Consider the following 144,179-nt stretch of genomic DNA (forward strand, 5'->3'; position numbering starts at 1 on the left):
GTGGGAGACAAGACCGGAATGTTGATGATGATCGTGGTAGAACACGAGAACGGAATCCTCGTGGTAAATCTAAGGGTAGATCGAAATCTTCAAACAGAGGTAAAACTTGCAACTTCGCAAGAAGAAAGGGCACATTAAATCTGAGTGCTATAAGCTACAAAATAAGATTAAAAGGAGGTGCGAATCAAAAGGAAAATAGCCGAAAATTCGGTGAAGGCGATGTTGTAGAAGACTACAGCGATGGTGAACTTCTAGTTGCTTCATCAATGATTCTAAAGTGGCGAGTGGATACTTGATTCAGTTGCACCTTCCACATGAGTCCCAATCGGGATTGGTTTACAACTTATGAAACAATGATCTGAAGGTGTTGTTTTGATGGGAAATAATGCTTCATGTAAAATCGCGGTGTTGGAACAATTAAAGTTAAGATGTTTGATGGAGTTGTCGAACACTTAGTGACGTGCGGCATGTTCCGAATTGAAAAGAAATTTAATTTCGTTGAGTACTCTTGATTCAAAAGTGCAGATACACAACTGAAAGTGGGGTTTTAAAGATTTCAAAGGGTCCCTTGTTGTGATGAAAGGGCAAAGAAAGATTGCCAAGTTATATGTTTTATGTGGTTTCTATCATATCGGTGATGCAATTGTCGCTTCCTCTTCCTTGTCGATGATGATATTACTAAACTTTGGCATATGCGCCTAGGGCATATGAGTGAGAATGGCATGGCGAAATTAAGCAAAGAGGACTTCTTAATGGGCAAGGAATTTGCAAACCGAATTTCTGAGCACCGTGTTTTTGGGAAGCAAAGAGAGTTCGATTCACTAGAGGAATCCATAACACGAAGGAAACGTTGGAGTATATCCATTACGATCCGTGGGGCCGTCCAGAGTGCCTTCGAGAGGTGGAGCTAATTATATGCTAACCTTTATTGATGATTTTTCCGAAAAGTTTGGGCGTTCTTCACAAGCGAAAAGCGATGTGTTTTCCACATTTAAGTCTTGGAAAATTATGATTGAAAAAGCAGACGGAAAAGCAGATAAAATACCTCCGTGCAGCACAATGGCTTAGAGTTACGTTACGATGAGTTTAATAGATTGTGCAAGTCGGAAGGATCATGAGACACTTGACGATTCGTCATACTCCACAAAGAAAACGGCGTTGCGAGCGAATGAACGAACGATCATGGAGAAGGTTCGATGTATGTTGTCAAATGCCAACTTACAAGTCATTTTGGGCGAAGCGACCTCTCGCATGTTTTTGATCAACCGATCTCCATCCGTTGCCATTGAGAAAAAGACTCCACAAGAGGTATGGTCCGTAATCCTGCTAATTATTCGATTTAAAGATTTTTGGGTGTCTGCGTATGCTCATGTTGATAATGGAAAATTGGAACCGAGATCCATTAAATGCGTTTTCTTGGTTATAAAGTGGTGTAAAGGCTATAAGTTATGGTGTCCTGAAAATAGAAAAGTTGTGATTAGCAGAGATGTTGTTTTGATGAAGCGCTATGCTACCTAACTTATCTCTTAAAGACTCTTCCAATAAAGAAAACCAAAAGCGGTGGAGCATCGATTAATCTGAGAATCAACTCCTCAAGCCAAGACAAAAATTGAGAATAGAGTTGCTTCTTCACCGCAATACTCTATCGCCAAAAACAGGACAAGAAGAGAAATTAAACCTCCAAAGAAGTATGCCGAGGTTGATCTAGTTGCTTATGCTTTAAATGTGGTGAAGATATAGATGCGAATCAAGAACCATTTAATTATTCGAGGCGATTAGTGTGAAGACTCGAAAAAGTGGATGTTTGCTATGCAAGAAGAGATGGAATCACTCCACAAAAAGCAGAACATGGGATCTTGTAAAACTTCCTAAAGGTAAAAAGGCATTCGTTGTAAATGGGTGTTTAAAAAGAAAGAAGGACTCGGGAGTTGAAGAACCCGGATATAAAGCAAGGCTTGTTGCAAAGGGTTACATCAAATTCGAGTGGACTTCACAGATGTGTTCTCTCCGGTTGTTAAGCATAGTTCGATTCGAGCTTTGCTTGGTATTGTTGCCATGCATGATTTGGAGCTTGAGCGGTTAGATGTAAAAGCGCATTTTGCATGGAGAACTTGAGGAAGATATTTACATGCAACAACCGGAGGGTTTTATAGTCTCGAAAAAGAGGACTATGTTTGCTTGCTGAAAAAGTCCCTTTACGGTTTGAAACAGATCACCAAGACAAGGGTACAAGAGGTTTGATTCCTTTATGACTTCTCATGATTTCAAAAGAAGTAGTTTTGACAGTTGTGTCTACTTTAAGAAAAAGCAGTGATGGTTCTTTTGTGTATCTACTTCTTTATGTTGATGACATGTTGATAGCAAGAAAAGATAAAGAGAGATAAGAAAGGTTAAAGCCCAACTAAGTGAAGAATTTGAGATGAAAGATTTAGGACCAGCAAAGAAGATACTTGGTATGGAGATTCTCGGAGATAGAAAAGCAAGTAAATTGTACCTAAGTCGGAAGGGGTACATTGAGAAAGTTCTTTGCGAGTTCAATATGCAGAGTGCTAAGCTGTTAGTACTCCTTTAGCGACCATTTCGGACTTTCATCGGCCTTATCTCCTCAATCGATAATGAGATTGAGTACATGTCACATGTTCCATACTCTAGTGCAGAGGATCTCTCATGTATGCTATGGTTTGTTCACGTCCGATTTATCATATGCGGTCGGTCGCGATTAGCGATACATGGCGAATCTCGGTAAAGAACACCGGAAAGCGATTCGGTGGATTTTAAGATACTTACGAGGCACTACTAATGTTTGCTTACAGTTTGGAAGAACTAAAGATGGAGTTATAGGGTATGTTGATGCTGATTTTGCTTGGAGACCTTGATAGAAGAAGATCTCTCACAGGGTTACATCTTTACAATCGGAGGTTGTGCAATTAGTTGGAAAGCCACTTTGCAAACTACGATCGCTTTGTCTACCACTGAAGTGAGTACATGGCGATTCTTGAGGCTTGTAAAGAAGCTATTTGGTTGAAGGGACTATTTAGTGAACTCAATGAAGACCTTCAAATCAGCACGATTTTTGTGACAATCAGTGCCATCTTTCTTACAAAAGATCAAATGTTTCATGAGAGAACAAAACATATTGATATTCGGTATCATTTTGTTCGTGATATTATTGCTCGTGGTGATATTGTTGTGAGCAAAATTAGCACTCATGAAAATCCTGCAGATATGATGACTAAGTCACTTCCTATAACCAAGTTTGAGCATTGCTTAGACTTGGTTGGTGTTCATTGTTGAAGTTAAACCCTTAAGGGTTTTTGGAAGAGGTGAAGAACTTGTTTATTGAAAGTTCGCGATGAAGAACTTGTTCATTGAGAATTTGTGTCAAGGTGGAGATTGTTAGAATTAAGTGACCCAAATTCTTATTTAAATAAAATACGATGGAAAATAAAATAAAAGTAAAATCCATATAGAACTAGACTTCTTTTATTTTATTTTAGAATAAGGTTTTTAAACCTTATTAAACTCCATCTATTTTATATTGATTAGGATAAGGTGTTTCAATCCTACTAGAATATGGCTTTGCAAGCCTATAAATAGACATAGTCTATTCCTCTTGTATTTGAGTAAAAATTTTCGACATAGTGAATTTTCTTCTCCTCTTCGTGGTTTTTTTCCCGAAAGGGTTTCCACGTAAAATTTATGTGTTCTTTATTTTTATTTATTTTATTCTATTTTATTTTTCACAGATCTGAACATAACCATAAACATTAAAGCTTTACTTTAACCATTTCGATCATAATCACATTTAATTTTTTTAAATATTTTTTTTATAAATATATGTTATACATAAAAAAATCTCACCCAAAAGTGTGTAATAATTTAGTATGTATATATCTTTAAGCAACTTTGTAGGGACTTGAAGTGACCACGTAAACATACACCTTAGAAGGCCAAATATTATTATATTATTTTACTTTTTGGTCCTTCAACTATGTATGGATCAGATCGAAATTCCATAGCATATTCTATAAAATTCGAGGTTGAATAAGATTTTAAAATTAGTATAATTAAATGAGAATTAATTTGTTTTTATTTATATTCCCAATAAATTAGTTTAAAAATTCATCCATTATTGTTTTTATTATATAATTTTTAACATTGAAAGAGCTTTATAAGATTCCCAATTTTGCCATTTAATGCCTCAACTCACGTCATCATATGATTTTGTTTAATTTGACAAAATCAGAAAAGAGTGATATTGGTTTTATCAATAAAAATGTTTACTTTTAACTTTAATCCGGTTCGGGTTTTCTTCTGATTGATATGTAAGATCATTTTATTTTTGAAATAAAACTTTATTTAAACTAATATTTATATATCAACTCAGTTATGAAATTATAGATCATATCTCTATTTTAAAATTATAATTAATATTATTATGACGATAGTTTTGTCCTTTCATAATTTTATATCATCTGCAAATAAAAATAATTATAAATTACAAATCTAAGAATTAAACACATGCTGAATAGTATCAAAATGCAAATTTATTATCACTTCGCCTATATTCATCATTGAATAAACAATAATTCGAGTTGATTAGGCACGGGTCGAAAATTAACATTTTTAGGTTCGGTGACTGGTTCTGATAGCGGCCGAAACCTAGCTTTTGGTTAAATTAACTTTTTTTTTATACTCAATTAGTTGATTGATACATTATGAAAATAAAGGGGTCTTAGTGATAATTTTTTTATATTTGAATTCCAATCATCACTTTTTTGGTGGGTTTTGATTGATTAGTCCAAAAGACATTCTTAGAATGATAAGCTTGTTTGTGTCCAGTGAAAATAGTGATATATCTATATTATTATTAGTTTAATTTGGCACCAACACAAGAAACCCTTGGTATTTTTTCACGAGAAGTAAATATGAGATAATAATTCTAGTCTTTCACTAAGATTTCGTATAGTTGTCCTGAGTTCAAGTTGATTATGTTTTGTCTCTTATTTGAAGAAAGACAAACAAGCAATTCCCAATCATGATTCTTACGGATTGAATCATCCATATAATATACAAAAAGAAACTCAATATATTTGATATCTTTCTGTTTGAATGAGATCTTAACTCCAGCGACAGTTTCATTAGATATCTTACATTTAGAATCCCTCTATTTTTCCGGTCTAGTTTCTCCACCACCGCGAACCTTGGTTAGATTCAGGCATGATACACTTTTTAGTTATTGGAAGAACCCAAGTACTCTCTTTCGGATCCAGGAAACAACTCTTAGAGATCTTGGAAGATACAAGAGCAAATTATTGGAAGACCCAAAAGATTCTTCCAATATATCATTCGAAGGTATTTTTAGTTTTTTCATTTTAATAAAAATCAATAAAAATATGCATATTGTGAGATTTGAATCCATATCAATTAGATTGGTAAAGTCTTAAATTTACTACTCAACCAAAGATTCATTTTAATATATTTTGTACATTTTCATTTCAATATGCATAATTTATTATTTTCTTCAATTGTAATATCGTACATATTTCATGTGTTATTATGACTAATTAGATTCAAATCTTATGGTTCATTGTTTTTGTATGTTATTTTAAATGTATACGTGTTATCTAAATTCATGGATTTTACGCATATGCATGTGATAGTGTTTCTCGTATTAATTATTCATGTATTTGTATCGAGTTGTGAAGAGAATATGAAAAACTTAGTCGTTAAAAACATTTTTTATATACAACGTGAAAATAATACGTATGCAAAAATATATTAAAATATAAGTAAAACAAATTGTTAGTATATAAAATTATTTAAAAAAATAGATAATCATTCCATTTTTGGTTCAATCGGTTTTAAATTGATTCTATCATTGGTTCAATTGATTTATGAATCAACCCATCCAATTCTTTTTATCAGATTGATACCTTGATTAATTTTTTCTATCCAATCATTCTGATCAAATTTTGAAAATAGTGTAAATATCTTTGGATGGGATGAATGTTATTCCGTGAAAATTGTTGATATAAAAATTAGTTACTAAATATTGTAAAACATATTGCACTTTTAAGGAAAATTTAAAATTCAAATTTTAAAGATAATATTATTAGAAAAGATAATTACAAACTCGTAACCTAAACTTTAAAACAAACCTAAAAAATACCAAAAAAAAAAATATTTTCTAAAGCTAGCGGTCCAAACATTGACTATGAAATGAGTGACCCCTTTACCACAATGTGCCCACAGGTTCATTCAAATAAAATATAATAAAACAAGTTCTATTTTTTTAAAGTAAACAGAATTTTTAGCAAAAGAAGTTACTATTACAGATTGAATTTGAATTTACAAAGATTTTTTTTTATCTAAATCAGTGTGTCAATTGTTAGTAATAATGATTAATTTTTTTGTCATAAGTATTTTCTAAAAAGTTATGATTCGAGTCTCAAGACTCAATATCAAACCTATGAATGTGATGGGCTTACACTACCTCAAGATCCAACCAAGCTATCAATTGTTAAGCTGAAAAGATTAGTTAACTTGCAACAAATATTTGTATGGGATCCAAGCATTTATGAATTAATATGTCTTCATAGCATTCGAATATTTATCTCTTAGCTTCGAAAATCACTTTAAATCACTCGACTTCAAGTTCGAGAACTCAAGTTATGACCGTTTTAGTGAAGACTACGCGAGCAGAATTTTTGGACAAGATTATTATATGAAATTACAAGTTTTGGGCTTTTAATTTTAGATTAAATCATATTGGATTCAGGTTTTAGGCTTAATTTTTATTATTTATGAGCCCAATATTGCATTTTTAGATTGTGGGGATAATCATTAAACTTTTTCTTGTCAAGTTTTCTGTCTTCGAGGGGAAATTAGAGCTTCTTGAAGGGGTTGTGAATTCTTCGTGTTTCCGAGGCTTTTTAGACTTCCACACACCACGTTCCATCTTTTCCATCTATCTTCTTTATTCTATTTTGTTCCTGTTTAATTATTAAAATCTTTGATTTATTCAATTTTTTTTTTTTCATCTTAACTATTTTTTAATATTTTTTTTATCTGTCTTGGATTCGTTTGCATTTTAGATTTGTGTTAAAATCCAAGTTTATTTTTAAATATCTAGATTTCTAAGTCAAATTTGCGACTTGAACAAACTTACGATCCTCTTCCGTATTCATCCACACTCGTTTCTTTATCAAGTTAAATGACTAGTTATGAAATGTGCTCCATTCCAATGGACCAAGATCGAACTCCAACTTTATAATTAAGATAGAAAGTAAACAATCACCACACTACATTCCATGATTACAAGAATTTATCATTTTTATTCATAGTTTCATATCCATATATACATTCAACTAATGCAAATATTATAGACATCAATGTTAAAAGTTTATCGAACGCGTTTTAATATTTTTGGCCCATTCCGATAAATAATGAAAAAAGTGACTAATTTCCATAAATAAAATAAAAAATAGACTTTTATTGGTAAAATGGTTCCTCTTAAGTAAAAGTAAAAAAATCAAATTTCATTTTAATACTAAAAAACCCTTTGCTCCAAATGATTATTTCTCAAAAAGAAAAACAACTCCAAATGATTAATACATATGAAAAATCCGTACTTTTATTTGTATTTATATATTTCCAAAGAAAGAAGGTTTTCCAGTGCATGCACCTAAATCCTCATAATACAACAACTACAACAATAATCAACTTTCTTTTTCTTTTTTCTTTTTTTATAGTTACGAATTAGGTTGGAAAAATTAAAAAAGTTATCAACTACAACTCAAACTTAAAATTTAGAAGGATTTAAAAATAATATTAAGTTTGAAAAAAATAAGTATGTTTTAAATACGAATCGAATTTGGGTAAATATAATGTTAATATCATGTTCAAGTTTGACCCTTGAACACCTCTAATCAGAGGCGTATCCAGGAGAGTTGGCAGGAGTCCCGCCCTCCCTAAAATGAAAATTTATTGTTTTGACCCTTTAAAAATTATAGAGATATAGACTATTAAAATTAAAATTTCATTTCGCCTCTCTAAAAATTTCTTTGGCTTCACACCTGCCTCTAATGACCATCATTTACTTTTATTATTAAAAATTAAATTATGACACACTCATAACCTAAATAAAAAACATGTTATAAAAATGACTTTAATTAAAATGATAAAATTAAGATTTTAAGATTTTAATATTTTAATTCAAATCGACTACGTGTGAGTTTTTTATAAATTTATTAAGAATTTAAATATATTTTATAAAATTTATATAAAAATATAAAATGACAAAAGCAACATAATAATAATTTTTACTTCTAAATAAAAGTGTTTTTCTTTAATATTTTCTTAACTGAGTCCATATTCAATTAATTAGCAATATTAACTCATCCAATATTTTAATAATACTTTCCTTTTCAGACTTGTAAAGATGTTGGCCAAATAAGATTGGATCACAGCTAGATTTTTTTATTTTGGGTTTGAAATTTTAATTTATTATTTAAAATAACATTAAAAATATTTTTTATAATTAAATTTATATAAAATGTCTCTATTTATTAAATATGAATTCCAATGACTAGTTTAAATATTGTTGAATTTTTAAAATATATTTTATTTTTATAGAAAAGATATATTGAATTTTAAATTTTCATCCTCGAAACATATAAATCCATACATTATGGACATTTTAGAAAGAAATTTGTTTTTATATAAAAAATCATAACATTTTTAATATTTTGGGGTGGTGTGAGTGATTGTAAGCAAAGGGAATATTTTTAGGCAGTTAAAATGAGATTAATAGGAAGTTTTGTCTTAATTGGTTGATTAAATTTATCTTAATTGATTAATTTTTTAAACAATCTCATTATAAGTTATGATTATAGTTCTACCCCAACTCATAAATAAGAGGATAATACGTTTCAACGCACTTAAACCCACATACCTTATATTGGTAACAATAACCATACCAATAGAACTTAAGGCTCAACCCACCTCGCAATTAGATCTTTAATACATTATATTATCATGACCAAATATAGAAGAGATTTTAGGTGAATTGTATATTGCAAATTAAAGGGTTTTCAATTTACTAAAATAAGTTGACAATTAACTTATAAAAATACTATTTTAAAGGTTTTTTCTCACCTATATTTAGGGTTTTATTTGGACTTTTTGCTTGTGGTTACATCATTTAGTTTGGCCAACTTGACTTTTTATTTTATTTTTCTCATAATTTTTTAATGTATAAATTCTTTTTCTTCATGCTTTTATCATTTTCCTTAAAAAATTATATTTGATAGAAATATATATGATATTAAAGTCAAGTGGTTGAAAAACTGAGTCTAAAATGGTGCAAATAAATAATTATATATATATATTTTTCAAATGAAAAAAGTATAATTCAAGTTGTGTACCGTAATAAAAGACTTCTATTGAAATAAAATATCGATAGACATTAATCTCAAATTCAATCCTCAAACAAGTCTTTCTCTTTACCTTATAAAATGTTATTCAATTATGAAAAAATATATTATGTTTGTTGGTTGAGTTTATGTTTTAATTATCCGAAAAATATATATGATATGAAATTGAGGATCATGAGGAGTGAGGGTGTTTCATAACATTTGAAAAGTATGAAAATACTATATTAGAATATGAATTGAGTCTTAGTTCGATTGGTATGAGTATTGGTGTCAATGCAGGAAGACGTGGCTTTGAATGTGTTGAAGCGCATTATCCTCCTATTTATAGGTTGGGGAGGAACCATGAGTAATTCTAGACATTATGTAAATAAAAAAAATGGTAAAAGATGAAAGTGGTGATACAAAATCAGGTAAAATTTCAACACCAGCTCGCTTGCTATTTCTTACTCTTTAAATTCGTGTTCATTATCAAGTCTTAACGGAAAATTTATAAACAATCAAAATTTTTGAGTCAATTACGTGACGTCACATATCAAGTTGAAATTATCATGTGATAAAACCAAAACTATCATGGTAAAAATGATAACATCATATATGTGTTATTATTTAATTAATTTAAAATAATTAAGAGATAAATATTAAAATTTATAGTTAGTAATTAAAAATAAAATAACAAAGTGATAATATCAAATGATTATTTTATCTGTAATGAATTAAATTAACAAGAGACAAAAATAAATAAATAAAAATTAAATTCTTGCAACAATCAAATGTAGTAGTTAAATTCTATAAGAAATCTATTTTATTCATATAATTAACACTACAAAAAGGGTCACCCTAAGCCATTTTGGATCCACAAATTCAAAGAACTTAAAAAATCTCTGCAGAATTCTCTAAAGAAGTCGAGGAACCTGAAGAACGCCGCATCAATTTTGAAAAAAAGTTGCCTTCCAATTCAATTTAACCATGGAGAAGAAGCCAAAAACCATTTTTGAAGAAAACCACCATTCAATCCAAATCAACTAAATAAAAGAGGTCCAAACTCGTGCCAAGAACATATTACCATGACACTTGAAGCAATCCAAATCCATCCAAGATCAAGTCAAAAGATCTTTGAATTGAAATCAATCTACGGAAAAGAATCAAAGGATATTTTTTTTTGTATTCTAGAAATTTTTACTAACATATTTTATATATTTTAAAATTTTATTCAATTAATATCATTAAATTAAATGACATCAAACTTAATTTGAATATAAAATTAAATAATAGTGATATAAACAATGACAACAAGTTGGATTACTTGAATCAATTAATTTCGAATCTAAAATTTATTTATTATAAATTAATTATTCGTGTATTACTATTATTCATCATATATTCAAATATAAAAAATTTAAACATTTAATGCCACAAAATTTAAATTTATATACACTAAAAATATAATTTAATACAGTAAACACTCTGACCATTAAATTAATATACGAGTTGGAATTGCGTAGGATATATTCCTACTACGGAAGAAATCCAGAAAGTTTCAAAATTAGGGGTATGGATTAGGGTTGGTGAGTTAAATTAAGGTAAAAAATGTCTGAGGAGATATTAAGTGGGACCCATTAAAAGATACGGTCGTGGGGTTAGGGCGAGGGGTGGGGCGGTCAATGCGGAACCCCTTTGGATTATTTATTTCAATAATAACTTTCATGAAACATCTTTGTAAGATTCAAACACTTTGTATCTCGTACCACTTTGGAATCTTCAATCTTCATCAAACCCATCATAATTTTATGATTTTTTTTTTCAATTTTTTACATTTATTCCATTCCTTTCTTTCTAAGAAAAAGGGTTTTTTATTTATAATTTTTACTCAATTTATGTCACCTTTTAATAGTTAATTTTATATTTTGAATAAATTATATTATTTAAAAATTATTTAAATTTTTTGGTAGAAAACAATACATTAGATAAAATCATAATCAAGAAAAAATAGAGATATTACGATATCTTTCCAATAAATTCATGATCGAAGCTGTGAAGATTTAAATAAATATATCAAATAACTACTTTTATTAGTATATTTAATCATGTGATCAACAATACCATTAAGAGTTCTCGAATATGTCGAATACAAATCTCTCATTTTTACGTAAAACTTGATGTAATAGTCGCAATTTTACTAAACGACTACTAGCTCCTCCACCAGACAAAAGTAATTCAATCAACAAAGCATTATTACACTCAACTTCAACTTTCCAACATCACTCTTGTTTCAACTTTAAAAACTGACTCGTTACCAAAACTCATCGCATAGCCCCATAATCAATTTTTTTCTTTAAAAACTAATAAATATATATAATAAAAAATTTATCAATCAATTAAAATTTATTTTTATATTTTTATACATGTTTTATTGCTCCCATTAATTATATATATTAATTTAGTAATCAATTGTATATTAGAATTTATCATAACGAGTAAAAGTTATATATATTTTATTTTTATTAAAAATAGATAAATTAATTCATAAGTTCGATTATAAGACAACCGTCCTCTTATATTAATAATTTTACTATTTAATTTAACATTAATAAAATAATTTATTTATTTTTCTAATAAATAAAACAAAAATATAATCTAATCTTAATATATCAACTGGTGTTATTTATAAATTTATATACAAATTAAGTAGTTTTGAATCAAAAGTTACACTGTTTGTGTCTTTGAGAGAGGGAAAAAAAAAAAAGGAAAGAAAGAGGTTTGCTTTGTGGTTTCTGATAATCTTGAAAGGCAGCAGCTTTTTTTTAAACGAGCTTAAAAACCAAGAGAAAGTAGCAAAAGGGGGCAGCCAGCAACAGCAACAGAAGTAGCAGATAGCACTAGCAGCCATTGTTGTTTTCAAAGAGAAAAAAAGAAAAAGATGGTGGGCTCAGGTTCAGTTGATAGGAGCAAAGAAGCTGTGGGGATGATGGCCCTTCATGAAGCACTTAGAACTGTTTGTCTCAACTCAGACTGGACTTACTCTGTTTTCTGGACCATCCGTCCTCGCCCGTATATCTTCCCTTTTTCCCTTTTTAAAAAATCTTTGTATTTATATCTTCATCACTTACTAAAAGTTTCAATCTTTTGTTTGACTTAATGGGTTTTCTTCTTCGTTTTTGGTGTGTAGGAGAGTGAGAGGTGGTAATGGTTGCAAGGTTGGAGATGATAACGGCAGCTTGTAAGTTTTCTTCTTTTCTTGCTGTTTGTTTCCTGGGAAAAAGTAACAGAGGAAAATGAGGATAGTTTTTTATTCCATGACATGGGTTTTTCTTAATTTGTGATTTAAAGGATGTTGATGTGGGAAGATGGATTTTGCAAAGGAAGGGTTACAACAGAATGTTTGGAAGAGATTGAAGGAGAAGATCCAGTGAGGAAAGCTTTCAGCAAAATGTCTATTCAGTTATATAATTATGGAGAAGGGTGGGTACTGGGTAGGTGTTTTCATTATAATAAACATATATACATATATTCAATTCAATCACTCATTGATCTCTCTCTAAATAAATGGAAATCTATGTATATCTATATATATATATGTATGTATATGTTTTGTGGTGTTTGATTTTGATATGTTGAAACAGGTTAATGGGGAAAGTTGCATCAGATAAGTGTCATAAATGGGTATTCAAAGAACCAACTGAATGTGAACCCAATATCTCCAATTATTGGCAAAGTTCTTTTGATGCTGTAATTCTTTTAAGCCTTGCTCTTTAATTTCAATTATTTTCCACCATAAAACTATGTTACTCCGACTCAGGATGCATACTCGTATCTAACACTCAAAACCGAGCCCATAAGTTCGAGTAACCTCCTCGAAATACCTGAGTCCAAGAAACTATGATTTAATCTGCCCTTTTTGTTGTTTGTTTGAATTGCAGCTTCCTCCTGAATGGACTGATCAATTTGATTCAGGCATTCAGGTCAGCAAAAATGAAGCTTTCCAATTTCTATTTTATATTTTTTTGGTTTTTTGCCATTTTTGTTTGTCTAATGATTAAGATTTTAATGATTTCTTGTTTTTTCTTTTTTCAAATTTTTTCTTGAGCAGACTATTGCTGTTATTCAAGCTGGCCATGGTCTTCTACAGTTGGGTTCTTGCAAGATTGTGAGTCTGATATGAAAATTCTTTTATTTATCAATTCTTTAGTTGATTATAGCGTTCTTCGCTTTTTGATGTTGAATTTCGAGATTAGAAGTCCGGTCTTTTGATCTCATTGTGTGAATCCTCTAGACACCTTTGAATCTCTTGGATATCAGTCTAGTTTCTAATATGAAAATTTCATGATTACTCGTTGTTTGGTTGATTGTAGAGTAGCTTTTCAAAATGTAATTTCTGGGTTTTTTTCGACTTTTCGTGGTTGGTTTTCGTTATTGAAGTTTGGTCTTTTGATCTCATTGAGATTTCTGTGAATCCTCAGATTCATGAAGACTTGCTTTTGAATCTCTTGAACGTCAGTCTGATTTTTGATATGAAATTTTATGATTACTAGTTGCTTAGTTGATCATAAAGTAGCTCTTCATGTAATTACATCCGTGTATTTTCACGGTCGATTTTCGGGATTGAAATTTGGGTTTTATTTTATGTGAATCTCAGATACCTGAAGACCTTCATTTTGTGCTAAGAATGAGGCATACCTTTGAATCTCTTGGGTATCAATCTGGTTTCTATCTGTCCCAGTTGTTTTCATCCAACAGAAACGGTCCGTCTTTATCGACGATTTCTTCAAAGCAGGCTGCCGTTCCAACCCGTCCACCTCCACTCTTCAACTGGAACCAGAGACCACTTCCGCCAGCAACTAATCCGATGCTTGCTTCACCTAATTTTCAGAACCCGGCTAGACTTGGTTTTCCACAACCCAAAGACGAAACCCACATGTTTCTACTACCTCGTTCGTCTGAAACCCGAATGGAAGACATGATGGTTGAGCATGAAAACGACATCAAATGGCCTAATGGCTTGAGCTTCTTCAGTGCTCTCACCGGACGAACCGAAGATGCCAAGCTTTTATTCAATTCCGAGAGTTTAGGAAACAAACAGGAAACAAACCACCACTCGCTTATACTCAAAGGAAAAGACTCAAACCATAACACAGATGTCGGCGCAAACCCGAACGAGTTCTTGAGCTTAGATTGAGCTTGGATAGTCATCCAGATAATACAAGGATGAAAAACAAGTTTTAGAAATGCTTTCAGTTGCCGGCTAGAACGATGATGTTTTTGTAATCAACTTTGGCCGACCATCATCAGCACCGAACCGGCGAGTATCGGAACTCCGAGGCCAGGATGTACAATGATGTCATGGAAACTTTCTTGGAATGAAATGTATTAGGATTGTGGTAGAGGACATAGGTGTTTCTTTTTTATGTTCTTTTATGAATGTCTCTTAAAGCCACTAAACTCAACTTTCTAATCATTTGTTGTAGTTTATCCTTAATATAAGTCCTTTTTAAATAGACCTTCAATTTTGTGATAGAATATCACTTTATATATATACACGCGGTTTTGATCATATATGTCTTTTTTTATTTCTCTTTTATTTATAAATAGGAGAATAATAAGTTTTAATATACTCAATTTACGTTTTTTATATTAACAGCAATATCAATCGATATTATTTAAAGTTTTACTAGAATCTCTATTATTATTATTATTTGGAAAGAGAATAAAATCTAAATTATACAAACTATAAAGTATATTTTTTGTAATATTCTCTTTTTGTATAATGCTAATTTAGATTTTATTAGAATTCTTCAAAATTTTATGAATTTTTGTTTTTCTTTTTTTTTTCATAATTATAATTTAAAACATACACATTCTTATAATTTTAGAATAGAATTTATGAGAATATATATATATATATATATATGAGTTTTTATAATATTTTATAATTTGATTTTTAAAAGTACAAAACTAACATTTTAGCTATGGTTTAAGGGTTGAATTAGTTATTAGCGAGGAGAAGGAGGGCAAGTAGTGAATCTTTCTCCTTAAAATGGAAAACTTTTACTTTACAATTTCCAAAATTCATAAAATCATAAATAAGTATATAGTAAAATTATAATTTAATCCCAAAAATATTAGAATTTTGATTTAATCATTTTAAAAATTATAATTTTATGTAATCCAAATCTTAATATAACTCTCAAAAATTTCCTCGAGTGTCGAAATTTTCATTAAATTTTATTTTTTGAGTCTCGTATTCGATCCATGAGATTATAATTACGATCATTCATGCAATAATAATTTAAAATTAGAAATTGAGTTGTGGGTTTAAATCTCATTCTAAAGGAAGTTGACCATGCATAGAAAGTCCCATTTTTATTTTTAATTTAATTCTTTAAATTAGAATCCACTCTCTAAACATATAAAAATATAAAAGTTCAAGAATAATAAAAAATTGAAAACTTGAAGAATTTGAAATTCAATTTAGCCAATTTTGCAAGGACTTAAAGTGAACACGTAAACATACACTTTAAAAGACTATAATAAAAATAATGGCATTAAAAAATCACAAAATTAAATATTATAGTGATATGTAAAAAAAAAAAAGTGTGAAATTGTTAGGATTGGGGAATCATCAGCCCAAGTGACCAATAAGGTTTGGATCTCCGACTTGGAAGAAGAATGTTCCCCTACCGGCATAGTCAATTGAGAACCTTACGGGAACGTTAGATGTTCGCAAAGATAGCTTGGGCGAAGAGCCCGCGAGGGGAGCTTGCGTAAGCCTTGTAGGAACGATGTCGCGAGAGGAGAGCTCGGGTAAGCCTCGCAGGGACAAGGAATGTTAGTACCATTGCCCAAAGGCCGAGACAAATAATAGTAGCAGTAGGAATATGTATAAATACCTCTTGTATTTCCCTTAATACGATATGATAAAACATTATTCAACAGAAATAATTTATATTTCTAAATGGTATAGAAAATAATTGTATAAAATAATATTTAAATTCTAAATGCAACCTTTTATTGAATTAAATTGTGTGATCTTAAATAGTCAATTAAGTTATTGTCTAGGAGAATGTGAGTTCAAGCACGTTGAAACGCAATTATCTTCTATTAATTTATTGTCTTCTATTAATTTATTGCACCATAAATTTACTCGTATAATATTTGAAAAATAGTAAAATTAGAACAATATAATATATTATATTATGAAATAAAATATACTAAAAATTAAATTGATATTTCCGAGTAGAGTTTAAAAAAATCATCGATATTTGTTTAATATTTATAAAATTTTCACGCTGAAAGAGCTTTATAAGATTCCCCAACTGTGTTATGTTAATCAACTCACGTGATCCTATCATTTATTTAATACCGCCTCTATTATTAGTTGTTTGAAGATCTGTATTAGATCTAACACAGATTCCAATGGCCTTTAAATATAACAATTGTTTGACCATCTTGGATGTAACATTGACTAATTACGAGCTGTTGTGTAATAATTGTTCACTTTATCTTTTAATTATATAATTAAGGGTTCGTTATTTGTTTATAAGATTAGATCATATTTTATAATCAGTCATTTATTCTTTTAAAAATATATCGAACGAGAAAAATAATTATTATGATTAGAGGCGAATATAGGGGTTGGCGGTGCCCGTCCCTCTAATATGAAAATTTTTTTGACCCTTTAGAAAATTTTAAAATTTTAAATTAGTAAAAATAAAATTATACTTTGACCCTCTAAAACAATAAAATTTTAATTTAATTCTTTAAAATTATAAATATATAGACTACTAAAATTAAATTTTATTTTAATTTCTCTAAAAAAATTTTTAACTTCGCCTCGATTATTATTGACGATAAATATGGTGGTATCAAATACAAACCTTTTAATGATTTTTATTTAAGAAAGAAAGGCTACAAGTTCCAACCCAACCATACTTTTTGACAGAAAATAATATGAATTAATCATTGAAACAAAATAGTTAAAAGCAATTTAATAAAATAATATAATAATTAAGAATAATTCGTAATATCCTAAATATATTTATAAATTAGTAATTATGAAAAAATCTTGATTTTTAATTTTAATTTTTTGTTAGAAATAAAATAAAATAAGTAATGTATCATATGGTTCAAATTATTAATAATAACATATAAAATATGTATGATATTTATATAAAATAGATTAAATTAAATAAATTAGATTAAGAATAATAAATGAATACAATTATTTATTATGGTATTGTCGTTAATCAAGAATTGGTGTCAATTTAATTTGTGACACCTACTCAATTAACAACATTATTAAAATAGAAATTACATTGCATGCATATGCATGTGGAAACTACATATTTATAACATAGGGTTGTATTTAAAAATAACATACAAAAATAATAGAACATATGGTTTAAAACTAATCAATAATAATACATGAAGAATATAACAGTTTTGAGTTAGTGTTGAGTTAATCTGCGACACCAACTCAATTAATAACATTATTAATATATACAATTGATAGAGGTAATAAAGTGTGAATAATGAAATTCATTCACAAAAAAATTTTGAATAATAAAATCGAAATGTATAAAAAATAATTAGAGTGAACTGCACCATTAGCCATCAAACTATGGGTAAGTTATCGTTTTGGTCACTTAACTAAAAAAAGTAACAATTTTGTCACTAAACTATTCAAGTTTTCATTTAAGTCATTGAACTATTCAAAAGTTTTTATTTAATTCATTGGGTTGTTAAGTTTTTGTTTTTTTTTCTTTTTAAGTTCCGCCAGCAAGCTCGAAACGATGATTCGACGATCAGTATGGTGGACCAATACTCATAGACGAGTAGAAGAACATATTTTAGATCCAAGTTGATCTGGTGGTCAGTGTCAGAGATCAGAGAAAAAACTGTTTGAATTTTGGTTCGTAGATTTGTGATATCCAAAGTTGTTTCATAAAAAAAATAAAATTTAAAAGAGAAGGGAAAAAAGAATTTTTGACGTGTGCATGCAGTGTAAACAGAAAAAGTCATATAACATCGATTTTAACAGCGTAGTGACTTAAATAAAAACTTTTGAATAATTCAATGACCAAATAATAAATTTTTTATTAAGTGACCAAAATGAAAACTTACTCTAGTTTAGTAACTAATGGTGTAGTTTACCCAAAATAGTAAAATAAAATTTTGGTTTAGTAGTAAATTCTTAAATTTACTAATGCAATTGACGTGGGTCCAAATCCCACCATATGTATTTTTTATTGTTTTAAAATAAAATGACTAAAATACCATTGAATAATATAACTTATTTTTAATAAGAAATGAAATTTTAGTAATTTCCTTAACCTAATTGGTGCTCGATTGACTCGTGATACAAACTTAATCGGGGTTTAAGTAATAGTATAAATTAATTATTTTGGGTGCTTTTTCTTGGAAATTTGGTCTATCATGTTTCACACACTTTAGTTTCTCTCGATTTTCTAGAAGGGTAAGCTATATTAGTAGTTGTCTAACAACTAGTAAATATTTTTTGGTTACCCAACTATTAGTAAATTTTAAGTAAAATTTAATGTTTTGTAAGTAAAATTTTAAATTTAAATCTTATGAATAAAAAAAACAATGAGGAAAATTTTGCCCACAAAGCTTAATGATGAAATACATTTGAAAATCCATACATTTATTTAGCTAAATATTCAAATTGGGGTTTTTTTTAGGAATTGTTCACATAAAAGTTAAACCTTTCAAAATATTCATATAAAGGTCGAACTTTTACAAAAGCGCTTAAATGAAAGTCAAACTTTTCAAAGTGCACAAACAAGGGCCAAAACTTTTTGAAAGTAATCAAATAAGGGCTTCTCAAATATCATATATTAGGTATCAATTTTTTTATTTTCTTTTATTTTAAATAATATTTGATTCAATTGTCATGTATTTTATTCTAAATACATTAGAGTTTACGTAATTTTAACTCAAATTAAGTTAAAAAGCATGAAAAATCCCTGTTTAAACTTTTTTTAATAAAGGTTAAGACTTTATATCAGCGTTTTGAAAAGTATAACCCTTATACAAGCAAACCTAATTCAAACATTTAAATCATTTACTTATATATATATATATATATATATATATACATACACCAAAGAAAGAAGGTTTTCAAGTGCATGCACCTAAAACCTCATAATACAAGAATTACTGCAACAATAAACTATCTTTTCTATTTTATAATTGGGAATTAGGTTGGAAAAATAGAAAAGATTGAACTTTAATTTTGAAGGTGGGGTGTATGATTATCATCTACTTCTATTCTTAGATTATAGTGCACACATAATGGTGAAAGAATGTAAATAATATATTTTAGAAAAAATTATAAAAATTTAATGAAATTTTGGTTAAATTAGTAAAATGAGAAATTTTGATGTCTTAAATTTAAATTTATTTTATGTTTAAATAAATATTTTGTAAATTTACATAAATTATAGAAATACGAAAATACTATTATAATAATATTTGTTACTTTTAAATTATAAGAATGATTTTAATTGTTTTCTATCGAATTAATAGTAGTACAGATATATCAATCGTTTTCGTTTTCACACTCTAAAGGTGTTGGTCAAGTCAAATTATATCATATCTCGACTTTTCATCATTAAGTTAAGATTTAATTAAACTGACAAGATATGTTTGGAATAATGATTAAAGTTTTTGCCTGACATCTAAGTGATATGGTTCAAATTTTGTTATCTCCTTTTCTCATATCCCAATATCATAAATTTGTAATAAGAAATCCAATCAAACCCGAATCAGATTGAAAAATTATTTTATTATTTAAAATAATATTAAAAATTAAAATTTTATTATTAAATATGAATTTCGATGATAAGGTCTATTACATTTAAATGTTTACAAATTGTTGAGTTTTAAAATATATATTTAATATGTCATTGAATTTAAAATTTTCATCAATGAGTCACTTGAGTATTGCCTTAATTGACATCGATATTATTGTCAGTGTAGAAAGACGTGGATTCGAGTGCATTAAAACGTATTATTTTCTTATTTTAAAGGTTAAAAAAAACAGATATAATAAAAACTTATAATGAAATTAATGTTAAAAAAATTTTCGTGAATCAAATAAATAATCATATAAAAAACCATACATTATCAATTAGACATTTTAGAATAAAAGTTTTTTTAATAAATAATTAAATATATAAATTGGGGGGGGTGAGTGATTGCAAGCAAAGGGGGAATCTTTTCCAGCCAGTTAAAATGAGATTAATAGGAAGTTTTGTCTTAATTGCTTGACTTAATTGGTTCTTTGAATACATGACCAAATATAGAAGAGATTTTAGGTGAATTGTATATTCCAAATTAAAGGGTTTTCAATTTACTAAAAATGAGTTGTCAATTAACTTATAAAAATTAAATATAATATATTATTTTAAATGTTTTTTTATATAATATTTAGAATTATTTATAGCCCCTCTTCAACTATAAATAGAAGGATAATACACCTCAGCGCACTCGAATCCATATTCTCCTATATTGACAGCAATGACCATATTAATTAAACTAAGACTCCATCGACATCTCAATTGAATCTTTAAATACCAAATATAAAAGAGATTTTAGGTGAATTATATATTGCAAATTAAAGGGTTTCAATTTATTAAAATAAGTTGACAATTAACTTATAAAAAATACTATTTTAAAGAATTTTCTCTCACCTATATTTAGGGTTTTATTTGGACTTTTTGTTTGTGGTTACATCATTATTTAGTTTGGTCAACTTGACTTTTTATTTTATTTTTCTAATAATTTTCTTTAATGTATACAAATGTTTTTTGTTTATGCTTTTATTATTTTTTTCGAGAAAAAATATTAATATTAAACTCTCTATTAAATTCAGTGTTACAAGTCAATCGGAAATTAACTTAATTGAGTAGTGATAAAAATATCATTACTTTACAAAGTAAATTATATTATTTTGAAAATGTTTTTATTATTTTATATCTTTTATATAGAAAAATAGATAAATACATAATAAAATTTGAACCTTAACCACTATAATTTTCAACATATATATTTTATCATTCAATCAAAGCATATTTTATTATTTGTACTAATTTTTATAAATATATTTATTACATAATTCTATTTTTCACCTTTATCGTAAGTGTATCATAATTTAATATTTAATAAAAGCTAATATCTAATAAAATTATATGGAATTAAAGTGAAAATTCCTCAAATCTTCTTATTCAAAATCTTATGTCCAAAATTTAAAAAAATGATGTTGATTAATAAAGAATTATATAATTTTCAAATGAAAAAGATGTATATAAATGATTAGAGTTAAAATTTTCTTTGAAATAAAATATTTTGATTAATATCATGTTTTGAATTTCATCTTTAGATAATTCATTGCCCTTTTTCTTATAAAAATAAATTCTATTATGATTTGAGTTTTAATTTTCATTATTTGAAAAAAGAAAATTTTTAAATAAAATTTTTTGAGCCTATCTAATATTATAATATTGGAAATAAAATATTGTTCATTTTATATTTGTTTATTAGAGTATTTATTTTATGCACTACTTAGGAACCTCAAGTTATGGCCAATTGGTTGGGTGGGTGTTCACTTATCCTAGAATTAGGTTGGGTTCACATTTTGTTGTAAAAAAAAATGATACTTGTTCACCCAAGCTTGAAAGTTTGCTATGAGTAAAAATATTAGGCTTGAAAAATGAGTTTAGGCAAAAAAATTATGCTTGTTTAAAATATGGCTCGAACTTAGGCTTGAACATTCTAGACCGGGCTTGGCTTGATCTATTTTTATGTTCATAATATTTTATATTATGTTAATCTTATATATTATGTACCTTATAGCATAGTAAAAAATTAAATCTATAGTAATATATAATACTACTATAATGTAAACATTAAAGAAAAGTTATGATGATAATATATAAAATTTTAATTAATAAAAATATAAAAAATTATTAAATATTTAATTAAAAATATATAAACATATTATTTAAAAATTTTAAAAAATATTGGCAACCTTAAAATAGACCTAGGATAGTTATTTGCAAATATGAAAAGTTTGGGGAAAATTTTAAGCCTAGTGTTAATATCATACTTAAACCTATACCCAACTCGACTTACGAACATCTCTACTAACACCCTTTTCCATCTTGCCTGTAGCCTTCAAAGACTCCAAAACAATGCACGAAATAATTTTCCTTATTAAGTAATTACTTCATATATTACTTATAGAATTTTTAAACTCCATGAATAAGGTTTGTTTTTTAATTGAGGGAGGGATGGGTTGGGTTAAGAGGTTGTTAGCGACTCTATAAACAATGTTAAAAAATTGATTACACTTAGCTTTGGATATCAAAGCGAATTAGGCCCTAGTTTAATGATGGGGCCTTAATATTGTAGTTTCTAAATTCGAGCCTCAACGCTTATGAGTTATGTGTAGATTTTTTGATCAGATTTTATTTTAGATCTAGTCTCATTGTGTTTGAGTTTTGTCTAGAATTATTTTAATTTAAGTTTATTTATATTTCAGCTATTAGTTCAATTATACTTAAAAACTCAAAATATTGAATTCAATAAACTCATTTTAAAAGAAATCCACGGTTTTTTAATTGAAGAGTAGGAGAAAAGATTGTCCATGTTTGTAGGGGTGAGCATTCTTATCATCTTCAATTTGAGTTAAGTGAGACGAAATTTGAGTCGAGTCAAATCGAGTGAATTTGTTCAAGTTAAATTTAAAAATTAAACATGTTAAATTAGAATATTATTAAAATATAACTAGTTCCACATTAGAGTTAAATTTGAAACTATATATATTTGAAAACTCTAAAATACAAATTTATTATGACACAATTGCTTTGGAACCCCTTTAGAAACTTTAAAAATACAAATTAGTACAGTAATAAAATATCATTTTGGCCCTTGAATATTTATAATATACTTTCAACCCCTCTAAAAAATTTGTGACTTCACCCTTATTATAAACTCCTTAACAAAATATAGCTGATGAGACATTGGCTTAGTGACAAGGTTAAGGCCCCAAGGACAAAGTTCAAGTCTCACGTTGTGTGAGTGCTATGAGTGGGTTCCTCCCAAATTTATGATAGGTTTAAATTTCACTATAGGTGAGCCATAACTAGATTAATTTTGGTTAAGGTTAAGATATATTTAAAATTTCAATTTGATTGTATGCAATAGAAAACAACTTCAAGATAAACCTATCCATAGGTCAGGCCATCCGATCGAAGATCCATTCAAAAAGTGGGAAAATTTGAGAGAAAATATAGACCTAAAAAATAAATCTGGACAAAAAAAAAATTCATTTAGAAAATAAGTCGGGTCTCGAATAAGATTTTTTAGCCCAAGCGCAACCCAACTTAAATTTACAAAAAAAAATGTTATTTTGCCACCATTTTATTATTATATTGCTACTATTTTATTGTTATTGTTTGGATAATGTATAACTCTTGTTTTATTATTAATTTTGTTACTATTTTAGAGACATTTACTTGTTAAGTTGCATCTGTCTTTGTGTTATTTAAGTATAAAATCTTTTAATTTATTTTCAATTTATTAAAAAATATTTATTTTAATATTTTTAGTATTTTTTATGTATCATATTTTAAAAATTTTAATAATAATATTTATAACTATAGTTAAAACACTTCAATTTAGGTTAGTTTTCGATTTTTTTTTTTTTGCTCGGCCCTAGACACAAGGCAAGTCAATAAAACTCATTTGGAACAAGAGAAAGAGGTTCATCAATTTTCAGTTTTGAACTCAATCCGATGGTCAAACTTGATTTGATCATCAAAAATCAACTTGAACTTAAAAATGACTTGAATCTAAAATGAACTAAACTAATAACTCGAAATAACTTGAATCTAAAATAACCCGGCGACCAAGTTAAAAAGCATGATTGACAACCTGATGAAAACTAACCCGCACATCCAATTAACAGGTGAAATGCAACCTACTTGAATGAAATGTCAGTTTCAAGCCTATTACCTGGATTGGTGTCTTGAATGTAAGAGATGAGAACAAGGGAAGTTCAATCCGGTTTACCAAAATTAAAATGATCAAAATCTGAAATGACTTGTATAAATAACTCGAAAAATATAATCGAGAAACCGAAATGACCCGAACATGAAACAAACCCGAACTTGAAAAGAGCTGAAAATTTTAAGCAATCCATTTTGAAAGAAAGGTGAATTTCAACCCTTATAAATTGTTAAATTCGGGTTTTGAATATCAGATAGGAGTACATGCATTTTTAATTTTTATAAGTTTTTTTTATGTATTTGGAGAATTTATAAAAAAAAAATTAGGTGCCAGATATGAATTCTTCAACAGAAACATTCATTGAACATGAGTATCGGATATGGATACTTCAAAAACAAAAAGTCAGAAAAACATAGGTTTTAAGCAATGTTGGAAATCATCCAGAATTTTGAAAATTGCAATGAATTTCTCAAGAACAAATTCAAAGGACACCAAAATGTCATTAGAGAAACCAGCACCGTACTCAGCATTTTGCCTGATCAAGATTTTCAATATATATATATATTAACATGAAAATTTGATTCAGAATACAAACTTGTTATCCCCTTTAGCTTTGTTGATGAAACTGGCACATAAATCTTCCATTTCCATATCCACCCTGCAAAATAGAAATTCTATAATTACATTTCCTAATTTAGGATGGAATTTTATTTACGGTGGATTAATGCATATAATGAAATAGTAGACTCTTTAACCTGCCAGAATGGAAGCATAGCAAAATCTTGATTGAGTTTCATAATATTAGATCAGAATAATGAGGGGAAAAGATAGGAATTTGCATGATACTTCCACGGGCATATTCCATTTTTTTTTACAAGTTTCTATTATTTGGAGGATCTTTATAAGGTCATATCCCAAACCCATTTTCAGATAAGTGCCGGACACACGTCCTTCAAGAAAAACGAAAACAAGACACCTAGGATGTTCATGCAGTATGCAAAATTTAGCGTGTAAGTTCAGATACTTGCAGAAAACCGATTCCAATGAAGTCCAATGAAGTACAAGAACAGAATTATAAAATGATCATATAAAACTAGCCTGCCAAATTCAGAACTTGATTTACCATTTTAGAAGCATGATTTCAGAAGCAATGCCTGGTTCTCAAATCCTTGTATTCGCTTTCAACACTACACTTCCCAAAGATCCAACATTTTGGTTGCATGCATTGAATGACCCAAATGGCAGGCATGGAAAGTTAAAAGCAAAACATGATCCAGGGTGGTGCCCCAAATGGTGTTGTTGTTGAAGAAGCATTAAGAAATTATGCGGAGCTGCAGAAGAGAAAAATGGCAAACCCAGACTTCGCATTGAAGAAGGCAAGTTGGTTTTTGAATCCATAAGCATAAAAAAGCTACTCTAATAATCAGGCACCGGACATTGCAGCCAAATCTGCTAATTTCGTACGGCCAAGGCGTGTTACAAGTTCCAGGGAGATGAAGTGTTTCGGTAAATCTTCAAATTCTTCTTCTTTCAGATTATATTTTGGTTGAAGCTCTTTTGCTTCAGAATTAGCTGCATCAGCCTCTGCAAGTAGAAGATTGGCCTCTTCCTCATCACCCAACTCTAGAGCTGCTGATCTTTCAGCTGTAGCAGCACCAGCAATTAGAAGTAACCTCTGGAACCTAGCCATTGCCAATTCTTTTTCTTTTGATAAAATCAGTCCTTCAATTTCCTGCAATTTATCCACAGTACACTTTATCTCTTCCTCCAGTTTCCCAAGATCCAACACAGCTTTGTCCATTTCGATCTGTACACTTTCCTTTTCAGTGCTTAAAGATTTTGCTTCAGCAGCTAATCGTGCAGCTTCCTTGAAATTTCTCGAAGCAGCAGCAACCTTCTTTTCTGCTTCAAGCTCTGGAACCATTTTGTCTATGAAATAGACCCTCTGCTTTAAAGATGCTATATTCTGCTGAATGCTCGATTTTGTTGAAGATAATTCCTAAAATCCATAGAGGGGAAATTTAATCAACTACTAGCACCATAGAAGGGAGGGGAAAAAGAGAAACAAATACTGAAATCTTGTGTACTACGATTATTAGCAGGTACTAAAGTCAAATGAAACTGACTACTATACAAGATCATGGTATTTAACAATCCACAGATTGATTTTCATGATACAGATATTGTTCAATAGGAAGAACTGGTTATTGATAGATTCAGTAATGATATTAAGGATGAGTATATGATGCTTTCCTAGATGTATGATTACAGTATGTTGATAAAGAACTAATCCAAGGCAAGATGAGAAATTCAATCTAAATTGTGTGTGTTCAAATTCGCAAAGTAGGACCATTAGATAGTGCTTTACAACAGCTTGAGGGTGAGAATCTCATATTGGATGAAGGAAATAAGAATGTACCTCATGTTGGGAGTCAAAAGATGAAGTAATGGAACATAAACAATATAGCAAAATCTGTATCTTTTATATATTGGAGAACAAAAACGAACCTGCAAGGAGGCTCTCGCTGTAGAAGCCTCAAGTTGAAGTATTTGGACATCCTTAGAAAGCTTCTCTTCAGTCTTCGCGAGCCTCACTTTATCTTCCATGGACTTCAAAACAGAGGATAGCAAACTTTTTCTTAGTCCAACAACTTCCTGGTACATTTTTGCTTCTCCTACAGAAATCTCGGCAAGTTCCTTGAGTTTAATCCCCCTATATTTTTCTTCAGCAAGGAGTTTGTCGATTTCTTCCTTTTTCTTTGATAGAGTTTCACTGTCTGTTTCCATCTGAGAAAGATGAGATTGTAAGCTTTCATACTTGGAGTCAATGCTCGATTGCATCTCTTGAAACCCAGAGATTGTATCAGCAATCCTTTGATCTACTTGTTTCATTTTAGATTCATTTTCAGCAATTTCCTTTTCCTTTTCTTTCACTAAGGCAATTAGTTTTTGCAGTTCATCGGTCAAGATATCCTTTTGATCACAGAGAAATTCTTTTTCTCTCTTATCATCTTCAATCAAGCCGTCAAGGGAAGTGTTGAATGCCGCACGAGCATTGTCTACTAAATGTGCCTCAATTTGTAATTCTATCTTGTTCAACTCCAAGGCTTCAGTCAAAGAAAGCCATTTCTCCCTTTCTTCTGAAGATTGAGCTTCTGATTTCTTGAAAACTGAATCAGCATTACTCATAGCATCCTATGGGAAGAGAAACAAGGATCAGAACCGAAAAGCACAACCATGTAATAGTGGAATCCCCCTCATAACACATAAGCTAGCAATTACTTGTAAAAAAATCACTACATATATAAGCAATTTAGATCTATGAAAGATTAATACAATAAGCCATTGGGCAATTTTGCCATTGATGGCTGGATGACTGACCTCAGAGAAACCATGGAGCAAAGTGGCACACTCCTCCTCAACCGCAATCTGGCAGTTGAGAACCTCGAGCATTTTGGAATCAATAGCATTGCATTGAGCCTCAGCATCTCGAAGAGCAGTAAGAAGAGATTGTTTATCCTTGTCAGCAGCAGCAAGGCTCTCATTGATCCTATCAGCAGCCTCGAAATCTTCAGCTTCACAAGCGTCCTCCAATCGCTTTTCAAGCTCCCCATGTCTAATAGTCGCTAAATGAAGATCATCAGCAGCCTTCCTTCTCCTCCTGATGGAGTCCTTGCGAGCTGCAGATACGGAGACAGCCAATTCACGAGCATGGTTGAGCTTATCAAAAATCCGGGCCTTGATTTGATCAAATCGGGATTCAGCATCATCAACAGATTGTTGCTGTTGTTGCTGTTGCTGCTGAGCCTGGCCTTGATGGAGTTCTGAATCAGACTCTGAAACCAATGATACTGTAGTACTTGTAGTCGCACTGGTATGAAGAGAAGGAGATGGCTGCACATGATTGTTAACATTGTGACCATTCAAATTATCATCAGTCCGATCATCTGTACCATATCCAATCCCAGATCCGGTACCAGTATCAGTACCATGACCATCAGCATCAATATTATTAATCTGGTGATCTCTACCATATCCAATCCTGAATCCAGTAGCTTTCTTTTTCTTTCGAAAAGTTGAAGATGTCTGCCGAGCGAAGGCAGTAGCAGAAGGTGGCCCTGGTTCAGGCTCATGTTTGGCTTCGGGTTGGAGTTCAGGCTGATCGAGCGGGGTTTGAAGAACAAGGTCAGAGAACAGATTCTCATCAAGGGGCTCCTGAATCCCTTGATGCTGCTGCTTTGAATTTAGTGAATCGGGTTTGGGTTCGGGTTCGGATTCAGGTTTGAGTTCAGGTTTGGGATGATCAAGATCTTGCTTTTGCTCTAATTCATGGTCTTCTACCAACTGGGATGGTGTAAAAAGCACCATCCCTTCAAACAAAGAATCCATATCATCAACATCCATCTCCATATTCCTATTTTCTGTGATTCCACCTCCACCTGCCATCTCCATTTCAGCCTTCTTTCCCTAAATATTTTCCCACCAACCAAACAGAACGCAAACCCAGAAAATCACATATCAAACAGAACATTCAAAAGCAATAATTCAACACCCAGACTGATAAAAAAGAAAAATAAAGAAACCGATCAAGATCTTATTGCGATGATTTCAAAATTTGACCCTGAGCTTGATTCAAATTCAACTAAAACCCCACACTAACAACACTCGAAAACACCATTACTACAGAGATTTAGGCTTATCTACAAAAATTCAATAGAAAAAACAATTAAAAAAAATTCTCTTTTCATACCTGTTTTCAAATGGAATGTTGATAATTTACTTTGATCCAAGTTCTGCCAAGAAGTATCCTCACTTCGTAAAATTCTCTTTTGCCTTTTTGTCATTCACATTTATGGGCTTGGGCTATTTTATTCAGATTTCATTTCTAGGCCTCTTTCCTTTTTACTTCTGGTCTTTAAAGTGAAAAAAGTAAATTTAATACTTGGTTACAAAATAATTATTTAATTATTCCACTTTATCTTTTCAGCGTTACATAATGTCATAGATTTTAAAATTGATATATTAATAAATTTAATTATTAATGTTTATATATTTATGTCAATTTAATCTTAAATTTAAAAATTTAACTTTCAACGTTTACCTATTATATAATTTGATCATTCGTTATAGTTTTATATATTTTTATGTCTGTTTTATTTAAAAGCTAAAAATAAAATTTATTGGCTAAATTTGATAAAAAATTGAAATACTCATGTAATACCCGAAAATTTTTACAAGAAGATATTATCCTTAATTTAGTAAAATAAGGACATAAAGTGACAAGAATAGGAAAATTGAGTTATGTCACTAGGAAGTATATTATGACATACTGATTCAAGAAAAGACTAAATTATAAAAGTGAGAAAAGTTTTGTGGCCCAATAGTAAATACTCAAAATTTGAAGGATTAAAGTGTAAAAATGAAAAAGTTGAAGGACTAATAGTGTAAATATTTTAAGGGTAGAATAATCTAGAAACCAAGGAAAATTGATGAATTAGGACCAAATTGAATAGGTAAAAAGTTATGAGGGACTAAATTGTAATTTTATCAAATTAAGTGATGACTCAAGAATGGAATTTTAAAATATCACAAAGAGTAAAATGATCAATTGGAAGAGAGAGAAATCTAGAAAGTAATGATGATGTTGGTGATATTTTATAATTATTTAATTATTTAATTAGATAATTATTATTTATTTAATATTTTAATAATATATTTTATTACTTTATTATTTTATTTAGCCTATATATGTGTGGGGGGCAAAAAAACATACACACCATCATCCATCTTTTCCATGCACTAACGTGAGAGGAAGAGAGAAAGAAAGAAAGTTTGCTTTCTTTATAATTTGGTTTTTCTATCAAAAATTCACCATTTTCACCCAAAAATCAAAAGAATTTTTATAGCTACCAAGAGAGAAAAATGTTAAGGAGACTATGGGAAATTATAATATCAAGTTGGATTCAAGAAATGGAAGCTAAAGGAGAGAGAAAATCAAAGATGAAGATTGAAATCAATAAAATAATACAAGAACATCATGATTTCAATATATTTTTAAGTTTGATATTATTGAAAAAGCATGGGATTAATGTTAATGTAGAGTTTCCTTACATATGGTTCTATGTTTTTGATATGTTAATGAAGAGAAAACAAGAGAAAGTGATGAGAAATAGTGTAAAGAACGAAAATAAGGGTGTTATAAACATGGTAAATAATATCTTGCACTAAAACAGTTTTGAACAGCAGCAGTAGTTTAACTTTGAAAAATCACCAAAAATTGTAGAAATCGAATTATAGGATGAATAAAATATGAAATTAAAGCTTATTAAGTATATTTTATTATAGAAGAAATTATGTAAGCAATGGAATTGTAAATCATAAGATATAATAAATTTTGTGAGACAAGGTCAGAATGAATTCGGGTTCCCCTGTTCTGACTTTGGAAAATCATAAAAAATTGGAGAAAACTAATTGTGGGATTAAATTTATATTTTTAGAAATTTGAATGAGTCTATTTTCAAGATAAATAAACGGTACCATCATTCGAATTCTGTACGAGAAGATAATTAATTTTTAGTGAAGAAAGGTCAGAACTGTTAGACAGCAGAATAGGGATAACTTTAAAAAAATAAACTGTACTTATTGGATTAACTAAAAATTCTTAAAATTTTATGGTAAGAAGATATGTGAGTCTAGTTTCAGGGAAAATTAGCGGATCTTGATTTGGAGTTCTCTATCTTAATATAAAAATAATTTAGTGACTATGATACGGATGGACAACTTTAAATATACATATAAGTAAATAGTGAAATTATAGATAATGTTACTTATAAGCATGTTATATACATTAAGGATGTGGAATGGAAAGGAGGAGGAGAAAAATATATATGAATATTCAGCTAGAATGGCTAATTTGCATGTTTTAAGCTTAAGGACTAAATTGAATAAAAGTAAAACTTTAGGGGCAATTTTGTAAAAATGTAAAAAATGACCAAATTAAAGGGAATGAATTGTTTTATTATCTAAATTAATAAATTGAATGAATTTGTCAAATTTAGATCAGGTGAAAATTGGGAAAATAGTAAATTACCAAAATACCTCTGAATCTTGATATTTCTGCAATTTTGCCAGGTAAGTTCGTATAACTTGAATTATATGCTTGAATACTTGAAAGGATCTAGCCCGGTTGAATTATATGCCTCTGAAACCCCGGTTGAACGAAAAGGAATTGACGGTAAAAAGGATCTAGCCCAGACGGGTGATCCTATCCTGATATAGCCTTCCCGAAGAATATGTGGAAAATGGATTTAGCCCGGACGGGTAATCCGAATTAGGGTCTCAATTTAGCTTGGTGGTAATTGGACCCAAGCTCATTAGAGTAATTGTCGTTGCGAGGATTTAGCTTTGGACCGGTAATCCCGACAATACTCTATGAGTTTATATTACTGAGGATTTAACTCGACCGGTAATCCCACTGTAAGGATGAGGTTCGCGGGAGTGTGCTCTCTGATATGAAATGTGTAAGACCATGGTTGAAAGATACCATGGCAACCTGATATGAAATGAGTAAGACTATGGTTGAAAGATACCATGGCAACCTGATATGAAATGTGTAAGACCATGGTTGAAAGATACCATGGCAACGTGACATGAAATGAATAAAACCATGGTTGAAAGATACCATGGCAACGTGACGGGGAAATGAATAAGACCATGGTTGAAAGATACCATGGCAACATGACAGGAAATGAGTAAGACCATAATTGAAAGACACTATGGAATCATGTCAAAGATAAATAAGACCGTGGATGGGAGACGCTATGACATTTATTGAACAACTGATATTCTGGTAATATGTATCGATGACGAATGGTTATATGAAATGGTTGTGTGAAATGTTTACAAGAACTGATCATATGGAAATATATGTACAAAATAGTTGTATAAAATAATTATGAAGATAGATAAACGAAATAAGTATAAGTACGCGGAATATAATTTATGTTAAGTTTGATATAAACTATTACCTAATAAATATACATAAAATATATGGAAATGATGGAACATGAAATATTGATATAATGAAATGAATGATATATACTTATGAAAACCAATAAGAGAATAATATGTTTTATGACATGTACATATATGATTATCTTTAATATGTTGATACAAGGAAATTATGTAAGTAAAGACAATTATTAAACTCAAGTGTGACATGTCGAGAAAATAAGTATATCAATGTTAAATTTATATGAAATATGTACTAGTATACTAACAATGTTGCTGTTTGATGCTTAGACAAGTCACAAGCTGTTGATTGAATGGTAATATATTTATTTATATGATGCATTGAATCAATAAGTATTTAATTGAAATTTTTTTAAGTGATCTGCAAATTCTAGTAATGCTCCGAAATTCTATTTCGATGGCGGATACATGTTAGGGTTGTTATAACCCAAAAGCCCCAAATCATAATTTTCACCTTTTCTTTAATTATCTGGTTCTCAGTGTTGGATAAGAAACTAATGGCTAAAATGACTCAATATTCGTTCACTCGTTCTTCATCGATTTCATAAAAGAATGCACTTGAATTATTCGACGTGGATTCAAGTGAGTTGCTCTTGTTATCATTTCCTATCTTTTTTCTTTTCTTCTACAATTATATACTCATAAAGCAAAACATATATATATACATACATAAATATACTATAGCAAAGTTATGATTAGGGATGACAATTATTTGTTAAAATTAACTATTTGCTAGTAGATACGAATAGATCCCTTGAATATCCATTATTCAAATCCGTATCCCTATAGTTGTAAAAATATCCTTTGATATCCTATTTGAATCTATTCATTACAAAATAAATACTTAGGAAATAAAAGTTAAAGACTACAAGAATAATTAAGTTAACTGAGTTTGATTAAAAATGAATATTTTATCTTACAATAGTTTTTGTAATTAAATAATGAAAAGAAATATATTTTTCGTCATGAAAATATTTATGTATTTTTGAAAAATGAATTCACGAAAATAACGTAAAATGTTTTACTTATAATCATTTAAACAAAACAAAATATTATATTTTTAGAAAATAATATTATTTTCCAAAAAATCATTTTCCGAAATTTATTTTCACTCAATCAAATAAACCCTAGATTTGATTGAATTTTACACTTTTAAGGAGTTAAAAGTTCTGAGCAGCCGAAAGTTAAACCGATGCTATTGTCGTTGCAACAGATGTTGATTTTCCCCTATACCACCAACAAGATTCTCACTTACTACACAAGTCAGAATAAAATCAACAAAATTGAAAATGGACACTAAAACTCATTCTAGTTTACAAAATCTTTTATCACTGTACAATGGTTATATACACACTGATTCACATTGCAAGTGATGATCTTCACACAATTTGTGAAACATTTCACAGCAAGATTGATTTATTAGAGTGTGTAATGAGATTTATAAATAAGGTGGCAGTGAATATATCTGCAGAAAAGCCCTTACCAACCATTTCCGTAGGAAGTTGCGTTGCCTTTGAGGTATAGCTGTTTTGAAGGAACCCCCGGATCATTACATTATAACAGGAGCTGTTAGGCAAACAGTCATTATCTCCCATGCTCCCAAACAACCTGTATGCTTCATCTGGCAATCCCTCTTTACACAGTCCATTAATCATTACACAATATATGTAAACATTTGGTTTTAAACCATTGTCTGAGAGTTGATGAAATAATTCCTTTGCAACTTCGATTTGCTCAGCTTTGCACAACCCATTAATTAGGATAGTATATGGGACAATATCAAGTTCCAACCCACTGTTTTGCATTGCTTGAAAAAGTTTCAATGCCTCTTTGAGATTACCTGTTTTGCATAAGCCATCTAGGAAAATCAAAAACGTTACTATATTTGGAACTTGTCCAGAAGCAAGCATCTTTCTAAGAAGTTCACAAGCAGTTGAAACTTTCCCTAACTGAAACATACTTTGCACAAGAGTGTTGTATGTGACAGTATTCGGGATTGGTCCCTTTTGAGATATTTCATGAAAGAGTTCCATTGCTTCGTCTAACCTCTTCGCTTTGCAATATCCATTGATCATGGTGCTGTAAGTAACTATATCAGGTGCACAACCCTTCTCAATCATCAAGTTGAAAACTCTTCTAGCTTTATCCATTTTGTTCTGCAAGCAATGGCCGTTGATTAATGCATTATGGGTAACAACATTAGGCTCAATGCCTCGCTTTATCATTGCGTCAACGATATCCTCAGCTTCAGAGACCATCCCTTCCTTGCAATGTGCATCAACCAATATACTATATGTAACAACATTGGGCTCAATGCCTTTCTTTCTCATTGTGTCAACGATCTCTATAGCTTTAGAAATCATTCCTTCCTTGCAAAGTGCATCGATCAATATATTATATGTGACAATATTAAGTGAAATATTGTTATCCACCATTTCATTCAAAAGCCTTGTTGCCTCCTCCAGCTGGCCCAAATTACACATACCATGAATTAAGCAACTGTAAGTAAAGATATTTGGTCTAATGCCTTTAACCTTCACTTCGGAGAAGAGATCGAGAGCCTCCTTCAACAACCCGTTCTTAAAAAGACAGTCAAGGATGGTACTATATGCTACAATATTAGGTTCAAAACCTCTGCTTTCCATCAGCCTTAGAAACCTAACAGCTCTACCAGTATTACCGGTCTTACACAACCCCTTAAGTACTGTACTGTAAACAATCAAATTAGGTTGATACCCTCTTTCAGTCATTCCATCGAACATACTAACAGCCTCAGAAATCTTATTTTGATTACAAAGTCCATTAATCAAGGTTGAAAAAGTTACAGCACTAGGTTCAAAACCTAACTTCAGCATTTTCCCCAAAACAGACAACCCAAAATCAATTCGACCTATTTGACAAAAGCAATTAATCAAGATGTTCAAAGAATAAACATCGTGGGAAACTCCCAATAATTCGATCCGTCTATACATAGAAACAGCAATGGCATAATGTTTCATCCTAACAATGGCTCCTAATAATTTATTAAATTCCACAATTGAAGGCTTTGGGTACTTTTCAATCATCTTATTGAACAAAATCAAAGCATGATCAACATTATCGAAGCGGTGGTCTCTTTTTCCCTTTCCTCTAACGGGCATGGACATGGGTTTCTTACTTAGGCCTTCGATGTCGGTAGCAATGGTGTTAGAAGAAGAAGAAAAAGAGTGGAAATTAGAAAGATGGCTTCCAGCATTAACAACCGAGCGAAGAATAAAAGAAGAAGGAAGCTTACCCATATCTTGAAGGTAAGCAAAATGGAAAACCAAAGAGAGCTGAGCTTGAAAATGAAACCTTATTTCGATTGTTTTGAAACAGCAGTAACAGAGAGCCTGATTTTCGTTGTTTTTTACTACTATTGTATCCTTTCTTCGGCGGTGGCATCCCCACAAAATCTACCAGAGATTTCAGCTTCCTCACCTTACTGTCTACTCGTGTGTCGATGGTAGATGGATGATTGGAAACATCAACGTTGGACACCTCTCCCATAGCCCTAACATTCAGGCCAAATTCACATTATCAGAGTTTCGGTTCCCACAATTAGATTAGAACAATAAGCAGCTCTAACAGAGTGGCCCAAAGCATCCACGTCCAAAGAATGGTTAGCTTTACTTAAGCCCAACTCAACTGTATCTTTATCAATTAGCTTCTTCTCTTTTGTTTTGTCCAACGACAAAATCAGTTTCCGAGTTGATTACTACTAGCTTTTTTTCTTTTTTTTTTCCCCTTCATCAACCCGCTTTTTCTTTTTTCTCTTAATTCACTTCATGTGCCTCTCTTTTTAATTTATAGATATATTTTATAATATTTTTGCTGCCTTTAAAAGTTGTAGTGGACAAATGACAATACATATTGACACTAAAACTCTACCGGCTACAACACTTTTGAAACAACTATACAATGCAGAGTTTGAAGATAGGAAACATTGACATGAAGTTTTTTTTAAAATTTTCAATATTTTTATGAATATCATTAATTAATTCAAGTTTATTCTACACTCTAAAATTTTATGATATTAATTTATATTTGTAGTAATACAAACTATCATAATTTTAAAAATAAACATTTATATTATTTAATTTTATTTTCTTAATAATAGTATTTTTCAAACATTATAAATTTAGTGATAAATGCACACCATAAAAAACTAATTAACATAATATTGAGTTATTATCATCTCACAATCAAATCGTAACTTAGTTGAATAATTATAAAAATCTTTCTTTTATGCTATAATTAAAAGGCTAATCGAGTTGGTGTTACCAATCAATCGAGTTCCAACTCAGTTGAGTAGTTGTAAAAAATAATTTATTTTATAAAATAATCAATATTATTATGAGGGTATTTTTTTGTCATTTTAAATTAGTAAAATCTAAAATAAAAAAATCATTTGATGGGATTCAAACCCAAAACACCATAATATTTAACATTTTATTTTATGATTTCAACGGAAGTTTGCTTTGTTTTTATATTATTTTAAAATATATATTTGTTAAATAATATCTTTCAACCACGTCCTGAGTGTGCCATAATCTTTGATTATATTTATTGACTGTATTATGTTCAGATCATATTTTTATACTTGGGTTCTAAATTATAAGATTCAAATTAAAAGTAATAAATAGCAAAATCTAACATAAACCACTGGTGATGGATTTAATTTGTCGAATCTTGGATTATGTTTCGTGATAAAATTAGGAAAATATAAGATTATAGATGGAATGCACAATACCTTGTTTGATTTATTTGCTTGAAATGAAAAATTCATGTATTCGGTTAATGAAATATAGGATTACCGGAAAACAAATTTTACTCTATTTTCATTCTTATAATTTTTTTACAAGTTCACTTCCTTTTAACATTTTTAGTCTTTAACTTTTTCATAAAATTTTACGGGTATAATTACAATTTTAAAAATTTTAAGAGTTTAATGATAATCTTTTAAAAGAACTAGGGTTTGATTAAAATTTTTAAAAATTTGTGAGATTAATGAGAATGCTTAAAAAATTAGGAGTGTTTAATTAAATCTTTCAAAAAATCCAAGAGTTTTTTTACATGGGATCCAAGCAAATACCAAATCCTAACACTATGGAGGAAGAAAAAAAGATTAGAGAAAAGAGGTTATGTATATTTATTTTATTTTGATAGATAAATTAGTAAAATAAAAATTTCTAATAATTATTTTCACTAAAGGACTTAGAAAATATAAATAATTTTTTTTCTTAAATATTGTTATATCAAAAGCTTGGGAACATCAAAGCTAACAGCTTTTTCAATGAACCAATCTCAATTTTAGCAATAGCTTCAGATGTCTCGTGCATGACTTCTGTGCTGCACTCTTTGAGAAATTAATTTTAGCAATAGCTTCAGATACATCACATTGTGCGGGAAGCCAATGCGTTTGGCCTTAGCAGGCTGCTGAATCCACCGGCTGCACTGGAGAGCATTCTTTGCAAGGACAGTACTGGGACTGCTGGGGATAGGCTGCATGGGTAATAACTTTCTGTAGTTTTTCCCTTCATTATTCTACCCCCCAAAAAAATCACTACCATTAAATCACCTTAATATTTATTTCAATTCCTTTTATTCTCAACTCATGTTTAGTTGTTCATACAAATGCCCCTGCTTTAAAATCCACAAGCAATATTGGATTTCCACTAATTTCTTAACATCACCACCAACAAGATCAAGAAGTTGCTAAGATCAAGATGAACAAGCTACACAAGTCAGAACAAAATCAACAATATTGAAAATAGACACTAAACCTCTTTCTAGTTTCCACAATCTTTTATCACTGTGCAATGGTTATGTACAACTGATTCACATTGCAAGTGATGATCTTTACACAATTTGTGAAAAATTTCAGAGCAAGATTGATTTATTAGAGTGTATGATAAGATCCATAAACAAGGTGGCAGTGATTATATCTGCAGAAAAGCCCTTACCAACCATTTCCATAAGAAGTTGCGTTGCCTTCGAAGTATAGCTGTTGCGAAGCAACCCCCGAATCATTACATTATAACAGCAGCTATTAGGCAAACAGTCATTATCTCCCATGCCCCCAAACAACCTGTATGCTTCATCTGGCAATCCCTCTTTACACAATCCATTAATCATTATACAATATGTGTAAACATTCGGTTTTAAACCAATGTCTGAGAGTTGATGAAATAATTCCTTTGCAACTTCGATATGCCCAGCTTTGCACAACCCATTAATTAGGATAGTATATGGGACAATATCAAGTTCCAACCCACTGTTTTGCATTGCTTGAAAAAGTATCAATGCCTCTTTGAAATTACCTGTTTTGCATAAGCCATCTAGCAAAATAAAAAACGTTACTATATCTGGAACTTGTCCAGAAGCAAGCATCTTTCTAAACAGTTCACATGCAGTTGAAACTCTCCCTAATTGAAACATATTCTGCAAGAGAGTGTTGTATGTGACAATATCCGGGATTGGTCCCTTTAGAGATATTTCATGAAAGAGTTCCATTGCTTCGTCTAACCTCTTAGCTTTGCAATATCCACTGATCATGGTGCTGTAAGTAACTATATCAGGTGCACAACCCTTATCAATCATCAAGTTGAAAACTCTTCTAGCTTTATCCATTTTGTTCCGCATGCAATGGCCGTTGATTAATGCATTATGGGTAACAACATTAGGCTCAATGCCTCGCTTTATCATTGCGTCAAAAATATCCTCAGCTTTAGAGAACATCCCTTCCTTGCAATGCGCATCAACCAATGTATTATACGTGACAACATTGGGCTCAATCCCTTGCTTTCTCATCATGTCAACGGTCTCTACAGCTTTAGAAATCGTTCCTTCCTTGCAAAGTGCATCAATCAATATATTATATGTGACAATATTAAGTGAAATATTGTTATCAACCATTTCATTCAAAAGGCTTGTTGCCTCCTCCAGCCGGCCCAAATTACACATACCATGAATTAAGCAATTGTAAGTAAAGATATCTGGTCTAATGCCTTTAACCTTCACTTTGGAGAAGATATCGAGAGCCTCCTTCAACAACCCGTTCTTACAAAGACAGTCAAGGATGGTATTATACGCTACAACATTAGGTACAAAACCTCTGCTTTCCATCAGCCTTAGAAACCTAACAGCTCTACCAGTATTACCGGTCTTACACAACCCCTTAAGCATTGTATTGTAAACAATCAAATTAGGTTGATACCCTCTTTCAGTCATTCCATCGAACATACTAACAGCCTCAGAAATCTTATTTTGATTACAAAGTCCATTAATCAAAGTTGAAAAAATTACAACATCAGGCTCAACACCTAACTTCAGCATTTTCCCCAAAACAGAAAACCCAAAATCAGTTCGACCTAATTGACAAAAGCAATTAAGCAAGATGCTCATAGAATAACCATCGTGGGAAACTCCCAATAAATCGATCTGTCTATACATAGAAACAACAATGGCATAATGTTTCATTCTAACAATGGCTCCTAATAATTTAGTGAATTCCACAATTGAAGGCTTTCGATACTTGTCAATCATCTTATTGAACAAAATCAAAGCATCATCAACACTATCGAAGCGATAATCTTTTTTCCCCTTTCCTCTAACAGGCATGGACATGGGTTTGTTACTTAAGGCTTCGATGTGGGTAGCAATTGTGTTAGAAGAAGAAGAAAAAGAGTGGAAATTAGAAAGATGGCTTCCACCATTAACAACTGAACGAAGAATGAAAGAAGAAGGAAGCTTACCCATATCTTGAAAGTAAGCAAAGAGAGGTGAGGTTGAAAATGAAAGCAGAAATGGCGGCGGCAGCAGCAGAAGAAGTGCAAATTTTGGGTTGCGAAGTGGTGTTTAGGGGAGCGTAATTGGCCATGTTTAAGCTTTCCAGCAAAAAGATTTGCGCTTTTTATTTTAAGAATATAAAGAAGCATTAAATACCTCTTTTAAAATTAAAGCAACCTTTCTTTGATTAATACGTACAACTATTGAAAGGAAATATTATACTTTAATTTTGGCACTTGAGTAGATTACCTGAATAAATTTAAATTAAATAATTTTAACTAAATCTTATGATACTGAATGATATGATACGCATGCGAAATAGGATTGTAATTTGTCTAAGTTGCGGATTTAACCTAAATTTTTAGATGAATATTAATTGAAAGGAGAAACAACGAAAATAAATTAGTTGTCACAAAAAGAAAGATGAACCAACTAGTAAAGAGTCAAGTAGAGAACAAATTAGGGCTTCTTGGATGGAAAGAAACTATCATTGAACCTCAAGAACATGCCTCAATCATATATGGAAAAACAAAACACAAATAGATTTGTTAAAATAAATGTTAAAGACAAAAGCAAACTGTGTTGTGCAAGAATGTTTGAAACAACATAAAAAAATTAAAACTCTTAATTTTGATGTGTTTTTTTATGGAACGAGATAAGAGAACGTCTTTCTTAAAGCAACTTTAACCTAGAACGAAAATTAATAAAATCAGCAAGCCAAAACAACATGAATTAACTTAAATAAGCAAGAAACGATAAATTAATGATAGAAAAAAAGAGATAACGTCCTAAGAAGCCTTGGAAACATTAAGAATATATAATAATAATTCTTATTTACTAACATAGTTAAAAAAAAAACCTTAAAATTCTCAATATTAGATTGCACACTTACTAACTAAGGAAAAAATTTAAATTTCAAATTTTACACATTGTATAATTTAGTCCTTCGTTCAAGTTTTATATTTTCTTTATGACCATTTCACTTAAAAACAATAAAACAAACTTATCAACTAAATTTGATAAAAAAATACTAAAATGAAAATACCCAAAAGCTAATACTTCAACCATACTTTTTTTCTATATAGATACTTAAAACTATATTTCATTACTCAAATCATCTCAAATATTAAATCTGTTAAAAAAATTCTAATCAATAATAAGAAGTCACGTCTTATGTCCCTTTATTAATTAAAAAAAAGTCAATTGAACTTTTATAAATTTATTCCAATTGAGTTTTAGTTCGTTTGACATCGACCTTATTGTCAGTATACGAGAAAATGAGTTCGCTTCGAGTACACTAAAATACATTTATCGTTCAAGTTAAAATATTATGAATAATTCTAAACATTATATCAATAAAAAAAATTATTATTATTTTTAATAATCTCATTATAAATTCGATCATATTTACTTCACAAAATTACCTATAGCCCTTCCCATCCTCAGTATTAAGGTGCTGAAAGCTTCGATTTTTCGACAGGTTGAAAACATTGTCCATTTATCTCACTCCTTTGCAAATTCGAACTAAAGGGTAAGTAAAACAAATGAGCTCTTCTCGGTTCTTTCGCAACGAGCCTTTTGTTTTCTTCCATGAGTTTCATAAACCATCCTTGTGAGGCATAAATTCCTATCATCTTTGGCTGATGAAATATGGGCTTTACTCCTTTGTATATGTAAACTTTGAGTATTTGTTTCATCATCTCATAACTCCTGCAAATACTTTGCATGAAGCCATGAACAATTTAGCATAAACATGGGCATGTTGCAGATGAATAAGAAGTCAAACACTTGACTCTCAAACTTGGAAATATTCTGATAAACAGATGCATGAAGCACTGTAACCTTCCTTGAAACACGAGCATTTTCAATCTCTTGCCTTGCATATAAAAGTTCACCGTCACGTGCTGAAGATCGTCTTGGCCTCTATTGCCAACAAAGAAGTAAGTGAGAAATCTAGAATCTTAGCTGAATCTTGTAGCTTAATTGAGACCTTGGACATGTATGCTTACCGAAGAGCTAGAAGAATCAATACTCTGAAGCAATAATGAATTCGTCTGGGATACATATATGGTTGATCCAATTTGCAATGGTTTAAGATTCCTATGTTGTGCTCCAATAGAAGTTTCGGCCGTGCTCGGTGAAGATAAGTTGGCACCCGACAATGAGCTAGAAGTCCCTGAACTAAGGTTCGAGTTTTGCAGGCCTTCAGCACTAACTATAGCCGATATAAATGGCACAACACCACCGTAATCAATGGTAGCTTTATAATCGAAGAAGCAGTGGCTTTACAATTTGATTTCGACCTCTAGCAAAGAAGAGAAGGTCCGAATCATAGTTTCAGTTGCAGAAAATTTCAATTCTACCATGCTTGTGGGTTTGAACTTGTTACGGGGTTTGGAACAAGAAAGTTATCACCTTTTGGAATGGAACAGAGAGATTCCTAGACTTTAATCAAAAGTAAAAAAAATATCACGTGTTGCCATTCAATTGACTAATTTGTTATTAGTTTAAATAATTTATAGTGACTAAATTAAGAAAAAATTAGAGTGACCAAAATAGAACAAATTCTATTTTAGTGTGACATTGGGTAAAATTTACCCTTTTATAATGTTATTAATATGGTTCAACTTTTCAATTAACATATTACATGGTTATATTTAATTGAAAACCCTAAAAGTCTTTTTATTTCTTTTAGGTTTGGGTGTTTTTAAGATAATAGTTAAATTTCAATTTTAGCCCTAAACTATTTTGAAACTTGAGATTTAATCTATATACTTTAATTCTTGACATAGTTTAGTCCATTTACTTTTATAATGCCATTCATAACTCTAAATAGTTAATAATATTAACCGTTTTAATCAAAATACTAGTATCAATTTTTCTTAAGAACACAATTTTAATAAGAAAATTATTTTATCATGATGAGTTTGATAAAGAAACTTAAAGAGGGTAACAACTAAACATGAATTTTTAAAATGGAGAAATAAAAAATTAAATTCTTAATAATAAAAATAAAAATTAAATTCTAAATGTACAAAATGTATAAGGACTTATAACATAATTTAATCTTTAAATATTTATTGTATAGAAGACAAATAAATAATTGACGGGAAGAATTATGATAAAAGATGGTTGGTTGTATGTCACCGTTTTGTGGATATTTTCATTTTCTTGTTTATTGCGATTTCGACTCTTGCTTTTTCTGATTTGACAACCATTGGCTGTAGAAATAACTCACCGCTCAACTCATTCGTTATTATCTTCTAGAGAGAGAGAGAGAGAGGATGAGATGAATAGAATTTATAAATCTGAAGAGTTTATTTTGTTAAATTATTTAGATTAGGATTAAATTGATAAAATGTAAAAGTGTTAGAGAATTAAATGTGGTACTATACCAATTAAAAAAAGACTATAACATCATTTTTGTTATCGATTTAAGGGAGGGTTTCTAAAATAGAATCGATCGAAAATGATACTAATGAAATTAGATTTTTTTTTTTGTAATTTGATGACCAAAGCAGAAATACGTTAATAGTTGTGTGATTATTTATGTAGTTTATTTTGATATTAAAAAAAAAATCTATACTATTAATAAAACTTTTGATTGAATTAGTGTCACGAATTAACTAAATACTAATTCGCTTATACTATTAATAAAACTCCCGACGGAGTTGATGTCACGAGTTAACCATATATCAATTTAGTTAGAAAATGACCAATATACATTTTTATTAAATGATTACTATTATTATTTTGATGACCTTTGTCTTTTTATACTTTTATATAGTTTTAAAATAAAAGAACTAAAATTAATATGTCAATGGATGGATTTTTTAAAAATTAACTTTTAACATAAAATATTTTCTCTCAGCAAATTTATCTACATATACTTACTACTAATAAAACCCATAACGAAGTTGGTGTCACGAGTTAACTAGGTATCAACTTGGTTATGAAATTACCAATATACCCTTTTATTAAATGATTACTATTATTATTCTGGTGACCTTTTTGTCTTTTCATACTTTTATATAATTTAAAATAAAAAATCAAAATTAACATGCCAAAAGATTAAACTCATGTTTAATGCATTTATAAATAAATTCTTTACCACTACATATGGTGAGATTCGAATCAAAACTAATGACATAAGTAAAAATTTTAATTTACCACTCGAAAAATCTTTATTTTAATATATTTTTACATTTTAATTTTAATTATAATTATTCACACTTTATTACTTTCATATTAACTACTATTAATAATATATTTAATTGAGTTGGTGTCACGAGTTAACTTGACATCGACACAAGATTGATAACAACATAACGATAAACAATTAAATCTATTGTTTTAATTTTAATATCATACATATTTCATTTGTAAATAAACAACCATCCTAAACAATTGTCGATATTTAATATTATTAATATGATTTATATACGTATTTCAATTTTCTTTTACGTACGCATTAAATTATTAGTTCCAAACATTATGTTTTATTATCTATTATATGTTATTTTTAAACACATATCGTATTCTAAATTAATGATTTCCACATATACGCCGTAGGCTTAAGGTAGAATTTTTGTTAAGGGATTGGAATTAAATTTTAATTTTTACGATAGTACAAATGTAATTTCACTATTTAAATAGCCTATATCTTTATAATTTTTAAAGGATTAAATCAAAATTTTATCATATTTAAGAAGGGGCCAAAGTATAATTTTACTTTTATTAATTTAAAAATTTTTAAAAATTAAAGGACCTAAATAAAAAATTTTCTATTTTAGGGACCCAGGATCTTTGCCAGCCTCGAGCTATGCCTACATACGCGTGTGATAAAATTTTTAGTTAAACATAAAAAAGTATAGCTAAGGACTCGAGACCTTTACTAGCCTCTAGCTATGAACCTCCGTATGCGTGTGATAGAATTTCTATTTAAATATAAAAAAGGAGTATAGGTGTGACGTTTTGATTAGCTAGCACCACATGATCTAAAAAGGAACGGTGTTACAAACATGGGGGGTTAGGTTAGAGAGAAGGAAAGTTGAAGTATCAATGTGGGTAAAAATAAATATTAATGTGAGAGAAAGTGACAAGTTTAGGGGCTAAAAGTAGAATTAAACCATTTTATATTTTTATAAAGTAAAAGAAAGGAAAAGAAAAGCAAAAAAGGAAGAAGAAAAAAAAGATGGGTCATAGGGAAATGTGAAGAACGCGTCATGTAGTTAAAGCAAAGAACGCGGCGTATATCGGATGACCCTTCTTCAATCTTACACTTACTTTCTTTGTCTCCTCCTCTTGTTTCTCTCTTACAATCTCACTTTCTTTCTTTCTTTTTCTTCCTATTTTTGGCCTTCTCTTGGCCACTGTGTCTTCTTTTAACAACAAACAACATATATAACCATATTATATACATACATACACAAGTTCTTTCCTTCTAAGGAAGCCATGACTGGCAAAGAAATCCTCCACAAGATGAAGGTATCCCCTCTCTTTTCTGGGTTTTCTTTAAATACCTTTTTGTTTATAGTTAAACTTTCCATGATCTGTTGTGTGAATATGAATATATGTATGTATTGAAGAAATGGGTTATGATTTTTCTTTGAAAGAACCCATTTGCTGCGTCTTGAAGTGATTGATTTAGGATTTATTATATATGGGGTTTGATTATGATTTTTTTCTTGGAAATTGGAGTAAATTGTTTCCAAGAACTAGTTTGTGTGAGGAATTGGATGTTTTTGGATGATTTGACCTCAATAATTTCCCAAGAAAATGAAATTGTTAAAAGTTTTTAATCAATTAACTGCATTTTGGAAAAGAATTAACCCATTTCCACCACAATGCTTTACGGTTGATGGCATGTTTTTCTTCATCAATGGCGATTTCTAGGAAACGTTGTGTAAATTTACTGCTTATTGAGCTGTTTATATTGATTTACTGCAGGAGAAAGTTCAAGAAAAAGTTGGCTTAAACCCTTCTAGTAATGCTGAATCTGGAAAAGGGAAGAGTAAGATGTCGAAGAATATAACGCATGGTTATCATTTAGTGAAGGGGAAAGCGAATCATCCAATGGAAGACTATGTTTTCGCGGAGTTTAAGCAAGTCAATGGCAGTGAGCTCGGTTTATTTGCCATATTTGATGGCCATTTGAGCCATGTTATTCCCGATTATTTGAAGGCGAACTTGTTTAACAATATCTTGAATGAGGTAATCTATAATAAGCTGGATCTTACGGTATCTTTTTCCTATGCATTGACAGTGTTTTGCTTGTAGTTTTAACTAAGCGCCTCTGTTTCTTTTTGTGTGAGCAGCCCGACTTTTGGACGGAACCAGAGAATGCGATTAGGAAAGCGTATCGTTTAACGGATACAAATATATTGGAACAAGCCATTGATTTGGGCAAAGGGGGTTCAACGGCAGTGACAGCAATATTGATCAACTGCCAGAAGCTGGTAATAGCAAATGTTGGCGATTCCCGGGCTGTGATTTCTAAGAATGGTGTGGCTAAACAGCTTTCAGTTGATCATGAGCCCGCTTCTGAAAGGGAGAGCATTGAAAATAGAGGCGGTTTTGTTTCGAACTTTCCAGGTAATGGGTGCCTGATCTTTTGGGGATGACGCTCTAGGTTACACCATCTTTTTCTGATATTGTTTTTGTTTCAGGGGATGTCGCGCGTGTTGACGGTCAGCTTGCGGTGGCGAGAGCATTTGGTGACAAGAGTTTAAAGAAACATCTTACTTCGGAGCCAGATGTGAGCATTGAAACAATCGACGAAGATACCGACCTCATAATATTGGCTAGTGATGGTTTATGGAAGGTAAGCCCTATCTAATCACATTTTTCTTTTATTGAACCTGCGTGTTGAACCTGAAATTTAATGGTCCGTTCCTTAAATTGCAGGTAATGTCAAACCAAGAAGCTGTCGATGCTATCAAAGGCATTAAGGATGCTCGATCTGCTGCGAAACACCTAACTGAGGAAGCTGTTAAGAGAAACAGCAAGGATGACATTTCCATCATTGTTGTAAAATTTTAGTGATCTGTAAGTGTGGCAACTTCACCTGTTTCCGTATGATAACGAACTCTTTTTGTACCTTTCTTATGTTGGATAGAATGTTATGCATATTTTGTGTGGTATCCTAAGCTTTCTATACATAGGCAAACTGTAATGAAGGAAACTAAAGTTGAATTTGTAGCATTGGAACATAATATTCTACCAAGCTTTCAATCGCTTTAGCGGTTCAGCTGATTGGATACGTAATCCGCCATTAAATTTCAAATTTGTTCTTGAACAATCTGAATTTCCTTCAGATGTTATCCCTTAGGTTCCCTTGGATAATTGAGTTTTAGTTCCGATACCTGATGTTGTTATAAAATCCTTCATCATAGTATAGTAAGTTATGTTTTGGTTCTTAAGATTGGTAGCATAAGCTGATTATGTCTGCAATGACTCCTTTCGATTGCGGGCAAATGCATCCGATTAACTGAGCTTGGATTTTTTGACTTGAGAAGAAGGCTGTAACAAGCCATCACTGAACCCTATCTTCCCATGGCAACCTCTTCTTCCTCTTGGTCATCTTCCCTGTCATTGTCAAGTTCTTGAGCTATGAAATCCTTATTTATGGCATCTCTGAAACCTGCAGCTTCCATTGCAGGAGAAGGAGATATAAATAATGGAGAGTGGTAATGAAATGTTGAAATCAGAGTAAGATGGAAGTGGAAAAAGTTGGACCACAAGCTAACATTAATTTGTCTCTCATGTTTGCTTTATGCAGTTCAGGATTTAATCCAAAAAGAAACAGATGTAAGATAACATTAATTTAACAAATCCTAACAGTCAACTACCTATACCTATACCCAAATTCTTAATTAACTATTAGTGTTGTTAAGTTATCGGATAATTACTTCCTCTCATCTTAAATAAAAAAATCATTATCTAGAGGATTATTATTATTATTATTTAGTTTAAATCATTCTCTGTTTTTCAAAAATCTGATGTAATATCAGATCTTACATGTGTCGTGGACGAGGACAATTTGATGTAGAACTATTTGCTTGTATTTTTCTTACAAAAATTGTGGTAATTTACAAATATTTAGAATTGTGCTGGCATTGTAAGCATTGCAATTGTTCGTTAGTATTTAAATTATACTACCGTTGAAGGTAAAGCAATTGTTTGAAATTAAGCTAATCTCGAACGCCATAGAAACTATTTAGTACTATACTAATGTAATAAAGCTAGCTACCGCTCGATGAATAATCTTTAGTGAAATGAAAATGAACCCTTGGTGGAAGGTTGCTTTTACCGTGGATACCTTGATGAGTCATACCGTGGATAGTACTATTGAACTGATTCCAAGCTTAACTTAAAATTTTTTTAATTGGTATATTGATGGATAATGCTTTCGTCTGTCTTATATGAACTTCACTTTGTAGTTTGATGGGTGGTAGTCATTGACTCGAGAATAAACAATGCCTTATGAGATTATTGAAATTCATGCCATTTATCTTTTTTAACAATGTGTTAGGCGTTGGTGTTTCTATTCATAGTTGACTTGTATAAATTTCACTTTCTGATTTAGCGAGTAGTGTGTCTATTGGCTCAACAATCGAGGAATATATAATGCATATTATCATGAGTTGTATAGTTGTTGATTGAACGATCTAGAGTTATAGTTTTGGAGATATATACGTCTCACTTTTGCAGAGAGCTACTAAATGGTTCACGGAGGGATCCTACTGTCGATTTTTGGAGATATGTCTCATCTCCATGGAGAGTGACTAAATGGTTAATGGAGGGCTTGATTGTCGATTTTTGGTGCTATGCTTCACCTCTGTGGAGCCCAACTGTTGATTTTTGGAGATGTGTCTCACTTTCATGAAAAATTGTAGAATGGTTCACGGAGAGACCCAACTAATCAAATTTTAGAGATATGTTTCACCTCCAAAAAGAGCCACTAAATGATTCACAGAGGGGTTCAAAGTTGCCACCGTTGGCCTTATGACTTAAGATTAAGCATGAATGTGAAAAGTTGAGAAACCTAAAAAATTGCTAAACTAAAATTTGAATTTTAACAAAACATAACTTCTTAGGAAAATTAAATGGTTAAAATTATAGTTTATATTTTTTTAATTTAAAAATAATAAAAAGTACAAGTACAATGTTATGTAATATATTAGATGATGTGGCAATTTCACAAGTTATTGACAAGTGTTTAGCATTGCCATATTATCTTAGTTGGTAATTAATTTTGATGTCTAAATATATAATTTGAAGCATATATATATATTTATATAAAATATGAGATTTATGAAATAATAGACTAGTGTTAAATGTGATAAAAGACCATATTAATATTATCAAAATAAGTCTATAACTTAATTGTTTTAATTATAAATATGAAAATTTAGAATAAATATTTATTAGAGAAGAATAAGAGAATAGAAGGAATGGTAAGAGTGGGAAAATGTTTAAAATGTGGAGTCACTTTGATTTCTTATTTACCTTTGCCTCTCAGTCTCAATGCTCTTAACCTCTTCCTTCCATCATTCATTTTCTCCTCTCTTTTGCACTATCCTTCCCCCTACTTCTTTCCCACCAATATTTTATCTTTCTCTTCAACAACTTCAACAAAAAAAAAAAAAAAAAAAACCTGAAATTGGAGAAATTAGGTTTATAAAATAAGAAAAAATAAACTAAACTATAAATGATTGATACCTCTAATTCTTCAAAAGGGGTTGAAGTGAAGAACATTTTTAAAGTTTGGAGTGCCATCCCACTCCAACGATTCCCACCATTTTGTGTATGACCTGATAGTAAGAGAAGGTGGAGCATATGCAAATGGCTGCCCATTGCCAACAAGGGGAACAAATGGAGGAATTCTCTTCAGTTTATCACAGCCATTAAAAACTTTGATATCCTCGAGAGAATCACAAACCATCACTCCACTCTTGCTGCAAATGCTCTTCAAATTTGGTAATTCCTCTAGTCCCAATTTTCTCAATTTGGGAAGATGGAATTTGATTAATGCATCACTCCCTTTTTCTTCAACTTCTGATGTTGCTGCTCCCAATATTTCTACTATCTCATCACATTCTGACACCCAAATTTCTTCCAGGTTTTGGAGGTTTGGAAGCAACCAATGTGGAAGCAACGTCTTCATACTCCAGCATCGGGCTATAATAATTACCCTAAGATGGGAAAAGGTGGCAGACGGAGCCAGTGTTGATGTTGTTGCTGAACCAATTCCTGCATCTTTCATAATAAGGGCACTCAGCTTTGGCAGATATTGAAGACTCAACAACTCGAGGCTCTGAAATGGATGAGCGGAAGAAGAGGCAAAAGGGGACAAGGAAACAACACACTCTATCCCTCCACACCACCTAATACTACAAACCCTCAAGTCAATCGCATTTTTGAAGGAAGAATTATCATCGACTAAGCTTCTCAAATAGTGGCAGTTAAAAATATTCAACTCTTGAATTTCAATTGGGTGCATAATTAACTCACCTTCCCAATTATCGACTCCTCCAATTGTTAATCTTTTATCTCTTGTAGAATGGATATATAACTTACCCACCACTAAATTGTACTTGATGAGATTTTTCTTATTTTGTTGCATTGAGGAGATGAACTTATTAAATTCATTGATGTCTTCGAAACATCCGGTTAAGCACTCCAACTTCTTCAATGGTTCCATCTCCTCTGCTTTTAGACTTATTTTTTCTTTCTCCACACCTAAACACAAGTGCTGAAGGTGAACGAGTTTTGGTAAAAGTCCAGCGGGTATCCCTTTCAGAGTGAACATATTTTCAAGATCAAGATATCTTAACTTTATCAACATATCTATGCCTTCAGGGACTTCCTCAATGTTAGTCATAGAGAGATCCAACTTCTTCAATTCCTGAAGCATCGAAAGACATGGCAGATCTTTTAATTTATAACAGCCACGAAGCAACAATGTTGTGAGGTTCTTTAGTTCAGAGATGGAATTTGGTAAACTCTCGATCTTTGTAAAGGACAAATTGAGAACACTAAGACAAGGCATGTTTGTGAAGAAAGAATTTGGGATCTTCTTTATAAGGTTCTTCTGCAATAACAAGGTTGTGAGCAGTTGGCATTTTGTGGGCAGCACATCTACGGGAAATTCCGTTATGGAGTTACACATAAGCGATACTTTCTCAATATCTGGACTCCATTGCCCCCTTTTAGGTAATTCTTTTAATTGCAAGCCTGCTTGTACTATATATCGAGGATTCATACTTGTGATCGACAATGCCATGTCTCTCACTGCATCATGCATCTTTACGCCTAACCGACCAAGTTTAGTGATAATATTTTCCAACAAGCAGTTATCTTCTAACTTCTTCAAAATAACATGGCCCTTGTCTTTCATCTCTTGTCTTGTACCCATATCATCTATGAATCCCTCTTCAATCCAGCACTCAATTAGTTCATCCATATCAATTTCAAAATCTTCGGGATACACTGTACAATACAAAAAACAATGTTTCGCTTGCTTGTCCTTTAAGTGATCAAAGGTAAATTTTCAAGCGCTCGATTACCTCAGCTTCCACTCCTTCCACTTTTCCTATTCTCTCTTTCAATTCCCCGAGTGCATTTTTCCAAATAAGAGGGTTATCTTCTCCTTTCAATGTACCAGCTACCACGATAATTGTAAGAGGTAAACCCGCACATTCCTTGACAACAAGCTTCAAAGTAGGCATTATAGTTGGACTTTGAGCTATGTTAGGTCCAACTTTATTCAAGAATAGTATCAATGCCTCTTCTTCTGAAAGGGGCTTCACTTTTATCACCTTACAACCCATATACTTACAGACATGCTCTGAACGGGTTGTCAACACCAACTTGCAGCCATTGCTGCCACTCGGCTCGGGGATCCCAACTTCCTCTAGAGAGACTTTATCCCACACATCATCTAGGATTAGAACATGCTTTCCTTCGTTATTCAGCATTTCTGACAATATTGCTGCTCGTCTTAGCTTGTCTCCTTCTCTGGGCCAATTCTTCAACTCCAAAGAACCTGCAATATCATCTTGTACCTTCATTACATTGAACTCCTTTGATATGGTAACCAGATTACCCTTTCGAATCTTTGTTGCTTTAAAAGATCATTGTGGATGTGCTTCATGATAGTGGTTTTACCCACACCGCCCATCCCCCAAACCCCAATGTTGCTCACCTCCTCCTGCATCAAACATGCCCAAATTTCATTTCTGACAGCTTCCTCTCCAACTAATTCTGATGTTGGCAGCGGCAACCCAGCACTTGGACCATCAATGGCAAGACCTTCAGACGCATTAGGAGCTTTATCAAGAAATCCCTTCATTTCTCGACTCTTTTCATCAACCAGCTTCCCGTTGCAAGCACGACAGAGATATTTCCGTTCCTGACTTTGTTTTCAACAACTTGTGCTTCTCTAATCATCTCTTTCACATCTTTCAACCAATTTTCAACTCCCTTCTTTGGTATCTTCCCCAGAGGACGAAGAAGCTCTGCTTTCAATTGCAGCTCTATATCTTCCATTTTGCAATTCAATTCATCTCTCATCCTCTTGAAGTTTCTCACATAATCGTTTATCTTTCTGTGGTATTGCAAGTATTTACAAACAGGAGTTCCAAGACAATTTGCAATACCAACAACAGGCTCTACATACTCCATTGCTATGTCCCTGCATGCAATCATATACAACAGTAGCAGATAATGAAAACCTGTGAATGTATTGGCTGAAGTATTGATATATCAGTGTAAGCATGAAAAGGAAACATGAATGCAAGTTTCAAGCAATGGCGTTCATTAGATGGAGCTATGGATGGATGGCAGACAGAAACATGATGAAATTCTGGTCACCAGAATCAAGCTCTTTATGTATATAAAATGATAGATTCAAGTGTGCAAGAGTTCATTACAGAAAATAAGAGGTAAAATGTTCAACAGTCTGAGATTTCAACATTATATTGCTTCTGGGTAGTTCTTTTTGTATTAATTTCTATATATGATAGATTATGTCTGCTATCCTGTCTTAAAATCTAAAACTGTTGATAATCAGTAGAGGAAATCATTGCCTTATTATCTGACTTAGTGGCTGAAAAGTGTTGAGAGATTAGAACTGAAAATGAAGCAGTGAAGTTGACTTCGTTGACTATCATACAAAGCTAGCTGCAATAACAGTAGCAGATAATCAAAAGCAAAGAAAAGCATGTCATGAATTAAGCAAATGAAAGAAAATTAACTTGACTGGATGCTTGAAAATTAGCGATAGACCTTGGAGATGGAAACAAATTAAAAGCAGTGAAGAAGAAAGAATGTTGTGGGTAAGAAATAAGAAGAGAGTGAAGATAAAAACAGGGAAATTATGAAGCCAGTTGTAGGTTCCACAAAGGCAGAATTATTAGTAAGAAATCCTATTTTTATTACTTTTTCTTTTAGCTTTTTTCTTTGCTGTCTGCCATTACAGATGTCATTATAATTACTCTTATTATCAATTTGATATACGGCATAGGATGAAATTATAATTATAATAACTTTATAAAAGTTTTACTTTATATAAATTATAATTATTAGGTAAATTTATAGTTTCTTAAATATAATATGAGCTAAAAAAATTATTATCAATAGTGTTAATTGTTATGCCAGACATAATTTGAACTGGACTAATTGGTTAAAAGCCTTTTTAATTTTGGTGTTGAAGGAGAATAAAAATAAAATAATAAACAATAAGGGTTTACAAAGAAATTAACTTTATTTAAGATTTTGTGCCTCTAGGCCCTCTACACTATCACGCAGCACACATAGAGCTTAGTTTCAGCAACTAATCAAAATGAAAAATTTACATATAAAGTCTTTAAAAATTTTAAGTCATTACATTTTAGTCCAGTCTTTGCCAATATGTTAGCGACATTTGTAGAGTATCGTAGCAAATGTCTTATTTTATAATTAATTTATTTTTAAAATCATGTCGTAATTAATTATTTTTTATGATTTGGATTAAAATCCTTAAATTAAAAATATACATTTTTCTATTTTATAAATAATTTTGAGTTTTTTACATAAAAAAATTATTTTAGCAAAGTTAGACTATTAACTATTAGATAATAAAGTATGAGTATTTTGGTTTTGGTTACTACATTGGTTTTTACTTCTTAATTTGCTAAGGAATAAAATAATTAATGTGGGTTGAAACATATGTAAAGGGTAGAATGTGGGAAATGGAATGTCCCAATGAATTTTATTGACATTTGTGTTTGAAATTATTTTTAATTTTTAATATTTAGTTTTAAAATAAATTAAATCTATTGCTAAACAACTAACAACATTTTAAAACTAATTTTAATTTTTACAATTATTTTTGGAAGAAATTTAATTGTTTCTATAATTAAGAATAAAAATTAGAGTTGTTTAATTCTGATCACACAAAAAATTAAATATTTTAGTTATGAATTATAAATTTATTTAACAACATTTTAAATAATTATTTTTAAAAATACATTATTAAAAATTTTAAATTTGTTTTAAATTATGGCACGTTGTTGGTGGATCAATCTTTGCATTTCCATTTGCATGTAATGAGCAAGGAAGCTATGAACAAGTAATGAGCAAACTATATGTTGCATATGCTTGTGCCATAGTATAGTGCTGAATAGGATACTCAAATGATTAACTGAATTGAATTATTTAAAATGTAAATAATTTTAATCGTTAATTAAATTAAATTTTTTAAATACATTAATCGAATCAAAATATTTATGTAAGTTAATTGAATTACCGAAATTTATATGTTTTTGTCTTTTGGTTCAAATATGTAGAAAACATAGAAAAAATACATTGCTAATATGCTTTAAATGGAGGTGAAAACTTCAAATGAGATATTAGAAACACTAGATAAATCTTGAAAGTTAACATCCAAACACTACATATATTATATATTATATATAATATATATTGGTTAATTCAATTAATTACTCGATTTTGAACTGATAACCGAAATTTCAAAAAATCATTAATCAACCTTCAACCAAACTAAATTCGGCCACCGACTGATTAATCAAATTAGATTGATTCGGTCGTTTAAATCGATTTGAACCGAATTGTGAACACTCCTAGTGGTGAATTACATTAAAAGCAACAAGCAAGTTTACCACACGTCTGGTGCATTATTTGCAAGCCGCGCTAACTTATATTGAAGTCAAAGAGCATGTCATAAGAAAGAAGCTCATTATTCCCTATCTTTCGAACCTGGCAACTCCTGTATTTTCTATTTTCAGGAAATTCTACATTTATACAACTTTTGGTAAGTACATAACTTATTCAGGACATGTTCTACTATAGTGTATAATTGAGTGGAACCAACATGAACATGTCTAACATCCCCCTATTATGCTTTTATTTTATGTACTATACAGCCAACACACATGTTATACAAACATACGAGCTCTCTAAGAATCAATAAGAAGTTCAATCCATGAAACAAAGTCAACCGGTGAATTATAATGAAACATGAGAAGAACCACAAGCAAGCATCAGGAAATTCTTACAGTGCAACAATACACCTGAACCCCATTAACTAGCACAACAGAAAAACCATGATCAAAGAATCAAACTCCAAATTCCACCAAAATTCGTACACAGAAAATTATCTATTATAAAACCCCACTATGCACCACAACCAAAAAGAAAAACGTAATCACGTACCATATGCTACCGAAATAAAAATAGATTGCCCACAAATATCCAACCACCATGAATCGAGTCAAAAGCTATGTATTTATGAATCTCCAAATCTCTAGGCAATGAATACATTGTGTTCTTGAACCTGAAATTTTAACTAAGCGCCTCTGTTTCTTTTTGTGTGAGCAGCCCGACTTTTGGACGGAACCAGAGAATGCGATTAGGAAAGCGTATCGTTTAACGGATACAAATCTATTGGAACAAGCCATTGATTTGGGCAAAGGGGGTTCAACGGCAGTGACAGCAATATTGATCAACTGCCAGAAGCTGGTAATAGCAAATGTTGGCGATTCCCGGGCTGTGATTTCTAAGAATGGTGTGGCTAAACAGCTTTCAGTTGATCATGAGCCCGCTTCTGAAAGGGAGAGCATTGAAAATAGAGGCGGTTTTGTTTCGAACTTTCCAGGTAATGGGTGCCTGAGCTTTTGGGGATGACGCTCAAGGTTACACCATCTTTTCCTGATATTGTTTTTGTTTCAGGGGATGTCGCGCGTGTTGACGGTCAGCTTGCGGTGGCGAGAGCATTTGGTGACAAGAGTTTAAAGAAACATCTTACTTCGGAGCCAGATGTGAGCATTGTAACAATCGACGAAGATACCGACCTCATAATATTGTTTAGTGATGGTTTATGGAAGGTAAGCCCTATCTAATCACATTTTTCTTTTATTGAACCTGCGTGTTGAACCTGAGATTTAATGGTCAGTTCCTTAAATTGCAGGTAATGTCAAACCAAGAAGCTGTCGATGCTATCAAAGGCATTAAGGATGCTCGATCTGCTGCAAAACACCTAACTGAGGAAGCTGTTAAGAGAAACAGCAAGGATGACATTTCCATCATTGTTGTAAAATTTTAGTGATCTGTAAGTGTGGCAACTTCACCTGTTTCCGTATGATAACGAACTCTTTTTTGTACCTTTCTTATGTTGGATAGAATGTTATGCATATTTTGTGTGGTATCCTAAGCTTTCTATACATAGGCAAACTGTAATGAAGTAAAGAAACTAAAGTTGAATTTGTAGCAGTGGAACATAATATTCTACCAAGCTTTCAATCGCTTTAGCGGTTCAGCTGATTGGATACCTAATCCGCCATTAAATTTCAAATTTGTTCTTGAACAATCTGAATTTCCTTCAGATGTTATCCCTTAGGTTCCCTTGGATAATTGAGTTTTAGTTCTGATACCTGACGTTGTTATAAAATCCTTCATCATAGTATAGTAAGTTGATGTTTTGGCTCTTAAGATTGGTAGCATAAGCTGATATGTCTGCAATGACTCCCTTTCGATTGCGGGCAAATGCATCCGATAAACTGAGCTTGGATTTTTCGACTTGAGAAGAAGGCTGTGACAACCCATCAATGAACCCTATCTTCCCATAGCAACCCCTTCTTCATCTTGGACATCTTCCCTGTCATTGTCAAGTTCTTGAGCTATGAAATCCTTATTTATGGCAGCTCTGAAACCTGCAGCTTCCATTGCAGGAGAAGGAGATATAAATAATGGAGAGCGGTAATGAAATGTTGAAATCAGAGTAAGATGGAAGACGAAAAAGTTGGAAGGACCACAAGCTAACATTAATTTGTCTCATGTTTGCTTTATGCAGTTCAGGATTTAACCCAAAAAGAAACAGATGTAAGATAACATTAATTTAACAAATCCTAACAGTCAACTACCCATACCTATACCTAAATTCTTAATTAACTTTTAGTGTTGTTAAGTTGTCGGATTATTACTTCCTCTCATCTTAAATAAAATCATTATCTCGAGGTTTTTTTTTTTTTTCATTTAGTTTAAATCATTCTCTGTTTTTCAAAAATCTGATGTAATACCAGATCACACATGTGTCGTGGAGGAGGACAATTTGATGTAGAATTATTTGCTTGTATTTTTCTTACAAAAATTGTGGTAATTTACAAATATTTAGAATTGTGTTGGCATTGTAAGCATTGCAATTGTTCATTAGTATTTAAATTATACTAACGTTGAAGGTAAAACAATTGTTTGAAATTAAGCTAATTTCGGAGGCGATAGAAACTATTTAGGACTATACTAATGTAATAAAGCGAGCTACCGTTCGATGAATGATCTTTAGTGAAATGAAAATGAACCCTTGGTGGAAGGGGGCCTTTACTAGTGCTTTCGTTTGTCTTATATGAACTTCACTTTGTAGTTTGATGGATGGTAGTCATTGACTTGAGAATATACAATGCCTTTTGAGATTTTTGACATTCATGCCTTTTATCTTTCTTAATAATGTGTTTGCGATGATGTTTTTATTCGTAGTTGACTTATATAAATTTCACTTTATTTGTGAGTTAGTGAGTAGTGTGTCTATTGGCTCAACAATCGAGGAATATATAATACATATTATCACGAGTTGTATAGTTGTTGATTGGACGATCTAGAGTTATATTTTTGGAAATATATACGTCTCACTTTTGCAGAGAGGTACTAAATGGTTCACGGAGGGGCCCTATTGTCAATTTTTGGAGATATGCCTCATCTCCATGTAGAGTGACTAAATGGTTTATGGGGGGCTTGATTGTTGATTTTTAGTGTTATGCCTCACCTCTATGGAGAGCCGCTAGATGGTTCATGAAGGATCCCAACTGTTTGATTCACGGAAGGGTTCAAAGGTGTCACCGTTGGCCTTACGGCAATTTAAATTTCAAAGTTTGGTAACTAAAATATAACGTCTTGAAAAATTAAATGGTTAAAATTATAGTTTATTTTTTTAAATTTAAAAATAATAAAAAGTGCAAGGACAATGCCATGTAATATATTATATGACGTGGCAATTTCACAAGTTATTGACAAGAGTTTAGCATTGCCATGTCATCTTAGTCACTAAGTATTGGGTGGCTAATCATTAATATTGATGTTTAAATATATAATTTGAAGCGTATATATATATTTATATAAAATATGAAATTTATGAAATAATAGACTAGTGTTGAATGTGACAAAAGACCATAATAATATCAAAATAAGTTTATAACTTAAATGTTTTAATTATAAATATGAAAATTTAAAAGGTTATTTTGGGAATTATATATATATAGAGAAGAATAAGAGAATAGAAGGAATTGTAAGAGAGGGAAAATGTTTAAAAAGTGGAAGCAGTTTGATTTCTTATATTACCTTAGCCTCTCAGCCTCAATGCTCTTAACCTCTTCCTTCCATCATTCCTTTTCTCCTCTCTTTTGCACTATCCTCTCATTCGCCACTTACATCTCCTGATATACATATTAGCCTGAAATTTTATTAATATGGAGAAATTAGATTTATAAAAATAAAAAAATAAACTAAACTATTAATGGTTCATACCTTATAGTCAATCTCCGACCAACGGTTGAAGCGAAGAACATTTTTAAAGTTTGGATGGCCATCCCACTCCAACGATTCCCACCACTCTTTCCTTGACTTGATAGTAAGAGAAGGTGGAGCATATGCAAATGGCTGCCCATTGCCAACAAAGGGAACAAATGGAGGAATTCTCTTCAGTTTATCACAATTTCCAAATTCGATAACTTGGAGAGAATCACAAACCATCACTCCACTTTTGCTGCAAATGCTCTTCAAATTTGGTAATTCCCACAAGTATAACTCTCTCAGTTTGGGAAGATGGAATTTGATTAATGCATCACTCCCTTTTTCTTCAACTTCTAATGTTGGTGCTCCCAATATTTCTACTATCTCATCACATTCTTCCACATAAATTTCTTCCAGGTTTTGGAGGTTTGGAAGCAACCAATGTGGAAGCAACGTTTTCATACTTGAGCATTCGAATATCTGAATTTTCTTAAGATGAGAAAAGGTTGCAGACGGAGCCAATGTTGATGTTGTTGTTGAACCAATTCCTTCATCTTTCATAATAAGGGCACTCAACTTTGGCAGATAAGTAAGATACAACACCTCGAGGCTCTGAAATGGATGAGCGGAAGAAGAGGCAAAAGAGGAGAGAGAAACAACACACTCTATCCCTTCACACCTCCAAATGCCACAAACTCTCAAGTCAATCACATTTTTGAAGGAAGAATTCTAATCGACTAAGCTTCTCAAATAGTCGCACTTTAAAATATGCAACTCTTGAATTTCAATTGAGTGCATAATTAACTCACCTTCCCAATTGTGGACTTCTCCAATTGTTACTACTTTTTCTATTTCAGGAGTCCAATCTAACGTAAAACGTGAGCCCACCTGTAATTTGTACTTGATGAGACTTCTCTTACTTTGTTGCATTGAGGCGATGAACTTATTGAATTCACTGATGTCTTTGAAACGTCCTGTAAAGCACTCCACCTTCTTCAATGGTTCCAACTCCTCTGCTTTTAGACTTATTTTTTCATTCTCCACCTCAAAACTCAAGTGCTGAAGGTGAACGAGTTTTGGTAAAATTCCTGCGGGTATCTCTTCCAGAGTCCACACTTGAAGATCAAGATATCAGCATATCCATGCCTTCAGGGACTTCCTCAATTTTAGTCAAACAAAGATCCAACTTCTTCAATTCTTGAAGCATCGAAAGACAAGGCAGATCTTTTAATTCATAACAGCCACGAAGCAACAATGTTGTGAGGTTCTTTAGTTCAGAGATGGAATTTGGTAAACTCTTGATCTTCGTAAAGGACAAATTGAGAACACTAAGACAAGGCATGTTTGTGAAGAAAGAATTTCGGATCTTCTTTATAGGATTGTTCTGCAATAACAAGGCTGTGAGCAGTTGGCATTTTGTGGGCAGCACATCTATGGAAATTTCTGATATGAGGTTACACATAAGCGATGCTTTCTCAATATCCAAACTCCATTGCTCCTTTTCTGGTAACTCCTCTAATTGCAAACCTGCTTGTATCATATATCGAGGATTCATACTTGTGATCGACAGTGCCATGTCTCTCACTGCATCATGCATCTTTACGCAAGGTATACCAAATTTTTTGGTAATATTTTCCAACAAGCAATTATCTTCTAATTTCTTCAAAATAACATGGCCCTTGTCTTTCATTTCTTGTCTTGTACCCATATCATCTATGAATCCCTCTTCAATCCAGCACTCAATTAGCTCATTGTTCCGAATTTCAAAATCTTCAGGAAATAATGCGCAATGTAAGAAACAATATTTCACTTTCTCGTCCGTTAAGTGATCGAAGCTAAATTTCAAACGCTCGATTACTTTAGCTTCCACTCCTTCCACTTTTTCTATTCTCTCTTTCAATTCTCTGAGTGCGTTTTTCCAAATAAGAGGGTCCTCTTCTCCTTTGAATGTACCAGCTACGACGACAATTGTAAGAGGCAGACCCGCACATTCTTCGACGACGAGCCTCAAAATTGGCATTAAAGTTTGATTTTGCACTATGTTAGGCCCAACTTTACTCAAGAATAGTGTCAATGCCTGTTGTTCCGAAAGGGGCTTCACTTTTATCACCATGCAACCCATATACTTACAGACATGCTCCGAACGGGTTGTCAACACCAACTTGCAGCCATTGCTGTCACTCGGCTCAGGGATCCCAACTTCTTCTAGAGAGACTTCATCCCACACATCATCTAGGATTAGAACATGCTTCCCTACTTTCTTCAGCATTTCTGACAAGATTGCAGCTCGTCTGAGCTTGTCTCCTTCTATGGCCAAATCTTCCTTCAACTTCAAAGCACTTGCAATATCATCTTGTACCTTCATTACATTGAACTCCTTTGATATGGTAACCCAGATTACTCTTTCGAATCTTTGTTCTTTCAAAAGATCATTGTGGATGTGCTTCATGATAGTGGTTTTACCCACACCGCCCATCCCCCAAACCCCAATCTTTTTTACCTCCTCTTGCATCAAACATGCCCAAATCTCTTTTCTGGCAGCTTCCTCCCCAACTAGTTCTGATGTTGGCAGTGGCAACCCACCACTAGGACCATCCATGGCAAGAGCTTCAGAGGCATTAGGAGCTTTATCAAGAAATTCCTTCATTTCTCGAGTCTTTTCATCAACCAGCTTTCCGTTCCAAGCACGACAGAGATATCTCCCGTTTCTGACTTTATTTTCCACATCCTGTGCTTCCGCAATCATCTCTTTCGCATCTTTCAACCAATTTTCAGCTCCCTGCTTTGGTATCTTCCCCGAAGGAGAAAGAAGCTCTGCTTTCAATTGCAGCTCTATGTCTTCCATTTTACAATTCAATTCATCTCTGATCCTCCCGAAGTTTCTCACATAATCATTCAGCTTTCTGTGATATTTCAAGTATTTACAAACAGGAGGTCCAAGACAATTTGGAATGCCAACAGCGGGCTCTACGTATTCCATTGCTCTGCCCCTGCAACGCAATCATATATGTTAGTGTATTGGATTTTTGAATAAGTTTTTATATGTTAGTGTAAGCATGAAAAGGAAGCATAAATGCAATGGCCTTTATTAGATGGAGCTATGGATGGGTGGCAGACAGAAACATGATGAAATTCTGGTCACCAGAGTTAACCTCTCAATGTATATAAAATGCTAGATTCAAGTGTGCAGGAGTTCATTACAGAATATTAAGAGCTAAAATGTTCAACAGTTTGAGATTTCTATCTATGATAGATTATGTCTGCTATCCTGTCTTAAAATCTAAAACTGTTGATAATCAGTAGAGGAAATCATTGCCTTATTACCTGACTTAGTGGCTGAAAAGTATTGAGAGATTAGAACTGAAAATGAAGCAGTGAAGTTGACTTCCTTGACTATCGTACAAAGCTGGCAGATAATAAATAACAATCATTGCATAGTCATGAATGAAGCAAAGAAAAGCATGTCATGAAGGAAGCAAATGAAAGAAAATTACCTTTGACGGGATGCTTGAAATTTTGTGATAGACCTTGGAGATCAAAACAAATTATAAACAGTGAAGAAGAAAGAATGTTGTGGGTAGAAAGGCAGAACTATTAAGAAATCATTGCATAGTAATGAAATAAGCAAATGAAAGGAAAGTAGGTAGAGTGGATGGTTGAAATTTTGTGATAGAAGAAAGAATGTTGTGGGTACAAAGGCAGAAGTATTAAGGAAGGAATCCCATCTTGTTTTACTTTTCCTTTGCTTCTGCCATTATAGTTGGCATTTTCGGTCTTTGATTCTCAGCAGTTGTAACTATTAGTTGATTTACGATTTGATTGTTCTTTAAATCTGTAATAATTCACTACTTGATAATAACATCTTTATTCTGCCATCTCTTTCCCATTCTTTATGGACAATACTAACAAGTTTTGCAGTCATCTTGGTGCTCAATTGTAACAACAACATCATCATCATCATCATAAAATGGGAAAGTATGGTATAAGAATGCCTAATTATATGTTACAACTTGAAATTAAATATACTAGTCGGCATCCTATAAAAAATTATAGTTTCGTATTAAATTTTAGATTTAACTCTAGAAAATTTCTCACATATGGATGTTTGTAATATGTGAATAAATCTATTCAAGTTAAAATAAATATTTAGATACATATAAATTCCTTCATAAGTTACACTTTTAAATCCAAATTGTAGTTTATTGATTGAGTGTTTACCATTTTAGAAATAGCGAAATTCAAATTATCATTGTACCCAAATTTGAAATTGTTTTAAAATTTTAGAATATAATAAAATTAAAAATTAAATAAAAGTAGACAAACATTTCAAAAATAAATAAAACGAGGGATAATTATTTTATAATCCTCTAAAACTTCTCTTTATTATCTATATCGAAATATCTAATAACCATTCTTTAAAAGAAATATAGAAAAAAATTAAGCAAAATAATTTGTTTTATGTTTTTATCTCTTATGTTCCTTAACATAGCTTTTACATTATAAGAAAAGATAAAATTCTAAATATAATTTATTTTTACAATTCGAGTTTTGAAAAATAATTTAAATGTAATGAAATTTTGAATTGAGTTTGAAAAAGAAAATTTTGTGGTATATTTTGTATTCTTTATACTAAAAATGGCCTCAAGTTCAATTTCATAAGCTTCATCATATCAGTTCTAGATGTTCTTTAAAGATATGAAACTCAACTTGATAATATTATTAATTTAGTTTTGAGAAACATTGAGAAAGCATGTAATGATCTAATTTGTTTTGGTTTTGTTTTTAATTTATTAGTGGATTCTATTGAATGATAATTTTCTTTATTTCTCTTACAATTTAGTTATTCAACAACATATTCAAGATTTTATTCTTCTATAATTTTTATATACAATTTTCTATTTTATAAATAAATTTGAGTTTTTTTATAATTTTTATACAAAATCAAGGTCAAATTGATAGAAAATATAAAAATTGAAGGCTATAATTATTATACCAATCGAAACAAGTTCCACTTAGCAGTTGGGTGACAAAAGAAAAACAATTTCGAAATCATTAGTGACAAAATTGTAATTTTTAATTAAGTGATCAAAATAAAAACTTACCCATAGTTGAATCACTGATGGTTTAATTTAACCTAAATTCTTTTAAAGTTTTAAGTTTAAAACTTTTTTTTATCAATACTATGTATTAAGCCTTTTACGTTGGTGTCATCCATCAATTAGGTCACAACTCAATAAGAAAATTACCAAAAAACCATTTTATTTGCAAAGTAAGATATATGATTACAAGGGTATTTTTGTCCTTTCATACTTTTATAAATCAATAAGAAATTATCCATAATGATATTTGAACCAAGGATACAATTCATTTAAATCTTTTTCATTTACTTTTGAACTAAAGAAATTTTTATTTTCACTTGAATCTTTAATAAGTATATCAGTATTCTAAACTTTTATTTATTTGTGTATATAAAAATATTGTTGTTTTAGTGTTACAAATAAACACGACACCAACTCAAGATTGAAGATAAAATAATGATAAACAATTATATTTGTAACATTCCGAAATAGGGCCTAAACGGAACAGTGGTTGCGAAACCACAAATTTAGGGTAAAAAAAATATATATATATATATATATATATATATATATATATTATTATTTTGAGGTTCATGGTATGATTACATGATTGTGTGAAAATTTCGTGATAAAATTCTATGCATAAAGTGCTTAAATTGAGGTTAGGGACTAAATCGAATAATTTGCAAAACTTGCATTCTAGAAGTTTTTAGTATGAAATTATTTTGGAATATTGATTAGGAGATCTTAAATGGTAATTTGACCAATTTTAAGTTCATGGACAAAATTAGGACATGGAAGGAATTTTTGAAAGTTTAGTAAGGAGGGGCATTTTGGTCATTTGGTTATTAACATTAATAAAAAGGTGAAAAAGATGATAAAATTGTATCATCTTCTTCAAGTTACCAGCAGAACCTTACCTCTCTCCATAGCTGGGGTTTATTCAACTTTCAAGCTTCATAGTAAGTGATTCCAAGCCCCGTTTTTAATGATCTTTACGTTTATGAAGTCCCGGTAGCTCGATAAAGCTTATGCTAGCAATAATTTAAGTTAGGAGTCAAATTTGGAAAAATACCCATAGGTGAAATTTGTGTATTTTGATGTTTTATGATGGAATATGAGGTTTTAAATTATGTTAGACAACTTGTGCTACTTGGTTTTAAGTGAAAACGAGTAAAAAGGCTTAATCGGTAAAAATACCTAATAGTCATAAGTACATGTTAGTGTGTGAATTTGATGTTGCCATAGAAGGGAAAAATGATCAGCATGTCATAAAACATAAGAAAATAGGATGAAGTTTAATTTACGAGCCTTGGGGCAAAAGTGCAAATATGTGAAAGTTTAGGGGCAAAATGTAATTTTTCCAAAGTTTGAGTAAAGGGTTGTTTTGATAAATGTTGATATTAAATAAGCTAAATTTGCTATTATAGATCAAGAAGAGCGAAATTGAGAGTAGATCGGGAAAAGAAAAGTAAAGGACTAAATTGTAAAGTTTAGTCACATTTTGTATCGAGGTAAGTTTACAGTAAATAAATGCAATATTCTTTTATTTTACATTATTATTGTCAATTTCAGCATTTATATATTTATGTTATGAAAATATTTAAAGTCGAATTTAAGGTGAAGTGACAGAGGAAAAGTGTTAGAAAGCCGGTTGAACCCTAGGAATGTTAGGATATTAGGGTTGACAGGACAGAACGAAATGAGCCATGTAAGTCCATATTAGAAATATGGCTTTGGAGACAGGATTGAGCCATGTAAGTCCATATTATATATGGCATTGGAGATAGGAATAATTCATGTAAGTCCATGTCAAAGACATGGCATTGGCAGGATATTGATAGACAGGAACGACCCTAGTATCCTTAGTATTCCGAGTGGTTCAACGGGTCAGGATACGAGTTAAATTACAGTGAATTAACAGCAAAGGAAAAGTAGATTATACTTATGAAAAGGAAAGGTCGTAAGAAAGAAGGTAAGGGAATAAAGAAGAAGATAGAAATTGAGAAGTAAAGAAATTTATGATGTTAGATGATATTATGCATAATTATCCATTATGTTGAATGTTGTGATTTATTTGCTTGTAAGCTTACTAAGCCTAGTGCTTAATCTCTTTATTTTCTTCTTCTCATAGTACTTATCTAGCCACTCGGGATCGAAGGAAACGTCGGAGGCCGATCACACTATCAAATAAATAACTTCGGTATAATTAGACGTTTTGTTTTGTGTATGGCATGTATAGAAACTTAGCCACTTTTGGTATAATATGAACAATGAATGATGTGTAAATACTTGCTAGTGATTAGCTAATAAAATGGCCAATGATATGCATGTTTATTAATATGTATGATTGAATGGTGATTATCACATGAAAATTATGAAAATGTGAAAGTAACCTAAAAACAGATTCAAGTAACAGCAATAACGTAACTTTGAAAAATCACTAAAATTTTATAAACATAGTTTGAAGATGAATAATATATGAAATTAAAGCTTATTATGTCTATTTTCTTATGGAATAAGAAAAATAGGTAAAGGTATTATATTTCATGATATATCTGAGTTTTAGTGAAACAGGGTCAGAGCAATTTCTGGAACCCTGTTTCAACTTTGGAAATTCACCATAAATTTTACAAAACTAATTAGAAGGTATACTTTATATGGTTATAATCCTTGTTGAGTCTAGTTTTAAGAGAAACAAACGGCTTAGTGATATGAATTTTGTACAGGAAGAAACATGGTTCGTAGTAACAAGAGGTTAGTGCAGTCGAGTTTTGAAACAGGGGAAACTTTAACTAATAAACTGTACTAATTGGCCAAGTCAAAAATCTATGAAAAAAATTAGTAGATAGATATATGAGTCTAGTTTCAGGAAAAATTTACGGATCTTAATTTCGAGTTTTGGAACTCAAGATATGAATTTTTAGGCGACTACGACGCAGAATGGCAGCACATTTCGAAATGCTTAAATAAACAATTTAAACCTATTTAAGGGATAGAATAAGTTTAGTAATGCCTCGTGCTCGATTCTGGAAATAGTCTCGGGTAAGGAGTGTTACATTTATTGGTATCAGAGCAGGTTTAGTCGGTTCTCGGAACAGTTAGTGTGAGAAAAAGTCTAGCTATACATGCCATACTTGTATTTTGATAGTGTGACGACTCCTGACGATTTTTTTTAAATATTTTGTTTTATAGTAATGGATCCCGGGCGAGCCGGTGATGATGATGTAGAAAGTAATGCGCCTGCTTCCACAGAAGGGGCAGCGCCATCTGAGAATAGGCCAGTAATAGTTGATCAGGGAGGAGTGACTCGAGAAGCTCTCTTCCGAGCTTTGAATGATTTATTTGCCGAGTTCGTTCGTACGAATCCGGCAGTTAGACCTCCACCCCCTCATGATTCTCAGGCTACCCATGTAGCTCAAGCTTCCCCAGTCACAGGTACAGTGGTAAGAGAAAAACCACCAGTTGATAGAATCAGGAAACAAGGGGCAGAAGAGTTCCGAGCAACAAAAGATGATGATGCGAAAGAGCGAATTTTGGTTAGAAAATATTATCGAGTCTTTGACAAATTATCTTGTACACCGAGGAATGTATGAAATGTGTAGTATCACTTCTTAGAGACTCAGCCTACTATTGGTGGAAGACACTTGTATCAGTTGTACCGAAAGAGAGGGTCACTTGGGATTTCTTTCAGGAAGAATTTCGTAAAAAGTACATCAGTCAGAGGTTTATTGACCAGAAGAGAAAGGAATTCCTGGAATTGAAACAAGGCAATATGACGGTGACCGATTATGAGCGTGAATTTGTCAGGCTCAGTAAATATGCTCAAGAATGTGTGTCCACAGAGGCTATCCTGTGTAAAAGGTTTGAGGATGGGTTAAATGATGATATCCGACTGTCAGTGGGTGTCCTAGAAATAAAAGAGTTCGTTATTTTAGTTGAGAGAGCCTGTAAGGCAGAGGAGCTATTAAAAAGAAAAGGCAAAGTTGAGACAGAGACACAAGATACAAAGAAGAGATGATGAGCAGATCATTTCAGGGCTACATCCAAGAGGCCCAGAGAGTTTTCTACGGATCTAGCTTTTCGCAGGGGCAATCTAGTCGAATAGAGGTAGCAGATTTAAGGATTCAAGGCTCGACCACCTCGACTACGAGTGTAGGTAATGTCGATGTGGTAGATCGTGGTGTCCACGGTGTGGTAGACTTCATTATGGTCCTTGTCGGGCAAAGAAAATGTTTGCTATAAATGTGGTGCTCCAGATCATTTTGTACGAGAATGTCCGAAGTGGCTAGCCGAGAGGTAACACAGAGTGCTAGATCCGAAATGCTCCTACTAGAGGCAGATCATCGAGGCAACCGGAGTAGGAGCAAGTAATGTGAGGTACCTCTAGAGATTCGGTGTGAGACCGGATGTTAGAGCCCTGCAAGGACTTATGCTATTCGTGCACGCGAAGAGGCATCCTCCCGATGTGATTATGGTACATTTTCTCTACATGATATTAATGTCATTGCTCGATTGATCCGGTTCAACTCATTCTTATGTTTGTATGAAATTGATGCCTAGTATAAGTATGCCTATAGAATCTCTGAATTTGTGATTAAAGTATCGAATCCATTAGGCAAGCATGTATTAGTAGATAAGGTATGTAGAAATTGTCCTTTAATGATTAGAGGCTACTGTTTTCCTACCGATCTCATGCTATTGCCATTTGATGAGTTTGATGTGATTCTTGGTATGGATTGGTTGACTACACATGATGTGATAGTGAATTGTGGAAAGAAATTCATTGAGTTGAAGTGTGAAAATGGTGAAATTCTTGGGTTAATTCGAAAGAGTCGATAGTTCATTTCCTATAATTTCTGTTATGTCCGCTCGTAAATACTTGAGAAAAGGGTATGAAGCTTATCTTGCTTTTGTGTTGAACACTAAAGATCCGAATTGAAAATTGAATCGATGTCTGTGGTATGTGAGTTTCCGATGTGTTTAGGAAGAACTACCGGGTTTGCCTCTGTTAAAGAAGTTGAGTTTGGTATTGAGTTGATTCCGGTACCACACCCATTTCTATTGCTCCTTATAGAATGGCTCTATTGGAATTGAAAGAATTGAAAGCTCGATTGCGAGAATTAACAGATAAAGGCTTTGTAAGACCCAGAGTTCACCATGGGTGCACCAGTGCTATTTGTGAAAAAAAAACGGATCGATGAGATTGTGCATAGATTATCGGCAACTTAACAAGGTAACAATGAAGAACAAGTATCCATTGCCTAGAATTGATGATTTGTTTGATCAACTGAAGGAGCTCTTGTTTTCCAAGATAGATTTGAGATCCGGATACTATCGATTCTGCGAGTTAAAGAGTCGATGTCCTGAAGACGCTTCCGGACTAGGTATGGTCATTATGAGTTCCTTGTGATGCCATTTGGCTTGACTAATGCTCCTGCCATTTTATGGACTTAATGAACCGAATTTTAGACCATACTTAGATAAGTTTGTAGTTGTGTTCATTGATGATATTTTGATTTATTCTCATGATGAGACCGAGCATGCGAGCATTTGAGAACGCTTTACAAATTCGAGAGATAATCGGTTGTATGCCAAGTTCAGCAAAAGTGAGTTCGTTACGAAGTTGGTTTTCTTGGACATATTGTCTCGTGAAGGTATTAAGGTTGATCTGAGTAAGATTTCAACCATTGTTGATTGGAAGCCTCCTAGAAATGTATCAGAAGTTAGAAGTTTTCTTGGTCTTGCTGGATATTATAGACGATTTGTGGAGGGATTTTCCATGATAGCTACCCCGTTGACGAGACTGCTACGGAAGGATGTTAAGTTTGAATGGACTGAGAAGTGCCAACAAAGTTTTGACAAGTTAAAGGCATTGTTGACGGAAGCTCCTATCTTAGTACAAATTTAACCGGGTAAAGAGTTTGTGATTTACATGATGCATCCTTGAATGGGCTCGGTTGTGTACTCATGCAGAAGGAAAGGTAATTGCTTATGCCTCTAGACAATTGAAGCCACATGAGAAAAATTATCCGACACATGATTTAGAGCTAGCTGCTATTGTATTTGCATTGAAGATTTGGAGACATTATTTGTATGGTGAAAGGTGCCGGATATTTACCGATCATAAAAGCTTGAAATACTTGATGACTCAAAAAGATTTGAATTTGAGGCAAAGAAGATGGTTGGAATTGCTTAAAGATTATGAGTTAGTGATTGATTATCACCCAGGTAAGGCAAATGTAGTTGCTGACGCTTTAAGCAGGAAACTTTTATTTACATTGCGAGCTTTGAATACCAATTTAGCCATGTCAGATGATGGTTCTATTTTAGCTGAATTTAGAGCTAAACCGGTATTTCTTGAAGAGATTTGTGAAGCTCAGAAAGATGATAATGAGTTACAAGCTAAAAGAGTTCAATGTGAGTCAGGCATAGAATCAGATTTCTGGATTGGTTCTGATGGTTGTTTGATGTTTAGAGACAGAATTTGTGTACCAAAGAATGATGAGCTTATTCGGAAGATTTTACAGGAAGCACATAGCAGTTCTTTATCTATTCATCCAGCAGTACAAAATGTATAATGATTTGAAGAAATTGTATTGGTGGGTAGGAATGAAAAGAGATATTTCGAGTTTGTTTCTAGATGCTTGATCTCAGCAATGTAAAGGCCGAACATCAGGTACCCTCAGGATTATTGCAACCTGTGCTAGTTCCGGAATGGAAATGGGACAGAGTTACTATGGATTTTGTGACAGGATTGCCGTTAACACTGAAAAAGAAAGATGCAATATGGGTTGTGATTGATAAGCTAACTAAGTCGGCTCATTTTATCCCAATCCGTATGGATTATTCACTTGACAAGTTGGCCGAGTTATACATTTCAGAGATAGTTAGACTACATGGAGTGCCATTATCGATCATTTCAGACAGAGATCCAAGATTTACTTCACGGTTCTGGAAGAAGTTACAAGAGGCTTTAGGTACGAAGTTGAGTTTTAGTACGGCTTTTCACCCTCAGACCGATGGTCAGTCAGAGAGAGTTATTCAGGTACTTGAAGATATGCTTAGATGTTGTGTATTAGAATTTCAAGGTAGTTGGGAAAAATACTTACCATTGGTAGAGTTTGCCTACAATAATAGTTATCAGTCAAGTTTGAAGATGGCACCTTATGAAGCTTTGTATGGACGTAAATGCCGCACACCTTTATATTGGATAGAGCTTAAAGAAAGCCAAATTTACGGGGTTGATCTAGTTAAAGAAACGGAAGAAAAAGTGAAAGTTATCAGAAATTGTTTAAAAGCAGCTTCAGACAGGCAGAAGTCGTATGCAGATTTAAAAAGAAAAGAGATCGAATATCAAGTTGGTGACAAAGTTTTTTTGAAAGTATCCCCGTGGAAGAAAGTTCTCAGATTTGGCAAGAAAGGCAAACTAAGTCCACGTTTTATTGGACCGTTTGAAGTGATTGAGAGAGTCGGACCATTAGCATATCGGTTAGCTTTACCGATTGAGTTATAGAAGATTCATAATGTATTTCATGTGTCTATGCTACGTCGTTATCGTTCAGATCCGTCACATGTGATTTCTCAAACAGAGGTTGAGATTGACCGAGACATGACTTACGGTGAAGAACCGGTAAAGATTCTAGCTCGAGAGGTAAAGCAATTAAGGAACAAAAGTATTGTACTTGTGAAAGTACTATGGAATAGACATGGGGTAGACGAGGCAACATGGGAACCCAAGAGGCTATGCGAAACAGTACCCATATCTCTTCACGGTAAGATTTTGGGACGAAAATCCCTAAAGGGGAGAAATGTAACATTCAAATAGGGCCTAAACGAACGATGGTTGCGAAACCACAAATTTAGGGTAAAAAATATATATATATATATATTATTATTTTGAGGTTCATGGTATGATTACATGATTGTGTGAAAATTTCGTGATAAAATTCTATGCATAAAGTGCTTAAATTGAGGTTAGGGACTAAATCGAATAATTTGCAAAACTTGCATTCTAGAAGTTTTAGTATGAAATTATTTTGGAATATTAATTAGGAGATCTTAAATGGTAATTTGACCAATTTTAAGTTCATGGACAAAATTAGGACATGGAAGGAATTTTTGAAAGTTTAGTAAGGAGGGCATTTTGGTCATTTGGTTATTAACATTAATAAAAGGTGAAAAGATGATAAAATTGTATCATCTTCTTCAAGTTACCAGCAGAACCTTACCTCTCTCCATAGCTGGGGTTTATTCAACTTTCAAGCTTCATAGTAAGTGATTCCAAGCCCGCTTTTAATGATCTTTACGTTTATGAAGTCCCTAGCTCGATAAAGCTTATGCTAGCAATAATTTAAGTTAGAGTCAAATTTGGAAAAATACCCATAGGTGAAATTTGTGTATTTTGATGTTTTATGATGGAATATGAGGTTTTAAATTATGTTAGACAACTTGTGCTACTTGGTTTTAAGTGAAAACGAGTAAAAGGCTTAATCGGTAAAAATACCTAATAGTCATAAGTACATGTTAGTGTGTGAATTTGATGTTGCCATAGAAGGAAAAATGATCAGCATGTCATAAAACATAAGAAAATAGGATGAAGTTTAATTTACGAGCCTTGGGGCAAAAGTGCAAATATGTGAAAGTTTAGGGCAAAATGTAATTTTTCCACAGTTTGAGTAAAGGGTTGTTTTGATAAATGTTGATATTAAATAAGCTAAATTTGCTATTATAGATCAAGAAGAGCGAAATTCGAGAGTAGATCGGGGAAAAGAAAAAGTAAATGACTAAATTGTAAAGTTTAGTCACATTTTGTATCGAGGTAAGTTTACATAAATAAATGCAATATTCTTTTATTTTCCATTATTATTGTCAATTTCAGTATTTATATATTTATGTTATGAAAATATTTAAAGTCGAATTTAAGGTGAAGTGACAGAGGAAAAGTGTTAGAAAGCCGGTTGAACCCTAGGAATGTTAGGATATTAGGGTTGACAGATGAACGAAATGAGCCATGTAAGTCCATATTAGAAATATGGCTTTGGAGACAAGATTGAGCCATGTAAGTCCATATTATATATGGCATTGGAGACAGGAATAATTCATGTAAGTCCATGTCAAAGACATGGCATTGGCGAGATATTGATAGAGCGAAGCGACCCTAGTATCCTTAGTATTCGAGTGGTTCAACGGGTCAGGATACTGAGTTAAATTACAGTGAATTAACAGCAAAGGAAAAGTAGATTATACTTATGAAAAGGAAAGGTCGGTAAGAAAGAAGGTAAGGGAATAAAGAAGAAGATAGAAATTGAGAAGTAAAGAAATTTATGATGTTAGATGATATTATGCATAATTATCCATTATGTTGAATGTTGTGATTTATTTGCTTGTAAGCTTACTAAGCCTAGTGCTTAATCTCTTTATTTTCTTCTTCTTATAGTACTTATCTAGCCACTCGGGGATCGAAGGAAACGTCGGAGGCCGATCACACTATCAAATAAATAACTCGGTATAATTAGACGTTTTGTTTTGTGTATGGCATGTATAGAAACTTAGCCACTTTTGGTATAATATGAACAATGAATGATGTGTAAATACTTGCTAGTGATTAGCTAATAAAATGGCCAATGATATGCATGTTTATTAATATGTATGATTGAATGGTGATTATCACATGAAAATTATGAAAAATGTGAAAGTAACCTAAAAACAGATTCAAGTAACAGCAATAACGTAACTTTGAAAAATCACTAAAATTTTATAAACATAGTTTGAAGATGAATAATATATGAAATTAAAGCTTATTATGTCTATTTTCTTATGGAATAAGAAAAATAGGTAAAGGTATTATATTTCATGATATATCTGAGTTTTAGTGAAACAGGGTCAGAGCAATTTCTGGAACCCCTGTTTCAACTTTGGAAATTCACCATAAATTTTACAAAACTAATTAGAAGGTATACTTTATATGGTTATAATCCTTGTTGAGTCTAGTTTTAAGAGAAACAAACGGCTTAGTGATATGAATTTTGTACAGGAAGAAACATAGTTCGTAGTAACAAGAGGTTAGTGCAGTCGAGTTTTGAAACAGGGGAAACTTTAACTAATAAACTGTACTAATTGGCCAAGTCAAAAATCTATGAAAAAAATTAGTAGATAGATATATGAGTCTAGTTTCAGGAAAAATTTACGGATCTTAATTTCGAGTTTCGGAACTCAAGATATGAATTTTTAGGCGACTACGACGCAGAATGGCAGCACATTCCGAAATGCTTAAATAAACAATTTAAACCTATTTAAGGGATAGAATAAGTTTAGTAATGCCTCGTGCTCGATTCTGGAAACAGTCTCGGGTAAGGAGTGTTACAATATTCATTTAGTATTTTTAATCTGATGTGTTTTTTTTTGTTTGGATTTCGTTCTACTCACAATTTATTCCAATTTTTATTTTAATATCGTACATATTTCATGTGTTATTATTAATTAGTTCCAAATTTGATAGAAAATTATTTTATATATTTAATGTACCTAATTTTGGTAACTTTTTTAGTAGAATGCTACTAAACTTGTGATTTCTTACTTAAATTTTATTAGGGACACAACTGGAATGCCGAAGTTCAAAAACAAACAAATCAGACTAAATTAGAACAAAAAACAAGTTGGGGGTTGAATTGAAAGTTGCATAAATATTTTTGGGCTGATAAAAAATATTAGATTTTTTTGACAAATTCTATATTTAGAAAAATCTGATTTAGTGGTTGCTTGTTAAGCATGATTTTAAGAATAAAATCATGTGAAATTGGTTCATTAAGAGGTGTATATAAAAGTTTGTAATTGTGGCATGAATACACACTTTGAATTTAAAAGGCAATTTAGCACATTCTTGCGTCTATTGCATTTGAAGCAATCTGCCATTGTTTTTCTCTTTTTATATTTGGGTGCAATTGCCCTTTTAGTTCCCTCCCTTCTTCACCTATTATCTTTCATTAAAATCCACTCTTATAATCCAATCAAGTATGATTAATTTCACACTCAACTAATCTCTATTAGCTTTAGACTGATTATCATTTCGATCAAGAAACATGAGAAATGAACCCACGCTAAAACCTTATTACAATACGGTATTCATTATCTCTCCGGAATATGGGATAGTTACAATCCGTTAAAGTTAATTCAATTTCAACACAAAAAATGCACATTGGATTGGAGTTGTTTGATGTACAATTGGGAAAATGAGTCGGTTGTCTATCGCATTTAGGTTCCTGAGAACAAATTTACGTGTCCAGGTGGGAAAATGGCAGTTGGAATCCATCAAGGGAGATAATAATCGGATTTCAACGACTCACGCGGTTGAAACCGTTAATTGAGTTGGAATCTTCTAGATTGCAAGGCTTCTGAGATCTTAAATTGTGCATGCAGTGGGGAGCTAGGGGGTTGGTAGGGACCTTGACCCCCTAAAATGGAAAATTTTCTTTTGGGCCCTATATAATTTATAAAATTTTAAATTAATAAAGATAAAATTACACTTTGGGCCCCAATGATAAAAAATAATTTAATCTTTTAAAAATTATAAAGATATAGACTATTAAAATAGTGAAATTGAATTTTTAGTATTGTAAAAATATACAATTTAATTCTAACCCCTTAAAAAATTTTCTAGCTCCGTCATTGTGCGCACGCATGTTATGTGGTTGGATAGTCAGTAAGGGTTGGTTTCAGGGCATACCGGGATCAACTATACAAAAAAGAGTTGGCGGTTAAGGCGTCCTTGATCTCTTTAACTAGCTTATCATTTGGAAATAAAATTCAATTTCAAGAATCGACTCGAGTCTGGAATATTCCGAGTCTTGAGAGGTTAAAACTGAAAATGAAGCAGTGAATTTCACTCGCTTGACTATAATTGAAGCAGATAATAAAAAACAATAATTGCATAGTCATGAATTAAGCAAAGAAAAGGATGTCATGTTAAGCAAATGAAAGGAAATGACCTTGACCGGATTCTTGAAAATTAGTGAAAGACCTTGGAGATCAAAAGAAATTAAAAACAATGAAGAAGAAAGAATGTTGTGGGTAGAAAGACAGAACTATTAAGCAAAGAAAAGCATGTAATGATATAAGCAAATGAAAGAAAAGTAGGTAGAGTGGATGGTTGAAATTTTGTGATAGAAGAAAGAATGTTGTGGGTATAAAGGCAGAAGTATTAAGTAAGGAATCCCATCTTTTTTTTACTTTTCCTTTGCTTCTGCCATTATAGTTGGCATTTTCAGTGCAGCTACGGTTTTTGATACTGATTTTTCTCAACACTTGATCGATGACATACAATCTGATTCTTCTTTAAATCTGTAATAATAAAAGAAGATAGATATGAGGTCTAAAATCCATAGAAATGTCCTTTGCATTAATTCTGGACAATACTAACAAGAATCGCAGTGATCTTGGTGCTCAATTGTAACAACAACGATGATGATGATGATCAGGGTATAAGAATGCCTAGTTATATGTTACAACTTGAAATTAAATATACTAGTAAATGAGTTGTAATAGGTGTTGTCATTGGCACCTTATAAAAACAAAGTATAGTTGTTGGTGTTGTAGTAAATGGCTTGTGTTGTTCAAGTTGTTGGTTTTAATTTTGGGTTCAACTCTGAGTAATATTTTACATATGGAGGTTTGTAAGATGTGAATATAAATTCCTGGATAAGCTAACTCAAGTTGTGATTTATTGGTTAGGTATTCACTTTTTTGAGAATAGTTGGAATTCGAATGATTATTGTACTAAAAAAAGCTACACTAATAATTGGTAATTTTCGTTTTGGTCACATAACTAAAAAAAATAATTGCAATTTCGTCACCAATGTTTTCAAAAAAAAAAAAATTTGTCATCAAACTGGTAAGTGACACTTTTTAAATTGGTATAATAACAATTTTAATCCTCAATTTTCTTCTTTCAGTCAATTTGATCTTGATAATATATAAAATGTAAAAATTGAAATTATTTTGAAAGTTTAGAAAATTATAAAATTAAAATTAAATAAAAATAGATAAAGTTTTTAAAAATAAATAAAGTGAGGGAAATGTGGGATAATTGTTTTAAACCCTCCAAAATTTCTCTATATTTTTATATCAAAGTATCTAATACTCAATATTCTTTAAAAAATATGGAAAAAACATAAAGGAAAATTATTTGTTCTCTGGTTTTAGCTCTTCTATTTCTTGACATAACTTTTATGTTATAAAAAATTTGAATATAATTTATTTTTACAAATTGGGTTTTGAAAAATAATTTAAATGTACTGAAAATTTGAATAGAGTTTCAAAAAATGGTATATTTTGTTTTCTTTTGACTAAAAAAGGCATCAAGGTCAATTTCATAAGTATCTGTAATATCAATTCTAGATGCTCTTCAAGGGCATGAAACTCAATTTAATAATATTATTAATTTGGTTTCAAGAAACATTTAGGAAACGTATTATAATGATCTAACTTTTTTTTTATGTTTTGTTTTTAATTTGTTATTAGATTCTATTGAATAGTAATTTTCTTTACTTCTCGTACAATTTAGTTCTTCAACAACATATTCAAGTTTTATTTTTCTAGAATTTCTTTATACATTCTTCTATTTTATAAATAATTTTGAGTTTTTTTTAAATTTTTATACAAAATTGAGGTCAAATTGACAAAAATATAAAAAAATAAGGGCTAAAATTATTATTATACAAACTTAAACAAGTGCCATTTAACAGTCGGGTGACAAAAAAATAATAAGTTAAAAAACATTAGTGACCAAAACAAAAACTTACGCATAGTTGAATGACTAACGGTGTAGTTTACCCTAAACTCTTTTAAAAATTTTAGTTTAAAACTTTTTTTTTATTATCTATACTATGTATTAAGCTTTTTACCGAGTTGGTGTCACCCATCAATAGGGTGTAAACTCAGTAAGAAAATTACCAAAAAGTTATTTTATTTGCAAAATAAGATATATGATTATCCAAATGTTTTCATCTTTTCATATTTTTTATAAATCAAAAAAAATTATCATGAAGAGAATTGAATTTGAGACATCATGCATATAAAAATTTTCATTTACATTTGAACTAAAGCAATTTTTAATTTTATTTGAAACTTTAATAGGTTTACCGTGTTCTAAATTTTTATATATTTTTGTATATAAATTATGTTGATTTAGTGTCGCAAATGAACACGACATCAACTCAAAATTAAAGACAAAACAGTGATAATCAATTGTATTCGTTTAGTATTTTAATTTTTTCAATAAATATTTTAGAATACTATTTTGGGAAGACAATATATATATATATTAAAACAAATCAAATTATTTTTTTAGGGAAGATAAGAAAATGTTTATTTATAGGTGAAACAAATTTTAAGGAACCCTAAGAGGGAAAATGTTTAGATATGAAAACTTGAATGTGAGTACATGAGGGATATCCAAATGAAATTTATAAAGTAAAAATTATAGTATATTTATAAAGAAATGAGGAAGTTTACTTGATGTAACTATCACCATTACTTATACAATTCTTGGTTGGGAATGTAAATGTTGGAAGAAAATAAATTTTGAGAGTGTTTGGTTGAAAAGAAAAGTGAGAGAAAAGAAAGTACGAGAGAGAATTATTTTTCATCCTAATGGATAAAAATTAATTTTTAAAATTAGAATGATGAGAGAAAAGAAAATAAAAAGATGTATAAATTAATTTAAAATTATATATAAATCTATCAATTTAGTCTTAATTTTAAAATTAAAAAATATATGTTTTAAAAATTTATTTTTAATATATAATTTATCAGTTAAACTATGAGAGATATTAAAAAAATTTCACTTCACAAGTCACCTAGGATTAGAACATGATGTCCTGCTTTCTTAAGCATTTCTGACAAAATTATTGCTTGTCTAAGCCTGTCTCCTTTTGTGGTCAAATCTTCCTTCAACCTCAATGCACTTGCAATATCATTGTGTATCGTCATTACATTCAACTCCTTTGATATTGTAGCTAGCCTAAATTATGTATTGGGAATGATCCCGATTAAGTAACCAACAAGTAAAAATAATAAAAAAATTAAGAAATTAAATACACAAATTTAATGTAGAAAATCCCCTTCAAAGAGGATAAAAAAACATGGGCAAAGATAATTATCGAAACCATTTTTATTTTGAAAAACGAGGATCGATTTTAAAACGAAAGTGGAGTCGCCACCAATCTTTTTGTTTAGGTGTGATCAGGTCACCTTGTGATCGATAATTTTAATAAAGCATTTTGGTTTATTAAAACAACGTTTTTGGCCTATGAAAAACTAGAAAAACAGATTCGGGAGTCGGTTAGACGCAAGTAAGGATCAGCACCCTCGCAATGCCCAAAATTGGTACCGTATTGATCAATTAATGTCTTGATGTCGAAAATTTGGAAGAGATTTTAAAATACAATTCCTTTAAAAGCGTTTAGATAAGTTGAATTGGATATCGAGATTCTCTCGTTCAGAAGGAATAGAATATCACATCCAGCACGATTGGATACAATATCTCGAACCTTCGACACAAGATCATCTTAGGATTTCCAAAACACATGCACTTGAAATTTAAAAAAAAAATATTTGGCTATTCGGCCAAACGATAAATCGAAACCCAGCGCGATTGGGCACGATTTATCAAATTTCCAAATTCGAAATATTGCCCCATTTTAAATTAAGAAAACATGGATGAAATTTAAAAAGGATATTCTGTATTTTAGTCGAATGAAAAAATCGAAACCCAGCACGATTGGGCTCAATCTCTCAAAATTCCAAACACAAAATATTGCCTCGTTTTGGTTTAAGAAGATATGGATGAAATTTTAAAAGGATATTTTGTATTTTTAGTCGAATGAAAAATTTAAACCCAGCACGATTGGACACGATCTCTCAAACTCCACAAATACAAAATATTACATCGATTTAATTTAAGAAAACATTGACAAAATTTCACAAGGATATTCCATATTTCAATTGAATGAAAAAAAGTCGAAACCCAGCACGATTGGGCACGATCTCTCAAACTTCCAAACACGGAGCATTTCCTTGTGTTGAAGGGGTTTTTTTTTAAAACAACACGAGTAATTATAAGAACAGTGGGGTACTTTTTTTAAAAAATAAAAAAAATGAAATGAGCAATTTAAGGTGAAATGGTGAGCAAGGTCGATCATAAATCAATATACGGAGATACAAAAGCAAGGTGACTAACATGTGCATAGTTAATATATTACCATCTATCAAATATACAAATGTGCAAATATGTAAATTAAAACGCACCAAAACAAATAACAAGCGAACAATACATAAAATAAACTATATGTATGTAAACAAACAATACATGCAAAAACTTTGAGATTAATCGTAAATGAATGACGATAAAAATAAATAATACATAAAATATCAAGTTTAACATATAATTTCAAATCAAATACTATAGAAAGAAAATTTAAAAAAAAAGATTAGCGCTATAAACCAAAATTTATAAATAAAAATATAATACAAATCATGCACGTAAACCTAATAATGTATGCTCAAAAACCAAATTATGTACATATAATAAAAATTTTAATTTAAATTATATGCATATAATCGTATAAAAAATATACAAAAGAATATATATGAGTAATAATCTATATAGTATGAGGTTAATGATTTCACAAAATAGTTTTTTAAAAAAGTTTATCTATCAACCATTGATAATATATAAAGTGAAAAAACTAATATAAATAATACATATATATAGAAAATAATAATAGATGAGAATGTTTAAATGATAAAATAATGTAGTAAAATAGGATCTTAAAAAATATTAGATATAAATAGATCTAAAAGTAAGTATAAATATATATACATATATACAACCAGATAATGCAATAATTTATATTCAATATAATTCCAATTATATATTAAAACAAATAATGAATATATAAAGAATCAATTGAAATGAATAGAAAAACAAAAAAAAACCCGATTAAAATCAATTGAAATGAATAAAAAAACAAAAAAAACCGATTTAAAGGAAAACAAAAATCAAAAGGTTAATTTACAACATTAAGGATGATAATACAATGCGCGTAAACTAATGGGGACTAAAATAAACCGAACCCCAAAACGAGACGTTTCTTCGTGGACCGATTTGCAAAGGTGCGTAAATTTCAGGGACAATTTAAAAGAATTTAAGAAATACTGAAACACGGCTCGATTGAACACTAGTGCAAAGGGGGAGGATCGATTGTGAAAATACCCCATCTTGAGCCATAATGCATGGGTACAGCACCAAACGGTGCTGTTTTGTTTTGTCTTTTAAGTCCAAAAAAATCTGCTTGAAATCATTTCAATTTTGTTCTAGTAAAATATATGTTCAAAAACCCTCCCCTTATCAGCCACATACGCCGCACCCCCAAACGGAGAACAAAGGCGATCCCGACCCCCTCCTGGGCCCGATCTCAACGACGGAAGAAACTCCGACTTCCACGTGACCACCGGAAGTCAGGTAAACTCCCTCTTTTTAATATTTTAGTTTCGGATAAATATAAAAAAAATCTAAAAAAAGGAAAAAAGTGGTAGAAAAATAAAACAAAATGAAACAAAAAAGTAAAACCACAGTAAAATTACCTTGATTTCTTTTTAAAAATCTGTTTTACTTTGATTTCTTTGCTTATATTCTTCAAAAAAAAAAAGAAGATCCTTTACAATATTTTTCAAAGGCTTTTATAGCCGATTTTACAACTTATTTTGCTTGTTTGCAGGTGCGTGGTGGGCGTGGACTCTGACGTGGAGGTGCGAGTAGTGCGGGCGTGGAGGCGGAGGCCATGTGTGGCAGGGGTAGTTGGTGGTTACGGCGCAAGGGAACCCGAGGGTTCCTGAGAGAGATTGATCTTGGGGCCATTTGGGCCGATACAAATTTTGGGTCTAGGTTTTAGGTTTATTTGGGCTTGATTCTTGGGGGTTAGTGTGTTAATTTTTGTGTTGGGTATGTAATTTGGACTTTGTTTTTTATTTAGTTTGCTTTTGTTTTGGTTTGGGTATTATTCTGAGCCAGGCGAAATGAGCTGTCTACAATAATTTTACTATAATGAAAAAAAAGATTGAGATAAAAATTAAACTCATAAAATAAAAAATCTTCAAAACGTAAATGCAAAATATAAATTTTAATATCTAATGAGTGTTTTTAATGTTGTAAAAGAGTATATTTATTAGCTAAATTTATAGGTTAAATAATAATAAAATAATCTAAGCTAATAAGAATTTAAGTGAAACAAATAAACAGAAATTAATTGAAAGATTATTTTTTAAATAATTAAGGGTCTTGTGTTTAAAACCTTGTGTGTACATGGTGGTTTTTTTTTTTTCTTTGAACCCTGGGAAAAATTTGATACAATAACTAATCAATTAGTGGGAATGTGGATCAGATAGTGGAGTTATGGGTAGTTGGGAATTTTTTTTTTTTTGAGTTCATGAATATACAGCTCCCGAACTGGGTTCATCTTAATATATGTAACCCCTTGTTATTTTTCTCGTAAGGATGTTGACTGGGATATTCTATTCGGTTTGTTGTGTTGGAATCTATAGATGTGTCGAAACAAGCTAATTTTTTATGAAGATTTTGTAGAAACCGAATCTGTTTTGAAGGCTAGTTTAAAATTGCAGTAGCAATATGTATCTGCTATGGGTGTCGAAAGCAGTAGTATTAGAAGTGAAAATTTAAAAAGTCTACACTTGATAAAGTGGGAGATTCTATCTATCGGATGGTACAAATTAAATGTTGATGCCGTGTGCAAAGCAAATACGGATATGGCCGCTTGTGGGGGAGTTATTTGAGGTTGGAATGGAGAATGGATTATTAGATTTTCTAGACTGATTGGCTCTTGCTCAGCATTGGAAGTAGAACTTTGGAGGTGTTGTTGAAGGACTTGGATTACCTGGAGGAATGGACATTGGAGAATCATTCTGGAAATAAATAGTATGGAGGTTGCTAATATGTTGTCTAGTAGTGCTAAATTTGGTGAACATCGGCTGTGTAGGGAGGCTCGCAAGTACATGAATAAAGAATGGGAAGTGATTATTCAACATACCTATAGAGAAGGTAATAAACTCGCTGATGGCCTAGTTTCAATGGCTTGGGATCAGCCGTTACAATGTTTAATCTTTTACTCCCCACTGGATGCAATTCGTAACTTGCTGAATGCAAATACAAATAGAGTTGCAACGCCAACTTTGATGGTTAGTTGGTTACTATTTTATGCTTTCTTTTCTTAATAATAAAAAAATTTAAAAAAAAAGGAAGAAAACAAACAATATTATGAGCCAATTTTAATGGTCTTCGGGGCAACTTTCGTTTTTATGTTCCACAAAGACAAAGGTAAACTCCATCTTTTCTTATTATTAGGTTTTTTCCTTTGCTGTCTTCCATTATTGTTGGCACTATTGTTCTCTGCTATGATTCTAAAATATAATATTTATAAATCATATGTATCTAAATTACAGCAAATAGCAGTCTTATGTTGACTCAGATTCCAATTCTTTTAGCCTCTTCCATGCTCCACCTTCAAGAAAAAACAAGAGAGAATGAACCTAAATTTGGATACCTAATCCTTCCGCAATGAAATCTTCAGATATTATGCCTTAGATCCCCTTGGATAATCAGATTTTAATTCCAATATCGAGATTGTTCATAGTATAGTAAGTTGGTGTTTTTGTCGCATAAGTTGATGAAGTCTGCAATAACTCCCTTTCGATTGTGAACTCTTTCCTTTCCAATTTCCATCTTCTGCAGATAGTTCACCCGAACTCTTCCTACTGAGCTTGGATTTTTCAACTTGAGAAGAGGGTGGTGGCAACCCATCATCCGACCCCATATGTCAATTAGTCTAGTCATTATTTGTCCCATGTTTGCTTTGTGCATGCAAGGTAACAGATAATCTTATATGTCAATTATTTATATTTATGTTGTTTAAGTCTTTATTCGCATTAAATCTTGGATAATTCTTTCCTCGTTTCCGTCAATAGATGGAAATAAATTCATCAAATTCATTAAAATTTTTAATAAATTGAGTTAAACCAATTTTGAATTTAAATTATTTTATTTCTTTTTAGAATCTTAAACCATTGTTTACACAAAAAATTATACTTGAAACAGAAATTGATGTTTTTTTAACGTTTAACTATTATATTTAAAGTGATTAATTTATATAAAAGTTTGAATCTAAAATTTATATCTAATATAATAAAGAAACAAAATTTAAAAATATATATATATTATTTTTAAAATGAGTATTTAAAATTATTAATTTCCACGTTGCATACTAGTTAAAATCTATATTTGACATACTCAAAAAAAAATTATTTATGTTAAAATAAGTAATTAGTCATATATAAATTTCTCAATAAGTTACAGTATTAAATTTAAGTTGTCGTTTATTAGTCGAGTGTTCACTTTTTTAAGAAAATTCAGAGTTATTGTACCAAAAAAGTTACACTATTAGTCACTAAACTATGAGAATTTTCATTTTGGTCACTTAACTAAATAAAGTTACAATTTTGATATTAATGTTTTCGAAATTGTATTTTTTTATCACTCGACTCTTAAGTGACACTTTTTAATTAGTATAATAACAATTTTAGTCCTCAAATTTTCTCAATTTAATCTTGATAATATATAAAATGGTAAAATTTGAAATTATTTTTAAAATTTTAGAAAATTATAAAATAAAAATTAAATAAAAGTAGATAAAAATTTTAAAATAAATAAAGTGAGAGAAAATGAGGGATAATTGTTTTAGACCCTCCAAAATTTCTCTACATTGTATGTATTGAAAATTAAAGAATATTACGTCTTTTTACAATACTTTCCTAACTTTTATTGTAAATAAAACTCACCTTAAATCATTTTGATTAATATATGTTTATATTTTATTAAAATATTAATAAAAATAAAATATATTTTAATTAACACATTATCATTTCCTGTAAGATAATTTTAATACTTTTTCAAGCCTAGGCCCGTTTTCGGCCTAACTTGGTTGATCCAAAAATTCTACTTTACTGTGCAAAAATATTTTAAAAATAATTTTATATTAATATTTATATATTTTTATAATTAAATTAAAATTTAAAAATATTCGAATTGGACCAACTCAAGATTTAGAGGGACTTATAGCCAACTTCTATTGTGTATACATATTTTTATATAAAATTTAAAATTTATTAAAATTTACGAAATAATAGAATAGAATCGAATGAAAATTTAGAAGGTTATTTTGGGAAGTAGATATATAATTTTTAGAGAAGAATAAGAGAATAGAAGGAATGGTAAGAGTGGGAAAATGTTTAAAATGTGGAGTCACTTTGATTTCTTATTTACCTTTGCCTCTCACTCCCTATCCTCTTAACCTCTTCCTTCTTGCACTATCCTCCCCCTACTTCTTTGACATCAACCAAAATACATGAAATTGTATTAAAATGGGGAATTTAGGTTTATAAAATAAGAAAATATAAACAAAGCTATAAATGGTTGATACCTAGAATTCTTCACCAGGGGTTGAAGTGAAGAACATTTTTAAAGTTTGGATGGTCATCCCACTCCAACGATTCCCACCATTCTGTACTTGACCTGATGGGAAGAGAAGGTGGAGCATATGCAAATGGCTGCCCATTGCCAACAAGGGGAACAAATGGAGGAATTCTCTTCAATTTTTTACAGCCATAATCAACATTGATAAGTTGGAGAGAATCACAAACCATCACTCCGCTTTTGCTGCAAATGCTCTTCAAATTTGGTAATTCAAGTAGTCTCAATTCTCTCAATTTGGGAAGATGGAATTCGATTAATGCATCACTCCCTTTTTCTTCAACTTCTGATGTTGCTGCTCCCAATATTTCTACTAACTCATCACATTCTGGTACACAAATTTCTTCCAGGTTTTGGAGGTATGGAAGCAACCAATGTGGAAGCAACGTCTTCATACTTGAGCATCTCTGTACACAAATTTTCTTAAGATGGGAAAAGGTGGCAGACGGAGCCAATGTTGATGTTGTTGCCGAACCAATTCCTGCATCTTTCATAATAAGGGCACTCAACTTTGGCAGATCACCAAGAACCAACTCCTCGAGGCTCTGAAATGGATGAGCGGAAGAAGAGGCAAGAGAGGACAAGGAAACAACACACTCTATCCCGTCACACGCCCAAATCTCACAAACCCTCAAGTCAATCGCATTTTTGAAGGACGAATTATCATCGACTAAGCTTCTCAAACAGTCGCACTTTAAAATATGCAACTCTTGAATTTCAATTGGGTGCATAATTAACTCACCTTCCCAATTGTCGACTCCTCCAATTGTTACTATCTTAGCACTCCTAAAAGGCATATTAAACGCACCCACCACTAAATTGTACTTGATGATATTTTTCTTACTTTGTTGCATTGAGGAGATGAACTTATTGAATTCACTGATGTCTTCGAAACGTCCAATTAAGCACTCCAACTTCTTCAATGGTTCCATCTCCTCTGCTTTTAGACTTGGTTTTTCATTGTTCACATTAAAACTCAAGTGCTGAAGGTGAACGAGTTTTGGTAAAAGTCCGGCCGGTATCTCTTTCAGAGTGAACACTCCAAGATCAAGATATCTTAACTTTATCAGCATATCCATGCCTTCAGGGACTTCCTCAAATTTAGTCCCAAAAAGGTCCAACTTCTTCAATTCTTGAAGCACCGAAAGACATGGCAGATCTCTTAGTTCTTCACAGCCACGAAGCAACAATGTTGTGAGGTTCTTTAGTTCAGAGATGGAATTTGGTAAACTCTCGATCTTTGTAAAGGACAAATTGAGAACACTAAGACAAGGCATGTTTGTGAAGAAAGAATTTGGGATCTTCTTTATAGGGTTCTTCTGCAATAACAAGGTTGTGAGCAGTTGGCATTTTTTGGGCAGCACATCCTCGGGAAATTTCGTTATGGAGTTATACATAAGCGATACTTTCTCAATATCTGGACTCCATTGCCCCCTTTTTGGTAATTCTTTTAATTGCAAGCCTGCATGTACTATATATCGAGGATTCATACTTGTGATCGACAATGCCATGTCTCTCACTGCATCATGCATCTTTACTCTAGGTGAACGAAATCGAGTGGTAATATTCTCCAACAAGCAGTTATCTTCTAACTTCTTCAAAATAACATGGCCCTTGTCTTTCATTTCCTGTCTTGTACCCATATCATCTATGAATCCCTCTTCAATCCAGCACTCGATTAGTTCATATATTTCAATTTCAAAATCTTCGGGATACACTGTACAATACAAAAAACAATGCTTCGCTTGCTTGCCCTTTAAGTGATCGAAGCTAAATTTCAAGCGCTCGATTACCTCAGCTTCCACTTCTTCCACTTTCCCTATTCTCTCTTTCAATTCCCCGAGTGCATTTTTCCAAATGAGAGGGTTATCTTCTCCTTTCATGGTACCAGCTACCACAACAATTGTAAGAGGTAAACCCGCACATTCCTTGACAACAAGCTTCAAAGTAGGCATTATAGTTGGACTTTGAACTATGTTAGGTCCAACTTTATTCAAGAATAGTATCAATGCCTCTTCTTCTGAAAGGGGCTTCACTTTTATCACCTTACAACCCATATACTTACAGACATGCTCTGAACGGGTTGCCAACACCAACTTGCAACCATTGCCGCCACTTGGCTCGGGGATCCCAACTTCCTCTAGAGAGACTTTATCCCACACATCATCTAGGATTAGAACATGCTTTCCTGCGTTCTTCAGCATTTCTGACAAGATTGCTGCTCGTCTGAGCTTGTCTCCTTCTCTGGGCCAATCATCCTTCAACTTTAAAGCATCTGCAATATCATTTTGTACCTTCATTACATTGAACTCCTTTGATATGGTAACCCAGATTACCCTTTCGAACCTTTGTTCTTTCAAAAGATCATTGTGGATGTGCTTCATGATAGTGGTTTTACCCACACCGCCCATCCCCCAAACCCCAATGTTGCTCACTTCCTCCTGCATCAAACATGCCCAAATCTCATTTCTGACAGCTCCCTCTCCAACTAGTTCTGATGTTGGCAGCGGCAACCCAGCACTTGGACCATCCATGGCAAGACCTTCAGAGGCATTAGGAGCGTTATCAAGACGTTCCTTCATTTTTCGAGTCCCTTCATCAACCAGCTTCCCGTTGCAAGCACGACAGAGATATCTCCCGTTACTGACTTTGTTTTCAACAACTTGTGCTTCCCTAATCATCTCTTTCACATCTTTCAACCAATTTTCAACTCCCTTCTTTGGTATCTTCCCCAGAGGACGAAGAAGCTCTGCTTTCAATTGCAGCTCTATATCTTCCATTTTGCAATTCAATTCATCTCTCATCCTCTTGAAGTTTCTCACATAATCGTTCATCTTTCTGTGATATTGCAAGTATTTACAAACAGGAGTTCCAAGACAATTTGCAATACCAACAACAGGCTCTACATACTCCATTGCTATGTCCCTGCAATGCAATCATATACAACAGTAGCAGATAATGAAAATCTGTGAATGTATTGGATGAAGTATTGATATGTCAGTGTAAGCATGAAAAGGAAACATGAATGCAAGTTTCAAGCAATGGCGTCTATTAGATGGAGCTATGGATGGGTGGCAGACAGAAACATGATGAAATTCTAGTCACCAGAATCAAGCTCTCAATGTATATAAAATGCTAGATTCAAGTGTGCAAGAGTTCATTACAGAATATTAAGAGGTAAAATGTTCAACAGTCTGAGATTTCAACATTATATTGCTTCTGGGTAGCTCTTTTTGTATTAATTTCTATCTATGATAGATTAAGTCTGCTATCCAGTCTTAAAATCTAAAACTGTTGATAATCAGTAGAGGAAATCATTGTCTTATTACCTGACTTAGTGGCTGAAAAGTGTTGAGAGATTAGATCAGAAAATGAAGCAGTGAAGTTGACTTCGTTGACTATCATACAAAGCTAGCTGCAATAACAGTAGCAGATAATCAAAAGCAAAGAAAAGCATGTCATGAATTAAGCAAATGAAAGAAAATTACCTTGACTGGATGCTTGAAAATTAGTGATAGACCTTGGAGATGGAAACAAATTAAAAGCAGTGAAGAAGAAAGAATGTTGTGGGTACAGTAGCCAAAAATAAGAAGAGAGTGAAGATAAAAACAGGGAAATTATGAAGTCAGTGGTAGGTTGCAGAAAGGCCGAATTATTAGTAAGAAATCCTATTTTTATTACTTTTTCTTTTTAGCTCTGTTCTTTGCTGTCTGCCATTACAGATGGCATTTTAATTATTCTAATTAGCCAATGAATTTTATTGACAATCAGGTCAAATTTTAGTAATGTAATTGTTATAGTCGAGCTTTTTTTTTTTAAATATAAAATCAGGTCAAAATTTTATTTTAGCAAAAAATTACAGTATTAACTGATCAGATAATAAACTATGATTATTTTCGTTTTGGTTACTACATTGGTTTTTTTTTCTTAATTTGCTAAGGAATAAAATATTTTATGGAGATACTTACGGGGTTGAAATTATTGACATTTGTGTTTGAAATTATTTTAATTTTTAGTATTTGTTTTAAAATATTTTAAATCTATTGCTAAACAACTAACAACATTTTAACACTAATTTTAATTTTTATAATTATTTTTGGAAGAAATTTAATTTTTCTATAATTAAGAATAAAAATTAGAGTTGTTTAATACTGATCACACAAAAATTAACTATTTTATTTATAAATTATAAATTTATTTAACAACATTTTAAATAATTATTTTTAAAAATACAGTATTAAAATTTTTAAATTTGTTTTAAATTATGGCACGTTGCTGGTGGATCAATCTTTGCATTTCCATTTGCATGTAATGAGCAAGGAAGCTATGAACAAGTAATGAGCTTTGCATATGCATGTGCCATAGAATATTGGTGAATAGGGATGTTGAAATAATTAACCGAATTGAATTACTCAAAATGTAAATATTTTTAATCGTTAACTGAAACAAAATTTTTTCAAATACATTAACAGAATCAAAATATTTCGGTAGGTTAACCGAATTATCAAAATTTATATGTTTTTGTTTTTGGTTCAAATATGTATAAAACATATAAATAATACATTGCTAATGTACTTTAAATGGAGCTGAAAACTTCAAATAAGATATTAGAACACTAGATAAATCTTGAAAGTTAACATCCAAACACTACATATATTATATATTATATATTATATATTATATATTGGTTAATTCAATTAATTACTTGATTTCGAACTGAACTAACCGATAACCGAAATTTCAAAAAATCAATAATCGACCTTTAATTAAACTAAATTCGGCCACCGGCCGATTAACCGAATTAGATTGGTTCAATCGATTCTAACCGAACTGTGAACACTCCTAGTGGTGAATTACATTAAAAGCAACAAGCAATTTTAACACATGTCTGGTGCATTATTTGCAAGCCACACTAACTTATGTTGAAGTCAAAGAGCATGTCATCAGGAAAGAAGCTCATTATTCCCTATCTTTCGAACCTGGCAACTCCTGTATTTTCTACTTTCAGGATATTCTACATTTATACAACTTTTGGGAAGTACATAACTTATTCAGGACATCTTCTACTATAGTGTATAATTGAGTGGAAACAATATGAACATGTCAAACATCCTCCTATTATTCTTTTATTTTATGTACAATACAACCAACACACTTGTTATACAAACATATGAGCTCTCTAAGAACCAACAACAAGTTCAATCAATGAAACAAAGTCAACCGGTGAATTATAATGAAACATGAGAAGAACCACAAGCAAGCATCAGGAAATTCTTACAGTGCAACAATACACCTGAACCCCATTAACTAGCACAACAGAAAAACCATGATCAAAGAATCAAACTCTAAATTCCACCAAAATTCGTACACAGAAAATTATCTATTATAAACCCCCACTATGCACCACAACCAAAAAGAAAAAGCGCAATCACGTACCATATGCTACCGAAATAAAAATAGATTGCCCACAAATATCCAACCACCATGAATCGAGTCAAAAGCTATGTATTTATCAATCTCTAAATCTCTAAGCAATGAATACATTGTGTTCTTGAACCTGAAATTTTAACTAAGCTCCTCTGTTTCTTTTTGTATGAGCAGCCCGACTTTTGGACGGAACCAGAGAATGCGATTAGGAAAGCGTATCATTTAACGGATACAAATATATTGGAACAAGCCATTATTTGGGCAAAGTGGGTTCAACGGCAGTGACAGCAATATTGATCAACTGCCAGAAGCTGGTAATAATTGTTGTTCCAATAGGGTTGGAAGCGTGTAAATTATTATACTAAAAAATCACACAAAGTTTAATTCCCAAAAAAGAGAGGTGGATCACAAGGATCTCTTAAGTACCAAGTCTTTCCTTAGTCACAATATCCATTCTATCGTAATTTAATAGCACAATTAAATACTACTATTATACCCTCAAATATTGAAAGAAAAATAGGACAAGAAAGAACACAGGATTTTTAACAAGGTTCGGTAAATTATACCTACGTCCTCGGGCACTAACACCAGATGATAACTTTACTATCTCCAAAATATTGCAAACAAATAGAATTTCTTAAGAATTCTCAAATGGGAGAAAAGAGAAAACTAAGAGAGAAAGAATGGTTGGGATTGTTGAAATGAGAAATGGGAAGGCCTATTTATAGTTGAGGTTCAATGACCAAACCATAAATAGCCCATTATCTCAAGAACCAAAAAAAAGAAATTATCCTATGCCAATGTTTCAAGTCAATTTTCGGTGCAAAGGCTGCACCTCCTATTTATTACATTGTTAGTCAATTTTAATGGCTGCCATTTAATTGTCATGCAATTTGTCAACAATTTACCATGCAATTTTATGCTGCCATAAATGTTAACAATCTCCACATTGAAGATTTGATTAGAATAATCACATCTTCATACACTTTCTTCAACTCCCTAAATCCAATAAAGCTATATTTTGTAGTGCCTCCAAATGCGCTCATGAGCGCCATACACCTGAAGATGCTCAAATTCTCAGGATGTTAATCAAGTTCAAACAATTATTGAACTTGATTGTTGTTACCACCTTGGTCACCATATCTGCGGGATTATCTGCTGTCGGAATCTTTTGAAGTAGAATTTTTCCTTTTTCAAAGACTTCTCGCACAAAGTGATATCTTATGTCGATATGCTTGGTTCTTGAATGATAGACTTGATTTTTCGCTAAATGAATAGCACTCTGACTGTCACAATATAGACTAATGTGACTTTGAACAACTCTCAAGTCTTCCAACAATCTATTAAGCCAAATAGCTTCCTTAACAGCTTCTGTAACAGCCATATATTCTGCCTCTGTAGTAGACACAGCTACTGTAGACTGTAAGGTAAACTTCCAACTCACTGGGGCTTTAGCAAGAGTAAACAGATACCCCGTAGTTGAACGATGTTTATCTAAATCACCAGCAAAGTCAGAATCAGCATATCCAACTACAAACTGACCAAGTTTTTTATCCTGCTCAAAAACTAAACCAACGTCTACAGTTTTTCGAAGATATCGTAGAATCCATTTCACAGCTTGCCAATGTCCTTTTCCAGGATCATGCATATACCTGCTCACAACTGCAACAACTTGTGATATGTCAGGTGTGTACACACTATTGCATACATCAAACTCCTAACTGCATTAGCATATGGGACTTTTGCCATATATTCTCTTTCTTCTTCAGTCTTCGGAGATAATTGAGCACTAAGTTTCAAATGAGAAGCAAGTGGGGTACTTACATGTTTTGTGTTTTCATTTACACCAAAACATTGTAATACCTTTTTCAGATATTGCTTCTGATTCAAACAAAGCTTGCCTCTCTGTCTATCTCTACTTATCTCTATACCGAGAATCTTTTTGGCCTCACCTAGATCTTACATCTCAAACTCTTGATTCAACTGAGTCTTCAGCTTATCTATCTCTTTTTGGCTCTTCGAAGCAATTAACATATCATCAACATACAAGAGTAGATAAATGAAAAATCTTTCATACAGCTTCTGCAAATACACACAATTGTTATATTTGCTTCTTGTGTATTTCTGCCTTATCATAAAGCTATCAAATCTCTTGTACCACTGCCTCGGGGATTGCTTCAATCCATATAGCGATTAGTTCAGCTTACAAACCCAATTTCTACCACCAGCATCTTTGTATCCTTCGGGCTGAGTCATATAGATCTCCTTTTCAAACTTACCATGTAAAAAAGTTGTCTTTACGTCAAGTTGAGCTAGCTCCAAATTCAACTGTGCTACCAAGACCAACAAAATTCTAATGGAGGAATGCTTCACAACAGGGGAAAATACATCATTATAGTCAATTCCCTCCTTCTAAGCGTAGCCTTTAGCTACCAATCTTACCTTATAGCGAACATATTTCTTGCTAGGAGATCCATCTTTCTTTGCAAATACCCACTTGCATCCGATTACCCTTTTACCTTTCGGTAATTGCGCCAACTCCCGAGTATTGTTCTTCCAGAGAGACTGCATTTCTTCATCCATGACACTTTTCCATATATCACCTTCTAAGCTTTACATTGCTTCTTGATAAGTGGCAGGAATATCAACATCAACAATGGGAAAGGCGTAGGCTACCATATCAGTAAATCGAGCAGGTCTGCGAATTTCTCTCTGTGGCCTTGTAACTGCAACTGGTTCTGGTGTACTCAACAGTTCTTGGGTTAGAACCTCTTAAACCTCTAGTTCCTCCATTGTGGCTGGAGAATTAGACTTATTAACTGGGCAAATCCTCACCTGCTCAAACTCTACCTGTTTTGGAGTACACTCCACCTGCTGTGGAGTATCGCTTGTTTGGATATCTTCATCTCCTACCTTTTTCAATGTGGCTGATTCATCAAAGGTAACATTTCTGCTACAGATCATTTTCTTTGTGTCTAAGCACCAAAGACGAAATCCCTTTACTCTAGAGGTGATTCTCATAAAGAGAGCTTTCTTTGCCCTCGGATCTAATTTTGACTCCTTCACATGGTAATATGCAGTAAATCCAAACACATGTAAGGAATAATAATCTGTAGCCAGTTTTCTAGACCATACCTTTATAGAAGTTTTTCTTTCTAATGCAGATGATGGCAAACGATTAACAAGATGGCTAGCATATGTCACAGCCTCAGCCCAAAATTGCTTGCCCAACCCAGCATTGGACAACATACATCGAACTTTCTCCAGCAATGTTTGATTCATACACTCTGCCACTCCATTCTGCTGTGGTGTATCCCTAACTATAAAGTGTCAAACAATACCATACTCTTGGCACACATCGAAGAACGGATCACTTTTATATTCCCCTCCATAATCCGTCCTAAGCCGCTTGATTTTCTTACCAGTTTGGTTTTCAATCATAGTTTTCCATTTAAGAAAAACACCAAGCACTTCATCCTTAGTTCTCATGGTATGCACCCAAACTCTTCTGAAAAAGTCATCAACAAAAGTAACAAAGAAGTGTTTTCCTCCCAACGAAGGTGTTTTGGAAGGCCCCCACACATCTGAGTGAACATATTCCAAAATTCCTTTTGTATTATGGATAGCAGTGCCGAATTTCACTCTCTTTTGCTTTCCCAGAACATAATGCTCGCAAAATTTTAATTTGCAAGCCTTTGCACCTTTCAACAATCCTTACTTTGCCGGAATTTTCAAGGATTTTTCACTGGCATGTCCCAACTTCATATGCCACAACTATATTGAGTCTAATTCTTTATTATTGAAAGCTGCAGCTACTGCTCCAATAACTGTACTACCTTGGTAGTAATACAAGTTATTTTTCCTGATGCCCTTCAATATCACCAGTGCACCAGATGTCACTTTCAAAGCCCCATCTCTCATAGTAACAACTGAACCTTTGGATTCCAAGGCTCCCAATAAGATGAGATTTTTCTTCAAAGCTGGCACGTCTTAACATCATCAAAACTCTGGTTGATCCATCTTGATTCTTTAATTGGATTGAACCTATCCTAATAGTTTTACAGGCATCGTCATTACCCATATAAACAACTCCTCCATTTAGTTCTACTAAATCAAAGAACCACTCCCGGTTAGGGGGCATATGATAGGTACAACTCGAATCTAATATCCATTCATCTGAATGGAATGATGATGATGATGATGCAACTAGTGGTAGTTCAGAGTCACTGATGTCATGCTTTGCAACTCAAGTATCTACAATAGCTTTTCCCTTATTCTTCAGCTTTGGACAATTTTTCTTCTAGTGGCCTTTCTCATGACAAAAGACACATTCATTTTTCCCAAGTCTGGACTTTGACTTTGATCTCACCTTCTGAGTTTTTCTCCGAGTGTATGAACGGCCACGGACTACTAAAGCTTCTGTGTCTCTGATTGAGTTTTTCTGTTTGTCCTTCTTTCTCTGTTTATAACTGTATAAGGCCGCACAGACTTCGCTCAGAGATATATCACTCTTCCCATGAAGTAGAGTAGTTTCTAGGAACTCAAACTCCTCAGAAATTGACCCCAACAGCATCAAAGCCAAATCTTCATCTTTGAATGTCTCATCCATATTTAGCAAATTAGTGACTAACTGATTAAATTTAGTGATGTGATCATTCATTGTGGTACTTGGGACGTAAGTGAAACGAAACAGTCTTTTCTTCAAGTGGAGCTTATTCTGACTGTTTTTCTTCAAAAAATTTTCTTCAAGTGCCACCCACAACTTATTTGCAAAAATCTCCTTTAAAAAAGCACACCTCTGCTCTTGAGAAAGGCATGATCGAATTGTGTCACATGCCAACCGATTGATCGCCTTCCACCTGTACATCATCTGGCTTCTTTTCATCAATGGCAATGTCTAGACCCTGCTGAAAAAGGGCATCTAGAACCTCACTTTGCCACATACCAAAATGGTTCGTTCCATTAAAGATCTCCACAGCCAATCTTGCATTTGCAATTGTCGGTCTTGTCCATATGGACGATGTTGAAGCTCCTAAACCGTCCTTTGTCTCCATAATCTTTCAATATACCTAAGGAAATCTTTTCTGATGTGGAAGATCAGTTTAAACTGCAACCACAGAGCATATTACGATTAACCTTCGGCTCTTGATACCACTTGTTGTTCCAATAGAGATGGAAGCGTGTAAATTATTGTACTAAAAAATCACACAAAGTTCAATTCCCAGGAAAGAGAGGTGGATCACAAGGATCTCTTAAGTACCAAGTCTTTCCTTAGTTAGAATATCCCTTCTATCGTAATTTAATAGCACAATTAAATACTACTATTATACCCTCAAATATTGAAAGAAAAATAGGACAAGAAAGAACACAAGATTTTTAACGAGGTTCGGTAAATTATACCTACGTCCTCGGGCACTAACACCAGATGATAACTTCACTATCTCCAAAATATTACAAACAAATAGAATTCCTTAAGAATTCTCAAATGGGAGAAGAGAGAAAACTAAGAGAGAAAGAATGGTTGTGTAACACCCCTAACCCCAAACCGTCGCCGGAACAGAGCTACGAGGCATTACCGGATATATCAGACAACTTATGGATATTTTATAATTATTATAACATTCATAGTATAATTGAAGAATTATGTGCCTATAATGGACTTTCGAAACCCAACACAAGTATTAAAGTAGAATGGAACGGGACTTGTTCGAGTATTCAAAGATTTTTTTTATTATTTTTACAAAAATTTTGACAGCATTTCTTCTTAATTTTTACATAAAACCCCCTGCAAATTCAAACCAAAAACCAACTAATCCAAAACCAATGGCACAATCAAAAACAATTTAAACCTAAATATATCTAAATCATAACCAATTCATTAACATAGTCATTTAATAACTAAACATTCATAATATTAATCCAAATTAACTAATAACTTCATTCATTTTTCATTCCAACTTATACCAAATTATATAATATAATATTTACCATTTTATCAAACGAATAGCAAAATATGGTATACCATTCTTATAACCAACTTTACAAGTATATCTTTATAACTTATACAACACCTAGTACATGCCACTTTCAATTAAGAAAGAAAACATCACCCAAAATTTGCTGGAGTCGGGATCGTTCAGATGCTGGACCGGGGTACTAGACTCTTATTAACCTGCGCATGGAAACAACCGCACGCTGAGTATTCCGTACTCAGTGGTATTACCATAATTCAAATTATAATAGCAATAAAGAATTTTAATTACCAAACATGTAACTATCTAATTTCACAAATATCAATTCATTCTTAAACTTTCATTAATTAATAATAACGATACAATTTTATCTATTCTTGATTTCCATCACATATTACATGTAACAATTTCAATCACTACATGAACATTAAGTTCATGCCTTTCATTTTCAATCTCAATTTCAATCCACTATTCAACTTTTTCGTTTCTTTCAATATTTCAATAATATAATCAATCAATTTATTTTAAATTTCTCATCTTAGATATTAACAAATCCGGACTTTGGCGGATACACGATTCAACCCAACACACCATGACGGCACATTGTGCCTAAAAGCAGTACACGATGCACGATCGATATCGACACCTAAAGTACCTAAAACTACACACGAGGTGCCTGATACGACATACGAGGTGCCTGAAATACGACACATAAAGTGCCTAAAACTACACACGAGGTGCCTGATCAGTAAGGCCGGCAATTTCCCGTACACTTCCAGATCCTATGGCATGCCAATTATATCCGACTTAGCCCGACTAGTTAATAGGGTATTTCAATTCTCAATTCACTTTCATTTCCATTCCAAGATTACTTTTCAATTAAAATTTTCACATTCAAATCAATTTACAATTCAATTATACATACACATTCACCATTCAATTCAATTCTCATTCAACTCAAATATCAATACTTACCTTATAATTCACTTATTAAATATAGAATTGATATAAAACATTTAATAAAAAGTAATTTGAATTATAGTAATACAAACCGTGAATTTCTCGTTTTAATCCTCGATAGCTTTCTCCTTTACTTTGTGCGCCAATGTCTTAGGTTCTTTGTTAACTACGAAAATAATAATAATTTGTAATCATCAATATAACACAATTCAATTTAATCCATGAGCCTAAACATGCAAATTTAACCATTTTTATACACATAATTCCACTATTTACTTATATATTCATTCAAAGCTGTCTACTTGAGTCATTGTTACTAAATCATTTATATCTTGAGCTAGGAAACTCCAAATTAAGATCCACTAATTTTTCCTGAAACTAGACTCACATATCTTCTTGCCATAAAATTTTTAGAATTTTTGGTTAAGCCAATAAGTACAGTTTATTCTTTAAATTTTCCCCTGTTCTGCTGTCAAATAGTTCCGACCATTCTTCACTAAAAATTAATTATATCACAGTACAGAACTCGGATAATATTCCCGTTGATTTCTCCTGAAAATAGAATCATTAAGGATTCTAAACATATAACTTTAAGCCTCTTATTATTTTTCTTCAATTTTTTTGTGATTTTCCAAAGTCATAACAGGGGAACCCGAATTTATTCTGACATTGTCTCACAAAATTCATTATATCTCTTAATTTACTATTCAATTGCTTATATCGTTTCTTCTATAAGAAACTAGACTCAATAAGATTTAATTCCATATTTTATTCATCCTATAATTTAATTTCTACAATTTTTGGTGATTTTTCAAACTTAGACTACTGCTGCTGTCCAAAATAGTCTTAGTACAAAATGTTGATTTACTTTAATTTCAACTTAATCCTAACTAAATTCACTTACTTTTCTATCTTAATTCATACTTTATTTCTATTCAAATTTTGTCCAAACTCATACTTAACTATTAAATTTCCAGCATATTTTCATAATTTCGAATTTATTTCCATTTAATCCCTAAAACTCAAAACTTATAGCTTAGTTTACGATTCAATCCTTTATTCAATTCCAATCAAAATTTCTATCAAATAAACCCCTAATTCCATCATTTTATTCAACATGAACCAAACTTAGAAATCTAATGACTTTCAAAATTTCTAGTTAAAACAAGTACTATTTATCTCTAGAATTCCAAAAACTCAAAAATCATAAGAAAATGGGCTAAATTGACTTACCAAATTAACTTGGAACCTTTAAAACCCTATTTTCCCTTTTTCTTTTCTTTCTTTCTTTCTCCCCTGTTTCTTCTCTGTTTCGTTTCCTGCTATTCTGTTTCCTTCCTTCTTTTTATTCTTTTGTTTCTTTCCTTTTTATTTACTTTACTTTTAATAATAATAATTTAATATATATTTTAACACATAAAATCTCGATTTTTATGCTTATCTTACCTCACTCGGGACAAATGGCATAATTGCCATTTTGGTCCTCTTTATTTTCTTTTAATCTACAATTTAACTTTCATCCTTTATTCAATTTAGTCATTTTTCCTAATTACACTTAATTAAGCTAAATTTACCTAATTTAAACCTAATTAAACACATCGCTAAACTCATAAATATTTCTAGTAATTATTTCGAACTCGATTTACTAAGACGGAGGCCTGTTAATGTACTTTTTTGATGCCCGTGAATTTTGGGTCATTCCAGGTTGGGATTGTTGAAATGAGAAATGGGAAGGTCTATTTATAGTTGAGGTTCAAGGACCAAACCATAAATAGCCCATTATCCCAAGGACCAAAAAAAAATTATCCCATGCCAATGTTTCAAGTCAATTTTCGGTGCAAAGGCTGCACCTCCAATTTATTACATTGTTAGTCAATTTTAATGGCTGCCATTTAATTGCCATGCAATTTGTCAACAATTTACCATGCAATTTTATGCTGCCATAAATGTTAACAATAGCAAATGTTGGCGATTCCCGGGCTGTGATTTCTAAGAATGGTGTGGCTAAACAGCTTTCAGTTGATCATGGGCCCGCTTCGAAAGGAGAGCATTGAAAATAGAGGCGGTTTTGTTTGAACTTTCCAAGTAATGGATGCACGATCTTTTGGGGATGGCGCTCAAGGTTACACCATCTTTTCCGATATTGTTTTTGTTTGAGGGATGTCGCGTGTTGACGGTCAGCTTGCAGTGGCAAGAGTATTTGGTGGCAAGAGTTTAAAGAAACATCTTACTTCAGAGCCAGATGTGAGGATTGAAACAATCGACGATGATACCGACCTTATAATATTAGCTAGTGATGGTTCATGGTGTTAAGCATTGGCCTGCAATGCAACATATGGCTAGCAAGTCAGCAAGCAGACCAGCAATGCAGCAGAACCGAATGCAGCAACTAGCTTAGGACCATTTTGTTCTTTTTGTTTCAATGTAACCAACTTCAGTTTGTTTATAACTTGTTGTCAAAGTTAGTAGGATTTGTTTTTGATTTGAAGTTGATGTAGTAGCTGATATGTCAGCTTACTTGTGTTTGTAATTCAAATTTGTATTAGTAGATTAGTGGGAGTAGTTAGCTCATTAGGTAATAGTCATTTTGACTTGTAAACTTTGTATTTAGTCCTCATTATCAATGAATGAAGTGTGTTGCTAATTTTATCCAAGTTTTGCTCAAGTTCTTTCCATTTTTGCTCTCGGTTTCATTTAGTTCTTAAGCAAATTCATAGTTGTTTGTGTGTTGCTGCTGCCAATGTTCCAACAAATGGTATCAAGAGCCTGAGTCTTTGAGGACCTTCTCTTGGTGGTTGCTGTTTGTTTGTGAAATCGAGCTTAAGAAAGTAGGAAACCGAAGCTGCTGAACTTGTTATAGCAGGATGAGCTTCACACCACCTCCACCTCCTGTGTTCACTGGTGAGAACTACCACATTTGGGTGGTAAAAATGAAAACGTACCTTCAGGCACACGATCTATGGAGTGCAGTGGAGAATGATGCCGAGCCACCTCCATTGAGAGCCAATCCCACTGTTGCTCAGATGAGACAGCATGCAGAGGAGACTGCCAAGAAGCCTAAAGCCATGGCCTGCTTGCAGAATGGAGTATCTGATGTTATTTTCACTCGCATTATGGCATGTGACTCACCTAAGCAAGCTTGGGATAGGTTGAAGGAGGAATTTATGGGGTCTGAGAAGACCAGGCAGCAACAGTTGATCAATTTGAGGAGAGATTTCGAGAACCTCAAGATGAAGGAGGCTGAGTCTATCAAGCAATATTCTGATCGAATTATGACCACTGTCAACAGTATCAGATTGCTTGGTGATGATTTTTTGAAAGCGGGGTTGTTGAGAAGGTGATCACTACCCTTCCGAAAGGTTTGAGTCCAAAATCTCCTCATTAGAGGACTCGAGACCTTACCACTATTTCTTTGTCGAGCTTGTGAACTCACTCTATGCCTTGGAGCAGAGGAGGGCCAATAGGCAAGAAGAGCACTCTGAGGGGCCTTCAAGCAAAGGCCGAGAGAGCTCCAATTCAAGTCGAAAGGAAAAAGCCTTGGCTTGAGAAAAGGAGAAGTCGAGAAGAGATTCAAGCGGAGAAGTTACCCACCATGCACTCACCGCAAGAGGACCACACATTCGGAGAAGTTACATTGGAGAAGACCGGATGTTCAATGTTGGAAATGCAAACAATTTGGTCATGTTGAGAAGCTTTGCAGGAATAAAGGCAAAGTACCAACACAACAAGATCAGGCACAGGTTGTTGAAGATGTTCCAGCTCAGGAGGAGTATGTCTTGATGCATCTTGCCTTACAACCACGAAAGCGAGCCAAGTGCAGTTGGCTAGTGGATAGTGGCTGCTCGCATCATATGGCAGCTGATGTGAGTCTGTTTAAAGAACTTGATAGGAGTTTCAGCTCGATGATTAGGATTGGGAATGGAAACCTGATTGAAGCTAGAGGCAAGGGAGATGTGTTAATCAGCTTAAGTTCAGGTAACAAGCTGATTACTGATGTGTTGTATGTGCCCGATATAGACCAAAACTTGCTAAGTGTTGGTCAGCTGGTTGAAAAAGGCTATTCTTTGTCCTTTAGAAGTGGTTCCTGTGTTATTGAAGATTCTCTTAGTCAGGAAATTGTCACAGTACCTATGGCAGACAAGTGTTTCATGTTGGATATTAGTCAGCTTGAAAGGAGGGCATATTTGAGCCAAAGTGATAGCGCTAGCCTATGGCATAAGAGGCTAGGTCATGCAAATTTCAGTCACTTGATTTCTTTGTATAAGCTTGGTTTGGCGAGAGAATATGACCAAGGTTGAGCCACTTGAAGGTGTTTGTGATGTTTGTCAACTTGGCAAGCAAGCCAGGCTTCCTTTCCCAGTTGGTCAAGCATGGAGAGCTCGAGAGAAGCTTGAACTGGTGCATTCTGACATTTGTGGCCCAATGAAAACCCCTTCACTAAATGGGAGTAAGTACTTTGTACTTTTTATTGATGATCTGACTAGATTTTGTTGGATTTCCTTCTTGAAACAGAAGTCTGATGTGTTTGAAGTTTTTGGAAAGTTCAAAGCCATGGTTGAAAATCAAATCGGTTGTAGGATCAAGACATTGAGAACAGATAATGGGGCTGAGTATCTATCTGATAGATTCAAGAGACTATGTGAGCAGGCTGGGATCCATCATCAGCTAACCACAGTCTACACTCCTCAACAAAATGGAGTGTGTGAGAGGAAGAATAGAACTGTGATGGATATGGCTAGGTGCTTGCTGTTTCAAAGCAAGCTTCCCAACTCTTTTTGGGCAGAGGCTGTCAATAGCTCCGTGTACCTGCTCAACAGGCTTCCAACACATGCTGTCAAGGATAAGACACCTTTTGAAGCATGGTATGGACTCAAACCATCAGTCTCTCATTTGAAAGTCTTTGGATGTGTATGCTATGTCCTTGTACCTGCAGAAAGAAGGACCAAGCTCGAGGAGAGGTCTGTTCCATGTATTTTTGTAGGCTACAGCAGTGATAAGAAAGGCTACAGAGTCTATGATCCTTCAACAAGGAAGATATTGGTGAGTAGAGACATCAGATTTGATGAAGAAAGGAATTGGAACTGGGATGGTTCGAATGCATGTCAGCTTGAAGAAGATTCAGCTGAAGGCAACTTGAAACTAGCTGAAAGTGATCCTATCAGTGGCAATGTTGATGACCTTCCTGTGAGAGGTACCAGATCCATTGCTGATGTTTATCAGAGATGCAATGTTGCTATTGTGGAGCCTTCGAGCTATGAAGAAGCAGCTAAGGATGTGAATTGGAAGAAAGCTATGGAAACAGAAATGGAAATGATTCAAAAGAATCAGACTTGGGACTTGGTTGAGAGACCAGAGAAGAAGGTTATTGGAGTTAGATGGATCTTTAGAGCAAAATTCAATGCAGATGGCTCATTGAATAAACACAAGGCAAGACTGGTGGTTAAGGGGTATAATCAGCAGTATGGAGTTGATTTTGAGGAGACTTTTGCCCCAGTTGCAAGATTGGACACCATCAAGCTGCTGTTTGCTTTGGCTGCACAGAAGAAATGGCAGATACATCAACTTGATGTTAAGTCAGCCTTCTTAAATGGCTTTCTCAAAGAGGAGATTTACATAGAGCAACCTGATGGCTTCCAAGTCAAAGGTCAAGAAGACAAGGTCTATAGGCTGAAGAAGGCTCTGTATGGGCTGAAACAAGCACCTAGAGCATGGTATGACAGGGTAGATGCTTACCTGTCTAAGCTCGGGTTTGAGAAAAGCCTGAGTGAACCAACCCTCTATGTGAAGAAATCCAAGGATGAAACATTGCTGATTGTTTCAATCTATGTCGATGACTTGCTAGTGACTGGAAGCAAGGATGTTCTGGTTAATGAGTTTAAAGCACAGATGCAAGAAATATTTGATATGACTGATTTGGGGGTCATGACCTACTTCCTTGGCATGGAAGTGAACCAGACTGATTGAGGGATATTCATTAGCCAACATGCATTTTCCTTGAAGATACTAAATAAGTTTAGCATGCAAAATTGCAAGCCTGTAAGCACACCAATGGCTCAAGGAGAGAAGCTGTCAAGCATTGGTGATCATGCAAGGGTCGATGAGAAGAAGTACAGGAGTTTAGTAGGTCGCTTGCTCTACTTAACAACAACAGGACTGATTTGATGCATCTGTAAGTTTGTTGGCAAGGTTTATGCATTCTTTGTAATGTAATACATTTCAAAGTCGCCAAGAGGGTCTTGAGATACATTAAAGGAACTCGAGGCTTGGCATGTTATTTAAGAATGATGAGAAGCTGAAGCTGGTTGGTTATTCAGACAGTGATTGGGCTGGTTGTATTGATGATATGAAGAGCACTTCGGGGTATTTTTTCATTCTTAGCTTGAGTGTGTTTTGCTGGTGCTCAAAGAAGCAACAGACTGTTGCTCAATCAACTGCAGAAGCAGAGTATATAGCAGAAGAAGAAGAAAAATCAAGCCATTTGGCTTAGGAAGTTGCTATATGATCTTAATGAAGAGCAACTTGAACCTACTGAAATTAAAGTTGACAATCAATCAGCGGTGGCTATTGCTAAAAATCCGATCTTCCATGGTAAGACTAAGCATTTTAAAATCAAATTTCATTTTGTTAGAGAGGTGAAGCGACGGGAGAAGTTAGTCTTGTTCATTGCGACTCACAAAATCAATTGGTGATATCTTGACTAAGCCACTTGGTACAACAAGGTTTGAGAACTTAAGAAGTAAGATTGGTATGTGTTGCATACAGTCCAAGGAGGAGTGTTAAGCATTGGCCTGCAATGCAACATATGGCTAGCAAGTCGACAAGCGCAGACCAGAAATGCAAGCAGAACCGAATGCAAACAACTAGCTTAGGACCATTTTATTCTTTTTGTTTCAATGTAACCAACTTCAGTTTGTTTATAACTTGTTGTCAAAGTTAGTAGGATTTGTTTTTGATTTGAAGTTGATGTAGTAGCTGATATGTCAGCTTACTTGTGTTTGTAATTCAAATTTGTATTAGTAGATTAGTGGGAGTAGTTAGCTCATTAGGTAATAGTCATTTTGACTTGTAAACTTTGTATTTAGTCCTCATTATCAATGAATGAAGTGTGTTGCTGATTTTATCCAAGTTTTGCTCAAGTTCTTTCCATTTTTGCTCTCGGTTTCATTTAGTTCTTAAGCAAATTCATAGTTGTTTGTGTGTTGCTGCTGCCAATGTTCCAACACATGGAAGGTAAGCCCTATCTAATCACATTTTTCTTTTATTGAACCTGCATGTTGAACCTAAGATTTAATGGTCCGTTCCTTAATTCCAGGCAATGTCAAACCAAGAAGCTGTAGATTCTATCAAAAGCATTAAGGATGCTCGATTTGCTGCAAAACACCTAACTGAGGAAGCTGTTAAGAGAAACAGCAATGATGACATTTCCATCATTGTTGTAAAATTTTAGTGATCTGTAAGTGTGGCAACTTCACTTGTTTCCGTATGATAATGAACTCTTTTTTGTACCTTTCTTATGTTGGATAGAATGTTATGCATATTTTGTGTGGTATCCTAAGCTTTCTATACATAGGCAAACTGTAATGAAGGAAACTAAAGTTGAATTTGTAGCATTGGAACATAATATTCTACCAAGCTTTCATTCGCTTTAGCGGTTCGGCTGATTGGATACCTAATCTGCCATGAAATTTCAAATTTGTTCTTGAACAATCTGAATTTCCTTCAAATGTTATCCCCTAGATTCCCTTGGATAATTGAATTTTAATTCTGATACCTGACGTTGTTATAAAATCCTTCATCATAGTATAGTAAGTTATGTTTTGGTTCTTAAGATTGGTAGCATAAGCTGATTATGTCTGCAATGGCTCCCTTTCTATTGCGGGCAAATGCATCCGATAAATTGAGTTTGGATTTTTTGACTTGAGAAGAAGGCTGTGACAAGCCATCACTGAACCCTATCTTCCCATAGTAACCCCTTCTTCATCTTGGTCATCTTCCTTGTCATTGTCAAGTTCTTGAGCTATGAAATCCTTATTTATGGCAGCTCTGAAACCTGCAACTTCCATTGTAGGAGAAGGAGACATAAATAATGGAGAGTGGTAATGAAACGTTGAAATCAGAGTAAGATGGAAGTGGAAAATGTTGAAGGACCACAGGCTAACATTAATTTGTCTCATGTTTGCTTTGTGCAGTTCAGGATTTAATCCAAAAAGAAACAGATGTAAGATAACATTAATTTAACAAATCCTAACAGTCAACTAAAATTCTTAATTAACTATTAGTATTGTTAAGTTGTCGGATAATTACTTCCTTTCATCCTAAATAAAAAAAAAATCATTATCTTGAGAGGTTTTTTTTTCAAAAATATGATGTAATTACAATTTGATGTAGAACTATTTGCTTGTATTTTTCTTACAAAAATTATGGTAATTTACAAATATTTAGAATTGTTCTGGCATTGCAATTGGTCATTAGTATTTAAATTATGCTAATGTTGAAGGTAAAGCAATTGTTTGAAATTAAGCTAATCTCGAAGGTGATAGAAACTATTTAGGACTATACTAATGTAATAAAGCGAGCTACCGTTCGATGAATGATCTTTAGTGAAATGAAAATAAACCCTTGGTGGAAGAGTGCCTTTACCGTGGGTGGATACCTTGATGAGTCATATCGTGGATGGTACTATTGAACTGAATCCAAGCCTTGACTTAATTTTTTTATTGGTATATTGATGGATAGTGCTTTCGTTTGTCTTATATGAACTTCACTTTGTAGTTTGATTGATGGTAGTCATTGACTTGAGAATATACAATGCCTTATGAGATTATTGAAATTCATGCCTTTTATCTTTTTTAACAATGTGTTAGTAATGATGTTTTTATTCGTAGTTGACTTGTATAAATTTTACTTTATTAGTGATTTAGCGAGTAGTATGTCTATTGGCCCAACAATCGAGGAATATATAATGCATATTATCACGAGTTGTGTAGTTGTTGATTGAACGATCTAGAGTTATATTTTTAGAAATATATACGTCTCACTTTTGCAAAGAGCTACTAAATGGTTCACGGAGGGGCCCTACCGTCAATTTTTAGATAAATGCCTCATCTCCATGGAGAGTGACTAATGTTTTATAGGGGGCTTGATTGTCGATTTTTTGTGTTATGCCTCACCTCTGTGGAGAGCCGCTGGATGGTCCATGAAGGGCCTCGACTGTTGATTTTTAAAGATATGTCTCACTTTCGCAAAAAATTGTAGCACGATTCTCGGAGAGACCCAACTATTAATTTTTGGAGATATGTTTCACCTCTAAGAAAAGTCATTGAATGATTCGCAAAGGGGTTCAAAGGTGCCATCGTGAGCCTTACGACTTAAGATTATGCATAATTGTGAAAAGTTGAGAAACCTAAAAAATTGCTAAACTAAATTTTGAATTTCAAAATTTGGTAATTAAAATATAACTTCTTGAAAAATTAAATGGTTAAAATTATAGTTTATCTTTTTTTAAAATTTAAAAATAATAAAAGTGCAAGGACAAAGCTATGTAATATGTTGGATAACACGGAATTTCACAAGTTATTGACAAGTGTTTAGCATTGCCATGTCATCTTAGTCACTAACTATTAGATAACATGGCTAATCATTAATATTGATGTCTAAATATATAATATGAAGCTTATATATATATATATATATATATAAAATATGAAATTTATGAAATAATAGACTAGTGTTGAATGTGATAAAAGATCATAATAATATCAAAATAACTTTATAACTTAATTGTTTTAATTATAAATATGAAAATTTAGAAGGTTATTTTGGGAAGTACATATATATATATATAATTTTTGAGAAGTATAAGAGAATAGAAGAATGGTAAGAGTGGGAAAATGTTTAAAATGTGGTGGCAGTTTGATTTCTTATTTACCTTAGCCTCTCATTCTCAATGCTCTTAATCTCTTCCTTCCAATATCATTCTTCTGTCCACGCTTGCATCAGTCTTTTTTTCGTCTCTTGTATAAATCTCTTCAACAACGTCACAAATATACATCAAATTTTATTAATATGGAGATATTAGGTTTATCAAATAAGAAAGAATTAACTAAACTATAAATGGTTGATACCTCAAAGCTTCCAAAGGGGTTGAAGCGAAGAACATTTTTAAAGTTTGGATGGTCATCCCACTCCAACGATTCCCACCATTCTGTGCTTGAACTGATGGTAAGAGAAGGTGAAGCATATGCAAATGGCTGCCCATTGCCAACAAGGGGAACAAATGGAGGAATTCTCTTTAGTTTATAACACTCAACAACTTTGATAAGTTGGATAGAATCACAAACCATCACTCCACTTTTGCTGCAAATGCTCTTCAAATTTGGTAATCCCTCTAGTCTCAATTCTCTCAATTTGGTAAGATGGAATTGGATTAATGCATCACTCCCTTCTTCAACTTCTGATGTTGCTGCTCCCAATAATTCTACTAACTCATCACAATGATCCACTGATATTTCTTCCAGGTTTTGGAGGTTTGGAAGCAACCAATGTGGAAGCAACGTCTTCATACTTGAGCATTTGTATATCTTAATTTCCTTAAGATGGGAAAAGGTGGCAGACGGAAACAATGGTGATGTTGTTCCTGAACCAATTCCTGCATCTTTCACAATAAGGGCACTCAACTTTGGCAGATTTTGAAGATCCAACACCTCGAGGCTCCGAAATGGATGAGCGGAAGAAGAGGCAAAAGAGGACATGGAAACAACACACTCTATCCCTTCACACCCCAAAATCCTACAAACCCTCAAGTCAATCGCATTTTTGAAGGAAGAATTATCATTGACTAAGCTTCTCAAATAGTCGCAGTGAGTAATATTTAACTCTTGAATTTCAATTGGGTGCATAATTAACTCACCTTCCCAATTGTGGACTCCTCCAATTGTTAATACTTTATAAAATCGATTATAAAACTGACTAAATAAATATGAGCCCACCTGTAAACAGTACTTGCTGAGATTTTTCTTACTTTGTTGCATTGAGGAGATGAACTTATTGAATTCATTGATGTCTTCGAAACGTCCGGTAAAGCACTCCAACTTCTTCAATGGTTCCATCTCCTCTGCTTTTACACATGTTTTTCCATTGTTCACATCAAAACTCAAGTGCTGAAGGTGAACGAGTTTTGGTAAAAGTCCAGCGGGTATCTCTTTCAGAGTGCGCACTCCAAGATCAATGTATCTTAACTTTATCAGCATATCCATGCCTTTAGGGACTTCCTCAATTTTAGTCCAACGAAGATCCAACTTCTTCAATTGTTGAAGCATCGAAAGACATGGTAGATCTCTTAATTCATAACAGCCCCAAAGCAACAATGTTGTGAGGTTCTTTAGTTCAGAGATGGAATTTGGTAAACTCTCGATCTTTGTAGAAGACAAATTGAGAACACTAAGACAAGGCATGTTTGTGAAGAAAGAAATTGAGATCTTCTTTATAGGGTTGTTCTGCAATAACAAGGTTGTGAGCAGTTGGCATTTTGTGGGCAGCACATCTATGGAAATTTCTGATATGAGGTTACACATAAGCGATACTTTCTCAGTATCCGAACTCCATTGCTTCTTTTCTGGTAACTCTTCTAATTGCAAACCTGCTTGTATCATATATCGAGGATTCATTCTAGTGATCGACAATGCCATGTCTCTCACTGCATCATGCATTTTCACAAAGCCACTCGAGCCATTTTCCAACAAGCAATTATCTTCTAACTTCTTCAAAATAACATGGCCCTTGTCTTTCATTTCTTGTCTTGTACCCATATCATCTATGAATCCCTCCTCAATCCAGCACTCAATTAGCTCATCTTTTTTAATTTCATAATCTTCAGGATATAATGCGCAATGTAAGAAACAATATTCCACTTTCATGTCCTTTAAGTGATCGAAGCTAAATTTCAAACGCTCTATCACTTTGGCTTCCACTCCTTCCAGTTTTTCTATTCTCTCTTTCAATTCTCTGAGTGCGTTTTTCCAAATAAGAGGGTCCTCTTCTCCTTTCAATGTACCAGCTACGACGACAATTGTAAGAGGCAGAGCCGCACATTCTTTGACAACGAGCCTCAAAATTGGCATTAAAGTTTGATTTTGCACTATGTTAGGTCCAACTTTACTCAAGAATAGTGTCAATGCCTGTTGTTCCAAAGGGCGTTCACTTTTATCACCGTGCAACCCAGATACTTACAGACATGCTCCAAACGGGTTGTCAACACCAACTTGCAGCCATTGCTACCACTCGGCTCAGGGATCCCAACTTCCTCTAGAGAGACTTCATCCCACACATTATCTAGGATTAGAACATGCTTTCCTACTTTATTCAGCATTTCTAACAAGATTGCAGCTCGTCTGAGCTTGTCTCCTTCTATGGCCAAACCTTCCTTCAACTTCAAAGAACTTGCAATATCATCTTGTACCTTCATTACATTGAACTCTTTTGATATGGTAACCCAGATTACCCTTTCGAACCTTTGTTCTTTCAAAAGATCGTTGTGGATGTGCTTCATGATAGTGGTTTTACCCACACCGCCCATCCCCCAAACCCCAATCTTGCTCACCTCCTCCTGCATCAAACATGTCCAAATCTCATCTCTCACAGCTTTCTCACCAACTAGTTCTGATGTTGGCAGCGGCAACCCACTACTTCGACCATCAAGGGCAAGACCTTCAGAGGCATTAGGAGCTTTATCAAGAAATTCCTTCATTTCTCGTGTCTTTTCATCAACCAGCTTTCCGTTCCAAGCACGATAGAGATATCTCCCGTTTCTGACTTTATTTTCCACATCCTGTGCTTCCGCAATCATCTCTTTCGCATCTTTCAACCAATTTTCAACTCCCTGCTTTGGTATCTTCCCCGAAGAAGGAAGAAGCTCTGCTTTCAATTGCAGCTCTATGTCTTCCATTTTACAATTCAATTCATCTCTGATCTTCCCGTAGTTTGTCACATAATCATTCACCTTTCTGTGATATTTCAAGTATTTACAAACAGGAGGTCCAAGACAATTTGCAATGCTAACACAGGATCTACCCAATCCATTGCTATGCCCCTGCAACGCAATCATATATGTTAGTGTATTGGATTTTGAATATTTTTATATGTTAATGTAAGCATGAAAAGGAAGCATAAATACAATGGCCTTTATTAGATGGAGCTATGGATAGGTGGCAGACAGAAACATGATGAAATTCTGGTCACAGAGTTATCCTCTCAATATAAAATGCTAGATTCAAGTGTGCAACAGTTCATTACAGAATATTAAGAGCTAAAATGTTCAACAGTTTGAGATTTCTATCTATGATAGATTCTGTCTGCTGGTCATCCTGTCCTGTCTTAAAATCTATAACTGTTGATAATCAGTAGAGGAAATCATTGCTTCAGATCTTATTACCTGACTTAGTGGCCGAAATGTGTTGAGAGATTAGAACTGAAAATGAAGCAGTGAAGTTGACTTCCTTGACTATCTTACAAAGCTAGCAGTTAATAAAAAACAATCATTGCATAGTCATGAATGAAGCAAAGAAAAGCATGTCATGAATGAAGCAAATGAAAGAAAATTACCTTTGACGGGATGCTTGAAATTTTGTGATAGACCTTGCAGATCAAAACAAATTAAAAACAGTGAAGAAGAAAGAATGTTGTGGGTACAAAGGCAGAACTATTAAGCAATCACTGCATAGTCATGAATTAAGCAAAGAAAAGCATGAAATGAAAGGAAAGTAGGTAGAGTGGATGGTTGAAATATTGTGATAGAAGAAAGAATGTTGTCGGTAGAAAGGCAGAAGTATTAAGGAATCCCATCTTTTTTTACATTTCCTTTGCTTCTGCCATTATAGTTGGCATTTTCGGCATTTAATTCTCAGCAGTTGTATCTATCAGTTGATTTACTATTTGATTCTTCTTTAAATCTGTAACAATTCACTACTTGATAATAAAACCTTTAATCTGTCATGTCCTTTCCATTCTTTCTGGACAATACTATCAAGTTTTGCAGTCATCCTGGTGCTCTATTGTAACAACAACAGGGAAAGTGTGGTATAAGAATGCCTAATTATATTGCTTCTGGGTAGCTCTTTTGGTATTAATTTGTATCTATAGTAGGTTATGTCTTAAAATCTAGAACTGTTGATAATGAGTAGAAGAAATCATTGCTTCAGATCTTATTACCTGACTAGTGGCTGAAAGGCGTTGAGAGATTAGAACTGAAAATGAAGCAGTGAAGTTCAGTTCTTAACTATCTTACAAAGCTATAAGAGTAGCAGATAATCAGAAACAAAAGCTATAACAGTAGCAAATAATCAGAAACAATCATTGCATAGTCATGAATTAAGCAAAGTAAAGCATGTGATGGATTAAGCAAAGGAAAGAAAATTAGCTTGACAGGATGCTTGAAATTTTGTGATAGACCTTGGACCTCAAAACAAAATCATGGTATTTTTTAAACCCTCCAAAATTTCTCTATACTCAAATATCCAATATTCATTCTTTTAAAAATATTTATCTCTATTTTTACCTTTTTTTTGTTTCTTGATATAGCTTTTACATTATAAACAAAGATAAATTTCTGAATATAATTTTTTTACAATTTGGGTTTTGAAAAAAAAATTAAATGTAATGAAATTTTGAATTGAGTTTGAAAAAGAAAAATTATGGTATTTTTGAATTCTTTTGACTTAAAAAAATGACATCAAGGTCAATTTCATAAGCTTCTATAATATTAGTTCTAGATGTTCTTCAAGGCATGAAGCTCAACTTGATAACACTGCTAATTTGGTTTTGAGAAACATTCAGAAAACATATAATAATTTAACCTTTTTTTGTTTTGTTTTTATTTTAATTTATTATTGGATGTTATTGAATGATGATTTTCTTTATTTTTCATACAATTTAGTTATGAAACAACATATTCAAGATTGTATTTTATAGAATTTTTATACGCATTCTTTTATTTTGAAAATAATTTTGAGTTTTTTTATACTTTTATACAAAATCAGATTCAAATTAACAGAAAATATAAAAATTGAGGACTAAAATTATGATTATACCAACTAAAACAAGTGCGACATAGCAGTTGGGTGACAAAAAAATAATTTTGAAAATATTAGTGTTTAAATTGTAATTTTTTCGTTAAGTGATCAAAACGAAAACTTACCCTAGTTGGAATGATTAAATGGCATAGTTTACCCTAATTTCTTTTAAATATTTTAGTTTAAAACTTTTTCTATCTATACTATGTGTTAAAGCCTTTTATTGAGTTGGCGTCAACTATCAATTAAGTACCAAGGCTGTAAGAAAATTATAAAAAAAAAAAAATTATTTGACGTGCAAAGTAAGATATATAATTACGAGGGTATTTTCATCTTTTCATACTTTTATAAATAAAAATAAAAATTATTCATAATAAGATTTGAACTAGAAACACCGAGCATGTAAAACTTTTTCATTTATATTTGAAACAAAACAAATTTTAGTTTGAGGTTTGTATGTAAGATTTAATACCATAATTGCTGAATATTAAGAGGTAAAATGTTCAACAGTTTGAGATTTTAACATTATATTGCTTCTGGGTAGCTCTTTTTGTATTAATTTCTATTTATGATAGATTCTGCTATCCTGTCTTAAAATCTAAAACTGTTGATAATCAGTAGAGGAAATCATTGCCTTATTACCTGACTTAATGGCTGAAAAGTGTTGAGAGATTAGAACTGAAAATGAAGCAGTGAAGTTGACTTCCTTGACTATCTTACAAAGCTAGCAGATAATCAAAAAACAATCATTGCATAGTCATGAATGAAGCAAAGAAAAGCATGTCATGAATGAAGCAAATGAAAGAAAATTACCTTTGACGGGATGCTTGAAATTTTGTGATAGACCTTGCAGATCAAAACAAATTAAAAGACAGTGAAGAAGAAAGAATGTTGTGGGTAGAATAGCCAAAAGAAGAAGAAGAAAGAATGTTGTGGGTAGAAAGGCAGAACTATTAATCAAGAAAAGCATGTAATGAAATAAGCAAATGAAAGGAAAGTAGGTAGAGTGGATGGTTGAAATTTTGTGCTAGAAGAAAGAATGTTGTGGGTACAAAGGCAGAAGTATTAAGTAAGGAATCCCATCTTTTTTTTACTTTTCCTTTGCTTCTGCCATTATAGTTGGCATTTTCGGTGCAGCTACAGTATTTGATACTGATTTTCTCAACACTTGTATCTATCAGTTGATCGATGATTTACAATCTGATTCTTCTTTAAATCTGTAATAATAAAACCTTTGATCTGCTCTCAAGATTTGAAAGATAGATATGATTGTCTAAAATCCATGGAAATGTCCTTTGCATTAATTCTGGACAATACTAACAAGTATTGCAGACAATACTAACAAGTATTGCAGTGATGTTGGAGCTCAATTGTAACACACCAAATCCGACCTAGACATTATGATTGAATCTTGAGGAATTATATTAACTTATTTTAAACCTTTTGATCTAACCAAACTTAGTTGTGTGTTTCGAAAGCATAACATTTGGTAGAACTCTTACAAATGTGTAGGGAAACTTAAGTCCGAAAATGCTTATTTCAAACCCAGAATTTGAATTCGTTTTCTTTGAAAGTATCAATTTTGGACAAATCATTTCTAGTTAATGCTAATTTGTTAAAAACTATTTCTTTATTTACAAAAAAGAAAAAAAACACTTAAGTAATTATTGAATTGTGCAGCGAAAAACTCTCAAAGTTTTAGTTTTGAAATCCAAATTTTAGTTTGTTAACCCGTGCAAATTTTTTTTAGTTTTTACATTTGAAAATATCAAACACCAACGAACAAAACAAAAATCAGATCAAAGCCTAAAAATGGACTACAGTCCCAAAAGTCCAGAAAAAATTACTAATGTAAATCACTATATTTAATTAGCCGATAAAATAATTCGAGCTCCCGCAAGCCTTCCGGTTCGAAGACTGAAGATCACCTAAAACGTTTTAAACAAATGAATGAGCTAGAAGCCCAGTGTGTGACTCGGCCCATAAATAGAATTTTAATTATAACATGCATAAATGTAAAAATCAACACAAAATTTTACTTATAATGTATACATATACAAAAATCATATCAGAATGTCATATCAGATCAGGACAAATCCTACCCCCATCCACTACATACCAACTACGTCCAACCAATCGCACCAAATAGGACCACAAGAGTTCATCCATCCAATCACATCGAGACGTAGTAGTATGGCACTTAAAACGGTGCAACTGAGCTGCCAGATAGATATTGTGGTTTAACCGCTAGGATTGCAGTAATACTACCAGAAAGCGCTTCCTCCATCATATCAAAACACACTTGAATGCACATGCATAATTATATATAATAACATACATACATATCACTTGAATGGTACGACATGCATACCTAAACATAACTTATAGATCATAACATATCATATTGCTTATCCTAATAGTTATTTTACATACATGTGTCATGTATGTTTTTACATGTAATTATGCTTTCGAAGTTAGCAGAACACCGATTGTACATATATTTTTCACATACCTTAACCATTTCATACACAAACACATATTGAACATATGTTACATTTCGAGACTTATTTAAGCCAAACAGACCCCACGGAAGGTTTAACTACGATATGCTGAGTCAAATGGGCCTAAGTGAAAATTTTTGAAACATGGGCCAACATGGCCTACCTAGCATGCCCGTGTGATCACACACACCCTTCTGTCCCACACAGCCTACCAAATTTGCTGGTGTAATCACACACGCCCATGTGCTCCACACGGCCTGGCACATGGTCAACCACATAACCGTGTGACATAAAGTATTTTAAAAAACAATATTTATTTTCGAGTTTTTCTGAGTTCCAATTAACATTTTGGATTAGAATCACACACCTGATGAAAGTTTTGATAAACCACAGAATAGTGCACTCCAAACCCTACATACAACACTAAAACAAATCAATTAACAAACACGAATTAACCCAAATTCCACCCCTTTTCTCAAAAGAAACAGTCCCTAAATGTACACACGAGCATGTACTTCATTAGAACAACATCGGAACAGCGACCTTTGACAATAACTAAGTCATCAGAGAAATGTTAGTCTCCAAATTTTCTCATAACCATTCGTATAGCAATTCATTAAAACTTCAACCAAATCAAACTAATTACCAAGACCCAATATGTAAGCAATATCACAAAAAAAAAAAAAGAGGAACAAGTAACACCATATTTCCCCTTACAACAATCGACTAAACACCAACCTGCCAAGAAAATTTGCACAATGAAACGGCAGCAATCACAACAAAAGAAAGGAAAACTAAAAGAAAATTGAACCAGCGGGAAGGAAAAAAAAATTGAGGAAATAGAAGAATGAATAACAAATTGAGAGGAAAAAGAAAGTGACTTAAGGGAAAGTGGGGGGTGACGTGAGAGGGAGAGGAAGAGATTTTTGGGTTAATTCAAAACTACCCACATCCCACTAACTAATCACCCATCAGGTTACCTCAAAGTTTAAAACAAAAACAATTTCCACTTTGCACACACAAGGAGTTGAACATAGAACCAAAGAAAAAAAAATAAGCTGAAGTTTTACTTAACTACTAAATCAGATCTCTTCACTTTACAAAATTTTCACAATTCTATCTCAAAATCAAGATGTAATCACTCTTAATGTCACTAACCTAATTTTTTCTAACCTAGTGTTTAGGATGTAACAATACTCCATTAAAATGTCCCTGCAATGCAATCATGTATGTATTATCATTCTTCCAACTTAGTCAATAAAAAATCATGTAAATACATGCATGGAAGAAAAGAATGAATTAAGGATCAAAAGAAGCAAAGAATGGGAAGAAGAAATGATCAGACATAGTGGGTGAAAACTCTTGAGAGCTTAGAATTGAAAATGAATAAGAGATAAAGAAGCAGTACTGATCTTCACTTGCTTGCCACTCTTACAAAGCAGCTATAACAGTAGCATCTAATCCAAACAATCATTGCATAGTCATGAATTAAGCAAAAACAATCATTGCATCTCTCTTTATGCAATTCAATTTTTTGTTGAAAGTTTTTATTGATAGGGACAATTTTAACACGTATTAGAACTGTGCTTTGGATGCTTTTCCGTCTTCTTCCCGGTAAATCGACAAAACTCATAACCTTCACTTAAATTTTCTAAAATCTTGAAAAAAAAAAAATCAATAGGAATAGCTAACCATGTAACAACCTTATTCACAGGTTTAGATCTCCATTGAAATAGCTAAATATGATTGAAAATCCATGAAATAATATTTCTTTCAAATTTTTTTCCCAAAACTTAGTTTAAATACATGATAAAATCGTGCCTATGAATAAAAATTTGGATTTGGATTCAAAATTCAAAGTTATTGTTTGGATAATAAATAAAAGTTGGATTTCAATTTGGACAAATCTAAGTCCAATTTTATAATAGTTAAATTTTAGATTTTAAATTCTATTTCGAATTTTCAAAATCCAAGATTTATTAAGAAAAATTAGAACTTTTATGTTCTCTTCTTTCATACTTCCTTCAAAACTCAAATAATAATTAATTATTTATAATATATCATCAATAAATCTCAAGGTTTAACCGTTTCTTCTAGTTCTATTAAATAAATCATTAAAAAATCATACAAGTAAAAATTAAAAATTTGATTTAACTGGTTCAACCACCCAATCAATTAGCCTATACTAATTCTCGAGTCAACAGTCTATTTCTCTAGATGGTACCTTAGCCGATTCTCAATCCAACCAAGAAGTCCAGTTTGGTTCAAACAATAATGTTCAAAATCCTCCAAAATAATTAAATTTTAAAAATAATTTTAAAGCTTAAAATTAGTTGAAAGCCTAATCTAAATTTAAATTAGTTCAAAATCTTAAATTTCAAATATTTTAATTCCCAAACAAATTGGAAATAATGAATTCATAAATCACAAATTCAAAGTTTAAATTTTGAAATCTAAATCTAAATTTCAATTCCCAAATACTACCTAACTAAATTTTACAGGGAAGGAGATTAGGAAATAATAATTTTAATTAATTTTAATTATACTTGAATAAACTTATTTTGAATTTTTTATTTTACTTATTGATGAGGTGACTTAATTTGATTTAGTGAAAGTGTATGGGACTTATGCATGACCATACATCAAATATTATTCCATAATAAATTTAGACTTTAATATTCATATTTTTTTTGTTAATTTGATTTTTTGAGCTAAATTTTTCCCTCAACTTTTAAAAAAAGATAAATTTGATCATCAATATTTCAAAAAAATTTGTTGTCTAATAGAAATACTTGCCAAAATGCTAATTTTTTAATCATTACAACCTGTATGGTAGAGGTGTGCATGGGCCGGGCTACCCGGCCCGGCCCGAAGGCCCTCCCTAAAAATGGGAGGTTAGGTTAAAATATAGGCCCAAAATATGGGTTTGGGCAAAAAAAAACCCGTTTAAAAATGGGCCGGCTCGTATAAATTCTTTTGGCCGGGCCCGGCCAATATATAATAAATATATTTTTTATTTTTAATCATATTTATATTTTAATTTTAATTTTAATATAATCAATTTTATTATATTTTTCAATTTGTGTATTGTTTTAAGAATTGTTTTAATATATTTTTATTTGTTTCTTGTTTTAATATTTTTTTTAAATGTATTTGATTATTTAATATATTTTAAAATTTTTTATTTAATGAAATAAGTTAAAAAAATTTAATATGGGCCGGACCGGGCCTGGCTCGGGCTTAACAATTTTATTTCGGGCCGAGTTTGGGCAAATTTTTAGGCCCATATTTCGGGCCGGGCCGGGCTCGGGCCTAAAATTTTCAGTGAACCCAGCCCGGCCTGGCCCATGCACACCTCTACTGTATGGCAATTCATGTGTGCTTCATGTTTTTTTTTACTTAAATAAAAAAATGGTACCTAAACGATTTTAGTTTTCCCAAACTGGTACCTAAACTATTAAATCGTTATCCATTTTACTTCAATTGTTAGTCCCGTTGGGAAAAAAATTTCAACCAATCATAACTTGCCACGTAGAGATCTATTTATTTTACTCATTTTCTTATATTTTGTTCTCATCAAACAACTTTTTCAGATTTTCTTATATTTTCTCATCAACCAAACAATTTGGAATTCTTCTGGATTTTATTTTATTTGGAACTAGGTTCGAAGGTAGGGTGGGTGAATGAAATTATTAACTATCAAGGTAGGATGGAATTAAGTTTCGTAGAAGGAAGCAAACAAATTTACTTTTGTGGGTGTTTGGTTGATGAGAAAATATAAGTGTTAGAATTAAGTGACCCAAATTCTTATTTAAATAAAATACGATGGAAAATAAAATAAAAGTAAAATCCATATAGAACTAGACTTCTTTTATTTTATTTTAGAATAAGGTTTTAAACCTTATTAAACTCCATCTATTTTATATTGATTAGGATAAGGTGTTTCAATCCTACTAGAATATGGCTTTGCAAGCCTATAAATAGACATAGTCTATTCCTCTTGTATTTGAGTAAAAATTTTTCGACATAGTGAATTTTCTTCTCCTCTTGCCGTGGTTTTTTTTCCAAAGGGTTTCCACGTAAAATTTATGTGTTCTTTATTTTTATTTATTTTATTCTATTTTATTTTTCACAAATTGGTATCGAGCTTAGGGTTATTCATCTCGATCACGGTAATGGCGTCTTTGAAGTATGAAATTCATTGTTGGATCGCAACACCGATTTGCGTTGTGGCAAATTAAGATGCAAGCGCTTCTTGCACAGATGGATCTAGAGGATGCCCCGCTAGGATAGATAAGATGCCTTCGACATTAACAGATGAAGAGAAGAAGCGTAAGGATCGAAAGGCATTAACACAATTACATCTGCATTTGTCCAACGAAATTTTGCGGGATGTGATGAAAGAAAAACCGCCATTGCATTATGGAAGAGGCTAGAACAAATATGTATGTCGAAAACTCTAACAAGCAAGTTGCATATGAAGCGGCGTCTTTATGCTCATCGTTTGGAGGAAGGTGCGTCAGTACACGAACACTTAACGGTGTTTAAAGAAATTCTCTCAAACTTGGAGGCCATGGAGGTTCAAGATGATAAGGAAGATCTAGGGTTGATTCTACTTTGTTCGTTGCCCCGTCTTATTCAACCTTTAGAGACACGATTTTATATAGCCGAGTCTCTCACAGCTTGATGAGGTTTATGATTCTTTAACCTCGTATGATAAGATGAAGCATCTTGTGGTTAAACCCAACTCTCGGGGAGAGGGTCTCATTGTTCGTGGGAGACAAAATCGGAATGTTGATGATGATCGTGGTAGAACACGAGAACGGAATCCTCGTGGTAAATCTAAGGGTAGATCGAAATCTTCAAGCAGAGGTAAAACTTGCAACTTCGCAAGAAGAAAGGGCACATTAAATCTGAGTGCTATAAGCTACAAAATAAGATTAAAAGGAGGTCATGAATCAAAAGGGAAAACAGCCAGAAAATTCCGGTGAAGCTGATGTTGTAGAAGACTACAGCGATGGTGAACTTCTAGTTGCTTCTGTCAATGATTCTAAAGTAAGCGAGGAGTGGATACTTGATTCAGGCTGCACCTTCCACATGAGTCCCAATCGGGATTGGTTTACAACTTATGAAACAGTATTTGAAGGTGTTGTTTTGATGGGAAATAATGCTTCATGTAAAATCGCAGGTGTTGGAACAATTAAAGTTAAGATGTTTGATGGAGTTGTCAGAACACTTAGTGACGTGCGGCATGTTCCAGAATTGAAAAGAAATTTAATTTCGTTGAGTACTCTTGATTCAAAAGGGTACAGATACACAGCTGAAAGTGGGGTTTTAAAGATTTCAAAGGGTCCTTGTTGTGATGAAAGGGCAAAGAAAGATTGCCAAGTTATATGTTTCTGAGGTTCTCATCATATCGGTGATGCAAATTGCCGCTTCCTCTTCCTTGTCGATGATGATATTACTAAACTTTGGCATATCGCCTAGGGCATATGAGTGAGAATGGCATGGCGAAATTAAGCAAAGAGGACTTCTTAATGGGCAAGGAATTTGCAAACCGAATTTCGTGAGCACCGTGTTTTTGGGAAGCAAAGAGAGTTCGATTCACTAGAGGAATCCATAACACGAAGGAAACGTTGGAGTATATCCATTCGATCTGTGGGGCCGTCCAGAGTGCCTTCGAGAGGTGGAGCTAATTATATGCTAACCTTTATTGATGATTTTTCCGAAAAGTTTGGGCGTTCTTCCCAAGCGAAAAGCGATGTGTTTTCCACATTTAAGTCTTGGAAAATTATGATTGAAAAAGCAGACGGAAAAGCAGATAAAATACCTCCGCATGCATAATGGCTTAGAGTTCGCTTACGATGAGTTTAATAGATTGTGCAAGTCGAAAGGATCATGAGACACTTGACGATTCGTCATACTCCACAAAGAAAGCGGCGTTGCGAACGAATGAACGAACGATCATGGAGAAGGTTCGATTTATGTTGTCAAATGCCAACTTACCGAAGTCATTTTGGGCAGAAGCAGCCTCTACTGCATGTTTTTTGATCAACCGATCTCCATCCGTTGCCATTGAGAAAAAGACTCCACAAGAGGTATGGTCCGTAATCCCGCTAATTATTCGATCTAAAGATTTTTGGGTGTCCTGCGTATGCTCATGTTGATAATGGAAAATTGGAACCAAGATCCATTAAATCGTTTTCTTGGTTATAAAGCTGGTGTAAAAGGCTATAAGTTATGGTGTCCTGAAAATAGAAAAGTTGTGATTAGCGAGATGTTGTTTTTGATGAAACGCTATGCTACCTAACTTATCTCTTAAAGACTCTTCCAATAAAGAAAACCAAAAGCAGGTGGAGCATCAGATTAATACAGAATCAACTCCTCAAGCCAGTACAAAAATTGAGAATAGAGTTGCTTCTTCACCGCAATACTCTATCGCCAAAAACAGGACAAGAAGAGAAATTAAACCTCCAAAGAAGTATGCCGAGGTTGATCTAGTTGCTTATGCTTTAAATGTGGCTGAAGATATAGATGCGAATCAAGAGCCATTTAATTATTCTGAGGCGATTAGCTGTGAAGACTCAGAAAAGTGGATGTTTGCTATGCAAGAGGAGATGGAATCACTCCACAAAAACAGAACATGGGATCTTGTAAAACTTCCTAAAGGTAAAAAGGCTGTTCGTTGTAAATGGGTGTTTAAAAAGAAAGAAGGGACTCCAGGAGTTGAAGAACCCAGATATAAAGCAAGGCTTGTTGCAAAGGGTGACAGTCAGAGTGCCATCTTTCTTACAAAAGATCAAATGTTTCATGAGAGAACAAAACACATTGATATTCGGTATCATTTTGTTCGTGATATTATTGCTCGTGGTGATATTGTTGTGAGCAAAATTAGCACTCATGAAAATCCTGCAGATATGATGACTAAGTCACTTCCTATAACCAAGTTTGAGCATTGCTTAGACTTGGTTGGTGTTCATTGTTGAAGTTAAACCCTTAAGGGGTTTTTTGGAAGAGGTGAAGAACTTGTTTATTGAAAGTTCGCGATGAAGAACTTATTCATTGAGAATTTGTGTCAAGGTGGAGATTGTTAGAATTAAGTGACCCAAATTCTTATTTAAATAAAATACGATGGAAAATAAAATAAAAGTAAAATCCATATAGAACTAGACTTCTTTTATTTTATTTTAGAATAAGGTTTTAAACCTTATTAAACTCCATCTATTTTATATTGATTAGGATAAGGTGTTTCAATCCTACTAGAATATGGCTTTGCAAGCCTATAAATAGACATAGTCTATTCCTCTTGTATTTGAGTAAAAATTTTTCGACATAGTGAATTTTCTTCTCCTCTGCCCGTGGTTTTTTTCCCGAAAGGGTTTCCACGTAAAATTTATGTGTTCTTTATTTTTATTTATTTTATTCTATTTTATTTTTCACAATAAGAAAATCTGGTAAAATTGTTTGATGAGAAGAAAATATAAAAAATAGGTAAAATAAATAAAGATCTACATGGCAAGTTATAATTGGTTGGAATGTTTTTTCTAATGGGTCTAATAGTTGAGGTAAAATGGTAATGTTTTAATAGTTTAGGTAACCGTTCTAACAAAAAAAATTTAAGTACCAAATTGGGAAAACTAGTATAGTTTAGGTGCCATTTTTTAAGCCTTTTTCTTGGAAAATTTTATAATTTTTTGAATTTTAAAATTTTAAAATATTTTATAATTTTAAAATTATTTGCTAACGTATCATATGAGATAAATAGTATCATGACAACTTGAAGTACATGTGAGCTGCCACATGAATTGCCATATTAAAATCGTTAAAATTAATGTTATAGTAAGCATTTCAATTTTTAGAAAAATGTAACTCTTTTAAAAGGTTAATGTCTAAAGTTAGCTCAAAAATAGAATAAGGATTAAATTAAAAAAGATGTAAGAATTAAATTTATTATTATGCCATAATTTTAATTAACAATAATAAATCTCAATAAGGAAATTCTTGCTAAATATTTAACAATATGAAGAAGAAAATGAGGCAGAAGCTAACTCATCTTTAAACATGTAATAATTCATTACTTGCACATAAAACCTTTGATCTGCTATCAAAATTTCAATGATAGATATGAGGTTTAAAATCAATGGAAATGTACATTGCATTAATTCTAATAGGTGCATATGTTATAGATGGGGTTGTCTGTTTTTCTTAGTTTCGTCTAGGTTTTTGGGTTATTCTTTCACTATGCTTTGTATAGTTTATTTCTATATCGTAGTTGATTGAACATATATTTGTATTCGGGAGGCAAATATAAAGGGTGGGCAGTGACCCTGTGGGCAGTGACCCTACCCCTTAAAAATAGAAAATTATAGTTTTGGTCCCTTATAAATGATCAAATTATAACTTAACATAGGATAAAATTACACTTTGGTCTCTCAAGAAAAATACTATTTAGTCCCTTCAAAAGTAATGAAATCATAAATTAATACATAATAAAATCTGTATTTTGACATTTCAAAATTTTATAATTCAATTTTATCTTCCTTAAACAAATTTCTAGATTCGCCTCTTTGTATTTGTATTTGATATTTGACTAGTGAGTGCATTACATTTGAAATAAAGAAACTTTGAATATATATATATATATATATATATATATATATATATATATACTTATCTATGAAAGTGTGAACACAATTTTAACTACAAAAAATTTCAACAGTATAACCTTATTAAATATTTGATATGTAAATATATATATGTTATTAGTCCTTGTATTTTTATAAAATTGGAAATGTAGTCCTTATACTTTAAAAGTTGAAAATTCAATTCTCTTCCTTTTTCAATTTAAAATCCTAATCCAATTGTTATTGTTGTTGTAGTTTCAATTGAAATTTATCAAGTTAACACATTTATTTTCCGTCAATCATATTTTACATCATGTGAGGATGGTTTAATTAACATGCCAAATTAACAAATTTTGATAGAAATTATGTAGGATTTTAATGATTAGATTGAGGTTTTAAATAAAAAAATAGGAAGATTTAAATTTTTTAACCTTTTAAATACATGGGCTAAATCTCAAATTTTATAAAGTACAAGGACTAACACCATATTCTAACCAAAAATAAAATTACAAATGAATAAAATGAAAATATAAAATTTTATCAACAAATTTGATGTAATAATTTACATTTAAGTTATAGTAATATTAAAATTTGTAAGTATAAAATTATTAGAAATTTCAATTGTGATCTATTATAAATTAGTATACATCCCATGAGACAGGCAACATGGAAAGAAGTCACAAATTTTGAATATGAGAAGGAAGAGAAGTATCCAAACTCCATCTACAATCTAACATGGAAATGCTTTGAAATCATATCTAATTACATAAAATCACATGTTCTTTATTAGTGACTAAACTATGGGAATTTTCATTTTGGTCACTTAACTAAAAAAGTTACAATTTCGATATTAATATTTTTAAAATTATATTTTTTATCACTCGACTGTTAAGTGACACTTTTTAATTAGTATAATAACAATTTTAGCCCTCAAATTTTCTAGTTTCAGTCAATTTAATATTGATAATATATAAAATGGTAAAATTTGAAATTATTTTTAAAATTTTAGAAAATTATAAAATAAAAATTAAATAAAAGTAGATAAAAATTTTAAAATAAATAAAGTGAGAGAAAATGAGGGATAATTGTTTTAGACCCTCCAAAATTTCTCTACATTGTATGTATTGAAAATTAAAGAATATTACGCCTTTTACAATACTTTCCTAACTTTTATTGTAAATAAAACTCACCTTAAATCATTTTGATTAATATATGTTTATATTTTATTAAAATATTAATAAAAATAAAATATATTTTAATTAACACACATTATCATTTTCTGTAAGATAATTTTAATACTTTTTCAAGCCTAGGCCCGTTTTCGGCCTAACTTGGTTGATCCAAAAATTCTACTTTATTGTGCAAAAATATTTTTAAAAAATTTATATTAATATTTGTACATTTTTATAATTAAATTAAATTTTAAAAATATTTTATATTATTAAATTGAATTGAGTTGGATAGACTCAAAACATGGAGGATTTATAGCCACCTTCTATTGTGTATATATATTTTTATATAAAATTTAAAATTTATTAAAATTACAAAATAATAGACTAGTGTTGAATGTGGTAAAAACCATAATAATATTTGATTTGATATCATAATATCAAAATAAATTTACAACTTAAATGTTTTTATTATAAATATACATATAGAAGGTTATTTTGGGAAGTATATATATTTTAAAAGAAATGAAGTTATTTTTAGAGAAGAATAACATAATAGAAGGAATGGTAAGAGAGGAAAATGTTTTAAAATATTATATTATTTATATATATATATAACAGAATAGAATGAATCCAAACATATATATTTTTTATAAATATTATGTTTTAAAAAAAAAGCATTTATTATTTTTTAAATCTTAATGTTTCCTGAAATTTTACATGTAAATTAAAATTATTATATCTTTTTACAATAAATTAAAATTATTATATCCTTTTACAATACTTTCCTAACTTTTATTGGAAATAAAACTATGATAATAGTTATCTCTTACCTTAATCTCTTCCATCATTCTTTTTATCCTGTTTTTCTCCGGAACATATACCTGAAATTTTATTAAAATGGAGAAATTAGGTTTATAAAATAAGAAAAAATAAACTAAACTATAAATGGTTCATACCTTAAGCTTCCAAAGGGGTTGAAGAACATTTTTAAAGTTTGGATGGTCATCCCACTCCAACCATTCCCACCATTCTGTGAATGAGCTGATGGTAAGAGAAGGTGGAGCATATGCATATGACTGCCCATTGCCAACAAGGGGAACAAATGGAGGAATTCTCTTTAGTTTATCACAGCCATAAAAAACTTTGATATCCTCGAGAGAATCACAAACCATCACTCCACTTTTGTTGCAAATGCTCTTCAAATTTGGTAATCTCTGCAATCCCAACTCCCTCAATTTGGGAAGATGGAATTTGATTAATGCACCACTCCCTTTTTCTTGTACTTCTGATGTTGCTGCTCCCAATATTTCTACTAACTCATCACATTCTTCCACCCAATTTTCTTCCAGGTTTTGGAGGTTTGGAAGCAACCAATGTGGAAGCAACGTTTTCATACTTGAGCATCTGTATACATCAATTTGCTTAAGATGGGAAAAGGTGGCAGACGGAGCCAATGTTGATGGTGTTGCTGAACCAATTCCTGCATCTTTCATAATAAGGGCACTCAACTTTGGCGGAGCATGAAGATACAACACCTCGAGGCTCTGAAATGGATGAGCGGAAGAAGAGGCAAAAGAGGACAAGGAAACAACACACTCTATCCCTTCGCAAAACCAAATCCTACAAACCCTCAAGTCAATCGCATTTTTGAAGGAAGAATGATCATCGACTAAGCTTCTCAAATAGTTGCACCTATAAATATGCAACTCTTGAATTTCAATTGGGTGCATAATTAACTCACCTTCCCAATTGTGGACTTTTCCAATTGTTACCATTTTATCTCCTTCAGTTGGGATACTTGACGCACCACCCCCCACTAAATTGTACTTGACGAGATTTTTCTTACTTTGTTGCATTGAGGAGATGAACTTATTGAATTCACTGACGTCGTTGAAACGTCCGGTTAAGCACTCTAACTTCTTCAATGGTTCCATGTCCTCTGCTTTTAGACTTGTTTTTTCATTGTTCTTATAAAAAGTCAAGTGCTGAAGGTGAACGAGTTTTGGTAAACATCCAGCGGGTATCTCTTTCAGAGTGTACACTCCAAGATCAAGATATCTTAACTTTATCAGCATATCCATGCCTTCAGGGACTTCCTCAATTTTAGTCCGAAAAAGGTCCAACTTCTTCAATTCTTGAAGCATCGAAAGACATGGCAGATCTCTTAATTCAGAACAGCCACGAAGCAACAATGCTGTGAGGTTCTTTAGTTCAGAGATGGAATTTGGTAAACTCTCGACATTTGTACAGGACAAATTGAGACACTAAGATAGGGCATGTTCATGAATAAAGAATATGGGATTCCTTTACAGGGTTCCCCTGCAATAACAAGGTTGTGAGCAGTTGACATTTTGTGGGCAGCACATCTGCGGGAAATTCCGTTATGGAGTTATACATAAGCAATACTTCCTCAATATCTGGACTCCATTGCCCCCTTTTCGGTAATTCTTTTAATTGCAAGCCTGCTTGTACTATATATCGAGAATTCATACTTGTGATCGACAGTGCCATGTGTCTCACTGCATCATGCATCTTTATGCCAGCTTGATCAAATTAATCGGTAATATTTTCCAACAAGCAGTTATCTTCTAACTTCTTCAAAATAGTAAGGCCCTTGTCTTTCATTTCTTGTCTTGTACCCATATCATCTATGAATCCCTCTTCAATCCAGCACTCAATTAGTTCATCCATTTCAATTTCAAAATCTTCGGGATACACTGTACAATACAAAAAACAATCTTTCGCTTGCTTGTCCTTTTAAGTGATCGAAGCTAAATTTCAAGCGCTCGATTACCTCAGCTTCCACTCCTTCCACTTTCCCTATTCTCTTTTCAATTCCCGAGTGCATTTTTCCAAATACGAGGTTATCTTCTCCTTTCATGGTACCGGATACCACGACAATTGTAAGAGGTAAACCCACACATTCCTTGACAACAAGCTTCAAAGTAGGCATTATAGTTGGACTTTGAACTATGTTAGGTCCAACTTTATTCAAGAATAGTATCAATGCCTCTTCTTCCGAAAGGGCTTCACTTTTATCACCTTACAACCCATATACTTACGACATGCTCAGACGGGTTGTCAATATCAACTTGCGCCATTGTTGCCACTCGCTCGGGGATCCCAACTTCCTCTAGAGAGACTTTATCCCACACATCATCTAGGATTAGAACATGTTTTCCTGCGTTCTTGAAAGATTTCGACAAGATTGTCGCTCGTTTGAGCTTGTCTCCTTCTCGGGCCAATCTTCCTTCAACTTCAAAGCACCTGCAATATCATCTTGTACCTTCATTACATTGAACTCCTTTGATATGGTAACCCAGATTACCCTTTCGAATCTTTGTGGCTTTAAAAGATCATTGTGGATGTGCTTCATGATAGTGGTTTTACCCACACCGCCCATCCCCCAAACCCCAATCTTGCTCACCTCCTCCTGCATCAAACACGCCCAAATCTCATTTCTAACAGCTTCCTCTCCAACTAGTTCTGATGTTGGAAGCGGCAACCCAGCACTTGGACCATCAATGGCGAGACCTTCAGAGGCATTATGAGCTTTATCAAGAAATCCCTTCATTTCTCGAGTCTTTTCATCAACCAGCTTCCCGTTGCAAGCACGACAGAGATATCTCCCGTTCCTGACTTTGTTTTCAACAACTTGTGCTTCCCTAATCATCTCTTTCACATCTTTCAACCAATTTTCAGCTCCCTTCTTTGGTATCTTCCCTAGGGGACAAAGAAGCTCTGCTTTCAATTGCAGCTCTATATCTTCCATTTTGCAATTCATTTCATCTCTCATCCTCTTGAAGTTTCTCACATAATCGTTCATCTTTACGTGATATTGCAAGTATTTACAAACAGGAGTTCGAGACAATTTGCAATGCCGACAACAGTTTCTACGTACTCCATTGTCATGTCCCCGCAATGCAATCATATATAACAATGGCAGATAATGAAAATCAGAATGTATTGGATGAAGTATTGATATGTCAGTGTAAGCATGAAAAGGAAACGTGAATGCAAGTTTCAAGCAATGGCGTTTGTTAGAATTAAGTGACCCAAATTCTTATTTAAATAAAATACGATGGAAAATAAAATAAAAGTAAAATCTATATAGAACTAGACTTCTTTTATTTTATTTTAGAATAAGGTTTTAAACCTTATTAAACTCCATCTATTTTATATTGATTAGATAAGGTGTTTCAATCCTACTAGAATATGGCTTTGCAAGCCTATAAATAGACATAGTCTATTCCTCTTGTATTTGAGTAAAAATTTTTCGACATAGTGAATTTTCTTCTCCTCTGCGTGGTTTTTTTTCCGAAAGGGTTTCCACGTAAAATTTATGTGTTCTTTATTTTTATTTATTTTATTCTATTTTATTTTTCACAAATTGGTATCGAGCTTCCGGTTATTCATCTCGATCACGGTAATGGCGTCTTTGAAGTATGAAATTCATTGTTGGATCGCAACACCGATTTGTGTTGTGGCAAATTAAGATGCAAGCGCTTCTTGCACGATGGATCTAGAGGATGCCCTGCTAGGATAGATAAGATGCCTTCGACATTAACGAGATGAAGAGAAGAAGCGTAAGGATCGAAAGGCATTAACACAATTACATCGCATTTGTCCAACGAAATTTTGCAGGATGTGATGAAAGAGAAAACGCCACGCATTATGGAAGAGGCTAGAACAAATATGTATGTCGAAAACTCTAACAAGCAAGTTGCATATGAAGCGGCGTCTTTATGCTCATCGTTTGGAGGAAGGTGCGTCAGACACGAACACTTAACAAGTGTTTAAAGAAATTCTCTCAAACTTGGAGGCCATGGAGGTTCAAGATGATAAGGAAGATCTAGGGTTGATTCTACTTTGTTCGTTGCCCGTCTTATTCAACCTTTAGAGACACGATTTTATATAGCATGAGTCTCTCACAGTTGATGAGGTTTATGATTCTTTAACCTCGTATGATAAGATGAAGCATCTTGTGGTTAAACCCAACTCTCAGGGAGAGGGTCTCATTGTTCGTGGGAGACAAGACCGGAATGTTGATGATGATCGTGGTAGAACACAGGAACGGAATCCTCGTGGTAAATCTAAGGGTAGATCGAAATCTTCAAACAGAGGTAAAACTTGCAACTTCTGCAAGAAGAAAGGGCACATTAAATCTGAGTGCTATAAGCTACAAAATAAGATTAAAAGGGAGGCTGCGAATCAAAAGGGAAAATAGCCAGAAAATTCCGGTGAAGCTGATGTTGTAGAAGACTACAGCGATGGTGAACTTCTAGTTGCTTCTGTCAATGATTCTAAAGTAAGCGAGGAGTGGATACTTGATTCAGGCTGCACCTTCCACATGAGTCCCAATCGGGATTGGTTTACAACTTATGAAACAAGATGTCAAGGTGTTGTTTTGATGGGAAATAATGCTTCATGTAAAATCGCAGTGTTGGAACAATTAAAGTTAAGATGTTTGATGGAGTTGTCGAACACTTAGTGACGTCGGCATGTTCCGAATTGAAAAGAAATTTAATTTCGTTGAGTACTCTTGATTCAAAAGGGTGCGATACACAAATGAAAGTGGGGTTTTAAAGATTTCCAAAGGGTCCCTTGTTGTGATGAAAGGGCAAAGAAAGATTGCCAAGTTATATGTTTCTGAGGGTTCTCATCATTATCGGTGATGCATTGCCGCTTCCTCTTCCTTGTCGATGATGATATTACTAAACTTTGGCATATCGCCTAGGGCATATGAGTGAGAATGGCATGGCGAATTAAGCAAAAGAGGACTTCTTAATGGGCAAGGAATTTGCAAACTAAATTTCGTGAGCACCGTGTGTTTTGGGAAGCAAAGAGAGTTCGATTCACTAGAGGAATCCATAACACGAAGGAAATGTTGGAGTATATCCATTACGATCCGTGGGGCCGTCCAGAGTGCCTTCGAGAGGTGGAGCTAATTATATGCTAACCTTTATTGATGATTTTTCCGAAAAGTTTGGGCGTTCTTCCCAAGCGTAAAAGCGATGTGTTTTCTACATTTAAGTCTTGGAAAATTATGATTGAAAAACAGACGGGAAAACAGATAAAATACCTCCGTACAGACAATGGCTTAGAGTTCTGTTCTGATGAGTTTAATAGATTGTGCAAGTCAGAAGGGATCATGAGACACTTGACAGTTCGTCATACTCCACAGCAAAACGGCGTTGCAGAACGAATGAACAGAACGATCATGGAGAAGGTTCGATGTATGTTGTCAAATACCAACTTACCGAAGTCATTTTGGGCAGAAGCAGCCTCTACTGCATGTTTTTTGATCAACCGATCTCCATCCGTTGCCATTGAGAAAAAGACTCCACAAGAGGTATGGTCTGGTAATCCTGCTAATTATTCTGATTTAAAGATTTTTGGGTGTCCTGCGTATGCTCATGTTGATAATGGAAAATTGGAACCGAGATCCATTAAATGCGTTTTCTTGGTTATAAAGTGGTGTAAAAGGCTATAAGTTATGGTGTCCTGAAAATAGAAAAGTTGTGATTAGCGAGAGATGTTGTTTTGATGAAACCGCTATGCTACCTAACTTATCTCTTAAAGACTCTTCCAATAAAGAAAACCAAAAGCGGTGGAGCATCAGATTAATACGAATCAACTCCTCAAGCCAAGACAAAATTGAGAATAGAGTTGCTTCTTCACCGCAATACTCTATCGCCAAAAACAGGACAAGAAGAGAAATTAAACCTCCAAAGAAGTGTGCCGAGGTTGATCTAGTTGCTTATGCTTTAAATGTGGTGAAGATATAGATGCGAATCAAGAGCCATTTAATTATTCGAGGCGATTAGTGTGAAGACTCGAGAAAAGTGGATGTTTGCTATGCAAGAGGAGATGGAATCACTCCACAAAAAGCAAACATGGGATCTTGTAAAACTTCCTAAAGGTAAAAAGGTCATTCGTTGTAAATGGGTGTTTAAAAGAAAGAAGGACTCTGGGAGTTGAAGAACCCGGATATAAAGCAAGGCTTGTTGCAAAGGGTTACATCAAATTCCGAGTGGACTTCACAGATGTGTTCTCTCCGGTTGTTAAGCATAGTTCGATTCGAGCTTTGCTTGGTATTGTTGCCATGCATGATTTGGAGCTTGAGCGGTTAGATGTAAAACCGCATTTTTGCATGGAGAACTTGAGGAAGATATTTACATGCAACAACCGAGGGTTTTATAGTCTCGAAAAAAGAGGACTATGTTTGCTTGTTGAAAAAGTCCCTTTACGGTTTGAAACAGATCACCAAGACAAGGGTACAAGAGGTTTGATTCCTTTATGACTTCTCATGATTTCAAAAGAAGTAGTTTTGACATTGTGTCTACTTTAAGAAAAAGCGTTGATGGTTCTTTTGTGCATCTACTTCTTTATGTTGATGACATGTTGATAGCAAGAAAAGATAAAAGAGAGATAAGAAAGGTTAAAGCCCAACTAAGTGAAGAATTTGAGATGAAAGATTTAGGACCAGCAAAGAAGATACTTGGTATGGAGATTCTCGAGATAGAAAAGCAAGTAAATTGTACCTAAGTCGGAAGGGTACATTGAGAAAGTTCTTTGCAGTTCAATATGCAGAGTGCTAAGCTCGTTAGTACTCCTTTAGCGACCCATTTCGACTTTCATCGGCCTTATCTCCTCAATCGATAATGAAATTGAGTACATGTCACATGTTCCATACTCTAGTGCGAGAGGATCTCTCATGTATGCTATGGTTTGTTCACGCCCGATTTATCATATGCAACAAGGCAGTTAGCGATACATGGCGAATCTCGGTAAAGAACACCGGAAAGCGCTTCGATGGATTTTAAGATACTTACGAGGCACTACTAATGTTTGCTTACGTTTGGAAGAACTAAAGATGGAGTTATAGGGTATGTTGATGCTGATTTTGCTGGAGACCTTGATAGAAGAAGATCTCTCACAAGTTACGTCTTTACAATCGGAGGTTGTGCAATTAGTTGGAAAGCCACTTTGCAAACTACGATCGCTTTGTCTACCAATCGTTTGAGTACATGGCGATTCTCGAGGCTTGTAAAGAAGCTATTTGGTTGAAGGACTATTTAGTGAACTCAATGAAGACCTTCAAATCAGCACATTATTTTGTGACAGGTCAGTGCCATCTTTCTTACAAAAGATCAAATGTTTCATGAGAGAACAAAACACATTGATATTCGGTATCATTTTGTTCGTGATATTATTGCTCGTGGTGATATTGTTGTGAGCAAAATTAGCACTCATGAAAATCCTGCAGATATGATGACTAAGTCACTTCCTATAACCAAGTTTGAGCATTGCTTAGACTTGGTTGGTGTTCATTGTTGAAGTTAAACCCTTAAGGGGTTTTTGGAAGAGGTGAAGAACTTGTTTATTGAAAGTTCGCGATGAAGAACTTGTTCATTGAGAATTTGTGTCAAGGTGGAGATTGTTAGAATTAAGTGACCCAAATTCTTATTTAAATAAAATACGATGGAAAATAAAATAAAAGTAAAATCCATATAGAACTAGACTTCTTTTATTTTATTTTAGAATAAGGTTTTTAAACCTTATTAAACTCCATCTATTTTATATTGATTAGGATAAGGTGTTTCAATCCTACTAGAATATGGCTTTGCAAGCCTATAAATAGACATAGTCTATTCCTCTTGTATTTGAGTAAAAATTTTTCGACATAGTGAATTTTCTTCTCCTCTGCCCGTGGTTTTTTTTCTCGAAAGGGTTTCCACGTAAAATTTATGTGTTCTTTATTTTTATTTATTTTATTCTATTTTATTTTTCACAGCGTTTATTAGATGGAGCTATGGATGGGTGGCAGACAGAAACATGATAAAATTCTTGTCACCAGAATCAAGCTCTCAATGTATATAAAATGCTAGATTCAAGTGCGCAAGAGTTCATTACAGAATATTAAGAGGTAAAATGTTCAACAGTCTGAGATTTCAACATTATATTGCTTCTGGGTAGCTCTTTTTGTATTAATTTCTATCTATGATAGATTATGTCTGCTATTCTGTCTTAAAATCTAAAACTGTTGATAATCAGTAGAGGAAATCATTGCCTTATTACCTGACTTAGTGGCTGAAAAGTGTTGAGAGATTAGAACAGAAAATGAAGCAGTGAAGTTGACTTCGTTGACTATCATACAAAGCTAGCTGCAATAACAGTAGCAGATAATCAAAAGCAAAGAAAAGCATGTCATGAATTAAGCAAATGAAAGAAAATTACCTTGACTGGATGCTTGATAGACCTTGGAGATGGAAACAAATTAAAAGCAGTGAAGAAGAAAGAATGTTGTGGGTACAGTAGCCACAAATAAGAAGAGAGTGAAGATAAAAACAGGGAAATTATGAAGTCAGTGGTGGGTTGCAGAAAGGCAGAATTATTAGTAAGAAATCCTATTTTTATTACTTTTTCTTTTGGCTTTTTTCTTTGCTGTCTGCCATTACAGATGGCATTTTAATTATTCTAATTAGCCAATGAATTTTATTGACAACCAGGTCAAATTGTAGTAATGTAATTGCTATAGTCGAGTTTTTTTTTTTTTTAATATAAAGTCAGGTCAAAATTTTATTTTACCAAAAAAATTACACTATTAACAATTAGATAATAAACTATGAGTATTTTCGTTTTGGTTACTACATTGGTTTTTTTTATAAATATTTTATTTATAAATTATAAATTTATTTAACAACATTTTAAATAATTATTTTAAAAATACATTATTAAAATTTTTAAATTTGTTTTAAATTATGGCACGTTGTTGGTGGATCAATCTTTGCATTTCCATTTGCATGTAATGAGCAAGGAAGCTATGAACAAGTAATGAGCAAACTTATTTTGCATATGCATGTGCCATAGAATAGTGTTGAATAGGGATACTCAAATGATTAACTGAATTGAATTATTTAAAATGTAAATAATTTTAATTGTTAACTTCATTGAATTTTTTTCAAATACATTAATTGAATCAAAATATTTTGGTAAGTTAATTGATGTCATTAGGTAAAGGCAAAGGAAATGATGTCATGAGTTGATAATAAGCAAACAAATTTTCCAATGAGCTGAGTTGCATATTTAAGGATCAAAGAATGGGAAGCACAAATTATCTAACTTAGAAAAGTCTTGAGAGATTAGAACTGAAAATGAAGCAGTGAAGCTGACTCCCTTGACTATAACTGAAGCAGATAATAAAAACAATCATTGCATAGTCATGAATTAAGCAATGAAAAGCATGTCATGGATTAAGAAAATCAAAGGAAATTACCTTGACTGGATGCTTGATAGAAACAGTGAAGAAGAAAGAATGTTGTGGTTACAATAGCCAAGAAGAAGAAGAAAGTGAAGACAAAAACAGGCAAAATAATGAGGCATTCACTTCTGTGGTGGGTTCCACAAAGGCAGAAATCCCATCTTTTCTTTTAGCTTTTTGCTTGCCGTCTGACATTATTAGTTTGCATTTTGGGTACTTCATACTGACTTTTCTACTTGATACTAAAACCTTTGATCTGCTCTCAAAATTTGGAAGAAAGATATGAGGTCTAAAACCATGGAAATGTCCTTTCCATTATAGTATATTAACCGACAATACCAACTTTATTGGCACAAACATAAAAAAATGTGATTTTTTTAATAAAAGATATTTTAAAGATAAAATGTAAAATTGATACCAATAGAAAATTTTAACACAGAATATTTTATGGCATTATCAATAATTTAATTTGAACTGAAATTAATTGAAAAAAAAATGAGGTTTAAGAGGAAGTAAAAGTTTTGAAAAAAAAGTAAAAGAAAAATGTTTTTCGAGTTTGGGAAAAGTAAAAGTTTTAGAGAAAAATAAAAGGAAAATTTTTTGGGAGTAAAAGGGTTTGCGAGGAGAGGGGGTTGGGATATGGAAAGTAAAAAAGATTTTATATTTAACTTTTTGAGTTATTCTAATTCGAAAATTTAACTCGGTTCAAATTCGAAATTTAAAAACATTTGAGTTGATTCAGTTAACTTATTTAACTCAATTAATTCAATTCAGATAATTTTAATTTTTTTTTTTACTTTTGAAATCAAATCAAATTTTGTTCACCCCTACTTCACATGCCTATTACATAATAATGTTATTATCCGTACTAATATTTGGTGACAAAAATACCAATCACTATTTATAATTTTAATTATGTAAAAAGTTAATTTCAATTTGTCACAAGCATTTCTCTTGATTTATAAGTTTATATGATGTCCACAAAATCAACTAAAAAAAATCAAATTAATGCCATACCAACAAGTTAGGATTTTCTATTTTCAAGTTATCATATATCAGTCAATAATAAGTTATGAATAGTATAGGTATTTTGTAAGAAAAATTCAAATCCTTTAAGATTAACTAATGTGATTAACTTAAGAGAGAGAAGTAAAAAAGTTTTTGTACATTTGAGATATGATACAATAACAATAATAGTAGAAGAACTTAGATCAAATCGAATATATCCAAATGTTATTCTCATTCTTATCGCTTATTTTGAAAGAAAACAAATGACTAAGAGGTAGAAGTAGGCAATGAATTAGGTCATGATGAAAGGGTTTGTTAAGATTCTTCGGATCTTTTACAAATGTAAATCCCGTTTGAATTAGTGAGAGATAAACAACTATAATAGCTCCAAGGGTGGAGATGCCTACCACCCAACTTCTGAAATAATGGTGTACCAACCCCGCTCTAAACCAAGCATAGGAGCCATTGCAATAAGTGTTCATATCGTGTACTACTTTGCATAAATAAGACTCCCCACAATCCATTGCTATTTCCTTGCACAGTCCATTCAAAAGTTTGGCCACTTCTTTGTTGCTACCTAAACAATGGTGAAGAACCCCTTTGTGGTGAAGAAATCCCACATCTTCAGCTGAGTTAATCAAACCATCGAAAAAGAACAAATACGATGTGACATAAGGTCTGCACTTGGGATGGCATTGTTCATAGGCCACCATGTTTCGAAACAGGGTTCCCTTGTGATCATCGACGTAGAGAGGAGGGACTTTTAGCCACCTCCCCTCAGAGCTTACATCTAGTGGAGGACAATTAACAGCTTTCTCAATCACGACACCAGCTTCCATTAGCTCCGTCATGGACCGCACCATGTCAATCCCCTCTTCTGCTGCATTGCTCGAACCGCTCGTCTTGATACTTTTTAGTCCTTGTGATAAGTTTATAGGAAATGGGAGGATACTTTGCCTGAAAAGGCCAAGAAAATGCAACGTGTTCTGAATTCCTTGTGCATTCATGGCCCGCACATCCCTTTGAGACTGCAATAGAGGATTGAAAAAACAAAAGGCAAGCTGTTCCAAGCAAGTGCTTGATTCATCTGATCTTTTGGTCAGCTCAAACAATTTCTGCAAAACAAAAAGGGAAAGCTGGTTTTCAAGCATGATCAGATCCCGACGAAGAGTAGGCAGCATCCACCTTTGAACAGAGGGAGCACACTGAAAGTTGTTGTGCTTCAACTCTCTCAAGAGCTCCACAATAAAGCAGCCATCAACCAGCATCATCCTAACAAATTTATCCTTACTATGTTGTTCAGCATTGTCCCAGTAGCATCTACGAGCATCCTGCTCCAAATCTTCCATGGCTTTCATCGCTGGGTCTAGTTCCACCCCATTAGGCTGTTTTGGACGAAAGAGGCAGTGAAAGAATTTCCATTTTAGCTCTTCCATTGCTTGTAACCTTTCCTGTCCAAGATGGTAAGGACTGATTGAGATGATAGTGGGAGCATAGGCGTCGGGTTGCACCTTACGCATGTTAATGGGGACCTTGTATATGCACGCATTTTCTCTATCATTGGGAACATTAATTGCCAACTCCTCCTCCAATGTGGTTTTCCACTTTGATAAATTTTGTTGATTCCAAGCTTTGGTAATGTCATGAAAGGTTCTGCTTGTCTTGTGCAAAAGCAACCTTGTAAGGGAGCAGTTTCTCATTTCCAGATGTGAAGATGTTACAAGAAAAGAGTAACTGAGTCACTTAGGATAAAATTGACAAGGAAGAATAGTTCAACTCTTAAACAGTAAGGTTAAGTTGTCTATTAATTGAATCTATCCTCAACAAGTGTGCAAAAGCAACAGTTATTGCAATGGCTCCTATGCTTGGTTTAGAGCGGGGTTGGTACACCATTATTTCAGAAGTTGGGTGGTAGGCATTTCCACCTGTTACAATATGTAAATAATACACACGTTTCAATAAGGTGGTTAGGCAGTTGATAAATTAGTTTTATTGTTAAGGGTTGTTAACAGCATTTACATCTCTCTGTTTGTGTATGTCGAAACCATTTTTTAAATCGAGTTTTAAAAAATAGGAATCGACTTTAAAAACAAAAATGGGAGTCGCCACCAATCTTTTTAGGTGTGATTGGATCACCTTTAAAACATTTTGTTTTAAAATCATTAGTTTTGGTCTACGAAATAAAAGAACGAGTTCAGGAGTCGGTTACGTTCGAGGAAGGATTAGCACCCTCGTAACGCCCAAAAATTGGTACCTAATTAATTATCAAATGTCTTTAAGGTCGGAAATTTAAAAATTTTGAGATGCAATCCTCTTTAAAATATTTTGATTTTGAAAATTGAGATTCACTTGTATCAAAATATTGACACTAAGTTAGCCCCCTTTTTTTTTTTGAGATCCCTATCTCGAAACAACAAAACGCCACATCCAATAAGTTAGGATACAATGCTTTGAAATTCCAAGACAGTTGCTTGTATTTTAAAAATCTTAAAAAATTTAGAAGGGTACTTGACTATTCGAACTCAACGAGAAAAGTTGCAACCCAATAAGTTAGGGCACTACTTTTCTCGAAGTTTCCAAACATCAAGCATTGCCTTTTATTTTTTAAAAAAAAACCTTGGAATATTATTTTAAATGATGTTTTAGGATGACATATTAATGCATCATGAAGCATAGATGTACAAAATATTCTAACATTTCCATACAAACATAAATAATATCATTAAGACAAAACTAAATAACATGAACATACGTTTAATAAAAAAATCATACTAGGGTAAATATAAGATAATAAACAAATAAAAACATGAGTAAACTAAGAGAAAAACATAATACATGCAAAATTATACAACAATATATATCATAAAATAGCACATAAAAGAAATAATTAAACATAGCATATAAAAAAATGAAACTATGCACAAATAAGATAAATGACTTACACTAAAAAATGAATAAATAAAACATTTACAAATTATAAAAATATAATGCAATAGTTCAAAATACATGAAATGATAATATAATATATATACATGCATAGAAAATATATATTTGAAAATAAACTATATAAAAGGTTAAATATTATAATATATAAAATACATAATCAAATGTATAAAAGATAAGAATAAATATACATATTTGAAAAATGAAGAAATTAAAATAAAAAAAGGTTGAAAAACTAAGATAGACAAAGAATAAAATAAGAACAAACCACAGAGAGTAAGAACGCAAGAGGGAGAGAAATTTGAGTGAATGCTCTCAAGAATTCTTATTGCTTCCCAAAACTCAAGTGATTTACAATGGAGGGAAAGGCCTCTATTTATAGTTGAGCCTCCCCAAATCCAACGGTACAGATCAATTACATCAACGGTTAAGATTAAAGGATATCTACAAATTAAATCTTCAAGATTACAAAATCATATCTTCTAAGATTATATATCATATCTAAGATTGCAATCATATCTAAGATTGCATCATATCTAAGATTGCAATCATATCTAAGATTATATCATATCTAAGATTGCATATCACATCTAAGATTGCATATCATTGAAGATTATATTTCCATATGAGTCAAACTTGTAGATGGACCTTAAATCTTTTCAAGTAATGGGTCATTCTGATCGGGCCAAATTATATTTGTAATCCTGGACTGAACTTGGACTTCGTTTTTTTTTTGGGTTTATTATTTTTATTTTTGGACTTATTTCTGGGCTCGGGCAAAATTGAGTGTCTATAGCTGCCCCTCTTTGCTCATTGTTGTGTAACAGGAATAGAGCAAAGACTATAAAATGACCAATTTTGCCCGAGCTTGCCAGCTTCAGACTTCATGGTCCTCAATCTGCTCCTTGCAAACTCAAGATTGTTATGTTGATATCTTCAATCTGCTCTCCATCAAACACAGAGACGCCAAATTAACTTCTTCAATTTGTTCCCTGACAATACAGAGATGTCAAATCATCTTAGATTTGCTTTAACGTAAGCACGTGAAAGCCAAATCAGCTATGTCTTTGATCAGTTCCCTGTAAGCATAGGAATGCCAAATCTGTTATCTTCAACGTGTTCCCTGTAAGCACAGGGATGCCATGCTGAAATTTTCGATCTGCTTCACTGCAAACTCAGGAAGTCAAGATCTGCATTCTTCAACCTGCTCCTTGCAAACTCAAGGACGCCATGATGAAATCTTTAACCTGCTCCCTGCAAACTCAGGAACGCCATGCTAATATCTTCGACCTGCTTCACTGCGAACTCAGGAAGTCAAAATCTGCTTTCTTCAACCTGCCTCTTGCAAACTCAAAGACGCCATGCTGAAATCTTCAACCTGCTTCCTACAAACTCAGGAACGCCATGCTGATATCTTCGATCTGCTTTACTGTGAACTCAAGAAGTCAAGATCTGCTTTTTTCAACCTGCTCCTTGCAAACTCAAGGACGCCATGCTGAAATCTTCAACCTGCTCCCTGCAAACTCATGAACGCCATGCTGAAATTTTTGATCTGCTTCACTGCAAACTCAGGAAGTCAAGATCTGCTTTCTTCAACCTGCTCCTTGCAAACTCAAGGATGCCATGCTGATATCTTCAACCTGTTTCCTGCAAATTCAGAGACGTCATGCTGATATCTTCGATCTGCTTTACTGCGAACTCAGAAAGTTAAGATCTGCTTTCTTCAACCTGCTCCTTGCAAACTCAAGGACGCCATGCTGAAATCTTCAATCTGCTTCCTGCAAACTCAAGAATGCCATGATGAAATTTTCGATCTACATTGTCCCCTAGAGGACATAACCTGTAGAATGCTTATGCTTAATGATTAGGATGCCATAATTGAAATGAGTCAAATGCTTTCCTAATTAAACATACTATGATGCAATAAATGTCATAAGAATGATTCCTATTTCATATGTTATCACTCATTCATCTATCGAGATTTCCACTTCGTTGTTCTCGACGTATCAATCATACTCTACTTGTGTGTTTTGTATTTCTCCCATCAATTTGGTCCATTGTACCATTCCCCAAATGTTACGACCCACTGGAGATATTTGTGAAATGACCGTCTCTTAGGGTCAATACTTTGCTTAATTTGTCCCACTGTTTGGGACAACAGAAGTAATCTTAATTTCTTTAAGTACCTCTAACTTCTACACACAGGAATCCTTTAAACAAATATCCCGTTTCAGTTTCTTGTATTATCTAGAAACTTCCAAAGTAATATATAAAACTTCTTTTGTAAAAATATTATCAGTCCATTAATTGATACTTCAATATAAAATGCTTGAAAAAGGTCACAATAATGGACGAGAAAGAAATTAATTAGGAGCATAGCTCGAGATAATTAATCAAAGATAGCCAAGAAACTAATTAGGGCTTATCTTGGAAAGAATAAAGTAATTAAAGTTAGCAACTTCAAAAATAGGTAAGATGAAAATTAGGTGCCCCAGATGTCGCAGCCTGAACTTTGCTGTACCAACCTCTTGAGGACCATTTTGAGTTCAATATGTGTTTAGGGGATCCAAAGTACTTTGTCGATGCCCCAAGTCGTAACATACTTCTTCTTTGTCAATTTAGGTATAGCGAGACTACCATTCGCCCCACTTTGATCGAAATTTGAGCCGCCCTTTTCAGGTTTTCAACTCAAAACCCCTTTGGTCTCAAAGCGCCCTTTGCGGGTTTTCGCCTTGGCTTCTCCATTTTTTTTTTCCTTTTTTCTTTTTCCTTTTTTTCTTTTTCTTTTTCTCTTTCTTTTTTTTTCTTTTTTCATTTTTTCTTTGAAGGTCACAAAGTGCCCTTTGCGGGTTTTCGCCTTGGCCTCTCCTCTTTTGGATATCTGAATCCGAGTTTGCAGGAATTTATCTCAGTCAAACTCAATGCTCCTCCGGGGAAAACCCTACATAAGGTCCTTCCTCATTTTGGCATTCTCCTTCATTTGAAATCCTTTTGAATAGAAATGATCTTCCTCAATATCAAGTCCATCATGAATCAGCCTCATTCGTTTCTGACTGTGCATACTTTCAAGCCCTTTTTTTCAACTTCATCTGACTCCTGACTAAATCAAAGTTTGAAAATGAATCTCAATGGGCAGAACCACCTCTATTCTATAAACTAAATGGAAAAGTGTTGCCCCAGCGAAAGTCCTAGTCATTGTAAGCATAGAGGGTAAGTGATAGCTTCTCATGCCAATCCTTGCAAGTCTAGGTCACCTTCCATAATTTTTGTTATTTTCTTTCTTTTTGTGCTTTTTCTTTTTAGCATCCTTTGCTGTACTGTAATATGCCATTTGATCTTTGAACAGACTGTAAATTTTGTTGTTTTACAGTTGTGAATTTATTGAACATGATCATTTTTGGCATTCTTTGAAAAATTTCTTTCTTTTTTTTCCTTTTTTTTTTGAAATTTGGTGACTGTTGACTTTGCAATATTGGCATAAAAAGCAACATTCACCCTCTTGATAACTTGATGTCAACTGGCCTCATAACATGCATGCCCTATATATGAAGGAAATGAAGAAGTCACGTAACCCTTGTCTCTTGTAATTCGTCTTTTATAGCATAGCTCATGCGATCCCCTTCCATGGTGAACCAACAATGCTCAAACCTCATATTTAGCCTTACCATTGTAAACTCCTGCATACGTCCTATGGCTCTCTTTTAAGCTTTTGACATACTCGCGTCTCGATAGCCCAAACATGTCATTGATATGATCATGCAAAAAGACCCTTGAATTCTCGAAAATGTCTTATTTTATTTTTGTGATGAGCTAGACTTCAATAATATCCACTGACCCTTTGTAAAGTAAGATCCATTTTCATCTTTATTCAACCATTCTTAACAAATCAGAAGATAGGTTATAATCTATGTTATCTTCAAAGTTCTGAGATCCCCCAAAACACACATTTCACTCAAAAAGAAAATTCTGAGTCAACAGCAGCATTGCTCATATCATTGATATCTGGGGACCCATTGTGGATTCAAAGGAATATTCCAAAGAATAAATGATTCAAAGAATGATTGTTATAGGTATGAACATAAAAAATGTCTGAAAGAAAGTCTAGAGGATAAAAGAATTTATACATGGTAAGAATAAAAGAATATCGTATTCAAAAGATACATTTTATTGAAATAAAAATTTCGGACACAAGCCTATTTCA

The 144,179-nt window shown here is 32.7% G+C and overlaps 12 protein-coding genes, 3 long non-coding RNA genes and 2 pseudogenes across 19 annotated transcripts; 5 read left to right on the top strand and 12 right to left on the bottom strand.

Moving 5' to 3' along the window:
• Positions 1-12,094: 12,094 nt before the first annotated feature.
• LOC108452923 (protein RICE SALT SENSITIVE 3-like) lies at positions 12,095-14,951 on the top strand. The gene is made up of 7 exons (XM_017750723.2): positions 12,095-12,485; positions 12,604-12,654; positions 12,765-12,896; positions 13,058-13,163; positions 13,355-13,396; positions 13,525-13,581; positions 14,071-14,951. The coding sequence occupies exons 1-7, from the start codon at positions 12,355-12,357 to the stop codon at positions 14,608-14,610; spliced, it is 1,059 nt and encodes a 352-aa protein (XP_017606212.1). The 5' UTR covers positions 12,095-12,354; the 3' UTR covers positions 14,611-14,951.
• A 9,959-nt stretch (positions 14,952-24,910) lies between these two features.
• Positions 24,911-29,356, bottom strand: LOC108452921 (uncharacterized). Of its 2 annotated transcripts, none has more exons than XM_017750721.2 (5): positions 29,215-29,356; positions 27,846-28,931; positions 26,973-27,659; positions 25,588-26,463; positions 24,911-25,122 (listed from the first exon to the last, which is right to left on the bottom strand). In XM_017750721.2, exons 2-4 carry the CDS (start codon positions 28,914-28,916, stop codon positions 25,888-25,890), a joined length of 2,334 nt encoding a protein of 777 aa, XP_017606210.1. In that variant the 5' UTR covers positions 28,917-28,931; positions 29,215-29,356; the 3' UTR covers positions 24,911-25,122; positions 25,588-25,887. The 2 variants fall into 2 exon arrangements, with proteins under 2 accessions (XP_017606210.1, XP_052885068.1); XM_053029108.1 differs by having other exon boundaries at positions 27,846-29,021; positions 29,215-29,325.
• Positions 29,357-33,715: 4,359 nt separating this feature from the next.
• Positions 33,716-36,409, bottom strand: LOC108451539 (pentatricopeptide repeat-containing protein At3g22470, mitochondrial-like). Of its 2 annotated transcripts, XM_053029109.1 has the most exons (2): positions 35,770-36,409; positions 33,716-35,658 (listed from the first exon to the last, which is right to left on the bottom strand). In XM_053029109.1, exons 1-2 carry the CDS (start codon positions 35,771-35,773, stop codon positions 33,896-33,898), a joined length of 1,767 nt encoding a protein of 588 aa, XP_052885069.1. In that variant the 5' UTR covers positions 35,774-36,409; the 3' UTR covers positions 33,716-33,895. The 2 variants fall into 2 exon arrangements, with proteins under 2 accessions (XP_052885069.1, XP_017604707.2); XM_017749218.2 differs by having other exon boundaries at positions 33,716-36,407.
• A 1,692-nt stretch (positions 36,410-38,101) lies between these two features.
• LOC108450688 (pentatricopeptide repeat-containing protein At1g63330-like) lies at positions 38,102-40,476 on the bottom strand. Its single transcript, XM_053027916.1, has one exon. It carries the CDS (start codon positions 40,272-40,274, stop codon positions 38,397-38,399), a length of 1,878 nt encoding a protein of 625 aa, XP_052883876.1. The 5' UTR covers positions 40,275-40,476; the 3' UTR covers positions 38,102-38,396.
• Positions 40,477-45,454: 4,978 nt separating this feature from the next.
• Positions 45,455-47,589, top strand: LOC108452909 (probable protein phosphatase 2C 39). The gene is made up of 5 exons (XM_017750703.2): positions 45,455-45,791; positions 46,254-46,517; positions 46,622-46,898; positions 46,973-47,127; positions 47,211-47,589. Exons 1-5 carry the CDS (start codon positions 45,759-45,761, stop codon positions 47,343-47,345), a joined length of 864 nt encoding a protein of 287 aa, XP_017606192.2. The 5' UTR covers positions 45,455-45,758; the 3' UTR covers positions 47,346-47,589.
• Positions 47,590-49,777: 2,188 nt separating this feature from the next.
• On the bottom strand, positions 49,778-53,786 carry LOC108451027 (probable disease resistance protein At1g61300; annotated as a pseudogene).
• A 1,385-nt stretch (positions 53,787-55,171) lies between these two features.
• Positions 55,172-57,012, top strand: LOC108451540 (probable protein phosphatase 2C 39). Its single transcript, XM_053027620.1, has 4 exons — positions 55,172-55,177; positions 56,160-56,463; positions 56,538-56,692; positions 56,776-57,012. Exons 1-4 carry the CDS (start codon positions 55,172-55,174, stop codon positions 56,908-56,910), a joined length of 600 nt encoding a protein of 199 aa, XP_052883580.1. The 3' UTR covers positions 56,911-57,012.
• A 2,035-nt stretch (positions 57,013-59,047) lies between these two features.
• On the bottom strand, positions 59,048-59,856 carry LOC128293254 (uncharacterized). Its single transcript, XM_053029004.1, has 2 exons — positions 59,382-59,856; positions 59,048-59,307 (listed from the first exon to the last, which is right to left on the bottom strand). The coding sequence occupies exons 1-2, from the start codon at positions 59,826-59,828 to the stop codon at positions 59,263-59,265; spliced, it is 492 nt and encodes a 163-aa protein (XP_052884964.1). The 5' UTR covers positions 59,829-59,856; the 3' UTR covers positions 59,048-59,262.
• A 21-nt stretch (positions 59,857-59,877) lies between these two features.
• On the bottom strand, positions 59,878-62,601 carry LOC108451564 (probable disease resistance protein At4g27220). Its single transcript, XM_053029003.1, has one exon. It carries the CDS (start codon positions 62,344-62,346, stop codon positions 60,490-60,492), a length of 1,857 nt encoding a protein of 618 aa, XP_052884963.1. The 5' UTR covers positions 62,347-62,601; the 3' UTR covers positions 59,878-60,489.
• Positions 62,602-72,637: 10,036 nt separating this feature from the next.
• LOC128293255 (uncharacterized) lies at positions 72,638-74,040 on the top strand. Its single transcript, XR_008283404.1, has 3 exons — positions 72,638-72,717; positions 73,179-73,265; positions 73,884-74,040. It is a non-coding gene; the product is annotated as an uncharacterized LOC128293255 (long non-coding RNA).
• Positions 74,041-81,776: 7,736 nt separating this feature from the next.
• Positions 81,777-82,577, top strand: LOC108452911 (uncharacterized). Its single transcript, XR_001866481.2, has 2 exons — positions 81,777-81,965; positions 82,222-82,577. It is a non-coding gene; the product is annotated as an uncharacterized LOC108452911 (long non-coding RNA).
• A 3,221-nt stretch (positions 82,578-85,798) lies between these two features.
• On the bottom strand, positions 85,799-89,696 carry LOC108451542 (probable disease resistance protein At4g27220). Of its 3 annotated transcripts, XM_017749222.2 has the most exons (4): positions 89,531-89,696; positions 89,372-89,457; positions 85,993-88,967; positions 85,799-85,893 (listed from the first exon to the last, which is right to left on the bottom strand). In XM_017749222.2, the coding sequence occupies exon 3, from the start codon at positions 88,955-88,957 to the stop codon at positions 86,003-86,005; it is 2,955 nt and encodes a 984-aa protein (XP_017604711.1). In that variant the 5' UTR covers positions 88,958-88,967; positions 89,372-89,457; positions 89,531-89,696; the 3' UTR covers positions 85,799-85,893; positions 85,993-86,002. The 3 variants fall into 3 exon arrangements, with proteins under 3 accessions (XP_017604711.1, XP_052884961.1, XP_052884962.1); XM_053029001.1 differs by having other exon boundaries at positions 85,799-88,967; XM_053029002.1 differs by lacking the exon at positions 89,372-89,457 and having other exon boundaries at positions 85,799-88,967.
• Positions 89,697-108,081: 18,385 nt separating this feature from the next.
• Positions 108,082-111,503, bottom strand: LOC128292722 (probable disease resistance protein At4g27220). The gene is given in 3 exon segments (XM_053027621.1): positions 108,082-108,427; positions 108,526-110,588; positions 110,591-111,503. Coding segments are annotated over 3 exon segments (3,030 nt in total). The 3' UTR covers positions 108,082-108,373.
• A 14,961-nt stretch (positions 111,504-126,464) lies between these two features.
• Positions 126,465-128,582, bottom strand: LOC108451545 (disease resistance protein At4g27190-like). The gene is made up of 2 exons (XM_053029005.1): positions 126,720-128,582; positions 126,465-126,644 (listed from the first exon to the last, which is right to left on the bottom strand). The coding sequence occupies exons 1-2, from the start codon at positions 127,905-127,907 to the stop codon at positions 126,549-126,551; spliced, it is 1,284 nt and encodes a 427-aa protein (XP_052884965.1). The 5' UTR covers positions 127,908-128,582; the 3' UTR covers positions 126,465-126,548.
• On the bottom strand, positions 128,044-129,665 carry LOC128292723 (probable disease resistance protein At4g27220; annotated as a pseudogene).
• Positions 129,666-134,610: 4,945 nt separating this feature from the next.
• On the bottom strand, positions 134,611-135,203 carry LOC128293256 (uncharacterized). The gene is made up of 2 exons (XR_008283405.1): positions 135,004-135,203; positions 134,611-134,930 (listed from the first exon to the last, which is right to left on the bottom strand). It is a non-coding gene; the product is annotated as an uncharacterized LOC128293256 (long non-coding RNA).
• Positions 135,204-137,238: 2,035 nt separating this feature from the next.
• Positions 137,239-138,779, bottom strand: LOC108451546 (UPF0481 protein At3g47200-like). Its single transcript, XM_017749224.2, has one exon. The coding sequence runs from the start codon at positions 138,733-138,735 to the stop codon at positions 137,239-137,241; it is 1,497 nt and encodes a 498-aa protein (XP_017604713.2). The 5' UTR covers positions 138,736-138,779.
• Positions 138,780-144,179: the final 5,400 nt, after the last annotated feature.

The sequence above is a fragment of the Gossypium arboreum genome, chromosome 5, assembly GCF_025698485.1.
Source record: "Gossypium arboreum isolate Shixiya-1 chromosome 5, ASM2569848v2, whole genome shotgun sequence".
Classification (NCBI taxonomy): Eukaryota; Viridiplantae; Streptophyta; class Magnoliopsida; order Malvales; family Malvaceae; genus Gossypium; species Gossypium arboreum.

What these genes read in the sequence shown, in the direction of transcription:
- LOC108452923 (XM_017750723.2), top strand. Translation starts at nt 12,355, where the DNA reads ATGGTGGGCTCAGGTTCAGTTGATAGGAGCAAAGAAGCTGTGGGGATG. An exon ending in TGGACCATCCGTCCTCGCCC is followed by an intron (nt 12,486 to 12,603) that starts GTATATCTTCCC and finishes TTTGGTGTGTAG; the next exon opens with GAGAGTGAGAGGTGGTAATG. An exon ending in GGCAAAGTTCTTTTGATGCT is followed by an intron (nt 13,164 to 13,354) that starts GTAATTCTTTTA and finishes TTTGAATTGCAG; the next exon opens with CTTCCTCCTGAATGGACTGA.
- LOC108452921 (XM_017750721.2), bottom strand. Translation starts at nt 28,916, where the DNA reads ATGGAGATGGCAGGTGGAGGTGGAATCACAGAAAATAGGAATATGGAG. An exon ending in TGCTCCATGGTTTCTCTGAG is followed by an intron (nt 27,660 to 27,845) that starts GTCAGTCATCCA and finishes CTCTTCCCATAG; the next exon opens with GATGCTATGAGTAATGCTGA. An exon ending in CAGCGAGAGCCTCCTTGCAG is followed by an intron (nt 26,464 to 26,972) that starts GTTCGTTTTTGT and finishes TATGGATTTTAG; the next exon opens with GAATTATCTTCAACAAAATC.
- LOC108451539 (XM_017749218.2), bottom strand. Translation starts at nt 35,773, where the DNA reads ATGGGTAAGCTTCCTTCTTCTTTTATTCTTCGCTCGGTTGTTAATGCT.
- LOC108450688 (XM_053027916.1), bottom strand. Translation starts at nt 40,274, where the DNA reads ATGGGTAAGCTTCCTTCTTCTTTCATTCTTCGTTCAGTTGTTAATGGT.
- LOC108452909 (XM_017750703.2), top strand. Translation starts at nt 45,759, where the DNA reads ATGACTGGCAAAGAAATCCTCCACAAGATGAAG. An exon ending in AAATCCTCCACAAGATGAAG is followed by an intron (nt 45,792 to 46,253) that starts GTATCCCCTCTC and finishes GATTTACTGCAG; the next exon opens with GAGAAAGTTCAAGAAAAAGT. An exon ending in TTAACAATATCTTGAATGAG is followed by an intron (nt 46,518 to 46,621) that starts GTAATCTATAAT and finishes TTGTGTGAGCAG; the next exon opens with CCCGACTTTTGGACGGAACC.
- LOC108451540 (XM_053027620.1), top strand. An exon ending in TTTTGTTTCGAACTTTCCAG is followed by an intron (nt 56,464 to 56,537) that starts GTAATGGGTGCC and finishes TTTTTGTTTCAG; the next exon opens with GGGATGTCGCGCGTGTTGAC. An exon ending in TTAGTGATGGTTTATGGAAG is followed by an intron (nt 56,693 to 56,775) that starts GTAAGCCCTATC and finishes CTTAAATTGCAG; the next exon opens with GTAATGTCAAACCAAGAAGC.
- LOC128293254 (XM_053029004.1), bottom strand. Translation starts at nt 59,828, where the DNA reads ATGAAAACGTTGCTTCCACATTGGTTGCTTCCAAACCTCCAAAACCTG. An exon ending in GGTCGGAGATTGACTATAAG is followed by an intron (nt 59,308 to 59,381) that starts GTATGAACCATT and finishes ATAAAATTTCAG; the next exon opens with GCTAATATGTATATCAGGAG.
- LOC108451564 (XM_053029003.1), bottom strand. Translation starts at nt 62,346, where the DNA reads ATGGAATACGTAGAGCCCGCTGTTGGCATTCCAAATTGTCTTGGACCT.
- LOC108451542 (XM_053029002.1), bottom strand. Translation starts at nt 88,957, where the DNA reads ATGGAGTATGTAGAGCCTGTTGTTGGTATTGCAAATTGTCTTGGAACT.
- LOC108451545 (XM_053029005.1), bottom strand. Translation starts at nt 127,907, where the DNA reads ATGCTTCAAGAATTGAAGAAGTTGGACCTTTTTCGGACTAAAATTGAG. An exon ending in AACCCCTTTGGAAGCTTAAG is followed by an intron (nt 126,645 to 126,719) that starts GTATGAACCATT and finishes ATAAAATTTCAG; the next exon opens with GTATATGTTCCGGAGAAAAA.
- LOC108451546 (XM_017749224.2), bottom strand. Translation starts at nt 138,735, where the DNA reads ATGAGAAACTGCTCCCTTACAAGGTTGCTTTTGCACAAGACAAGCAGA.